The 144,179-nt window shown below is 41.8% G+C and overlaps 11 protein-coding genes and 3 pseudogenes across 11 annotated transcripts; all 14 read left to right on the forward strand.

Annotated features, from left to right (window-relative positions):
- Nucleotides 1–1,695: 1,695 nt before the first annotated feature.
- Nucleotides 1,696–2,634, forward strand: LOC138768651 (olfactory receptor 10AG1-like; annotated as a pseudogene).
- Nucleotides 2,635–11,792: 9,158 nt separating this feature from the next.
- On the forward strand, nucleotides 11,793–12,749 carry LOC138770038 (olfactory receptor 10AG1-like). Its single transcript, XM_069948903.1, has one exon. The coding sequence runs from the start codon at nucleotides 11,793–11,795 to the stop codon at nucleotides 12,747–12,749; it is 957 nt and encodes a 318-aa protein (XP_069805004.1).
- Nucleotides 12,750–20,769: 8,020 nt separating this feature from the next.
- LOC138768652 (olfactory receptor 5A2-like) lies at nucleotides 20,770–21,711 on the forward strand. The gene has a single exon (XM_069946605.1). It carries the CDS (start codon nucleotides 20,770–20,772, stop codon nucleotides 21,709–21,711), a length of 942 nt encoding a protein of 313 aa, XP_069802706.1.
- Nucleotides 21,712–39,926: 18,215 nt separating this feature from the next.
- On the forward strand, nucleotides 39,927–40,868 carry LOC138768653 (olfactory receptor 10A3-like). Its single transcript, XM_069946606.1, has one exon. It carries the CDS (start codon nucleotides 39,927–39,929, stop codon nucleotides 40,866–40,868), a length of 942 nt encoding a protein of 313 aa, XP_069802707.1.
- Nucleotides 40,869–45,759: 4,891 nt separating this feature from the next.
- LOC138768654 (olfactory receptor 10A3-like) lies at nucleotides 45,760–46,701 on the forward strand. Its single transcript, XM_069946607.1, has one exon. The coding sequence runs from the start codon at nucleotides 45,760–45,762 to the stop codon at nucleotides 46,699–46,701; it is 942 nt and encodes a 313-aa protein (XP_069802708.1).
- Nucleotides 46,702–60,951: 14,250 nt separating this feature from the next.
- LOC138768656 (olfactory receptor 5A2-like) lies at nucleotides 60,952–61,875 on the forward strand. Its single transcript, XM_069946608.1, has one exon. It carries the CDS (start codon nucleotides 60,952–60,954, stop codon nucleotides 61,873–61,875), a length of 924 nt encoding a protein of 307 aa, XP_069802709.1.
- A 3,460-nt stretch (nucleotides 61,876–65,335) lies between these two features.
- Nucleotides 65,336–66,268, forward strand: LOC138768657 (olfactory receptor 5V1-like). Its single transcript, XM_069946609.1, has one exon. The coding sequence runs from the start codon at nucleotides 65,336–65,338 to the stop codon at nucleotides 66,266–66,268; it is 933 nt and encodes a 310-aa protein (XP_069802710.1).
- Nucleotides 66,269–75,934: 9,666 nt separating this feature from the next.
- LOC138768658 (olfactory receptor 5G29-like) lies at nucleotides 75,935–76,876 on the forward strand. Its single transcript, XM_069946610.1, has one exon. It carries the CDS (start codon nucleotides 75,935–75,937, stop codon nucleotides 76,874–76,876), a length of 942 nt encoding a protein of 313 aa, XP_069802711.1.
- Nucleotides 76,877–94,988: 18,112 nt separating this feature from the next.
- LOC138768659 (olfactory receptor 5A2-like) lies at nucleotides 94,989–97,046 on the forward strand. Its single transcript, XM_069946612.1, has 2 exons — nucleotides 94,989–95,009; nucleotides 96,077–97,046. The coding sequence occupies exon 2, from the start codon at nucleotides 96,111–96,113 to the stop codon at nucleotides 97,044–97,046; it is 936 nt and encodes a 311-aa protein (XP_069802713.1). The 5' UTR covers nucleotides 94,989–95,009; nucleotides 96,077–96,110.
- Nucleotides 97,047–101,717: 4,671 nt separating this feature from the next.
- On the forward strand, nucleotides 101,718–102,647 carry LOC138769650 (olfactory receptor 5G3-like). Its single transcript, XM_069948252.1, has one exon. It carries the CDS (start codon nucleotides 101,718–101,720, stop codon nucleotides 102,645–102,647), a length of 930 nt encoding a protein of 309 aa, XP_069804353.1.
- Nucleotides 102,648–110,396: 7,749 nt separating this feature from the next.
- LOC138768660 (olfactory receptor 5V1-like) lies at nucleotides 110,397–111,322 on the forward strand (annotated as a pseudogene).
- An 8,205-nt stretch (nucleotides 111,323–119,527) lies between these two features.
- Nucleotides 119,528–120,459, forward strand: LOC138770059 (olfactory receptor 5V1-like; annotated as a pseudogene).
- Nucleotides 120,460–130,432: 9,973 nt separating this feature from the next.
- On the forward strand, nucleotides 130,433–131,365 carry LOC138769839 (olfactory receptor 5G29-like). Its single transcript, XM_069948535.1, has one exon. The coding sequence runs from the start codon at nucleotides 130,436–130,438 to the stop codon at nucleotides 131,363–131,365; it is 930 nt and encodes a 309-aa protein (XP_069804636.1). The 5' UTR covers nucleotides 130,433–130,435.
- A 6,228-nt stretch (nucleotides 131,366–137,593) lies between these two features.
- Nucleotides 137,594–139,021, forward strand: LOC138768661 (olfactory receptor 5AP2-like). The gene is made up of 2 exons (XM_069946613.1): nucleotides 137,594–137,715; nucleotides 138,103–139,021. The coding sequence occupies exons 1-2, from the start codon at nucleotides 137,594–137,596 to the stop codon at nucleotides 139,019–139,021; spliced, it is 1,041 nt and encodes a 346-aa protein (XP_069802714.1).
- Nucleotides 139,022–144,179: the final 5,158 nt, after the last annotated feature.

A 144,179-nucleotide genomic window follows, 5' to 3' on the forward strand; every position in this document is an offset into this window, starting at 1 on the left:
CGAATGAAAGAAATGTTATGATCTTTATTTCCCTTCCTTTATCCAATTTGAGTGAAGTTGCAAAGTATTTGGGACAAATACCAATTGACAGGTAAAATATCTATTCTCCTTAGGCTATGTTCCCACAATGTTTTTTCTTGTCAGTTTATAATTTTTAAAATGTCGTCTGTCCCTTTGAATAAAAAAATTACATCCGTTGTTTTGAGGATTGGCTGCCCGTCAGTGCAATAATAGCTGCTGGTACATTATTCTAGTTCAGGTGGACTAATTTGCCTTTGAGTGTGTCTTTAATTGAAAAGTCTACTGAATTTAATAGTAAAAACATAGAAAGAACGGTGAAAAAAGAAAAACTGTGTGCGAACAACTAAAAAATAACACCCGCTGTTTGCAAAAGACGTCCAAAAATAATTGACCAATAAATGATCATTATTTTGCCGTCTGCCCAGACAACGTCCGTCATTTTATACACTGTGTGCATTGAACGTCCATCATCCTATTGACTTCAATGCATTGCAGTCAGTTAAATCGCGGCAATAACGGATGCCTTTTCTCTCTTTTTGACATTGTGTGAACACAGTCTATTTGAGACAAATACCAGTTGACCGGCAAAATGTCTATTCTCTTTAGCCTATGTTTCCACAGTGTCTTTTTTACGTGAAAAACATTCGTCTTTTGATAAAGAGGGCCATTTTTAATGATCATGGTCATACGGGAACTATTATAATGTGAACAATGGGTGCAGCTAAATGGGTTGCAGAGGTTGCAGTTACACCCTGATCATGGAGCATGAGGAGGTTTAATATTTGTGTTAGTCTGTATGAGGAGACACAGTTGGAGACCCGCTTAGAAATGTACATACAAATCAATAAAGGGTTATTAGAACTCTACCCAGCCAAAAACGCTGGTCGTCTACCACCTAGATTATTATGTTACATGCAAACAATCTTTATACATTTATTGCACCCCTGGCGTATGCCTGTTGTATGTTCACGATTGGTGGGAGGGGGCGTGGCAAAGTGTGAGGAGGTGTGGCCTCCTCACGCTCCTGATTTATCATGGTTTATGCCAGCTTGCAGGCGTAAATCATGATAAAATCTACACCTGCTGGAAGTAAGATACATCTGTCTAATTTACAGAGAACACTTACATTGTTAAGAAAAAAAAAAAACATCCAGTCACTAATTTTTCCATTTATTAATTTGTCTAAAGCCTGAAAAGAAAGATGTATCAATAACATCCATCATATTGCTCGGTATAAACTGTTTAACAATTGTTACAAATGGAGGCCACATTGGATTTACCTTGTCTAAAGATTCTTTGCTTTCAACCGTTAGGACATCAACATGGAAGAGTTTTTGGTGGAGTATTTGCATTCCTGTTAATCTTTCTAGTTCAAGCCAGAGCCTTCCGAACCCCAGAAGCAGAAAGTATTTTCTATAACTCTTTAGAGTTACAGGTGGTTCCATTCTATTCTGTTCTCACCCAGACTCCTATGTGAAATATTCTCTGTAACCATGATAGTTAAGACTTTTAGAAGATCAGAGTCTGTGGTGACCCATACAGGAAGTGATGTTATTTGATTGACAGATGCATACATCATTGGGTTATGGAGAACAGCAATGCATAGGAAAATGGCTACAATCGTGTTACATTTTGAGTTGTTACATAAGCCATAGATTATTACTGATCCTTGCTATGAGTAGAGGGAATTCTACAACGATAATAGGTTTTATTCTTGTAGGATTTTCCGATGTTCCAGAATTGCAATATTTTTTATTTGCCGTATTTCTTTGCATCTTTATCATGTCTCTGTCTGCACATATGTTTCTCATTGTCCTCTATAGATTCAGTACAAACCTTCATACTCCAATGTATTTTTTTCTTGCCAACTTCTCATTGTTGGAAATATGTTATATCTCAAATATTTCACCCAAAATGCTGGTAAACCTCCTATCAGGGGATAAAACCATCACATTCTATGGTTGTGCCTTATAAATGTGCAGTTTCCTACTTCTTGGGAGTACAGAATGTTATATGCTGGCGGCCATGTCATATGACAGATATAAGGCTATATGTCACCCATTATTATATAACATCATTGTGAATAGAGACGCTTGTATTAGGCTTATTGTGGGATCATGGTCTATTGGATTGATGTTTGCTATAATACAGACCTCTTTTATATTCTCCTTACCCTTTTGTGGGCCCAATAAAATCAACCATTTCTACTGTGATAATTCACCTATAATAGCCTTGGCATGTACTGACACACAGTTCAATGAAATTGTCACTTTCGTACTGGTCCTATGTGTGGTTGTCGGCGCTTTCCTTTTGATATTGGTTTCATATACAAAGATTATTTGGACAATTGTAAAGCACCATTCCACAGCCGGGTTCAGGAAAGCTTTCTCCACCTGCACCTCTCATCTCATAGTTGTCTCCTTATTCTATGGATCTGCTAGTGCAATGTATCTGAGGCCCAAGTCAAGTTATGGGACAGATGTGGACAAGTTTTTATCACTCATGTATACTATCATTGCGCCGTTGTTAAATCCCTTTATATACAGCTTAAGGAATAATGATGTAAAAATTGCTGTTACCAAAATTCTGCATTTATTAGGAATAAAACACTAAAATAATTTACTCCATTGTTCTCTATGCTGGAAATACACAATCATGATGTAAATGTGTTTGCCACCATAGCATTGGCAAGAAAAAAAGAAGAAGAAGAAAGAGCTACGTAATTTTCGTTCTGAAGCCTTCACATTGGTTAATGCAGCTCTGTAGTTTTAAGTATAAGGCTATGTGCACACTACTGAATTCAATACAATGCCGCCTGCTGTGTGCTGACGTCGTTATTTTAACGCTTGTTCTTTAGAACGGGTGTTAAAATAATGAACATGCCTATTTCCAAAAGCTTTTTCACAATGTAAAGTACGGCCGGCGGCCATACTTTACATTGTAGTCAATGGTTAATTGAATTGCGGAATTTGGTGAACACTGGCATCTGGCAGAAAAACACCGTCTTTTGCATACTAACGGATGGTGTTATACTAATTTGTCAACACTATAGCCAAATACTGTATAAGAGAAAAAGAAATTGCAAAATTTAAAAAGGTAAAATTGAAGGAATTGGAGAACTTAAAGGGATAGGTAACTGATTAACAAATTTTACCATAAGGGAGTCAATTTTATACAAAGTGTGAACAGCGTAATACAGATGGTATCTTGAAAACATTTATAAAATAAGCAATGTACTGTATAAGTAGAGTATGTTTTGTCCCATTCTATCCAATGCATGTACATAGTAAAGTATACAGGTCTAATGTCAATGAAAAAAAGCTAATATCACTTAAAAATATATAATAATAATAATAATAATAATAATAATAATAATAATAATAAATAAGAAGAAGAAGAAGAAGAAGAAGAAGAAGAAGAAGAAGAAGAAGAAGAAGAAGAAGAAGAAGAAGGAAAAGGAGAAGAAGAAGAAGATGACAATGTGACAATGTGACTGTAGCTACCATGAAGGCAGGGAAGACGACTGCTATGGGGCCCTTGCAACAAGGGGACCCCAGAAAGCCCTGCTCTGCCTTTATATTAGGTATGCCACTGACAGCCAACCACCCCATCCCCCATCCCACAGAGGAAGAAGGACCCGCCTCTGTACTCTTCAGCCCGCTCACTGTAGTGCAGGGTGAGCGGGCTGCACATCAGAAGGAGAGGAACATAGGAGCAGGACCTGCCAGGTCCTGTATGCACAGAAGGAGAGGAGTGAAGGACCTTATCACATGACCCAAAGGTCCTCAATACCTCTGTGTAAGGATGGGCATGACGTCATCAAAGGTCCTTTACACCTCCTTCTGGACACTCCATTCTAGTGTCTACCCTGGGAGCTGTAAGTGCTGTGTATGTGTGTCAGTGTGTGTACATATGTGTCTGTCTATATAGTATAGTATATGTATATGTCAGAGAGTATGTATGTATCTGTGGGTATATGTAAGTGTATGCATGTATCTGTGACTATGCATATATATATTAGGGATGAGCGAACCGAACCCTAACAAACCAGATTCGTTACGAACTTTGCAAAAAGTTTGGTTCGGTACCGGACTGAACATTGAGAAAGTTTGTTACGAATCTAGTAAAAATAACAACGGCGACCCAAAATTGTACTTTTTTCAATCATACTGGGCTGGGTGCAATCAAGTGCTGCTGCCTCCTCCTCCTCCTCCGTCAATTGTCTGTTCTCCACCACACTGGGTCCAATACAGTACTATTACTGCTGCTGGTTTCACTGTCAAATGTCTGTTTTCCACCCTACTGGGTCCAAGGAACTTTGTGTCCTATGTCCCGTGTAACGTACCACTTACACCTTGGTTAATTTTTTTTCACTATTTTTGCACTTTGATTTTTTCCCCTTTCTTCATTGTAATAGCAACTAAATGAAACTATACCCTATCAGACTCCCACTATTGTAGCTGCAATTATTCAGCTGTTATAGCAAAGGTTCGTTTTAGGTTCGGTTCGTACGAATCCGAACTTCATGAAAGTTCACCGGATCGAACCGAACCAAACTTTTCAAAAGTTCGTTCATTCCTACTGGGCGCTAATAAAAGAACCCACCACTAAAAGAAAATGGGGTGGATTCTTGTGGAATATGAAAATTTATTATTTTTCTATTTTTGTCCCAATAGAACCTTAGTTTTTAAATTTGCAAGCAGGATCAGAAAGTAGTTATAGCTGTGCAGTACCACATGGACTGAAGTTACATCCTTCCTGCTACTTAGTAATTTTCCTAAAAAGACAGTGTCCCTGTTGTATAGTAATCTACCTGTTGAACAAGTTGACGTCTGTTGTTGTGTTGCAGAATTATCATTAGTAAACTTATTCTACCATTACTCGGCTGTCAGAGTGAGTTTGTCGCCATCCCCTGCATCCGTACACCAAATATGATGTAGTCCCCTGGATATCCATACCTGAAAAACAAAGGGAAAAAAGTTGGTAAATGAAGGGAGGGGGGAAGGGTTTACTGTTGGGAAGTAGTGCTTACTGTCTGGCACTCAGGGGGTTAACCTCATTGATGCTGGGCCCAGTGCAGTGAGTTCATCCCAGCGGGTGTTCCCTCCTGGAATAAGATGGTTTGTTTAGACACCAAGAAAGTGTTCCATAACCATGCATAACTTCTTAGGGAAATGTTGTAACATTGAACTGTTTGAATTTAGAGGTGTTTGAGAAAAGAGGTATGTTAACCTGTCCTGTGTCATACTGCCTGCTGAACAGAAGTATCATGCCTGTCATGTTTAGATGCATGGATACAGTTCAACTGTGTCGTACCATCAGGCCCAGGCTGAAGCACTGGAGGTTAGCGGACCCACCCCCAGTGGGAGGAAACCCCCGCCCCTCTATGACCCGGCTCCATTAGAATCAATGGAGCCATCTCATAGAGGGTCAGGGGTTTCCTCCCACTGGGGGTGGGTCGGCCACCTCCAGTGCTTCAGCCCGGGCCTGATGGTACATTCCCTTTAAAAAGCTTAGATGCACTTAATAGAATCACACAAGAACAGCTTAGATAATCCGGCTGAGCAGGCAGAAGGCACAGTCCATAATTTCTTGAGTTTAGATACCCTAGCGCACTAAATCTATGTTCACACATAGTATTTTAGCCAGTACTTTTACAGCCAAAGCCAGGAGTGGCTAAAAACACAGAAAACAGACAAATCTTTGTATTAAAGTATCAAAATCCTGACTGAAATCCTGACCAAAATACGATGTGTGAACATGTGTGATGAGCGAACATGTTCGTAAATGTTCGTATGTTCGTACGAACATGAAGCTAATTGTACGCATTCGCCGATCACAAACAATTTGATACACGTTGGGAATCGGGGGCGTGGCCTTTGGGTACAGCTGCCAGCCTCAAGATGGCCAATCCAATGAGCTGTTTTCATGTTAGTTTCCTTACAATATAATGACAGAATTTACAGCCCTAACGCTTCTAGGGGTGATTTTTTTATGTTTGGATATATTTACTTCCTCTCTACTGTAAAATAGCAGAGAATAGGTGTAGAGTAAATAGGTGGAATTCCACGAGGGAGCCCCTGCTGTGGAATCCCGTCTGCCTCAGTGTGTCAGTGAGATGTCCCGCAGGTCTCCGCTCTCTGCCACTGACAATTGACACGTCAATTCTTTGAGCAGAGAGCGGAAGGGTGCAAGACATCCCATTGACACACTGAGGCAGGTGGGATTCTGACTCTTTTAATATACCCATAAGATGGATATAAGGTTTTTTACCTTTATTTTTGGATTCACAATTCCTAATTTATACCAGTGAATTTAAGGTGCTACGTAAACAGAATGGAAACAGCATCAGGGTCACAACAAGAAAGGGATATTTATGCAGTATGAAGTATTTATGCAGTCCAGCTCTAGGCTATGTTCACACAGCGTATATTTTCGTAAGACCACGGCAGTTATACAACGGCTGTGATTTATACAGAGATATACTGTACGTGCAATTGCTGCCTATGGGATCCTGGCCGGAGCGTATACACATAGTATACGCTCCGGCCTGGATCCCTAGCGGCGCCGTAAGCAACTGACATGTCAGTTTTCTGCAGCCGCTATTCATTCAACAGCGGCTACAGAAAACCCTGTCAGTGCACACTATGGAGAGAGCGGCTCCGGCTGTACGCTCCATAGTGTTCAGTGGGGAGTTCTAATTCGGGCGCGCATGAAAGCACCTGCATCAGAGCTCTGCGGTCATAAAAATCTTCCGGCTGGTACTGCAGTACTGTCCGGGATGATCTTTTCAAAGACCGTCCGGGTCACGGAACGGCCAGTCTCTTTCTGTGTGTGAACATAGCCCTAAGCAGTGGGCTGCTGCTTGTGATGATGACATAATAAGGTCAAAGGAAGGCAAGATTACAATCGGAAAACAGCAAAGGATCAACTGCTCAGACATTAATAAGTGGTTAGGGATGGGAGGGAAACTGTGTTTTACCTTTAAGCCTGGACCCTATAGATCAGTGCTTATCAAACTGTGAGGAGGGCCTCACCAGTGAGGCGCCCCCTAGTTGTGGGTGAGGCCCAGCTGGGGAGACAGTTTTCACAAAAGTAACTATGATCTACACAGTCCTTTTGCTGTTTGCAAAAATCTCCATTTTAGCAACATTATTAATTTATTTTGTACTGGCTTTATTAGTATAGTATACACAGCTTGGGAGATGGGTGAAAGCTAGCCCTAGCATTACGGTTCAGGGAAGAAAAAGAGTGCTGCACCTCACACCTATGGCTGATACTAGTACCTCTCGGCTGCATAAAAAACATCAGAATTCTGTATGTGAATTGATCAAGCCACACTGCCCCATGTACCTCGTGCAGGTATCTGATACACATGGGTCCCTACACTAAGTCCACACTGTGCTGGTCAGCGACCACCACCCCCGCAGGCGTGCACAATCAGGGAAGGGAGGCCATGGAACGGCCCTGCAACCCCCATGCCACAGGACCAGACCCAAAAATGCCACACCAAAACCCAGCCAGCACCACTGGCGGAGGAAGCTGCCCCCAAACAGCACAAGTCTGGATAAGGTATTGCACTCACCATAGCTATCAAAGATAGAATGGGACAGACAGGAGGGATTAAAACCATGAGCACTCAGGTGTCTCCTGCTAATTGCGGTCATGTGGGTCTCACCAGGAGGAGTGCAAAACACGGAGAAAAGAGAGAAACAAAATACGGTTCAGGGAAGAAAAAGAGTGCTGCACCTCACACCTATGGCTGATACTAGTACCTCTCGGCTGCATAAAAAACATCAGAATTCTGTATGTGAATTGATCAAGCCACACTGCCCCATGTACCTCGTGCAGGTATCTGATACACATGGGTCCCTACACTAAGTCCACACTGTGCCGGTCAGCGATCACCACCCCCGCAGGCGTGCACAGTCAGGGAAGGGAGGCCATGGAACGGCCCTGCAACCCCCATGCCACAGGACCAGACCCAAAAATGCCACACCAAAACCCAGCCAGCACCACCGGCGGAGGAAGCTGCCCCCAAACAGCACAAGTCTGGATAAGGTATTGCACTCACCATAGCTATCAAAGATAGAATGGGACAGACAGGAAGGATTAAAACCATGAGCACTCAGGTGTCCGCCGGTGGTGCTGGCTGGGTTTTGGTGTGGCATTTTTGGGTCTGGTCCTGTGGCATGGGGGTTGCAGGGCCGTTCCATGGCCTCCCTTCCCTGACTGTGCACGCCTGCGGGGGTGGTGGTCGCTGACCGGCACAGTGTGGACTTAGTGTAGGGACCCATGTGTATCAGATACCTGCACGAGGTACATGGGGCAGTGTGGCTTGATCAATTCACATACAGAATTCTGATGTTTTTTATGCAGCCGAGAGGTACTAGTATCAGCCATAGGTGTGAGGTGCAGCACTCTTTTTCTTCCCTGAACCGTATTTTGTTTCTCTCTTTTCTCCGTGTTTTGCACTCCTCCTGGTGAGACCCACATGACCGCAATTAGCAGGAGACACCTGAGTGCTCATGGTTTTAATCCCTCCTGTCTGTCCCATTCTATCTTTGATAGCTATGGTGAGTGCAATACCTTATCCAGACTTGTGCTGTTTGGGGGCAGCTTCCTCCGCAGGTGGTGCTGGCTGGGTTTTGGTGTGGCATTTTTAGGACTGGTCCTGTGGCATGGGGGTTACAGGGCCGTTCCATGGCCTCCCTTCCCTGACTGTGCACGCCTGCACGGGTGGTGGTCACTGACCGGCACAGTGTAGATTTAGTGTAGGGACCCATGTGTATCAGATACCTGCACGAGGTACATGGGGCAGTGTGGCTTGATCAATTTACATACAGAATTCTGATGTTTTTTATGCAGCCGAGAGGTACTAGTATCAGCCATAGGTGTGAGGTGCAGCACTCTTTTTCTTACTCTTTTTCTTCCCTGAACCGTAGCCCTAGCATTAGTTTTAGCTTTTAAATGGACATTAAATCACAAATAGTGAGGCCCAGGCACCCTTTTGGTCAGTCTGGTGAGGCCGGCCCAGGCATTGCCTTGGTCTGTTGGGTGAGGCTCCAGTAGAAAAAGTTTGAGAAGCACTGCTCTAGAGGTGGCAGACTGGCTCAGTTTACATTTACACAATCAAGGTATTCATCGATGCATAATACTATATAGGCCTGAATCCATCTCCTGTGTTCTGTCTTTTACTCTCTGCTGCTAGAGACAGAATTCTCCCAACAACACGCCGAACATCAATTTGCAGGAAAGTGAAACATCTAGTAACCAAGATGTTTCCCCCCCCCCTTGGGTAAAGACTCATGTCTGTTTAATGAAGCAATGAAGTTATCAGTAATTTATACGTATATTAGCTGAGCAATGAGGGAATTTGTTAAAACTGAACATTTAAAGCGACTCTATACCCACAATCTGACCCCCAAACCTCTTGTACCTTCTGATAGCTGCTTTTAATTCAAGATCTGTCCTGGGGTCCGTTCTGCAGGTGATGCAGTTATTGTCCTAAAAAAACAACTTTTAAACTTGTAGCCCTGTGCCAAACTGCCTTGGCCTAGAGTATCTGTGCCCTAACTTTGCACCACCCCTCCATCCCTCCTCCCAGCCCTCCTCATCATTAGGAATGCCACTGGCAGGATTTTTCCTATTCCTCTGCAGGGCCGTATTTGCCACTAGGCACCCGTGGTCCGGTGCCGGGGGCGGCACCTGCAGGGATCAAAATATATATTTTTTAATAAAAAAACAAACATTTTTAACCCCCGCCGCCCTAGGTACCGGACCGCGGGTGCCTAGTCCGCGGCCGGGGGGGGGGGGCGACGACGACGCTGCCGCCACCGCTGTGCAGCCCCGGGGCACTCGGGGTGAGCTCCTTCCGGCACACGCTGCTTCTATCTCAGGCCGGCAGCTCACCCCTGCAGCCCTGCCGTGCCCGAACTTCTTCCTGCTCGGCGCGATGACGTCACGAGCGCTGCAGCAGGAAGAAGTTCGGGCACCGCGGGGCTGCAGGGGTGAGCTGCCGGCCTGAGATAGAAGCAGCGTGTGCCGGAAGGAGCTCACCCCGGCCACCCCCGAAGCTGCTTTGGGGGGGACCTGCCTAGTGTGCCTCTGCCCCCAGCTGTTCCCTCTTCCCCACACAGCTTCTCCCCCTGCCTGTGCCCCCCATCTGCTCCCCCTGCCCCCATCTGCTCCCCCATCTGCTCCCCCTGCCCCCATCTGCTCCCCCTGCCTGTGCTCCCCTTGCCTGTGCCCCCCATCTGCTCCCCCTGCCTGTGCCCCCATCTGCTCCCCCCTGCCCCCATCTGCTCCCCTTACAGTCTGTTTCTGGCTTTGGCTTCAAATCTTTGGCAGATAATCTGTCAGATAATCTTTCTGTGTAAATGGACCTTAAGTTTTATCCTGTACAATATATGTAATAAAAAGTTAGCTCCTAACAATCACTAAAAGATGACTTTCATTATAATTAGAATTATTTATAATAAATTAATAATCATTTGTGCCAGTAATCTCTTCTGGGAATAATTAAATGAATAAAGAAAATTTTTGGTGCCTGCTTGTCTCTATATATACTGTTTCCTTTTTTATTTAAATAGATCTTATTACATATTTTAAAGCTGGAAAGAGTTTCTTATTGGGCAGATATAAGAAATGTTGTCTTTATTTTCTTTCCTTAATCCATTCTGATGAGTAGATTTGCAAAGTATTTTAAACACAAATCAGTTGACAGGTAATGGTAAATGTCTATTTTTAAAATAATAATACAATATTATTAATAATAATAATAATAATAATAATAATAATAATAATAATAATATTGTGAGTCATGGGTTAAACTAAGTGGGATGCAGACCCTGTAGTTGTTCCCTGATCATGAAGCATGAGGGGGTCCAATATTTGTATTGCTTGGTATGAGGTACTATAAAGGACATGTCATAGTTGGAGACCTTGTTAGAAATGTCGATAACTATCATTAGATCAATAAAGGAACATAGATAGTTTCATAACAAATTGAAACTATCTAACCAGCCAAACATTCTGTACAATAATTGTGCATTTAAAGCAAATTTACCATGATTTACATGAATGGATTGGCACAGGCATGTGAATGCCGCTGTCTTGGGTCCTTTTTTTGAACTGCCGCCCCAGTCTATTCCTGGCCCCTAGTGTGACGATCTCCCCTCCCACAGAGGCGGAGACAACCAACCTCCTCTTCCAATCCTATAATCTCTGCAAACATATTCAGGCCTCCCTTCCCCTCTGCAGCAAGTTCTATTTAGGATATTATAAACCTCTTATCTATATCCATCCTCCCACTTCTACTTCATATGGGGCACAGCGTCACCGATTTGGAGGGAATCAATCTGGTCCAAAGGTTTCCTTATTATCTTATAACCATTGTATGTTATTTTAAGGTCACTTATCTACCACTCAGGAATCTTAGGAATCCATGAAAACTATAATAATATTATTGGCCATAAAGAATCTTCCCAAACTTTTTTTTTTTTTTTAATGTTCATTTCACTAGTTTAAGCCTGTGTCTTCTGATCCCCAGGAAAGGGAAACATTTTCCAAGACACCTTCTATAGCTTTATTGGTGAATTACTGTCTGGGTCTCTGACGGATATGCCTGTTACAAGATCAGAGTCCGTGTTGACCCATACAGGAAGTGATGTTATTTGATTGACAGATGGATACAGGAAAACATTTGCATCAGAGGGCTGCACCGCAAAATGTTACTTTTCTGGTTTGAGCAGTTACATAAGCCGTAAGTTATGAGTAGAGGGAACCATACAACGAAAAACGGTTTTACTCTTGTAGGATTTTCTGATGTTCCAGAATTGCAGTATTTTCTATTTTCTGTATTTCTTTCTGTCTTTTTTATGTCTCTGTCTGCACATATGTTTCTCATTGTCCTCTATAGATTCAGTAAAAACCTTCATACCCCAATGTACTTTTTTCTTGCAAACTTCTCATTTTTGGAAATTTGTTATATATCAACAGTTACACCCAAAATGCTGGTAAACCTCCTATCAGGTGATAAATCCATCACATTCTATGGCTGTGCTGTACAAACATATTGTTTTTTACTACTAGCTAGTACAGAATGTTATATACTGGCAGCCATGGCGTATGACAGATATAACGCTATATGTCACCCATTATTATATAACATCACTGTGAATAGAGAAGCTTGTATTAAGCTTATTGTGGGCTCATGGTCTATTGGATTGATGATTGCTATAATACAGACTTTTCTTACGTTCTCCTTACCTTTTTGCGGACCTAATAAAATAAACCATTTCTATTGCGACATTCCCCCTATAATGGCCTTGGCTTGTACTGACACAAAGTTTAATGAAATTATCACTTTCGTACTGGTCCTATGTGTGGTTGTCGGTGCTTTCCTCTTGATAATGGTTTCATATATACAGATTACTTGGACAATTGTAAAGCATCATTCTATAAGAGGGATTAGGAAAGCTTTCTCCACCTGCACCTCTCATCTCATAGTCGTAATTATTTTCTATGGATCTGCTAGTGTGATGTACCTGAGGCCCAAGTCAAGCTATGGTACAGATGGGGACAAGTTTATATCGCTCATGTATACTATCATTGCGCCATTGTTAAATCCCTTTATATACAGTTTAAGGAATAATGATGTGAAAGTTGCTGTTAAAAAATTGATGCCTAAAATCAAAATCCGTACAATTATTTTTTATAAGAATTAAAAACACATTATAATAATAAAATACATATTTTAAGATAAGTAATGCAATATATATTGTGGGAGGATTTGCTCAGTAGAGTGCAGGATTGCAGTGTGAACAGCAGTCAACAGGCTCAAACGAATGAAGTCCAAGTACAGGCTTTGCCTGCGTTTATTATCCAATGCAAGAAAACAAATAAACAGCCTTGGCTTTAGGCATAACACAAAACAAACTCTGCTTGTCCAGCATTAACTAAACAGAAGACGGCCCTGTCTATACGCTACGACTAGCTGCAGTCGCACGAACATAACCTATTATACACAGTCCTGTGTTTTACCTTGGTCGGGTATATGGCTTCTACTGAGGCTGCAGCCTTCCAGCTCACTCAGCTGCACCCAGCCTCTCTCTGTCCATGGCTCTGCAAAACTTTATGGAGCTGCTGATGATCCAGCCCGAGCACCTGTGGCGTCTGATGCCAAACAATATCTGGAGTGGAGGAAGTGGAATGGACAGCCCCACTACCAAGCCTGCCACCCATCCCTAAAAACCAGGCCCAAACACACTTTATCAATACATCCCCAGCAGCTACCTTTGTTGGAGATCACAACACATCCCTGTTTCTTCCATATCTCAGGGTGCGTGCACACTATGGAATAGCCGCGTATAACCCGCGGCGTATTCCGTCGCTCGTCCCCGCACGCGGCGGCGTGCTTTTCCGCCGGTGCCATAGACCCCGTTCTGTGCACAAGCGGATTACGCGTTTCGGCGAAAGAATTGACGTGCACAGAACAGTGTCTATGGCACCGGCAGAAAAGTGCGCCGCCGCGTGCGGGGACGAGCGACGGAGTACGCCGCGGATTATACGTGGCAATTCCGTAGTGTGCACGCAGCCTTAGATGGTGAGACATGAACTTCCCTCAGTCCTAGTAGGTGTAATAGCTGAACCCAGGTGAAACATAGCGACCATCCAGGATTAACCCCTTCAGTGTCTCACAATATGTAGAGGTTTGGGGGGGGGGGGGGGTTGTCCTTTTTTATCCAATGTATAAATACAATGTATATTTATGCATTTCTAATGTGTGTAAAGAGATGTTTATATTAGCAACATAATAATAGTAGTAATAATAATAAAAAATAATAATAATAATAATAATAACAACAACACATCCTTCAGATGCTAATATTCATTTTTGCGCTCTTCGTATTTAACAGGCAATAGAGCTTGCTTTTTTTACCTACAGACCCACATGAGCCCTTATTTTATGTGAAACCAATTGTACTTTGAAATGGCAGACTTAATTTTTTCATAAAGCAGAAAAAAATTATTTGTGCAGTGAAATTGAAGAGAAAACAAAAAAGCTATTTGTTTTCTTTTTGGGGGGGGGGGGGGGGGGGGGGGGTTAGTGTTAACACCATTCTTCTTATAGTAAAACTGACATGTTATTTAGGTTCCTCAAGTCAGTACGGTTACAACAATATGTAATTTATATAGCTTTTATTTTACCTGACTGTTTTTGACTGCTTTTAAAAAAAATGTAATTAAATAAAAAGTGTTTAAAATTGCTCTATTACTATCCTTATAACGCTTTATCCTTTGGTCTAAAGGGCTGTATGAGGTGTATTGTTTTGCACCATGATGTGTACTTTCTATTGGTACCTTGCTTGCGTACAGTATATGCAACTTTTTACATTTCTTCCTGGATTTCATGTGACATTTAAAAAAAAAAAATAAGCAATTTTGCACTTTGGCAGGATTTTTTGCGTTTATGCCATTTACCGTGCTTTTATCTGGAAAAAATGGAGATACAAAATATGTTTATTTATTTATTTATTTATTCATTTTTATTTATAAAATGGGAAAAGGGGGATGATTCAAACTTTTATTAGGGGAAGGGGATTTTTATTAATAAAAACATTTTTTTTTTTTTACACTTGCATTAAATAGACAACGCATAGAAATCAGTGTAGAATACTTTAAACTAGTCCTAACTTTAAACAAATACACTCTATACATTGCTAATGTGGTAAATGACTATTCTAGCTCCAAATGTCTGGGTTTTGGTGCAATACCTACATAGGTGTATAGAGGCCCATTTCCGGCAACTATCACTCCAGTGTTCTAATGGTACAATGTGTTTGCTCATTGCCTCAGAAGGCTAATTGATGATTAGAAAACCCTTGTGCAATCATGTTCACGCATCTGAAAACAGTCTAGCTCGTTACAGAAGCTACAAAACTGACCTTTCTTTGAGCAGATTGTGGAGCATCACATTTGTGGGATCAATTAAACTCTCAAAATGGCCAGAAAAAGAGAACTTTCATATGAAACTCGACAGTCTATTCTTGTTCTTAGAAATGAAGGCTATTCCATGCGAGAAATTGCTAAGAAATTGAAGATTTCCTAGAACCATTCACAGCAGAAGCAGAGAGCTGGTATTCTATTGGTAATGGAGTGGCCAGCGCAGTCACCAGATCTGAACCCCATTGAGCTGTTGTGGGAGCAGCTGGACCGTATGGTACGCCAGAAGTGCCCATCCAACCAATCCAACTTGTGGGAGCTGCTTCTAGAACGTGGGGTGCAATTTCTCCAGCTTACCTCAACAGATTAATAGCTAGAATGCCAAAGGTGTGCAATGTTGTAATTGCTGCAAAAGGAGGATTCTTTAACGAAAGCAAAGTGTGATGTAAAAACAATGTTATTTCAAATACAAATCATTATTTCTAACCTTGTCAATGTCTTGACTCTATTTTCTATTCATTTCACAATGTATGGTGGTGAATAAGTGTGACTTTACATGGAAAACACTAAATTGTTAGGGTGACCCCAAACTTTTGAACAGTAGTGTACATTATAATGCACTGATCGATTAGATATGTATTGCTCTGGGCTGCTGCAACCCAGATCTGTGAATTACCACGACGTGATCAGCGTCAGTGCGACGCTGAGGACTGGCCAGGTAAGATTAAGGGATCCCCCCTCCGCAATCGCATCGTGGGGGGAACTCTCCCCCACTAGACAACAGGGATGGGCTTTTCTTATTGCTGCATTTAAATGGCTAATTAGCGGGCGCAGTGGTCGGACTCAACCCGCCAATAGCTGCGGCTCTCGGCTGCAGATAGCAGCCGAGATTGCGGCGGTTCAAAGCGGGGTCACCGCCAACCCCTCTCTAAAGCCTCCCACTCGGAGCAGGGCGTAAATTTAAGTTCTGATTTGCAAAGGGAATAATAATAATAATAGAATCCTGTGAGCCTCTAAATAGATATGAGAATGAATTGTTTGAGAGTTCAATTGGTGGTCATGTAACAATTAAACTCTTATAAGGCTCTGTAGATGGAAAGTTGAATAGTGACTCCTAGAAGGTGGGGAGTTAAAAATAAAAAAACCTAAAGCAAAAAAGGCTGTGACTTTAAGAGGTAAAATTAGTGTAGACTAGTGATGAGCGAACATGCTCGTCCAAGCTTAGTACTCGTTTGAGTATTAAGGTACTTGATGGTACTCATTACTAGGATGAACATCTCGGGATACTCGAGAAAATCTGTTTCCTGTAAGTTTGGGCGCTATTTCTCAGCCAATAAACATGCAGGAGACTCTTTGGTACATCCTGCGATCACGTGGGACCCATGCACGTCGATAGCAGCAATTGGTTGGCCAGATCAGATGACCCTGCCATATAAAAATCACAGCCGGTAGTGCTCGCTTCAGACGTATGCTGTGAGAGATTAGGGACAGAGCTGCTGCTGGTCAAGGATAGCATTAGGGAGGGAATCAGCATTCCAGTAGGCAAGGGCTTCAAATTGTTTTTAAATTTTATTACTACAGACTGCTGGCTGGAACTTGCAGTACAGCTACCACACATTGGGGTGATCGGCTGCTGGCAGAAAGGGGACATTAGGTGTTACATACAGACCCCTAAGAAGTGCTCAGTACTCTTATGATTTTGTGGCTGGTGGTGCTGCTGTACTACTTTGTATTGCTGTGATTTGTAGTACACCTGCATAGAACTTCACTGCTCATTGTAAGGGGGTGTCACAGAGTGTATTGGTGCAGCCACCACCAGATTGTATCCCACAGTCCCCCAAAAACTAGTGGGACATCTAGTATATTTCCAGATTTCTGTCTTTCTTACTCATGCCATATCTAAGTTCACTACTGCTTGTACAGTGTAAAGGGGGTGTCACAGAGTGTATAGGTGCAGCCACCAACAGATTGTATCTCCCAGCCCCCCAAAAACTAGTGGGACTACTAGTATATTTTCTAATTTCTTACTCAAGGCATATCTAAGCTCCATACTGTGCAGTGTCCATAAAATGGTGAACCCCAGGGGTAAGGCTCAAGGACGAGGGCGTGGGGTTCCAAGCGATGCAGCTGGCAGAGGCCGTGGTTCAGGGCAGGGTGAAACAGCAGCACCCTTTGAGGAGGTAGCAATGGCACACTGCAGACGTTCACTCCCTAGCTTCTTCGCCCAACTTACGGGGTCTCATGGTAGACCGATATTGAAACCGCAGGAGTATGAACAGATGATCACGTGGATAACGGAAAATGTGTCCAGTAACTTATCCACCACCCAGTCTTCCACGCAGTCCACCTACGCTACCCAAGGGAGTGGAACCCTTGCTCCAACAGCTCAGCCTCCTTCCCCACAGCCTGGCCCCTCCAGGGAAAGAAGGGATTCAGATCCACCATCATGCTCCCAGGAACTCTTTTCTGCACCATTCCCTGAGTCTGCGCACATTTATTACAAATTTATTACAAAATCGTAACTGCACAGTGTTTTGCTCATTCTGGAAAGATGAAGCTCAGTGATACACAACTCTGGAAATCCAAAGGTTGCGGCAATATCTTTCTCCTTAAGAGTGGATTACTGGTTTTGTCTGCCCATTCCCTGCCACAGGGGCCTGCAGATCCTTGCACTGTAAGGAGATACATACTCCTCTGGCTGTGAAGGGGCAGAATATGGCAGAAAATTGCCTTTCAAAACAGGGGAAATAAAATGAAGGAAGCTGACCTTGCCCATCTTTCCAAATGAAATACGAGAAGGATCTTCACATAAAAATGCACAAACATGTGTTTCTTTTATTACCAAATAGTGCTACACTGAACAATGCAAACTTTTTTTCTAATTCTGTGTTTGTCTCTCTCTCACTCTTTTTTGTACAATTTGGAAATCGAGTGGTAAACTTTGTCAGTATTCTGTTCTTAAAGAGGACCTGTCACCCCCGGTGCCGGGGTGACAGGCTCCCGACCCCCCGCTAAAGCACCTTATACTTACCTGATAGCGCACTCCTGAGATGAGTCCAGCTCTCATAGAGAATGACTGAGTCCGACGCTCCGTCATTCTCTATGAGCGTTGGACTCATCTCAGGAGCGCGCGCTGGACTTCGGGCGCTGACATCTCCGTTACTGGACCGTCTCAAGAAGCGGAACCTGGAGCGATCAGGTACATATAAGGTGCTCTAGCGGGGGGTCGGAAGCCTGTCACCGCAGCACCTGAAGAGGCAAGGGATTAAGCGAAATATGTATTTAGCAAAGGTCTAAAGACATTCCAAATGTACTGTTTAACGGACAGATTTATAATAAATCTCTTTAAAACTCTGTAGACATTCCATTATTTGGCGCACAGGAACAGACAGTTATATCCGCTGAGAATAATTAACATTAATAAGCACAATTATTGGTTTCTGCTGGTCTATATAATGTCCCAGTTTTTATTAAATTAATATTATTCTTAATCTGGAGGCAGATACTTTGTTATTGTTAGAAGAAAAGAAAAGGTGGCAATACATTTTGGATTAAATACTAGTTGACTGGTAAAATAGTAAATTTTTTAAATGTGAGTCATTGGCAGAGAGGATGTAGTCTTATTTGAACTTTAGAGCCTGAGCGGGTTGAAAGTTATGTTGCTTCGTAAGACCAGTACTATAGACATGCCATAGTTTTAGACTATAGGTTTTGCACTGGTGCCTAGATTGCTTCAGTGATCTTGGGTCCACTCCCAATAAGTATTTTAGGGAGGAAAAAGTAAAAGGGTTCACCAATTGGTGGAAAGAAAGAACTGAAAATAATTGTAATATATATAGTCTGTATGAATTAAGAAGCACATTTCAGTCAAATCATTCACTTTGTAGAGATAAAAACTGTTATAGCGCACGGGATGCTCAGAATGAAAGTAGTTTTCTTCTTTTCTTTTCATCTTTAGCATTGTTATTGAGAAATTTTCTATTTAGCTATTATGTAAATTACACTTGGGTGCACCTGCAGGCTGTCTCCTCTTTAACCCCTTCAGGACCAAGCTAATTTTCATTTTTGCATTTTCGTTTTTTCCTCCTTGTGCTTAAAAGGCCATAGCAGTTGCATTTTTACACCAACAGACCCAGATGAGCCCTTCTTTTTGCGTCACTAATTGTACTTTGAAATGACAGGCTGAATTTTTGCATAAAATATGCTGCGAAACCAGAAAAAAATTATATGCGCGGTGAAATTGGAAAAAAAAAAATATATATTTTTTTCTTTGGGGGGGGGGGGGGGCTTCGTTTTTATGCTGTGTGTCCTATGGAAAAACTGACATTTTATATATGTTCCTCAGGTCGTTAGATTACAACGATATGTAACATGTATAACTTTTATTGTATCTGATGACCAGTCACGGAGATCGCTCCTCCTTGATAGCGTCACGGGGGAGCGATCTCCCCACTAGACACCAGGGAAGAGCTGCTCTGAAGTCTTCAGATGCAGCTGTCAACTTTGACAGCTGCATCTGAGGACTTAATTAGCGGGTACAGACCGTGCACGCTAATAGCCGCGGGCCCGGCACCCGGGACCGCGACGGTTCAGAGCGGGGTCGCCGCGCGGCCCCGCTCTGAACGCCCCCACCCACTTGAGGACGTACAGTTACGTCCTCATGTGGGAAAGGGTTAATATTCTTCTGATATCACTGCAGAGGGAAGCAACAGAGATATATCACAAGTAATAATCGGTCTGGGTGTTCAGATCTTCATCAATCATTAGAGCCAGGAGAAATGCTTGGCTGAAAGCTTTACTCCATGACTTGCCGCAATGTCAGGTGTCTTCATGTCCCTTGCTGAACTCTTGAGCAGCTACTTCTAAGACCAGCTCATCACGGCAGTGACTGCCCGCTCAGCCAATCACTGACTGAAGTGGGAAAGCACCACAGCCAATGATTAGCTAAGTGGGCTCTAACTCCCAAGATGAGTACATCTCGGAAATAGTTGCTGGAACGTTGGGGGGGGGGAACCCAAAGACGACACCAGAAGAGCATGGTTTGGTAAGAATAGGATAGCTATTCTTTTCTATGAAACCCCAGCATTACATAAATAGTTTTAAATGGCTTGTGTACCCCTTTAAGTATTACTTTATGACTGGTCCTGGTTGTCCTTAAATAGTTATGTTCGCGCTATGACCGCTTCATCAGCCGCTCAGCCGCGATTGGCTGAGCATAACTGTGCTTAGCCAATCGCAGCTGAGCACAGTTATGACGGGGCAGAGGAGGGATGGCGGCAGCGATTCGGCCGTCCGTCCGAATATGACGTTTGGCATAAGATGGCGGACATGCGCGACACGGATCAGGTAATGTATAATGCACCAACACTTCCGGGTACACGTGTGGGGGTGGTGGGACACGGGAAGGGGGCGATTCACAGACATAACATACATTACAAAGTTGTATAACTTTGTAATGTGTGTTATTCTGTGAATAATTTCTTAGCTCCGCACTACCCCTTTAATTTATTCGTTTTGGTCATTCAAGACAAGAGAAAGCTGAATTTAGTCTTTACTTATCTTTTCAGCAGTTTTATTTCTGGCTTTGCAGGCTATTAACTATACAGGCTTAAATTTTCTTTTGTAACGTAACAAATCCTTGAATCTTTACGGTCACGAGACAGGAAGTGATGTCACTTGATTGACAGATGCATACAGGAAAACATAACTTGGATCAGAGAGCAGCGCCACATACAAAAGTTTTTACAATCATGTTATATTTGTTTTGGTTATTTAAGTCACAGATTATCATTGATCATTGATATGAGCGGAAGGAATCATACGACGGTAACAGAATTCATTCTTCTAGGATTTTCTGATGTTCCAGAATTCCATTTTTTTCTATTTGTTGTATTTCTTTCTATCTTTACTATATCTCTGTTTGCACATATGTTTCTCATAGTCCTCTATAGATTCAGTACAAACCTTCATACCCCAATGTACTTTTTTCTTGCCAACTTCTCATTGTTGGAAATATGTTACATATCAACGATTACACCCAAAATGCTGGTAAACCTCCTATTGGGTGATAAAACCATCGCATTCTATGGTTGTGCCGCACAAATGTATTGCTTCCTGCTACTAGCAAGTACAGAATGTTATATACTGGCAGCCATGGCTTATGACCGATATAACGCTATATGCCACCCATTAATATATAACATCATCATGAATAGAGGAGCTTGTGTGAGACTTATTGTGGGCTCATGGTTTATTGGGTTGATGGCTGCCATAGTACAGACTCTTTTTACGTTCTCCTTACCTTTTTGTGGACCCAACATAATCAACCATTTCTACTGTGACATCCCACCTATAATGGCCTTGGCATGTACGGACACAAAGTTTAATGAAATTGCCACTTTTCTTATTGTCCTATGTGTTATCGTAGGCACTTTCCTATTGACAGTGGTTTCATATTCATGGATTATTTGGACAATTGTAAAGCACCATTCTGTAGCAGAGATTAGGAAAGCTTTCTCCACCTGCACCTCTCACCTAATAGTCGTGTCTTTATTCTATGGATCTGGTAGTGTAATGTATCTAAGACCTAAGACAAGTTATGGTACAGATGGGGACAAGTTTATATCGCTCATGTATACTGTCATTGCACCATTGTTAAATCCCTTTATATACAGTTTAAGAAATACTGAAGTGAAATTAGCTGTGAAAAAAATGATTGTCAGCATGGAAACAGCACGGCCATGATATATTATATTTTTTCTCAATTCACAGCATACAAACAATCTAATATTTCTAAATGCATGGAGGAGGAGGAGGAGGAGGAGGAATCAGCACCTGTTCTTTCCTGCAATGCCGCCCTCTGCATTCACACATCGTTCTTTAGAATGGGCATTAAAAATTGTACTTAATGTAATTTATTAATGTGATGTGATGTTCCCACACAGTATTTTTGCTCAGTATTTTGGTCAATATTTTGGGGAAAAAAACAGGAGTGGATTGAAAACACAGAAAACACACATTGTATAATTTAGTAGATGGCCACCATTTCATGGCAAATAACGGACGTTATTTTAAAACAATGGGGAAAATTTATAGGGATTATTTGCCATTAAATGGCGGCCATCCACTAAATTTCAACAGTGTGTGTGAACAAAGCCTTCTTAGCTCTCCAGGGTTTGGTTGCTAAATACTGACCAAAATACTAAACAAAAATACTGGAACAAACTCATGCAATCATTGCGAGAAGAAAGGATTCCATGTAGAATTAGAGTAAAACCTGGCTTTCAATATCAAATTCTTAAAAACAGCATATTCACAAAAAAATAATACAGGTGTGGCTTGAAATTTTGCACTTTCCCCTTTTGTGAGTATATAAAGCACTCGATTGCAACATACAAAGCAAAATGCAAAATGACATAAAAACTTTCTACCAGGGTAAAAAAAAAATAGCAAGATATTGCATACATGAAACATGTCAATTGCAGAAGCAATGCAAATGAACATTAATTTGATGTCCGTGCAAACAACGTCCATTACATCTATTCAATAATGAGATGGCCCAACTTTTGGGGCAATCACATCTCACAGACATTAGGGAACAGATTCCACAAGGTGATGAAAATCCATTATACTCAACTCAACGCATGCCTGTAGCAGTAGCTCTGTCAGATGGTGGACTTTTTTTTTTTTCTTCATTTCAGCAAAGCCCAAACACATTCAATGGGGTTATAGTCTGGTGAGTTTGTTGGCCAAGGTAGTGAAATTTTATTGTCATTTTCCTTCATCCACTCGCTAGTGATCTGAACTCAATAACACAGAGCATTGTCCTTTTGAAAGATGACACTGTGGTCAGGGAAAACCTTCTGAAGAAATGAGTGCCGTTGGTCAGCTAACAGGTCCCTTTACTGGTCACTTCTAAAGGACTGTGGTATGATCATCAAAAGTTCTAGAGGATTCTAGGAAAATGTTTCTCCAGACCACAACACTGAGACGATTCACCTGATACCCTGGCAAATGAGCGGGCTCAGAAGCAGCATGCTCCCGCTGCAACTGCAGAGACTAGACTGGTGCTAGACTCTGCAGTTTAAGGCTATGTTCACACTACGCCAAAAATAGAGAAAAGGTGGACAATTTTTCTATTTTCTATATGGCTATCAGAATATAGCAGCACAAATACAAAAGTTTTTTTTTTTTTAATAGGGCTACCCAACAATTACAATTTACATATCCAGGGTATAGATGATTGGTGGGAGTCTGACCACTGTGATAGTGACCGATCATATAAATTAAACTGCAGCTTCATTAACACAATATGAGAATGCTCCAGATAGCCAGGTGCTATATTCCGATATGGTTGTCAGATTTATAGTGTGTGAACATGTCACTGGTAAAGTGCTCGAGGGGATGTACATCTCACCTAGGTTAATACGTAGCGTGAGATGGTGAGTCCAGGAGGCATCTGTGCTCAGCAGTGTTATGCTGCTGAGCTATTATTTATTATTGCCGGGCCTGGACTTACATGGAATGGCAGGTAGGTTTTTGGTAGTGGGACTTGCCATTCCCTCCCCCCGATCCAGGTCAGGTTTTGGGGTCAGGTGTTTCTGACCCTAATCAGCCTGACAAGGTAAAAGCCCTGCAGAGGATCCAGTGTTTGCTCTCAGCCAGGAGTGAACAGCCTGTGTGTTTGGTGGGAGCTGTGAATACAGACGCTGCTGGAGCATATATATACTCTGCGGTATCCAGGTGAAAGACGCACTGTTTGTCTAGTGTCAGATAGGTGAAGAAACCTGTTAGTAAGCGCCCAGACGGGCAAGACCTTTTTATTTTGTTTTGTTCTAAAAAGCACGGTGCTGCTGTACTTATGTTCTCTGGACCGTTTATGCTGCCAATAAACGCCAAGCTGTTGTTCTAAAAAGCCAAGTCTGTTGTGAACTGTGTCCAAACACACCATCCCCCGGGAAGATCCCTACAATTGGTGCTGCGGAGCGGGCAAAACGGTTGCTAGGGGCAACGGTGTGCATCAACTTGGCTACAGCGGCATATGTCCTGGGTGAAGGCTGCTGCTTCACTCCAAAAACAGTCAAGCAACATGGAGGAGATGATGAAGCAGTTAATGCAAGTGAGTTTGCAACAACAACAGGCTCAGGCAGCCGCTAAACAGGATCAGGCGGCCGCTAACCTTCGCCATGAGCAGGCTAATCGGGCGCAACAACAGGCTCTAACAGACGCTAACCTGCGCCATGAACAGGCTCTGAGAGACGCTAATCTGCGCCATGAACAGGCAATGGCTGCACATCAGCAAGCGATGGCTCAACAACAGAAACTTATTGAGCACCTGATAGCAAAGCAAGAGGCGTCTGCAGGTGCTAATCCCCAGCTGGTGGCAGCAGCCGCGCCAGAGACTTTGTCTGTGAGAAGAGCTGTGCAGCGTGCGCTGCAAAAGATGACTGCTGATGACGATGTTGAGGCCTACTTAACTGTCTTTGAGCGTGTGGGCAGAGGTCATTGCTCCCTATTTAACAGGTGAACCTCAAAAGGCTGACTTCAGTGACTTCAGTGAGCAAGAGGTCAAGGACTACCCTCGGCTAAGAGCAGAGATACTTGCCCGACTAGGAGTTACTGCTGCTGTCCGTGCCCGGAGGGTCCGCAACTGGAGCTACAGTCTGGACAAATCAGCGAGGTCCCAGATGTATGACCTGATTCATCTGGCAAGAAAATGGTTGGAGCCAGACACTTCTACTCCTGCACAGATCCTAGAGAGGGTCGTGATGGACCGCTACCTCCGCGCACTTCCTGCTAATCTGCAACGCTTGGTGGGACAAGGCGACCCTAAGAGTGCCGACGAACTTGTCAACCTTGTGGAGAGGTTCCAGGCGACTGAGGACTACCTCCGTGATGTTCCTGCAGCACCTTCACCTCCCCGGAGTGCGAGACCTGTGCCTTCAGCTAGTAAGAGACTTCCATCTATTGGGGGAGTGTGGAGGGGTGCTGATAGAGGGAAGAGCGCTCAGGAGGCGTCTCAGGGGCAAAAGACTGGTGGTGGTCCCCGGTGGCTAAGTGGCCCTAAAAAGGACTCCCTGCCAAGGAGACCAGGCCCTATCCAGTGCTGGAGATGCCATGAGACGGGACATATGTCTGCCCATTGCCCTCTTACCACTGAGCCCATGGAGTGTGACGCTAGCCGGCGTCAGTCGCTATTTGCGGAACCGTCTTTTGTTGCGGTCACTGGACTAGAGACTGAACCGCAAGTCTGCCACATTACTGTCAATAACTTCCCTGTTAAGGCGTTGCTGGACTCAGGAAGCCTTGTCACCTTGGTGCATGCCAGCCTGGTGACTGGGGACTTTGTGCCAAAAAGACATATGAGCGTGGTATGCATACATGGTGATACAAAGGTTTACCCTATAGTACTGGCTAATGTCGGGACTGAACTAGGCACTGTACAATATGAAGTGGGTGTGGTTAAAAACCTTATGCATAATGTGATATTGGGGCGTGATTTTCCATTGTTCTGGGCTCTATGGGGAAAACAACAATCCCCTGAAAGGAGTGAGGAGACCCCTAAGTCTATTGCATTACCCACGGTAAATGATAAAAATGTACAGGATGAAAATGATGCTTTTCCTTTGCAGGTGCTGGCTGGTGAGGAAGAGGCTCCTCCCACTGAGCAGAATGTTCCAGACTTAGAGGTGTCTAGGGATAATTTTGGTACTGCACAATTACAGGACCCCACTCTCAAAAATGCGAGAGAGCAGGTCACTGTTATGAATGGGGTACCTCAGGAACCAGAAGCTGAGAGAAAGTTTCCACATTTTTCTATGGCTAATGATCTCTACTATAGAGTCACAAAAATTAATGATGAGGTTGTGGAACAGCTTCTGGTACCTAAGCCGTACCGGCGTCAGGTACTCGACATGGCCCATAATCATGTCCTTGGGGGCCACTTGGGGACAGATAAAACGCAGGAGAGAGTCCTCCAGAGGTTTTATTGGCCTGCGATTTATGCTGACATAAAAAAATACTGTGAGTCGTGCCCCACATGTCAGCTTAGCGCTCCAGTGTCGCATTTTCGCAGTCCTTTGGTCCCACTCCCCATCATAGAGGTACCTTTTGACCGAATCGCAATGGACTTGGTGGGTCCCATTGTAAAGTCGACTAGGGGACACCAGTACATTCTAGTTGTGTTAGACTACGCGACCCGCTATCCTGAGGCTGTACTCCTAAGAAACACTGCCTCTAAAACAATTGCACGGGAACTGTTTTATATGTTTTCCAGGGTGGGGATCCCCAAGGAAATCTTGACTGACCAAGGTACCCCATTTGTGTCAAAGGTGATGAAAGAGCTATGCAAACTGTTTAAAATCTCACACCTACGTACCTCTGTATATCACCCACAGACAGACGGGTTAGTGGAGAGGTTTAATAAAACCCTGAAACATATGTTAAAAAAAGTGGTGGAAAAGGATGGTCGTGATTGGGATCACTTACTACCTTACCTGATGTTTTCTATTAGGGAAGTACCCCAAGCGTCCACAGGGTTCTCTCCCTTCGAATTAGTCTATGGTCGTCACCCTAGGGGTTTGTTGGATATAGCGAAAGAGACATGGGAAAGTGAGTCCACCCCATACAAGAGTGTTATAGAGCATGTAGCACAAATGCAGGACCGTATAGCCACTGTAATGCCCCTAGTAAGGGAACACCTCCAGAGGGCGCAACAGGGCCAAAGCAGAATTTACAATCGTTCTGCAAGAATCAGGACATTTAGCCCAGGTGACCGGGTACTCATACTTGTTCCCACGGTAGAAAGCAAATTCTTAGCAAAGTGGCAGGGTCCCTATGAAATTGTAGAGAAGATCAGTGAGGTCAACTACAAGGTGCACCAACCCGGTAGAAGGAAGCCTTTCCAAGTTTATCACATAAACTTGATCAAGCCCTGGAAAGACAGGGAATCCTTGGTGGCGACAAAGCCTGTTGGTCATCTGTCACCACCAATCCTTCCGGTCAGGATTGGTGACACCCTATCAGTGTCCCAGAAGCAGGAAGCTAAGGAGTTCCTGCAGAAAAATAAAGACAAGTTTTCTGACCTACCAGGGCGTACGCATCTCATTAGTCATCATATTGAAACTGAGCCTAGAAGCAGAGTAAACCTTAAGCCCTATAGGATACCAGAAGCACGGAGGGAGGCGGTATCATCCGAGGTAAAACGTATGCTTGACCTAGGAGTCATTGAGGTGTCCCAGAGCGAGTGGTCTAGCCCGATTGTGCTAATCCCAAAGCCCAATGGAACTTGGAGGTTCTGTAATGATTTTAGAAAGTTAAATGAGATCTCCAAGTTCGATGCCTACCCCATGCCCAGGGTAGATGAGTTGATAGAAAGGATGGGTAATGCCAGGTACATAACTACCCTCGATCTCACTAAGGGCTACTGGCAGATCCCACTCACTCCTGAGGCTAGAGAGAAGACTGCATTCTCCACCCCTGATGGGCTCTTCCAATACGTAGTGATGCCATTTGGGTTACATGGAGCCCCTGCCACTTTTCAGAGGTTGATGGACTTGATTCTGCGACCACATCGTGATTACTCCGCTGCCTACCTCGATGATGTGGTCATTTTTAGCCCGGATTGGGAAAGTCACCTCTGTAAGGTCCAGGCGGTGTTAGATGCCATAAGTGATGCAGGGTTAACCATCAATGCAGAGAAGTGTGCACTAGCCTTAGAGGAGGCCAAATACTTGGGCTACATTATTGGAAGGGGGTTAGTGAAACCACAACTAAATAAAATTGAGGCAATACAGAATTGGCCTCAACCCCTCACAAAGAAACAGGTCAGAGCGTTCCTGGGTATTACGGGCTATTACCGAAGGTTTGTACCGAATTTTGCCTCAATTGCAGCCCCGCTAACTGACCTGACAAAGGGTGCGAAGTCCGCAATGGTGACATGGACTCCAGAGGCCGAGAAGGCTTTTCAAAGCCTTAAGTCTGCCTTGTGCCAACAGCCTGTGCTAGTTACCCCTGACTTTAGGCGAGAGTTTCTAGTACAGACAGATGCCTCTAACACAGGGTTAGGTGCCGTCCTCTCACAGGTCGTGAATGGCGAGGAGCACCCGGTGATGTACTTAAGTAGGAAGCTATCCCCGGCCGAGAAAAACTACGCCATTGTTGAGCGAGAATGTCTGGCAGTGAAGTGGGCCCTAGAGTCCCTGAGGTACTACTTACTAGGCAGGAGATTCAAGTTAGTGACAGACCATGCCCCCCTAACATGGATGAAATTAAACAAGGAGAAAAATGCTAGGGTGACTAGATGGTTTCTGTTCCTCCAAAACTTTAATTTCATGGTGGAACACAGGCCAGGGAAATTACAGGCAAATGCTGACGCCTTATCTAGGGTACACTGCCTGTGGGGACAATACGCTCAGCCCTCCGGTCTGAAAAAGAGGGGGGGGATATGTGGACATGTCACTGGTAAAGTGCTCGAGCGGGTGTACATCTCACCTAGGTTAATACGTAGCGTGAGATGGTGAGTCCAGGAGGCATCTGTGCTCAGCAGTGTTATGTGTCATGGCCGCGGCGGCGTCCCGTGCTCCGGGACGCCGCCGCAACCGCCATCCAGCTCAGGCAGCCGCCGGGGTCCTGGTGCAGGGACCCGGCGCTGCTGTCTGTTCGGTCCCGGGGGGCGCCTCACCTCGTCCCGCTCCTCCTTCCGTCTGTGCCGGCCGGCGCGCGCGTCCCCGCCTCCTAGGGCGCGCGCGCGCCGGCTGTCTCAGATTTAAAGGGCCAGTCCGCCCCTAATTGGTAGTTGCACCCAATCACTCCCTATAAATCCCAGCATGCCCTGTCCCCTGTGTTGGAGCCTCTACATGCTTCCCATAGCGTTTGGCCCAGCTCCCTGTTGTTCCTGATACCTGTCCGCTACCTGGTCCCTAGTCCTTGTTCCTGATTCCTGTCCGCTACCCAGTCCTTACTCCTAGTCCCTGGTTCCTGCTTCCCGTCTCTCTGCTGTTCCTGTGTTCAGCCTGTCACCTGCGGTACGCTTACACGCCACTGTCAGTACCTGCTCCTGTCACGCCTCGCCTGCCGTCACCAGCAACCAAGCCAGGGGTAGCGACCTGGGGGTCGCCTGCCGCAGCAAGTCCATCCCGCCTTGCGGCGGGCTCTGGTGAAAACCAGCGGCCCCTTAGACTCCGCTCCCTGGTGAGGTTTGTGCCATCGCTGGTGCCGGTCCAGTGGATCCACTACTCCGGGCGTTACAGTAGGCTCCAACCATGGATCCCGGTGAGGTGGCTGATCTCCGTGACGTCGCCAGAGTGGTCGCTCAACAGGCTCAACAGATCCAGCAGCAGTCGCAGCAAATCCAGCAATTGACTGCCGCCCTACAGCAGCATACTACAGGCCAGCGCCCACCACCACCTGCAACCACTTCGGGACTCCGATTGGCCCTCCCGAATAAATATGGAGGTGATCCCAAGTTGTGCAGGGGATTCCTGACTCAATGCACAATGCATATTGAACTGTTAAGTAGTCAGTTTCCCACCGAGCGCTCTAAAGTGGCCTTTATCATCAGCCTATTGGAGGGTAGAGCTCTGGCCTGGGCCACGCCACTGTGGGACCGTGATGATCCTGTTGCTGCCAATCTCCGGGCCTTCCTGGCCGAGTTTCGCTCCGTCTTTGAGGAACCTGCCCGTGCCACCTCAGCCGAGACTGCTCTTCTCAACCTCTCACAAGGGAGCTCCTCTGTCGGTGACTACGCCATCCAGTTCCGCACCCTGGCAGCTGAATTGGACTGGAATGAGGCCGCCCTAATAGCCACCTTCAAGAAGGGTCTATCCAGCCGAGTGAAAGACGTACTCTCCGCCCGCGATCTTCCTCCTTCTCTAAACGATCTTATCCTACTGGCTACCAGAGTCGACAACCGGTTTTCCGAGAGAGAGGAGGAGGTCCGGCAGGAACGACGACTGAGCCTGCCCCGTCGCCTTCCTCGGCTGGCACCGGTGTTCCAGAGTCCCGTTGCTCCCATACTCCAGTCGCCTCCAGAAGTCCCTATGCAGGTGGAACGAGCTCGCCTGACGACTGATGAGAGAGCCCGCCGCATGGAGCTGAATCTCTGTCTCTATTGCGGTGGTGCAGATCACTACCGGCAGAGATGTCCCCAACGTCCTCAGCGTCCGGGAAACGCTCTCACACATAGGTCCGGTGGGAGAGGCCTCCCTAGGTGTGAATGCCACCTCTCCAAGGTTGACTATACCCGTCTCCATCCAGACACCTACAGGGCAAGTTTTCCAGACTTCTGCCCTCATCGACTCTGGCTCTGCTGGCAGTTTCATCTCTGCTTCTTTGGTCCAAAGATGGCGGCTGATGATCCAGCTAGCCCAACCCCGGTCTATCTCTTCGGTTACGGGGGAGATTCTTACCGAAACTGTGCACTGCCAGACGGCACCCCTAGCCCTCCGGGTGGGCGCCTTACATCAGGAGAGGATCTCCTTCTATGTGTTGAGCCATTCCTCCTCTAACATCCTGCTGGGCCTTCCTTGGCTGCAATTTCATGCCCCTAAGCTGGACTGGAGAACTGGGGAGGTTCTCAGCTGGGGCCAGGACTGTCATAACCGGTGTCTGAGATCTCCTCAACCCAAGTGCTCTACGAGGTCTCCTGCTAATGACAAGCCTCTAGCCGGTCTACCAGAGGACTACCAAGATTTCGGTGATGTTTTCTCGGCCAAGGAGGCGGACTCTCTACCACCCCATCGGGTCTATGATTGCCCTATAGACCTTCTTCCCGGGGCATCTCCTCCACGTGGTCGGGTATACCCTCTCTCTGTGCCCGAGACTGAAGCCATGTCCTCCTACATCCGGGAGCACTTACAAAAGGGCTTTATTCGTAAATCCACGTCTCCCGCTGGCGCAGGATTCTTCTTTGTCCAGAAGAAGGACGGTTCCCTTCGCCCATGCATAGACTACCGGGGCTTGAATAAGGTGACTGTTAAGAACCGCTATCCTCTTCCACTTATTCCTGAACTATTCGACCGTCTTCGTGGAGCTAAGATCTTCTCCAAGCTGGATCTCAGGGGAGCGTATAACTTGATCCGTATTCGTAAAGGAGACGAATGGAAGACCGCTTTCAACACCAGAGATGGGCACTACGAATACCTGGTCATGCCATTCGGCCTATGTAATGCTCCAGCGGTCTTCCAGGAATTCGTGAACGACATCTTCCGAGACCTCCTCTATGTCTGCGTCATTGTCTATTTGGACGACATTTTGGTCTTCTCCCCGGATCAGCAGACTCATGTGGCACAAGTGCGTCAGGTCCTCCGAAGACTACGGGCCAACCATTTATACGCCAAGCTTGAAAAGTGTGTTTTCCATCAGCGCAGTCTTCCATTTCTTGGCTATATCGTCTCCGACCAGGGTCTACAAATGGACCCGGCCAAGCTCTCAGCTGTCCTCCAATGGCCACGCCCTGTGGGACTTAGAGCAATCCAGCGTTTCCTTGGATTCGCCAACTATTATCGGCAATTCATCCCTCACTTTTCTACCCTGGTCGCACCTATCGTGGCTCTCACTAAAAAGAAGGCGGACCCCAGACGTTGGCCTCCAGAGGCCGAACAAGCCTTCAATAGCCTCAAGTCTGCCTTTGCCTCTGCTCCTGCCCTAGTCCGCCCGGATGTCTCCAGGCCGTTTTCTCTCGAGGTCGATGCTTCTTCTGTGGGCGCAGGAGCCGTTCTCTCGCAAAGGGACACAGCAGGCAAGACCAGAACCTGCGGGTTCTTTTCTAGGACTTTCTCCCCTGCCGAGAGGAACTATACTATTGGGGACCGTGAACTCCTGGCCATTAAGTTGGCACTGGAGGAGTGGCGTCATCTACTAGAGGGGGCTAAAAACCCCGTTAACATCTACACGGACCACAAGAACCTCCTCTACCTCCAGTCGGCTCAACGCCTCAATCCCCGGCAGGCCAGGTGGTCTCTCTTCTTCTCTCGGTTCAACTTTACCATCCATTTTCGTCCAGCCGAGAGGAACCTAAAGGCCGATGCATTATCCCGAGCATCCGATGTCATGGGGCAAGAGGAATCTCCTCGTCACATAATACCTCCCGACCGCCTAGTACCAGTTGCTACTTCTGCTCTGCAGAGACTGCCCCCCGGGAAGACTTATGTGCGCCCCGCGCTCCATAGACGCATCTTGAAGTGGGGGCATTCCTCTTTGGTGGCCGGGCATCCAGGAACTCAAAAGACTGGGCAATTGATCTCCCGTCACTACTGGTGGCCCAATCTCCTCCAGGATGTCAAGGATTTTGTGGCTTCCTGTGCAGTCTGTGCCAGGAATAAGTCTCCCCGTCAAAGACCTGCCGGCCTACTTTTGCCCTTGCCAGTCCCGGACCATCCCTGGCACCACATTGGGATGGATTTCATCACCGACCTACCACCATCTGCGGGCAATACTGTTATTTGGGTGGTGACGGACCGCTTCTCTAAAATGGCTCACTTCGTGGCTCTTCCTGGCCTACCCTCTGCTCCTCGTCTGGCTCAGTTGTTCTTCCGACACATCTTCCGCCTGCATGGACTTCCTCTTCACATTGTGTCCGACCGAGGCTCTCAATTTGTCTCTAAGTTTTGGCGTGCCCTCTGCTCGCAGCTCCAAGTAAAGCTGGACTTCTCATCAGCCTACCATCCCCAGTCTAACGGGCAAGTGGAGAGAGTCAATCAGATCCTGGGTAACTACCTACGGCATTTTGTGTCCAGCCGCCAAGACAACTGGTCCGACCTCCTTCCATGGGCGGAATTCTCCTATAACCATCTGGACTCGAGTTCCACAGGCAAGTCTCCTTTCTATGTGGTCTACGGGCATCATCCTCGTCCTCCTCTGCCTCTCTCTCCATTCTCTGGGGTCCCAGCCGTGGAGGAGCTGTTATCTGACCTGCAGTCGATCTGGGAACAAACTCGACAGTCCTTACTCAAAGCCTCAGAACGCATGAAGGACCAGGCTGATAAGAAGAGGAGACCTGCCACAAATTTTCGTCCAGGTGACAAAGTCTGGCTCTCGGCCAAATATGTTCGACTCAAGATTCCCAGCTACAAGTTGGGTCCCCGATTCCTTGGTCCTTTTTCGGTGCTGAAACGCATAAACCCTGTCACCTACAAACTCCGCCTGCCCCCTACTATGCGGATTCCGAACGCCTTCCATGTCTCCCTCTTGAAGCCTGTGGTCCTCAACCGGTTCTCCGATCAGTCTCCGTTCTCTGTTCCACAAGCCGTCTCAGACGACGTCTACGTTGTTAAAGATATTCTGGCCATGAAAACTGTCAGAGGGAGACGTTTCTTCCTGGTGGACTGGAGAGGATTTGGTCCGGAGGAGAGGTCCTGGGAACCCGAGGCTAACATCCTGGATAAAGATCTCATCAAGGGGTTCCTGCAGGCAAGAAAGAGGGGGAGGCCAAAGGGGGGGGGTACTGTCATGGCCGCGGCGGCGTCCCGTGCTCCGGGACGCCGCCGCAACCGCCATCCAGCTCAGGCAGCCGCCGGGGTCCTGGTGCAGGGACCCGGCGCTGCTGTCTGTTCGGTCCCGGGGGGCGCCTCACCTCGTCCCGCTCCTCCTTCCGTCTGTGCCGGCCGGCGCGCGCGTCCCCGCCGCCGAGGGCGCGCGCGCGCCGGCTGTCTCAGATTTAAAGGGCCAGTCCGCCCCTAATTGGTAGTTGCACCCAATCACTCCCTATAAATCCCAGCATGCCCTGTCCCCTGTGTTAGAGCCTCTACATGCTTCCCATAGCGTTTGGCCCAGCTCCCTGTTGTTCCTGATACCTGTCCGCTACCTGGTCCCTAGTCCTTGTTCCTGATTCCTGTCCGCTACCCAGTCCCTACTCCTAGTCCCTGGTTCCTGCTTCCCGTCTCTCTGCTGTTCCTGTGTTCAGCCTGTCACCTGCGGTACGCTTACATGCCACTGTCAGTACCTGCTCCTGTCACGCCTCGCCTGCCGTCACCAGCAACCAAGCCAGGGGTAGCGACCTGGGGGTCGCCTGCCGCAGCAAGTCCATCCCGCCTTGCGGCGGGCTCTGGTGAAAACCAGCGGCCCCTTAGACTCTGCTCCCTGGTGAGGTTTGTGCCATCGCTGGTGCCGGTCCAGTGGATCCACTACTCCGGGCGTTACATTATGCTGCTGAGCTATTATTTATTATTGCCGGGCCTGGACTTACATGGAATGGCAGGTAGGTTTTTGGTAGTGGGACTTGCCATTCCCTCCCCCCGATCCAGGTCAGGTTTTGGGGTCAGGTGTTTCTGACCCTAATCAGCCTGACAAGGTAAAAGCCCTGCAGAGGATCCAGTGTTTGCTCTCAGCCAGGAGTGAACAGCCTGTGTGTTTGGTGGGAGCTGTGAATACAGACGCTGCTGGAGCATATATATACTCTGCGGTATCCAGGTGAAAGACGCACTGTTTGTCTAGTGTCAGATAGGTGAAGAAACCTGTTAGTAAGCGCCCAGACAGGCAAGACCTTTTTATTTTGTTTTGTTCTAAAAAGCACGGTGTTGCTGTACTTATGTTCTCTGGACCGTTTATGCTGCCAATAAACGCCAAGCTGTTGTTCTAAAAAACACACCATCCCCCGGGAAGATCCCTACAAGTGTTTAAATGGAGCAGCAGTGCACATACACAAAGTCAATGACAATTTGCTCATGCAGGAGCCCTCCAGCAGACACAACCCCAACTAATCAGTTGTAGTCTTGGGATAATGCCTTGCTACATCAAGACTACCAAAATAAATAGAGGTATCTGGGAAAAGATTGAAGATCTTAGAGCTACGTTTGGCCAAGCGTATACTACAGAGAACCTATCAGGATTGTATCTTTGCGGAGTGTGATGCTCCCCTCGGCTTGTGCTGTGCGGCCGGGAAGGTGCTGATTTTCGTGTATTCTGTTTCTGTGTTTTGTTTTGCAGTGTCTGAACACTGGTTTATCTGCTCACTTGGTTTGGTGGACACACCCGACTGTACCTGCTGAATTCTGTCTGGACATGTCATGGTTAATCTATGTTTTGGTTCTCCTGTGACTTGCAGGTCTTCCTGCCAGTGGATTTGTTTTGTTGTCAGATGTCTGTGCTTGAAGATCAGGGGGATTGTCCAATTACGTTCTGGACCAGAATCCTGGCCTCCTATATAACTAACCCCAGTCTGTGCACTTATTGCTGGTAATTGACTTTGTCTCTGACTGCTTCTGTCTTCTGTTTTCTGATCTTTGCCTTTGTATCTTTGATCTTCCTTGCTTGCCACCTGCCCTTGACCATATTGCCTGTACTTTGACTACGCCTATTGGATTCTGATTTTGTACTTTTGCCGCCCGACTGTTATAACCTGGATTGTTTACTATTCTTTATTGTGTTTGTTTGTCTGTCTTGTTCTGTGTGCACCTATACTAGTGCAGGGACCACCTTCGTGGTTGTCCATGGCTGCCTAGGGCCGTTTGAGGCAAGTACAGTAGGTAGGGACAGTTGGTGGGTTCAGCGTCAGGGCTCACTGTCTTGTCTTGTCCCTGCCGTCCGGTGTCTGACAGAATTGCCTTTTCATAAAACGGTCCCTGATACATTTTCCAAAGAGACTTCACTTTGCACCAACTGGAAAAATACCAGTGGGTATGGGGTAAAAATGTTCACTATAATTCCTAAGTTAACCTTTTGAAGGGTGTAGTTTACAAAATTAGGTCACTTAACTGGGGTTAGGAGTGCAAATGCAACATGGTTCCCTAAAACCAATCCAGCAAAACCTGAACAAAAAATGGTGCTCCTTCCACCCTGAGACCTGCTGTGTGTGGCAAAGGCAGTTTATTGTCATATATAAGGTACTGCTTTACGAAGTTTAAATTTCACAACAAATTTTGGGGTGCATATCCGCCATGTCCCCTAAGTTCAACATACACATTTGTAGAAAAAGATGTAAAATTTTGTTTTCCTCAACAAATGCGGTCTAAATGCTCATTACACCCTAGATGAATTCTCTCAATGGGTATAGTTTCAAAAATGGGGTCATCTGTCAGGTGTTTCCAACATACTGGTACAGTACCTCAAGGGGCAGTGCATATGTGACATGTTGCCCTAAAACTATTCCAACCAAATCTGCATTAAAAATGGCTCTTCTTTCCTCCTGGGCCATGCTGTGTGCCGAAACTGCAATATTACATATCAGGTACTACCACACTCAGAAGAAGAGGGGGCCTTACTCTATATGGGGGTACAAAGGGGGCCTAAGTACAATATGGAAACACAAATGGGACCTAACTACTATATGGGAGCCTTGGCTTAACCACTATATGAGGACATAGAGGGGGCCTTCTAGGGAGCGTGAAACCTAATATGTTTCACTGGCAGATACTGCAGAGAATAGTCGTGGCCTCCCCCGGATGGTAAAAAAAAAGAAAAATAAGTGTGGTCTTTTGGCACCTCAATTCCTTTGAAGCCTCAACATGGTGCATGAAACACCCCCAAATAAATCCACAGGGTAGTCCTTTATTTCTGAGGCCTGTGTGCAGGAAAAGGCTAAGTTCACACAACGTTGTTTTATACAAAAGAACGGACGCTGATTGAAATAAAATCAGCATTTGTTCTTTCCTGCAGCAGCGGAATTGCATTGAATTTAATGTAATGCCGCCCGCTGTGTTCTCAGTTCGTTATTTTAACATTTGTTCTTTAGAACGGAAACAATAGCTGTTCACACAATGTTGAGTATAATCGACGGCAGTTCATTGAATTGTGGGTGCACCCAAAGGTGCCCGCAAGTTAATAGTAAAAAGATAACCTTCCTGCATCCAGTAGTATAACACTGTTTGTTGCTATGCATGTTATTCTATGTATGAACATAGCCAAATACGATTACAGTTGAAAATTTGCAAAACAAAATTTTCACCCTTACTTTAATTCCTACAAACCCCCTAAAGAGTTAACTAAGTTCTTAAACCCTGTTGTGAATGGATATGGATATCTAAAAGCATTATAAAGTTATTACAACATAAAGCATTAATGAGATCAGATAAAAAAAAATGGGGCATTGACCTGGGGGCCAAAATTGGCAGCACCCTTAAGAGGTTAATATACAGGTATTATATTATGCATGATATTATAATATACTACACAATAGACAATTCTAGAGTGAATCTCTAAAACCCTGGAGGCCTAATTACAATTTGTTGCTCAAAAATAGACATTGGTGTTAGTAATCTCTGGTGAGAATAACTAACATGATAAAACACAATTAACATTGTCTGCTTGTGTCTATATATAAAAGTTCAAGTTCGAGTGGAAAGAACTTATGAAATATTTCAGGGCTGCAGAGACATTACCTTATTTTCTTTAATTTAGCAAGAGCAATAAATTGAGTTGCACGCTGTCTAGGACTAAAGTCAGATAAAAAGGTAAAATATACATTCTGTTCCATATGACCCTTGGGTATAACTGTATAGTGTCTTCCAAAAGTATTCACTTGTTTTCTTGTTTTTTTTTTTCTGTTTTGTTGCATTACAACTTAGAGAGAGAATAATTTTCACAAGTTTCGAATTAACCAATTGATACAATATGCCGGACACTTGGAAGGGGCAAAAAAAATTTTCAGTGACAAGCAAAAATTAAGGCAAAGAACTTAGAATGGTAAACAGTTTGCGGGGCCTCCTTTTACTGCAATTTCAGATAGAAGTCTTTTGAGGTGTGCCTCCCAACTAGACGTTGGGGTTTAACCCAGTCTGACGGGGAAAATCGGTCCAACTACTTCAAGTTGGATGGGTTGTGTTGGTGTACAGAAGTCTCCAAGTCATGCCAGGGTTTCTCTATTGCAGTGTTTTTTACTAGTGGTGCACCCTATAGTTGTTGGCGATGAATAGTTGGGGAGCTAGTTTTCTAAAACTTGATTCTATTTTGCATAAACCTTTCTGTAGTTGAGCAATCTTTAGTTCAATATCATCGAAACTGAAACTAAAAGGTAGACTGAGTAACTTTTTTTTTTTTTTTGCACTGGATTAGGCAAAGAGGAAGAGTCATAATTAATAGATTAATTACTAATTACTAAGAAACACTAATTTCTTAGAGGATTTATAGCTGTATCTAAATTTCTAATAACCTCTAAATTATAAAATAAAATGTATAAATATTTTTTACAAGATTATTTGTGTTGATAAATGTTTCCGTATAGATTTGTGAAAATTGAAAAATCACCATAATTTTCTGGACCAATGTATATTTTCTGTTGCTCATTCTTTATATCCTAGGTTATAATTAATTCCAAAATTTCCTTGGCTGGTAAGCATCACACCGGGTGGGAGAGAAGTAAAAGGAACGTTGTTTAGGAGATAGGTACTTTTTCTTTTTCTTCTTATTATTGTTAAGGCTAGTAATTTTTTTATGTTTTCTTCTCATAAGTTTTTTTTCCACAATATCTACACAACAAGTAATTGTTTTTTGTTATTTTAAAAATGTGTTTGGATATATTTATAAACATTTTCAAAACCGAAAATCTGTTGTTATTATTATTATTATTGTTGTTATTATAATTTTTTTCCCCAATCCTTGATCTTGCTGAGATAATTGGGTCAAGGCTTATGGTCCTCTTACACAGAGCGATAATTCGCCCAATCGATCGTTTAACGATTTCGAAGTAACAATGTGTTTTTTATGACAATGTATCGTTTGAAAAAATCGTTATTGCGATCTGTTTAAGATCGCTTAAGCCCATCTCATACATAGGGGGAATCGGTGAAAGACTGTTTACACAAAGCGATCTTCGAATTTTTAGCGAATGACCAACAATTTGAGAACATTTGAAAGATCAAAATGAACGATTTCTAGTTCGCCGTCTGATCATTCACTGTGTTTACATGAGCTGATTATCGCTCAAATGCGATCGTTATTGCAAGAATTCAAACAATAATCGTTCTGTGTAAATTTACCATGACTTATCAGTCAGATTAAGGCTATGTTACCACAACGTTCCCACAATATTTAAGTAAAGAATGGACGCTGATTGCAATAGAACCAGCATCCGTTCTTTACTGCAGGGGTAGCACTATAATGAAGTCAATGCAATGCCGCCCGCTGTATGTACACACATTTTAACAATCGTTTTTTAGAACGAGTGTTAAAATAATGTTTATGCCTGTTTTTTCCGTCCAACAAACAGCGTCAAGAATTAATAGCTGCCCATTCAATGCAATACATTGAGGTGAATGGCTAATTGATTTGCGGGCACCGTTGGGTGTGCCTGCAAATCAACTAGCCATTTACCTCAATATTTTGTGCGGCTGCACAAAAAGAACGTTCCTGCAGCCGATACAGAGGTATCGGCTGCAGGAACATTCTGAATGCTATGCTATGCAACGGACACTGTTAAACATAGTGTGAACATAGCCAAAGTCTGAGCCAGCTCAAGGGAAAACAATAAAGACTCAACAGTTGGTGTAAAGAGTGAACAGAAAAACATTGTGATATCATTTATGAAAATACTTTGGTCACTCATGGTCACTCTTGAAGACTATATGGAATACTGCTCATAGTGAACTACTGGAAACATTGCAAAAGGAAGCAATGCTAAAATTGTTTGTTCTATTTTTTTAATTATTAATTGTAGCCTTATGGCCAAAAACACTTACAAATCCTCCAGTCTGTGCACATAACCACCTATTTTTGTTTTCCTGCATTCCATCTTATAGTTCAAGCTTGAGTCCTCTAAAGTTTACCCTGGAATTTAAGGAATATTCCATAACCAGACTTAAATCTGTTAGTAGCGTCAAACATGTGAGGTTTACTTATTTGATTGTCGGAAAAATGTCTTAGAAGACCAGACCAAGTAAAAGGGACAAAAACTATTGTCCTTTTATTGACATTGAAAAATGAGAATAATGAGGAGCAGACGGCTGACCTATATTGGAAAATGACCATAATCTTGATACATTTCAGATTGTCTGAGTTACATTAGTAATCGGTTATCGTTAATACTTGATATGAGTAGAGGGAATTATACAACAGTGAAAGAATTTATTCTTGTTGGATTTTCTGATGTTCTAGAACTGCAGTATTTCCTATTTGCTGTATTTCTTTGTATCTTTATTATATCTCTGTCTGCACATATGTTTCTCATTGTCCTCTATAGATTCAGTACAAACCTTCATACCCCCATGTACTTTTTTCTCGCCAACTTCTCATTATTGGAAATATGTTACATATCAACAATTACACCAAAAATGCTGGTAAACCTCCTATCAGGTAATAAAACCATCACATTCTATGGTTGTACCTCACAAATGTATTGTTTTTTACTACTAGCAAGTACAGAATGTTATTTACTGGCAGCCATGTCTTATGATCGCTATAACGCTATATGTCACCCATTAAAATATAACAGCATCGTGACCAGAGGAGCTTGTATTAAGCTTATTGTGGGCTCATGGATCATTGGTTTTGTGGTTGCCACAATACAGACTTTTCTGACGTTTTCCTTACCCTTCTGCGGACCTAATAAAATCAACCATTTCTACTGCGACATTCCGCCTATTATGGCCTTGGCATGTACTGACACAAAGTTTAATGAAATTGCTACTTTTTTAATTGTCATATTTTTAGTCATAGGTGCTTTCATGTTAACAGTTCTTCCATATGTACAGATCATTTGGACGATTGTAAAGCACCATTCCACAACCGGAACTAAGAAAGCTTTCTCCACCTGCGCCTCTCATCTTATAGTTGTGACTATATTCTTTGGATCTGGTAGTGTAATGTACCTGAGGCCCAAGTCAAGTTATGGTACAAATGTGGACAAGTTTATGTCGCTCATGTATACTATCATTGCACCATTGCTAAATCCCTTTATATACAGTTTAAGAAATAATGATGTAAAATTTGCTGTGAAAATTTTTTTTTTCAATTTGAAAAATACTGAGCTGTAATTGTGGATTTTCCTAGTTTACACCATACAAAGCATGTAATTATTCTTACATTCAAAGTTGTGTCTATTTGGTAAGTCACTTCTTTTGGCGGAAAGTGGATCCGCGATGGAAAATTACGGGTGTAAATTCCGCTGTTTGAAAAGCACAGTGCAAAGCCCATTGAAAACAATCGAAAAATGCATTGCTCAATTTAAACGGGATGAATTTTGAGTGGAATTTTGCACTAAATCCGTGCTCAGTGCTCCATGCTCAGTGTGCATGAGCCCTAAGATGGTAAACTTTTTTTAAGACCCAAGTTATGCATTCCATCTTATTGTTCGACCTTTGGTCATGAGGGAGTTAATGAAAACCTGATCCAGATTGCTATGAACCTCAGACTGGACTAAAGGGTCAATGTCCTTAAGTGGCCAAACTACAGTCCTGACTAAAACACACTCTAACATGACAATGGTGTCCATCGACTGTTCCCATCCAACCTGACAGAGCTAAAAAGGATCTGTATTAAATAATGGCAAAAAAATATATATATATATCACAAAATCCATGGAAACATTGGGGCATCACACTGTAGGAGTTGAATCGTTGCCAGAGAAGCTTTAATTAAGAACTGAGTACTACAAAAATTTGTAATTTTTTAAAAAAAGAAAAAAAATCCCATCCCATAATAAAAGTTTAACCCCTAGAAGATCCATGATATACGGGTACAGCATGGGCACCTGGGAACAAACGTCTTATGACTTTACCGTACACTATGCTTTTGCTAGGACTCTTTGAAGCAAACTCAGAAGTTTTCAGCAGCTGGGTCCTTACTGTCAATGGCTAGCAATCATGTTGCTGGCCATCATTAACCCCTTAAACGTGACATATCTGTGTCCCCATGCTATATAAACAATGGATATTCTCCCTGAATGGTCATTGTTTAATGCTACCTATGGCCGGAAATAATGAATATGATCCTTAATTCCAGTCGTGGTAGCATTTAACAATGCCCATTCAAGCGGAACAACTGTTGTTTAGACATCATGAAAACATGGCCTATTAGTATGACTGCGGGGGCCCCCATTGGTTTCCCTGTCTGCTGGAGGTCTAATACTCTCCCCCATGCAGTCTTCTTGTTGATCCTATTAAGTTTGCCTTAGACATGGTATTGCATTGACCAGTGTATGGAATCTAATGACTGTTTCTAAAAGTCTCCTAGGTTCTTAGCATACAGGCCTTTCAAATTCACTTCAAAAATTAATTAGTCCCTTTAAAAAAATCAATGTTGTAAGTTTTAATTAAAATAAAAATTTGCTGCTGAATGTCTAGGCCCTCTAACATCCTAAAAATGTAACATGATGCTTACCAAATGTTATAAATTTGAATTATTAACTCATTTATGTGGTTTGACTATCTTGGCATAATATCCTTGTCATTGTTCTAAGACTTCTAGGTAGAGTGAGACTTGACTTGAAGGGACATCTCTTTGTTTAAGAGATGTGAGAGTTATTTTGCATATCCTATCTCTTCCAAATAGAGAATTTCAAAGTTCTAAAAATGCAATTTTTTCAACATTTTCACTTTTTTAATATAAGTATCTTATTATATATGATTTATTATACTAAACAATTGACAATTCTAGGGTAAATCTCTAAAACTCTGGAGACCTAATTACAATTTGGCACACAGAAATAGACGCTGGTGTCAATAATCTCTACTGAGAATAACTAACATGGATAAACACAATTAACGTTGTCTGTGCGTCTCTACATATATAATGGTCCAGTTTTCTTTGAGTTGATATAATTTATTAAATATCTCAAGGCTTCAGAGACGCCACCTTATTTTCTTTCTTTTAGCAAAAGCAATAAGTTGAGTTGAAAGCTGTTTAAGACAATTGTCAGTTAAAAGGTAAAATATACATTCTGTTCAACATGACCCTTGGGTATGTATACAATATGCTGAAATTGAAAGATACAAAATATTTTAACTTTGACGTAAAACGAAATTAAGGAAAAAGAATGTAGAATGGTCAAAAAGTTTGTAGTGCCCCCTTTTACTGCAAAATTAGATATGTCTTTTGGGGTATGTCTCCGATCTAGACTTTTTTTTTTAGGGTGCATTCACATGTACAGATTTGATGGTGCAGATGTGCGTTGTATGTACAACTTCAAATCTGCACCATCAAATCTGCTGCAGATCTGCTGAAGAACCTGAAATTTTGAACGCACCCTTAGGCCATATTCACACATCGTAAAAGAACGGCCATTCCGTGACCCGGCCGGGTGATGTTTATGGCCGCAGAGTTCTGATGCCGGCACATCCGTGCACAACCACATTAGAACACTCCACTGCACGCTATAGAGCGAGCGGCCAGATCTGCTCACTCCATAGTGTGCACTGACATGGTTTTCTGCGGCCACTATTCACTGAATAGCGACCGCAGAAAACTGACAGTTAAAATCAGTTCAACATCTTCAAGTTAGCCAGATTGTGTTAGTATAAAGAAGTTTTCAAATCATGCGAGAAATTCTCTATAGGGCTATGTTACCACTAAGTTTTTTCCTCTCCAAAAGAAAAAATGACGTCTTCAATTTTAAGTTTAAAATGGTGTCCGTCATTCGCTGTTTGTTCACTCGTAAAAAGTCCATAGAATTTAGTAGTAAAAACAGTAAAAGGACGGTGAAAAAAGAAAAACTTTGTGTGAACAACTAAAAAACGTCTTTAACGTTCGTGCAGACAACATCCATTTTTTTATACATTGTGTGCATTGGACGTCCGTCTTTCCATTGACTTCAATGCACTGCAGTCAGTTAAATCGCAGTAATAACGGACGCCTTTTTAAATAGAAAAAGTCCATGTCTTTTTTTTTTTAACATTGTGTGAACATAGCCTAGCAGTGCTCTTTACCAGTAGTGCACCACCTTGTTGTTGGTAAGGCACAGCTGTGGAGCAAGTTTTCGCAAATGTAATTATATTCCGCACAGTCCTTTCCCTGGTAGCAGCCATGTTTGGTTTAACTGCATTGAGACTCATTGACTTCCACAATAGATATTAAGGAATAAGCATCCTTTTGGTCTGTCTGGTGCGGCGCTAGTATCACTTATGCCATTCCAAGACATTTAAATGTTTCTTCTTAATTTGCTTCAGATGTAGCCGTAGGGTTATTTTGAGCCTCTTGAAGGTTTTATGGCTCCTAATTGACCCATCTTTAGTAAAATCAAAACAAAATACAACAGCAAAATAGGTGTAATATGCTGCCTTATTTTGAATCTAACAATGGGCTACATTAATGTTTATGGAATAACACGTTCCTTTTTATTTATTTATTTATTTATTTTTACAATATGTGACATTTTTCTATAGACCTGCTTTTATTTTACTGTGTGTAAACATAACCTAATGCTATGATGCAATAACAGAGAATGGCATTACTATGGGTTTGTTCTTTATAACCATGCCGCTTCACCACCCCCAAACCCCCATGTCTTCACTAACACCCCCTATCCTGGTGCCATGGAAGATGACTCCTCCATCTATACATGATGTCCCATGGAGGAACATGTAGCAATACATGCCACTCTGTCTCCCCAACTGTGCCTGTGCTAGAACACCATGTATAGATGGAGAAACTGTCTTCTGTGACACCAGGAGAAGGATCAGGTTATAAAGAATGGGCTTATAGTGGAGGCACTTTCTGTAAACTTTATAATAAACATTACTGTGGACTTTTCTTTTCCTCTCTTTCCTGTTTGGAGATCTCCTTGGTCTTCATGTTGCTTGCTTAGCATATTGCATACTCTGTTCTAAGAGGTGTGAGAAATACTGTTCCTCTTCTTATATTATTTCTACACCATTTCCAAGGTTACATACATATTATCCAAGCCTGATGTGTTCCCTACAAAGTATCCAATTTAAACCGTGGTGAAAAGAAAGGAAACTATTGGAAACTTGAATCTAGATGGATAAGGTAAAGAATAACTAATAATTAACCCCTTAACGAGGCCATTAAGGGGGATCAGAGAGGGCTCCCGGCGATGCACCATAATTATTTGAACGATTGTATATTATTCTGTCACTATATCTTTATATCCTAATCTATAATATTTCAAAATACCTTTGGCTGGTAAGAATCACACCAGGTGGGACAGGAGAGGACCCTCGGATATTGGTACGTTTGTTTTAAATGTTTTTGTTTATGTTTTTTCTCATAAGAATTTTTCTTACAATTATAATTTTTTTTTTGTATTTTAATGTGTAATTATATTTATAAAAAGAATTTTCAAGTTCAAAACAAAACCTGATTTTTTTAATTATTTTTATTTTCAACCCTTGGTCTTGCTAAAAGAATGGGGTAAAGGTTCACTGAGAGAAAATTCAAGAGAAATAAAATAAATGTTCACCAGTTGTTGGAAAGAGTGAACAAAAAAAAGTGGTGATATTGTCTCAAAAAGTTAGGAAAAAACTTCTTTAATTTATTAGATCATTCTTTTGTCATTCATGGTACCTCTTGAAGACTATTTGCCTCTCTGCTCATAGTGAACTGGAAACATTGCAAATGGAAGCCATGTTGAAATTACTTCTTTCAAAGAGGCTCTACCTACAACCATCAGCACATTGACATGGATTTTTTTATTATTATTATAGCCTTATGGCCTAAAACACCAAGTTTTTGCTTATCAGCATTTCATCTAATAGTTTGAGCCTGGGTCATCTGAAGTTCAACCAGGACTTGGGGGGGAGGGCGTATATAACATAAGAGGGCGTATATAACATAACCAGACATAAATCTGTTAGTAGCGCCATAAATGTGTAGTTTACTTATTTGATTGTTGAAAAAATTTCTTAAGGGACCAGACTCATGACAGATCATCTTAGTTACATAATTCATAGATTATCATGGATCATTGATATGAGTAGAGGGAATTATACAATGGTAACAGAATTTATTCTTGTAGGATTTTCTGATGTTCCAGCACTGCAGTATTTTCTGTTTGCAATCTTTCTTTGTATCTTTATTATATCTCTGTCTGCACATATGTTTCTCATTGTCCTCTATAGATTTAGTACAAACCTTCATACCCCCATGTATTTTTTTCTTGCCAACTTTTCCTTGTTGGAAATATGTTACATATCAACAGTTACACCCAAAATGCTGGTAAACCTCCTATCGGGTGATAAAATCATCACATTCCATGGCTGTGCCTCACAAATGTATTGCTTCCTACTACTTGGAAGTACAGAATGTTATATGCTGGTAGCCATGGGTTATGACAGATATAACGCTATATGTCACCCATTAACATATAACAGCATTGTGAACACAGGGACTTGTCTTAAGCTTATTGTGGGCTCATGGATCATTGGTTTCATGGTTGCCACAATACAGACTTCTATTACATTCTCCTTACCCTTCTGCGGACCTAATAAAATCAACCATTTCTACTGTGACATTCCGCCTATTATGGCCTTGGCTTGTACTGACACACAGTTTAATGAAATTGCCACTTTTATCATTGTCATATGTCTGATTGTAGGTGCTTTCATGTTAACGGTTATCACATATGTAAAGATTATTTGGACAATTGTAAAGCACCATTCCGCAACAGGGACCATGAAAGCTTTCTCCACCTGCACATCTCATATTATAGTTGTGACTATATTCTTTGGATCTGGTAGTGTAATGTACCTGAGGCCCAAGTCAAGTTATGGTACAAATGTGGACAAGTTTATGTCGCTCATGTATACTATCATTGCACCATTGTTAACTCCCTTTATATACAGTTTAAGAAATACTGACGTAAAATTTGCTGTGAAAAAACTTATTTGCAATTTGAAAAATGCTCAGCTATAATATGTTGTAATTTACAACATGTAAGGCATATAAATATTCTCCATATGACATCACATCTAAAGTTGCATCCATTTGTAAACTCTGTGCGATTACCCTGCCTGTGATTCTATTCTTGAATCAGAAAAAAATTTGTGACAATAAGGTAAAATTAAAGGATAACAAAATACATCAAGTGCAAGAATCACAAAAAAGCACAATAACTTAGAAGAGGAATAACAGAGGAGACAAATAAGCCAAGTACCTAGAAACCTCAAAGAAGAAAATAAAGAACACAAAGGCTATGTTCACACTACATTATTTTTTAGTAAAGAACGGATGCTGGTGGCAATGGAATCAGCGTCCGTTGTTTACAGCAGGGGTGGCATTGCATTGAACGGACATTAAAATAATATACGTCTATTATTTCCAGACACTGTCCACCGAACATTGTTCACACAACGTAAAGTCAGCCGGCTTCTGCACTTTTCATTAAGGTGAATGGTTAATTGATTTGCGGGCAAACCCAAGTCAATTGTAAAAGAACAACATTCCTGCAGTCAATACAGAGGTGTCGGCTGCAGGAACGTAAATGTAGCCTGGCCGCCGGCAGATTAACAGAGTCTGTTGCTATGAAGGAGTATAGGGGTGTGGAGTAGAGATGAGCAAACTTTTCAAAACTCTGAAGCAAAATTTGATGTTGAAAACTTTTCTTAATCCAGTGAAATAATATAATTTATATTATTTTAGGGGATTAAGCAACTGCATACAGTTAGTTTTCTGTATGCCAGGTTTACATAGACATGACCTACGTGTATGCCAATTGCTTTCTTCCCCGCCAGTTTGTTTTGTGTATATTTATTTATGAAAGCATTTTCGTTTTCAAATGGTGCTGTTTTTAATTTCCTACAGCAACATTGAAATGAAAACATGCTGGCGTAATGAGTCCATAAAGGTTCAGTAAAATCAATTTATGTTTGTTGTCCCCAGGGGGTGCTCAGAGTCTTCAGGGGGCACAAGACACAAAACAGCATTCCAGCATTACAGGAGATGTGTGTTCATCCTCGATGTCTCTGGAGTCCTGGTCTGGATGCATGATGGAAGGAGATGGAAAGGCTAGTAGCTTATTACACCAACTGTTTGCTTTGTGTTTGTTGGTGCAGAAGGCTGTCAGACTTTCTCTCGCATTGCACATCCAGAAACATCGAGGATGAATGCGCATCTCCTGTAATGCTGGAAAGGTGCAATGTTGGAATGCAAACATGCTGTAATAAGTAAATATAAACACGGGGTATGCAACAATACACAAGGATTGCATTTATTGCTTTCTGTCTACCGCCCTACCCGTGCCTTACGCTCCTCTAACGACTTAAGACTAACAACCACCTTAATCCGCACCTCTCAGTCCCGTCTCCAAGACTTCACCCGAGCTGCACCAATTCGATGGAATGCATTACCCAAGACTGTTACACTTACCTCCAATACCCAAAACTTCAAACGTGCCCTCAAAACCCATCTGTTCAAACAGGCTTACCGGGTTCCCTAAATTGATCCCCCCCCCCCCCCCCCCAATACATACGCCAGGCATTTAAGCACTTAGACCTCTAGCAGGCAGGCATTGGTTGGTGACTGGTTTACCCACCTTTACCTGCACTGCCTTATTTATAAAGATAGCCAGACCATGCTAAAAAGGAAGGACTTTGCCCCTCTGCCATGTTGTCTCGCACCCCCTCCTGATAGTCTGTAAGTTAATGCATGCGAGCAGGGCCTTCACTCCTCAGGTATGGATTATTATATGTAGATCTTTGTATATCTGATTTCTGTCTATGTATGTACCCCCAGAATTGTAAAGTAATGCAGAATCTGTTGGCGCTATATAAATAAAAATTATTATTATTATTTATTGAGTGCAGAAAAGCATAATAAAAAAATAGCAATGATCTGAAGATTTTCTAAATGCACTGTTTAATGGACAGGTCTATACTAATCTTCTATAAAGGGAAACAATCAGCAGGCTCATACATACAAACCTTCTGATAGCTACCTGTACAGGCAAGGCCACAGTCATCTGAGGGGCCCTTTTTGAAAAATTCTCATCTAACTTGAAAGAGATAATCTTTGTAGAGTCAAGTTTTTTTTCTAGTGCTTTATGGTCTTGGGGTCCAAAAACTTATTGACAGATAGTCTATGAAACAGGTAAGATGAAGGTCCATCCAAAGAGGAGCATAAGGGAATTTGTGGGGTAGGATTAATCTAGTTTTTATGGGCATTGACGCAAAATATCACCACTGTGCATATGGGAAAAAGGGAGAAATCTTTTAAGTTTTATACCTATAAAGGGTGTTAGTCAATCCTTAATACAAGCCAGCGAGTGTACAGTAAACAAGGTGCCACCATTACTTTAGTCAGCATCAAGCTACTAGTAGGCATAGCCGACTTGGTAGGCAAAATAATAGTTACAAAAAGTCTGGGCTGCTAGATGATTCCGGTCTTTAGGGGCTTGGAGAGAGACAGACTGAATCTAGGAGGTTTCCCTTGCCAGTGAAAGGTGAGAAGAGCACTGCCCACCTGTTCTAAAAAAGACATGGGACAATCATTTTCACAATATTAATATGTCCCAAGAGGGAAAAGAAGTGAGGACCGTTTTTTTTTCTTTTTCTTTTACTTAACCCCTTCGTGCTGCAGCTAGTTTGGGCCTTAATGACCAGGTTAATTTTTCAAAATCTGACCTGTCTCACTTTATGCTCTTATAGCTCAGTGATGCTTTAACGTATGCTAGCGATTCTGAGATTGTTTTTTTTCATCACATATGGCACTTTATGTTAGTGGCAAAATTTGGTCACTACTTTGTGTGTTTTTTGTGAAAAACATCAAAATATCATGGAAAAATTAAAAAAAAATTGCATTTTATGAACTTTGAAATTCTCTTCTTCTAAAAAAAGAACGTCGTAGCACATAAATTAGTTATTAAGTCACATTACCAATATGTCTTCTTTATTCTGGCAAAATTTGGTAAACATATTTAACTTTTTTAGGGTGTTATGGGGCTTAGAAATTTATCAGCAAATTATCACATTTTCGTGAAAGTTTCCAAAACTGATTTTTTTAGGGACCAGTTCTTTTTTTAAATGGATTTAGAAGTCTGGTATCCTGAAAACCCCCATAAGTGACCCCATTTTGGAAACTACACACCTTAAAGAATTAATCTAGGGGTATAATGAGCATTTGAATCCTACAGGGGCTGGTGGAAAGTTTTCACAATTAGGCAGTAAAAAAATAGAAAATTAAAATGTTCCAATAATATATACGTTTAGATTAAAGTTTCTCGTGTTCAAAAGGAACATAAGAGAAAAAGCACCCCAAAATTTGTAACACAGGTTCTCTTGAGTACAACGGTACCCCATATGTGGGCGTAAACCACTGTATGGGCACACAGGAGGGCTCAGAAGGAAGGGAGCGCCAATTAGCTTTTCCAATGCAGATTTTGCTGAAGAAGTTTCTGAGCGCCAGGTGTGTTTGCAGTGCCCCTGTAGTGCCATCAGAGTAAAATCTTGCCATAAGTCACCCCATTTTGGAAAGTGCACCCCATTTTGGGGTGTAATAAGCATTTTGACCCCACAGATATTAGAGGAAAGTATTCAAAATTAGACAGTGAAAATGAAAAACTCAAATTTTTCCAATATTATGTTCTTTTAGTTTAAAATTTCTTAATTTTATGAGAAACAAGAGAAAAAAAGTACCCCAAAATTTGTAACGCAGGTTCTCTTGAGTGAAAATGTACCTCATATGTGGGCATAAACCACTGCATGGGCACACAGGAGGGCTCAGAAGGAAAGGAGCGCCAATTAGCTTTTTCAATGCAGATTTTGCTGAAGAAGTTTCCGAGCGCCAGGTGCGTTTGCAGTGCCCCTGTAGTGTCAGCAGAGTAAAATCTCCCAATAGGTCACTCCATTTTGGAAAGTACACCCCTCAAAGAATTCATTTTGGGGGTGTTGAGTATTTTGACCCCACAGGTATTAGAGGAAAGTATTCAAAAGTAGACAGTAAAAATGAAAAACTCGAATTTTTCCAATAATATGTTCCTTTAGTTTGAAATTTCTCAATTTCTCGAGGAACAGGAGAGAAATGTCACCTTAATATATGTAACGCAGGTTCTCCTGAGTAGAAAGGTACCTCATATGTGGGCATAAACCACTGCATGGGCACACAGCTGGGCTCAGAGGGGAAGGAACACCAATTAGCATTTTCAGTGCAGATTTTTCTGAAGAAGTTTCTGAGCGCCAGGTGCAATTGCAGTGCCCCTGTAGTGTCAGCAGAATAGATTCCCCACAAAAGTCACCCCATTTTGGAAAGTGCACCCCTCAAAGAATTCATCTTGGGGTGTGGTGACCATTTTTACCCCACAGGTATTAGAGAAAAGTATTCAAAATTGGCCAGTAAAAATGAAAAACTCGAATTTTTTCAATGATATGTTGGTTTAGTTTGAAATTTCTCAATTTGACGAGGAACAGGAGAGAAAACGTACCCCTAAATCTGTAACGCAGGTTCTTCTGAGTAAAACGGTACCTCATATGTTGGCATAGACCACTGTATGGGCACACAGCAGGGCTCAGAAGGGAAGGAGTGCTAATTTACTGGAGTAAAACCGCAGCTAGTAATCGTTATTAGAATAGCCCAGTTACTAAAATAAAAAAAATAAAAAAATGAGATTACAGGTAATGTGGGGTGGTTACGGACAGTCTGGGGTTGTTATGGGCAACCTGAGGTGGTTACAGGTAATCTGGGGTGGTTACGGACAACATGGGGTGGTCACGGGCAACCTGGGGTGGTTACAGGCAACGTAGGGTGGTTACGGGCAATGTGTGGTGGTTACGGACAACGTGTGGTGGTTACGGGCAACCTGCAGTGCTTACAGACAATCTGGGGTGGTTACGGGCAACGTGGGGTGGTTACGGGCAATGTGGGGTGGTTACGGATAAACTGAAGTGCTTATAGGTAATCTCGGGTGAATACCTGTAATCTGGCATGGTTACCACAATCTGGAGGGGGTCATTGGCAATTTGGGGTGGTCAGAGGCAACGTGCAGTGGTCAGAGGCAACCTGCGGTGGTCAGAGGCAACCTGCGGTGGTCAGAGGCGACGTGGCGTGGTCAGAGGCGACGTGGCATGGTCAGAGGCAACGTGGCGTGGTCAGAGGTGATGTGGCGTGGTCAGAGGCGACGTGCGGTTGTCAGAGGCGACGTGCGGTGGTCAGAGGCGACGTGCGGTGGTCACGGGCAACCTGCTGTTGTTATGGCAACCTGGGGTGGTTACAGGCAATATGGGGTGGTTACGGGCAACGTGGGCTGGTGACGGGCAACCTGCTGTGCTTACAGACAATCTGGGGTGGTTACGGGCAACGTGGAGTGGTTACGGGCAACCTGCAGTGCTTACAGACAATCTGGGGTGGATACGGGCAACGTGGGGTGGTTACGGGCAACCTGCAGTACTTACAGATAATCTGGGGTGGTTACGGGCAATGTGGGGTGGTTACAGGCAATGTGGGGTGGTTACGGATAAACTGAAGTTCTTATAGGCAATCTGGGGTAGGTACCTGTAATCTGGCATGGGCACCGCAATCTGGAGGGGGTCATTGGCAATTTGGGGTGGTCAGAGGCGATGTGGCGTGGTCAGAGGCGATGTGGCGTGGTCAGAGGCGACGTGGCATGGTCAGAGGCGACATGTGGTGGTCAGAGGCAGCGTGGCGTGGTCAGAGGCGACGTGTGGTGGTCAGAGGCAAGGTGCGGTGGTCAGAGGCATCGTGGCATGGTCAGAGGCAATGTGCGGTGGTTACGTGCAATCTGGGGGGTTACATGTAATCTGGCGTGATTACGGGCAACCTTGGGGGTTATGTGCAACCAGGAAAGGGTTACAGACAATCTGGGATTGTTACTGATAAACTGAAGTGCTTATAGGTAATCTGGAGGGGGTCACTGGCAATTTGGGGTGGTTACCGGCAAAGTGCGGTGGTTACGGGCAAAGTGCGGTGGTTACGGGCAACGTGCAGTGGTTACGGGCAACGTGCGGTTGTTATGGGCAATGTGCAGTGGTTACGGGTAATCTGGGGGGGTTAGGGGTAATTTGGGAGTAAACTGCAATTATTACTATAATAAAAAGTGTGTGTTTTATTTTTTTGTAAGTTTGTCACTTTTTGTACTTTATACATTCATTTTCACTGTATTACTATGATTACTGTGATATTTTCTATCACAGTAATCATAGTTCAAATTTTCAGAGTTGGCTGGTTGTGGAGCGCATGCGCACTTCATAACCAGCCAGGACACCGAGGAGGAAGGAGCTCCAGGATCAGGTAACGTATATGGGGGATGGGGGGGGACAGGACACATCACTTTTTATCCAATCATTTATGGTGACAGGAGAAAAAAAGTGCCGGGATGCACGTGGCACAAGCGATCAACGGTATATAGTATATAGCGCTGATCGCTTGTACCGGGACCCCACAGGGGGGTCCCCGATCACTGCCCCATGCTCTCCGCTACCTCCGGTGGCGGAGAGCATGGGGCTTTCATTCATTTTAACTTTTCCATCGCTGTGAGCAGACATTAGTCTGTTCACATCGATGGCGGCAGCCATCTTGGAAATGATGGCCGCCGGGGGAGGGGGGTTAGTGATCGCCCTACTAGGGGGGGCTGATCTAAGGTCTGGGGGACACTTATTTCATCTCCCCCCACCGTAGATTCACGGCAGGGGGAGATGAAAGGCGGCAGCGGCACCGGTAATCCCCTTTACCGACGGCCGCCGCTATAACGTTAATAGCGGCGATCATCGGTACGGGGGGGGGCGGGATGGACCCCACACACTGCCCCAACCCCTCAGCTACCTCCGTCCCGGCCCCGCTATCTTATTCTCTGCCATTGCCGTAATAAATCGATCCTGCTCAAAGTTGGTCAGGGTTGGTTGCACTGGAGGCTCCTCCACTTTTAACCCTAATAAACACTTTCCCCAATCTGTGGTCAAAGTATCTTACCAGTGGAATCTCTTGTAGGTAACCTTCCCTTCACTTAAAAAGTAGATATACTGTAGCAGCTATTTCAATATCTGACCTCTTTATTAGTAGTAAAACAAACACTCCATAGTCCACCTACATGCTTTAGGCCAGATGGCCCTTAATCATGACTTTCCCTTCAAGCCACTGTCTGTGCTTCATTAACCCCTTGAAGACAGAGCCCTTTGAGGCGCAAAAAAACAGGTCAAATTAATGCAATGTTCCTCCCTGCCTTCTAAGAACCATAGCGCTTTTATTTTTCCACCTATAGAGCTGGTTGGGGTGTCATTATTTGCGCCATGATCTCTAGTTTTTATTAATATCATATTGGTGTAACAGAAAAATTTTGATAGCTTTTTATTATTTTTTTTGTGATAAATAATTTAATAAAATCAGCAATCCTGGTGCATTCACCATGCGGGAACAATAATGTTATATTTTAATAGATCGGACAATTTCGCACACTACGATATGTAATATGTTTATTTATTTATTTTCCGTATTTTTCGCTTTATAAGACGCACTTTTTAGCAAGAAAATATCTTGCTAAAAAGTGCCTCGTCTTATATACAGGAAACAGGGCAGCCTGACACAGTCAGACTACCCTGACACCTTCCCTGATGGTCTGAAAGGCTGCATCAGCTGTGCAGTCCTCTCCCTTCTGTCGGTACTGATCAGTAAGATCAGTAACCGGCAGGAGAGAAATCGGGAGGGGATATACACGGCAACCTGCTGAAGGACCTTCGGTGATGTCACAGTCATGTGATTAGTCACATGACTGTGACATCAGCAAAGGTCCTTCATCTCACATTCCCACAGGTCCTACATTAAAGTACAGAGCAGCAGAGGTATGTGTGTTACCCTGTGTGTTTGTTGATATACAGTAACATTTTGTGTGCTTGAGGATATGTTTGTACAGCTGAGTGTGTGTGATACAGCTGAGTGTATGGTGTAGCAGAGCTGAAGGTGGAGCTAAACTGAGAGTGTATGGTGTAGCAGAGCTGAGTGTGTGTTGTGCATGCAGCTGTGTATGTGTAGGTACAAGGCACTGTCATTTGAATAAACTTTGACCCCTTCACTGCATTATCCCCTTCATGACCTTACACCACCAGGGAAGTTTAATTAGCATAAAATATATTTTTCCTGTTTTCAGTGGTCCAAATCAGGGGTGCGTCTTATAGACAGGTATGTCTTATAAAGCGAAAAATATGGTATTTAAATTTTCATTTTTATAATGGGCAAGGGGGGCTTTTTAACTTTTATTTGGCGGGGGGGGGGGGGGTTATAAGGGTTTTTTTAAATACTTGTATAAAACTTTTTTATTACCCTTTTTTCACTTTTATCACTGTAAAATATGCAATCATTAGATTGCATATATTGATCTATGCTATGCCATAGCAAAGCATAGATCAGTGTTATCGGCAATCTGTGTACAGAGCCTGACTGAGTGCAGACTCTATACATGGATCGCCCATTCGACAGGGCAGAGGAAAGGAGTTTACCCCTGCCTGTCCGGAACATGCGATCGGGACCCCCACAGCACAGCTGTGGGGGTCCCAATCACTCAGTGACAGATGCTTGATCTGTCACTGAGCACCTTAAACGCCGTGATCACTGTAGATCATGGCGTTTAAGGGGTTAATGAGAGTCTGCTGCGGGATCACAGCTGACTCTCATTACCTGCGGCCCCGAACTTTGATGTGAGCGGGACCAGTGGCGTAGCGACCGCGGTCGCAGCGGTCGTCACTGCACGGCCCTCCTCCCATTCCCCCTTGTGACCGCAAGCAGTTTTGCTTGCGATCACAAGAGGGAGGCTGGGACGGGCCCCCGGCTGACGCGCGGCTCCCGTCTCTGTCTGCTCCCGTCCCCGGCAGTACATGCATCACTGAGGTCAGTGTGCGCAGGGGAAGTACTTCCGGCGCAGGGTGCGTCAATAACAAGCTCCCCCGTGCCGGAAGCAACATCCCTGGTGCGCACAGAACTCACTGATGCATGTACTGCCGGGGACGGGAGCGGACAGAGCCGGAAGCCGCGCATCAGCCGACAGCCAGACCGGACTACAGGAGGAGAGAGACACGGCGGGGGAGCGAGTTGTCAGGTGAGTTGTGTTGTTGCTTTTTTTTTTTTTTTTTTTTGCACAGACATGGGGAACCATCTATACTGGGGATACAGGGGGGGAACATCTGTATGGGGGATAAATGGGGGACTATTAGGGGGATACATGGGGGGACCATCTATATGGGGGATACATGGGGGACTATTAGGGGGATACAGGGGGGACCATCTATATGGGGGATACATGGGGGACTATTAGGGGGATACAGGGGGGCATCTATATGGGGGATACATGATGGATGGACTATTAGGGGGATCAAGGGGGGACAATCTATATGGCGGATACATGGGGGACTATTAGGGGGATACAGGGGGGACCATCTATAAGGAGGATACAAGGGGGGGACCATGTACACTGGGGATACAGGGAGGACCATCTATAAGGGGGATACATGGGGGACTATTAGGGGGATACAGGGAGGACCATCTATAAGGGGGATACATGGGGGACTATTAGGGGGATACAGCGGGGACCATCTATAAGGGGGATATAAGGGGGGACCATCAATACTGGGGATACAGGGAGGACCATCTATAAGGGGGATACATGGGGGACCATCTGTACTGGGGATACAGGGAGGACCATCTATAAGGGGGATACATGGGGAATATCTATAAGGGAGATACAGGGGGGACCGTCTATAAGGGGGATACATGGGGGACCATCTATAAGGGGGATACAGGGGGGACCATCTATAAGGGGGATACATGGGGGACCATCTCTATGGGGGACCATCTATATGGGGGATACAGGGGGGACCATCTATGTGGGGGATACAGGGGGGACCATCTATATGGGGGATACATGGGGGGCATCTATAAGGGAGTTAACATGGGGGCCATCTATAAAAGGGATAACATGGGGGGCCATCTATCTGGGTGACAACACAGGGGGGCATCTATAAGGGGGACTACACAGGGAGTGTATGCAATAGGGCATGTACTATAGTGGCTACACAGAGGGGGCATATACCATAAGGGGGGTCACAGAGTCAGCCTTCACACTAAATGAGAGTGTAAAGGGGCCAATACAGATGTGCAGTTTGTAGAGATATAAGGATGGTTACAGAGTGAGGAGCCTAATATGTTTGTCTGGCAGATTCTGTGGATTCGTTGTTCGGAGAAGTTCTCATAACTGCCCAGGACAGATGGAGAAGATGAAAAGGGAAGAACTCCGATCAGAGAAGATGTCCCCTGTGAGTCACTAAATATATCTGCACTGTGATGTATATGGAGTAGAGAACCTGTGTGTAGCTGCGTCCATCTCTATATGACTGGATGAGGTTATAGTGATCTGTGTACAGTGGATGTTTTTCAGTAGTAGCCGTGGTGTTAGTCACTATGTGGCAGTATTAGTCAGTATGTGGTGGTATTAGTCAGTATGTGGTGGTATTTGTTACTTGTAATCTGGTACTGTGTTTTATTGGATTTATTATACTGGATTTGGACAGTAATAATATGGTGGTAATGGTAGTGGTTGTGGTGTGATGGTTATATTTCCCCCTTGTGTACTGGTATTAATGGCAATATTGGTCTCAGTATACAGGATTTGGTTAGTGACAGTATGGCGGTAATATGTATGGTGACAATATTTCCTATATACTGGTATTATTGGTAATATCAGTATTGAGAATATATATATATATATATATATATATATGGGGGGAGGCCAAGTTGACTTCTTGCACTAGGGCCCAGGAGACATTATCTCTCACATCATTAACCCCGTAACAGCAGGAACGTATATATACAGATTGCTGACGTGAAGGGGTTGTTAAGGCTCAGAAAATGACTGCGGTTTGATAAGCCAAGCTATTAAAATTTCCAAGAAGGAGATGTTTACTGTAGACAGCTTTTTTTGAACTCTAGAAAAATGTTTCTAGTAAATTGTCACCTAATGTATATCAGTAACATTTTATACATGATGTATTATACTTTACAATAGATAATGTTAAATCTCGATAACTCTGGAGACCTTCTAATACCAATTTGGCGCACAGAAGTAAACATTAGTGTCAGTAACCTCTAGTGAAAATAATGAAGATGAATAAACATAATTAACATTATTTGCTTGTCTCTATATATATTGTTCCGGTTTTGTATAAGTGAAAATAATTTGCTAAATATCTCAAGGTTGGAGAGACGTTACCTTATTTTCTTTTATTTAGAAAATTCATCTTCAAGCTGTTTAGCACAAATGTCAGATGATTATTACTTTATATTGCCTTGCAAAGTATTCACCCTTACTTGTTTTTTTCTGTTTGTTGCCTTACAACCTAGAAATAAATTACATTTTGGCAGGTTTTGACCATATCGATTTATACAATAGGCTGAACACTTGGGAGGCAAAATATTTTTACTGTGACAAAAACAAAAAAGTTTCCTGAGGTATGTATCTATTAACTTCAAGCAAATCTAGACACTGGTATTCTTGCCCATTTTAGTAGTCAAAGCTGGTCAAATATCTTCAAGTTAGATGAGTTATGTTGGTGTACAGAAGTCTTTAAGTCATTACAGATTTTGTATGCCCTGATGAGACAAACTTGAGGCACAGTTTGAAAAAAAGTTTTCTCCAAAGTGACTACATTCTGCATAGTCCTTTCCCTAGTTGAATTTTTTTTGTTTTAGCCCCGTTTTTAGCTCAGTTAGTACTTATTTTATTGTTATTCAGCTTTAGGCTATGTTCACACAACGTCAAAAATATTAAAAAGGCGGACGATTTTCGTATTTAAAATAACGTCCGTTTTTGCCGAAATTTAACTGACTGCAATGCAATGCATTGAAGTCAATGGAAAGACGGACGTCCGATGCACACAGCGTATTGAGTAACAGATGTTTTTGCCGTGGGCGTCAAAAAAATGAACAAGAACATTATTTTCGGACGTCTTTTGCAAACAGCGGACTTTTTTTATTTGTAGTTCACCACAGTTTTCCTTTTGTCACCGTTCTGTCTCCATTTTTACTATTCAATTCAATGGACTTTTCAATTAAGCCACATCCAAAGTCCAATTAGTAATTCCAAACTAGAATAATGTACAAACACCCGTCAGTGCACTAAGGGGAGGCCAGGCTGCTAAATAACGTCTGTTATTTTAGACTCAAAATAACGGACGTCATTTTAAACGGAGCTGAAAAAACGTTGTGTGAACATAGCCTAAAGGAGACAAATGAAATGTACACTACCGTTCAAAAGTTTGGGGTCACCAGAACAATTTTGTGTTTTCCATGATAAGTCACACTTCTTCACCACCATACGTTGTGAAATTAATAGAAAATAGAGTCAAGACATTGACAAGGTTAGAAATAATGATTTGTATTTGAAATAACATTGTTTTTACATCACACTTTGCTTTCGCCAAAGAATCCACCTTTTGCAGCAATTCCAGCATTGCACACCTTTGGCATTCTAGCTATTAATCTGTTGAGGTAAGCTGGAGAAATTGCCCCCCACACTTCTAGAAGCAGCTCCCACACGTTGGATTGGTTGGATGGGCACTTCTGGCGTACCATACGGTCCAGCTGCTCCCACAACAGCTCAATGGGGTTCAGATCTGGTGACTGCGCTGGCCACTTCATTACCTATGATAGAATACCAGCTGCTGCTTCTGCTGTAAATAGTTCTTGCACAATTTGGAGGTGTGTTTAGGGTCATTGTCCTGTTGTAGGATGAAATTGGCTCCAATCAAGCGCTGTCCACTGGGTATGGCATGGCGGTGCAAAATTGAGTGATAGCCTTCCTTATTCACAATCCTTTTTACCTTGTCCAAATCTCCCACCTTACCAGCACCAAAGCAACCCGTGACCATCACATTACCTCCACCATGCTTTACAGATGGCGTCAGGCATTCTTTCAGCATCTTTTCATTTGTTCTGCGTCTCACAAACGTTCTTCTTTGTGATCCAAACACCTCAAACTTTTTTTCCAGTATCCCTCTGTTTCAGAGAGACAAATATTTTCGGTTATGGCGACAGTGGACGTTTCGACCCTGTCCAGGGTCTTTTTCAACGTCGCTTGGTGTGTTGATGGGAGATGCGCTCCTGGCGCTGGTCTGTGGCGTATCAAGTGCAGTGTACACAGCGGGCCAGTGTTCGGCTATGTTCACACAACGTTTTTTTCAGCTCCGTTTAAAATGATGTCCACTATTTTGAGTCTTAAATAACGGACGTTTTTCAAAGCCTGGCATCCCCTTAGTGCAATGACGGGTGTTTGCACATTATTTTAGTTTGGAGTTACTAATTGCCCTTTGGTTGTGGCTTAATTGAAAAACCCATTGAATTTAATAGTAAAAACAGAGAAAGAACGGTGACAATAGAAGAACTGTGTGTAAACAACTAATAAAAAATGTCCGCTATTTGCAAAAAACGTCCGAAAATAATGTTCATGTTCATTATTTTGACGTCCGCGGCAAAAACATCCGTTTTTCAATGCATTGTGTGCGTAGGACGTCTGTCTTCCCATTGACTTCAATGCAATTGCATTGAAGTCAGTTAAATTGCTGCAAAAACTGACTTTTTTTTAAATAGCGAAATCGGACAGTTTTTCTCCATTTTTGACGTTGTGTGAACATAGCCTTCCTGTCTCGGCCAGAGATGTTAGCAGAGAGCACTGTGTCAGACTCAAAATAAAACATTTCCTGCAGGACATATAGTAGCTAATAAGTATGGGAAGACTTGAGATTTTTTAATAGAAGTAAATTTCAAATGTAAATAACTTTCTGCTATCAGTTGATTTGAAAGAAAAAGATTTTCACAGGACAACTCCTTTATATCAGCTGGTTTATGGGTTTAAGTGGTGCTTTCTCTTGTTTAATATATATTTTTTTCCATTAATTTTTTCCATTAATATTATAATCAATTATATGTGGGGTTGCCCACATTTACAATTTTTTGTAAGACTACAGCAATGTTTCAGATAAAATGCTCATACGGATTTGCATTTGTTCCAGAGTTATCTTAATTTCACCAAGGACTTGGAGGCATATTCCATAACCAGACGTAAATCTATTAGTAGTGCCAAAAATGTGGAGTTTACATATTTGATTGTTGAAAAGATCTCTGAGACCAGACTCAGATTGTCTTAGTTACATAATTCATAGATTATCATTGATCACTGATATGAATAAAGGGAATCATACAACAGTAACAGAATTTATTCTTGTAGGATTTTCTGATGTTCCGGAATTGCAGTATTTTCTGTTTGCAATCTTTCTTTGTATCTTTATTATGTCTCTGTTTGCACATATGTTTCTCATAGTCCTCTATAGATTCAATACAAACCTTTATACTCCCATGTATTTTTTTCTTGCCAACTTCTCATTGTTGGAAATATGTTACATATCAACAGTTACACCAAAAATGCTGGTAAACCTCCTATCGGGTGATAAAACCATCACATTCCATGGCTGTGCCGCACAAATGTATTGTTTCCTAGTACTAGCTAGTACAGAATGTTATATGCTGGCAGCCATGTCTTATGATAGATATAATGCTATATGTCACCCATTATTATATAACAGCATTGTGAATACAGGGACTTGTCTTAAGCTTATTGTGGGCTCATGGATCATTGGTTTCATGGTTGCCACAATACAGACTTTTCTTACGTTCTCCTTACCCTTCTGCGGACCTAATAAAATCAACCATTTCTACTGTGACATTCCGCCTATTATGGCCTTGGCTTGTACTGACACACAGTTTAATGAAATTGCCACTTTTATGATTGTCCTTTGTGTGGTTGTAGGTGCTTTCATGTTAACGGTTATTACATATGTACAGATCATTTGGACGATTGTAAAACACCATTCCGCGACCGGATCTAAGAAAGCTTTCTCCACCTGCGCCTCTCATCTTATAGTTGTGACTATATTCTTTGGATCTGGTAGTGTAATGTACCTGAGGCCCAAGACAAGTTATGGTACAGATGTGGACAAGTTTATGTCGCTCATGTATACTATCATTGCACCATTGCTAAATCCCTTTATATACAGTTTAAGAAATAATGACGTAAAATTTGCTGTGAAAAAAATGTTTTGTAATTAGAATGCATCATAATTTTCAAAGTTTTCATTATGTAAAGCATATAAATTTTCTCCATATGACTCAACATCCAGTTGAGTCAATTTGTAAATTCTGTGCCATTAAACTGCCTGTGAGTGGTTTCATTCTTGACCCGAAAAAAAAACAACATAATAAAGTGTAAATCAAATGCAAGAAGCCAAGTACCTAGAATCCTAGAAAAGAACAAGAAACACTATGGCTAGATTCACACAACATTATTTTTCAGAAAAGAATAGACGCTGATTGCAATTAAATCAACGCCCGTTCTCTTCTGCCACGACAGCATTGCACTGAATTCAATGCAATGCTGCCCCCTGAGTGCCAACAGCTTTATTTTAATGTCCATTCATTAGAACGAGTATTAAAATAATGAACATGCCTATTATTTCCGGACACTGTTAACCGAACTGCGTCCTGAAAAAATAGTTGTTCACACAATGTAAAGTACGGCCAGCGACCGTGTTTTACATTGCAGTCAATAGTTAATTGAACTGCAGGTGCCCCCAGTTAATATTTCTGCAGCCAATACAGCAGTATCCGCTGCAGGAACATGCCGAGCATCCAGCAGTATAAAACTGTCCGTTGCTGTTATACTATGTGTAAACACATAGCCAAATAATGCAACAATAACTGCATAATAGAGGGAAAAAAAGAAATTGCAAAAAAAAAAAAGAAAAGAAATTAATGAGAAAAGATTACAAATATATAAGGAAAAAAAGGAAAGTAAGGAGCAGGGAAAGGAAAATTAAAGGAATTGGAGAACTTTTATTTCTTAACACTTCATGACCATGGGTCACTGAAACCTCAATGCCCAGGTCAGTTTTGGACATCATAATGTTGATGATGTTTTTGACATCATCATGATGTACATAGCTCTGCCCCCTCTCCTCTGTCCCCTGCCGCTGTTAGAATCTTGTTACAGTGACAGGGGAGAGAGGGGAGGGGGCAGAGCTCACGGCAGGACGCGGGCCTTACCTCCCTTCCCCGCTGGCCTCTGTAGCTAGGAACCGGAAGCCTGAGGATTTCAGTTTCCATGGCTACCATTGGGGCTATGCTGATTCTTTTGCTAACTTCCAGAAAACTGGCAATTTAGTCTATGATACCATATTAAAGAAATGCTATTGGCACTGTGGTCCTTTTTTCAAAACGTCACCTGGTTCCTGCGCTCGGCACCATTCTCTTATTATGCACCAGTCCGGCTCTATGCACTGGAGGTATGATGATAGGGGAGGGGATATTGTTATATTGGGGGCACCAGGCCCGCCTCCAGTGCATAGAGCCAGGCCAGTGCACAAGAAGAGAACAGCGCCAAGCATTGGAATAAGGCAGTGTTTTGAAAAAAGGATAGGACTGGGTAAAGTAAAAAGAATTCCTTTCCATAATGGTCATTCGCTTAAATACACACCAGTGCAATGTTTCACCTTGAAAAAGGCCACACTTAGAGGCAAAACATTACACTTGTCTATATTAACCTCTAACTTCCCACTGGAAGTCTCATTTCTGTTCCATTACAGCTTTTACTGTACATCTAATAAATGCCAAGAGGGGGAAATATCCTTCTAGTGATATTTAATTATTCCCTATTTTCTTTTTAACGAATGCAGAAGTTAAATAGATCCCTTGTGGACTTTGCCCCTGAGGTGCACTCTATGATATATAACATGATGTAGGTATTGTCAGCCATAGTGCTTTCCGCCTTTACTTGTGGTGCCTGTATTTAAAAAAACAAACAAACACATTTTAAATAAGATCTTAAACGTAAGTAGCTGGTTTTAATATTTTCATGCAAAATTTTTCTAACTTATTCAACACTTGAACATCTGCTCAAAATGATCAATTTGGGTGATATTCAAAGATTCATATACAGTATGTCAACATTCGACTGCTACGACTGCAATTTTTTTCATGAAAACATTAGCATTTTAACTTTGTTTTTTACTTGATCGCCACATTGGTCCTGTCCTGCTCCTGATACACCTTGCAAACAACAGATTTTCCTACTAGAAGCTTACATGAAAGGCTTCCCATGTAATGCATGGACCACTCAAGTCTGCCAGAGCAAGAACTGCTGCTTGTCTCTGGTGACTCCAGAATGGGAGATCTTTCTCTTTGACCTTAATAGAACACATGGATAGTTTTTTGTGGACTATCCCTTTAATTATTTTCTGCAATATATTAAGCTAAGCTATATTGAGAATTAACTGTTGATGACTGCAGGTGGAACGTAATTGTTCAAATGACCAGGTGGCCTATTGAGTTTATTAGACCAAATGTAGTAACTAATGAGTGAAAAAGAAAAAAAACCTAAGTCTATTAAAGTACCCCCTGAGGAATCGCTAGGGGGAAACATGTTGGAATCTGGGGTGAAGATCATGGTCGCATCTAGATATTATCTGTTTTATTTATTTCTTGCCTTCCTGCGAAGACTTTTAATTCAGCAGTTTTGCATATATATATATATATATATATATATATATATATATATATGGTCCACATAGTCCATATATATTTGATATGTTTTTATGTAAGAAGTAACTGCTGTTTTATATTGCTATTTGCTGTTTAATAAGGCAATAAACTTTTTTGCAAACGTGCACTTTATAAAAGGTATTGGGGAACATTTATGAAGTCCGGCGTATTTTACGCCGGGCTTTCAAATGTCCCCGCAGCTCCGGAGATCAGGGGATTTATGTAGAGGCTCAGAGCTGGCATAGGTTTCAGTATAATTTTCCACCAGAAAAATGATAAATGCGGCACACGCAGTGGCCGCGCCCCCTCTGTGTGCTGCCGCACCCCTCCGTAATGCCCCCTCTCCACCTCACTGGCGAATGTGGTGCAGATGCGAAAAATACCATTTGCAAATATTTTTACGCCGATCTGCCCCATCTGCGCCTAAAAAAGGCATTTACGCCTTTTCATACATTTCCCCCATTGTGTATACATAGTACTTTATAATTTTCAATTGTCAATTATATACTGTATGTGACTCCTGATGCTATTTACTAATCCCTTTTACATGCCTGTGACCTCCATCTCACATATGGTGTGGTTTTTAATTGTTCTTAGTGTGGATAGTTTGTTTATCATGAATTAAGTTCACTGTCTGTTGATATATATATTTTTTTAGATAATTTATTCGTGTTTACTATTAAAACCAATGGTCGGCAATATATATGAGCATACCTTTTTTTACTGTACATGGGCAGTATGTGGGCAGCGTGTCCAGATTAATTTGATTTGTATATGAAGAATCTGTTACATTTTAGTTGAAATATCACAATGACCGTCATCATACTGTACACCACCAACAACAGCTTATAGAAGTCATCGCCTTTGTTCGCCTGTATATGCTTATCTGAAGAGACTCCATGCAACCACTCTCATTCATACAAACATAAGACTGAAGTCACAATATGTTCTCATCTCATCCATGTAAAATAAGATGAAGAACCTCAACAAGACCACCGTGCAGGAATTCATTCTTGCTGGCCTCTCAGAAAAAACTAATCTGAATCTCTTCCTTTTTGTTGTATTTTTATTGGTTTATATAGTGACTATACTTGGAAATGTGTCCATTATTATTGCATATATACATAGTCCCAACCTTCACACACCTATGTATTTCCTTCTAGCCAACTTCTCCTTCCTAGAAATATGTTACGTCTCAGACACTTGCCCCAAACTATTGTCCAACTCATTGACAGACCACAAGTCCATCTCTTTCTATGGCTGTGTCTCACAAATGTACTGTGGATGGCTTTTTGCTGGCGCTGAGTTTTACATTCTTGCCACCATGGCCTATGATCGATATAGTGCCATCTGTCGACCACTGCTTTACAACATGATAATGAATAAGGTATCTTGTATAAAGCTTATAGGTGTCTCATGGGCCATTGGTGCCCTCAATTCTGCAATACACACATCTCTTACCTTTACATTACCATTTTGTGGAAATCAAGTAAATCACTATTACTGTGATATTCCACCTCTATTCAAGATAGCATGCGTGGATACTAAGGCTAATGAAATCACCCTTTTTATTTTAAGTGGATGTGTTACTCTTAGCTCATTTACATTAACACTGGTCTCATATGTCAAAATCATCTCAACTATTCTGAAAATCAAGACGGTTACAGGAAGAAGGAAGGCTTTTTCAACGTGCACCTCCCACTTGATGTCCGTTTCTGTGTTCTATGGCTCGATTATTTCTGTATATTTAAAGCCAAAGTCAAAGAATTACACAGAACAAGACAAAGTGGCATCAGTCCTGTACACAGTCATAGCACCCCTGCTAAACCCTTTTATATATAGTATACGAAATAAGGAAATGAAAGGCGCTCTTCAAAAATTATTGTATGGGGTAAAAAAGTTGTAACATCTATTCAAACTATTATATCAAAAAGAATTAGATGAGGCATCACCACACCTATTTTGATCACTGTGCATTATCCATTTAAGTAAAAAAGAGTAAAGTGTAAAATTAAATTGTGCGAATTACTCCTCCTTGAGGCCTTCTCTTTTATCCTTCGGTGATCAACCAAATTTTGACTATATGACCAAGCAATTTTCTTGATCTTTTTTAACTAACTTCCAAGAGCACTAACTTAATTGTTACATTCACATATCCATATGAAAGCTTGTTTTTTGTGGGGTAAATTAGACATTTTATTGACACCATTTGGGGGTCTGTATAATTTTATTAGATTTTATTAACTCTTTATATATAATCTTGTAATGATGATTTCACCATATTGAGAATACATCAATATGGTGAAAGTAACATAATAACTTTATTTTTTTTCAGCCTATGCACATGTAGGCCTCGCTCTCACGCTGTATACGCTGTAAGTAACGGACGTTGTTGAAGATTGCAATACCAGCTGCTATTTATTAAAAGGGCGAATTCACATAGTTTCCTATGGAATCCGGCTGAAGTGTATACACACTGTATATACTCAGGCCGAGATTCCATGAGGCCACCCGAAAAACTGACATGTCAATTTTGTACGGCCGCTATTCATTGATTAGCACCCACACAAAATTGACCGCGCAGACAATGTAAAGTACGGCTCCGGAGGAGCTTGACATTGTCTGTTATGATTAATTGGAACATGGGCACACCTAAATGTGCCCGCATTTCAATTCAAAAGAAGTTATGTTCATTTTGTTCACAGAACAACCGCGGTCTTACAGCGTCTGAACATGGCCTCCTACTGTAAATGCCATATTAGAATAGATAGATAGATTTTTCTTATTGCACCAGTGATTTAAAAAATATGATATGTACTAGAAATATTTCAAAGATTGTGAACACCAGCAATGTCTAGAATTATTACAGCTAAGCACTTTTCTCCCTGTTTCACTGCAAATGAAGACCTTTTAAAGAAGACATCTTCTGCCAGAAGGAGTGAGTAGAGAACGCATTAAGTAAGCCTTTTTCCTAACTGGTTTTATCAATCTTAGGGATCTGAGGACTCCAACCGATCAAAACTTCTGAAAAGTCTTTAAGACATGTCAATAGTCTTTTAAATGACAGCATCTATTTTCATTTTACTACTACTGGCACAATAAAAATACTTTTTCTAAAAATAAAGAACAAATAATGTCAACACATTCGGAGATTTATCATTTTCTTTCTTTCTTTCTTTCTTTCTTTCTTTCTTTTTTTCTTTCTTCCCATGCAGTTAGTTTTAGAATCACTGGTCCGGTAAGGCCATTAGGAGCTCTTGGGGCGCGGCAACTGCCCCCTGAGTGCTGATCTGCCCCAACTGGCCCACTCCATTGATAATTATTAGAAGGGACAGGAAGGCCACGGGTGGATCGCCACTCTTGGGGTGGATAAGTGCTCCAAATGGTGCTCCAGTGCTCCTAACAGCCTTACCAGACCGAGGATTAAACTACTAATGTGAAGGTGGCCACGAAGGTGATGTTACTTTGGATAAAAACACTGTAATTCTTAAAATGTTTTGAGCCTTGTAACTGCTTCTGCAAGAAGAAGAGGAATGCTGGCAGAAGGCCTATGAGCACAGAACGTTGAACCTACATGGCAGCCACAATACAGACCCAAGAGAAAGACATTGTTTTATAAACAATATGTATTAACAACACGTTGTAGCAGCTTGTTTTAATTTTTTTAAAGGGGTAGTGCGGCAATTTATTTTTTCTGCTTAATTAACACACATTACAAAGCTATATAGCTATATCTGGCCCCACTCACAATGCACTCAACCTACATTACTACATCAGTAGTTCATACAATGCCCTGCAAGCAACAGACCTCTATGGCCATTCCTTATCTAGCACCAAGAAGTTAGAAGATTCACCTTAACAGCTCACTGACCTTTCCATTATGACCAACCCATTATTTAACTCATTCTGACCCATGACATGTGTTGAGTGTGTCTGTGTAGCAAATGAAGTACCAACAAAAACTACAGCTTACCTTGCAAAACATGAGCTTTCAAACAACTTCATAGGCAGAAAAATTAAAAACATAGGGGGACATTTATCAAGAGTTTTGTGCCTAATTTTCGGTGAATAATTGCATTTTTTACCCATTTTTGGTGTAAGTTCTATTTATGATCCAGTATTTGACAGGTGAATATTTTTAGATGCTTTTTTTTTTTTAATCTGCCTGTTTTGAGTATTCACTCAAAAGTTCGCATAATCTGGGATTAGCACCCAATTTATCATTTGCGACTTTTAAAAAATCACACAAAGAAGGAATGGACATGGTCCTTGAATGAAACCCTATTAGGAGACCCTTCCAACATATCTCTCTTAAAAGACAGACTCACTGAATATTTTAAAAATAACAACACGCCGGAGGTTCCCACACCCATTATTTGGGAAGCCCATAAATCGTTCATAAGGGGCGAACTAATAGCCCTAGGTTCCAGAGTTAAAAAAAAGAGAATCGCACGTATAGAAGAGATAACTAGCAAAATCTCCAATTTGGAAAACAAACGCAAAACAAATGCTGATGCACAAGTAAAAGATAACCTATTTAAGTTAAGAATGGAACTTAAGGATTTGCTAAACATACAAGCAGCTAAAGCACTACAAAGATGTAGGTATAAACACTACGCACATGGAGACAAAGGCTCAAAAATTATGACAGCTTTGATTAAACAAAGGAAAGAAAAATCCTTCATATATAAAATCACTAATGATAGTGGCAAAATAGTAAGAGACACCCCAAGCATAGCGAAAACTTTTTGTTCCTTCTATGAGAAACTATATAATATCCCTCAAACACAAAATACCAACCCCAACTACAAATCACAACTACTAAAAGACTTCCTACAACAGATAAAACTCCCTAATGTATCGGAACATGACAAACTATCACTTATAGACCCAATTACAACAGACGAGTTAGACAGAGTACTGACCTCAATCCCGGGGGGCAAGAGTCCAGGTCCTGATGGTCTATCCATAGCTTATTATAAAAAATTTAAGGGCATACTTATCCCACAATTTACAAATCTCTGTAATGATATGTTAGCTGGAGGTAAATTCCCAAAACAAATGTTAGAAGCTTACGTAACAATACTACCCAAAGAGGGAAAAGATCTCACACACTGCGGAAGTTATAGACCCATCTCATTACTCAACTCAGACTTGAAGTGGTGGGCAAAACTTCTAGCCATTAGGATGAAAAAATGTATTCCCTATCTAACTACTGAAGAGCAAACTGGCTTTGTTATGGGCAGGGAAGGCAAATTCAACACATCTAGAGTACTTAACGGAATTCACTACGCTAAAAGATCTAACACTCCCCTAATCCTTCTCGGCACGGATGCCGAGAAGGCCTTCGACAGGGTAGCTTGGGACTTTCTAATAGACACCTTGAAACTATTTGGATTCCCTTCACAATTCATATTTGCTGTTATGTCCCTATACACCGTCCCTACAGCTAGAATCAGAGTAAATGACACACTATCTGATCCTTTTCTGATCAGAAATGGAACAAGACAGGGCTGCCCCCTATCCCCAACTCTATTTATTTTAACTATGGAAATCCTGCTACAAAAAATTAAACAAACACCTCTCATTAAGGGAATTAGAATTGGCTCCTCTGTCCACACCACAGCTGCCTTTGCAGACGATTTATTATTATTCGTTACAAACCCAAAACAATCTCTCCCCACAATACTCAGAATATTTAAAGACTATGGTACCATATCCAATTTTAAAACTAATTATACTAAATCCGAAGCTTTAAATATCTCAGTACCTCACGCTCAAATCACGGAACTAAAAAAATTAGCCCCCTTTTCCTGGCCAGGTACGGCAATTAAATATCTAGGCATACTTGTCCCAAACGACCTGAGTAAACTTTATGACTTGAATTATAAACCCCAGCTAACCAAGATTTCCAAACAACTTGAGTCTTTAAAAATCCCCTTTGTGTCATGGCTAGGAAGGAAAAACTTGATTAAAACATATATCCTCCCGCAAGTGTTATACCTCTTACAGACTGTCCCAATTAAACTCCCGGCAGCGTTCTTCACTAAATGGAGATCAATTTGTAATAGATTTATTTGGCAAAACTCAAGACCCCGAATAGCATTTACACACATGAGACAGCAAAAATCACTAGGTGGCTGTGGCCTCCCCGATTTAAGGACATATTATCGGGCAATCCACTTGGCGAGATGGTTATCTCTGACTTCAACTAAGATATCCCCTTTATTTGTACAGTTAGAAAAACATATATTAGGTAGAGATAGCCTAATTTGCCTATGGACAAAATGCAAATACACAGATAAATGGGTCGGCCCCCTATTGAAGGGAACCCTTGATGTGTGGCAAAACTACTTTTATAAAACATTAGCAACAAAAGACCCACCACCACACATGCCATTAGGGTTATTACCTTCCTTCCTGTATGGACCTAAAACATCTCTGACATCTCCCTGGTCGAATCTACTGCACCTGACTATATACCCACACATTAGAACAACCGTAAACATACCAGATCTGGAGGATTTATATAATAACACCTCGATGGGTAGTGCCAGATCCACCAATAATGAGATATTTCAAAGCGAATGTAAGAGATTCCTAAAAGAATTTCCTTCCTATAGAGAATCTTCATGGCTAGAAAACTACCTGAACATGGATAGACTTCCTAAAGGTTTAATTTCTAAATTATATAATGGCCTTTTAACTAAGGAGGCAGACTCCACTCCACCTTTCATTGGTGCTTGGGAAAGGGAGCTTAATACTTCATTTTCTCACACTACAACCTTGCAAATCTTCAGAAACTCCCACGGTTTCTCGAGATGTGTTAAGATACAAGAAAACTCTTATAAATTACTTACCAGATGGTACAGAACACCTTATCTTCTGAAAAAAATGAATATACTTAAAACAGACACCTGCTGGAGATGCAATTCAGGTTCAGGTACGCTTTCTCATATATGGCTTAATTGCCCTAAGCTAACAAATTTTTGGCAAACAATCACCCGACAAATATTGATAATCTGTGGAAGCGATATACCCTTAGACCCATTACTAATACTCCTATGGGTCCCCAATCAGAGGTTTACGCCATCTAAAAACCACCTACCAACTCTATTACTGACAGCTGCAAAACTGCTAATCCCACTGCACTGGAGAGAGGATATTTCACCCACCCTAAAAGAGTGGATTGAAAAAGTTCAACTCATAGCAAGATTAGAAGAGCTATGCAGTTGGGAATCTGGCACACATGAGAAATATCTAACTCTATGGGAACCGTGGAACATATATTATAAAAAATATCTACAAACCTCCACCCCTACCTAGACAGTACTTAGTATTGAGAGCCAACAATTATTCTTTTCTCTCTATTTTATGCCATATGGTCATTCCACTATAGTACAAAACGTAAGGCCTTTCGGTACACACTTATTTCATTTCATTCTTACTCAAATATTTTCATATGTTATGTTAATTTGTATTATTACACTTTTCCTGCTTTTTCCCAACCGGTCACTTTTAATTACATCATCTGGAACGTTGGGAATACATATGATCTCTGTAAATTTTCTTTAAGTACATGTATCATAACTTGTTATAGCAGAAAAATTTTAAAAAACTGAGGTCACTATGTATCAAATTGATTGTATCTCTGAGCAAGGAACTGCGTATTCCCTAATGCTTATTGTATATGCTTAAACTGACCTTTTCAATAAAATAAGTTTGGAGAAAAAAAAAAAAAAAATCACACAAACAGGTGCAGGCTTACGTCTGGTCAGTGCCAGGTGAATAAAACCGCACATTTTTTTTTTTCATATTTGGGCCTTTTAGTGATCCACACATTTGCATAATTGCAATTTGAATTATTATAATTTTTTTAACCATAAATCTTTTTTTTCTGGCTTTGTTATATACTGAATGGTAAAATAAAGGATACCAATAGAAAGTCAAAAAATAAGCTTCAGTGGAAAAATACAAAGGTTATGGGTAGAGATGAGCGAACCTCGAGCATGCTCGAGTCGATCGAAACCCGAACTTTCGGCATTTGATTAGCGGTGGCTGCTGAAGTTGGATAAAGCCCTAAGTCTATGTGGAAAATGTGGATATAATCATTGGCTGTATCCATGTTTTCCAGACAACCTTAGAGCTTTATCCAAGTTCAGCAGCCCCAGCTAATCAAATGCCGATCGTTCGGGTTCGGATCTACTCGAACCCGAAGTCGGTTCGCTCATCTCTAGTTATGGGACTTAGAAGATAAGGAGGTAGAAAATGTAAGCAGAAAAATCACAATTTGAGGGGTTGGGTAGGGGTTAAATGGCTGGCATTTAATAGACCTCTGATGCCTACCATTAAAGTGTATTCAGTAGATGCCACAGCCAATGACCAATAATAAACATGGTTTGCTTGTTAAAAAAAAAACACTAAATTGCAATGTTACATGTCCACTAGATTCTCAGAACATAAATTGTTTGTCAGTTGTTTAAAAAGTTTATGTATGTTAGATCTGCAGCATGCTCCAGTTTTCCTAGTCAGGGTTCTTAATGGCTACAAAGCATATATCCTCTGCTGGGACCAATACCAACATTTATGGAAAATTACAATACATACTTTTGGTGATGTCACTGTAGGAAAACAAAAAGTGTCTGTAAGATGATGTCACAAAGTCTCTAGCTACACATTGTGGGATCCAGCAACAGGAGCTATAAGCTGATCATTGCTGAAGCCTTTTAATAAAAAAAAGGCAAATCCCTACCAATGCCTTAAAAATAAATGCACCCTATGATTATTACATGACACATACACATGTTTGTATATTGTTTTATTGAGCAGACTTTCTTCACACTTCTCTCACTCACACACACTTTCTGTGACACCACCCTATAAATGATAGGAATTTCCTGTCAGGTGGGCAGTTAAAGGCAGAGGCAGTTGAGTCTCAGTTAAGTGTGAGCTAACTACCTAGATGCATTGGTAAACCAAGAGGTGGGGTGACTGGGACCACACGAGAGACCCCCTTTCCTATGCCGAGGATTCTTCAGTCAGGACAGTCACCCCATAAGAAAAAGGCAGTTGGACTGATCCCTGGTAAAGCAAAGCAACGACTAAGTCGACGTACTATAGTGACAGACACTCGTCCACTTAGGGTTAGGCTAGGTTAGTGGGAGCTACACTTAGAGACAAAGACCTAGGACTCGTACTACCTTCCAGGGTGGTCAGCAATACTGGGAGGCACAAGGCGGTCAGATAAGATAATTGGAACTAATTGAAACTTGAGTACGAGAAGTTCACTACAAGAGTCAAGTATCTTTCTTCATACACATCTGAGCAGAGTACTGTATGAGGCAAGGGCTCCTACCCAGCCTCTACACCACTGTCTCTCAAGACAAGTCTTCACTTTCTCTTCTGTCACTATCTGCTCAAGTCTACCTCTGAAGTTCCTAAAGCCAAAGTATTTTGCACTAGCACTTGTTACCAGAATTTTTATTTTTTTGTATTGCACTAAATATTTTCACTAAAGTAAAGCACTGTTTAAGTTGGGACTTGTAATCCTTGTCGGCGTGTCTGTACTCTTACTTGCACCTTACAATTGTTCAACTAAAGGTCCGGTGCCTGTGTGTCCTAGGGTGGGTACTACTACTTCTGGAACAAGTCGCCCCAACACACCAGAGCCCACCTGCTGCACACACCATCTGCACTAGCAACCCAGGCCATGGCATATATATATATATATATATATATATATATATATATATATATATATGCACAGTGTCACTGTGCTGCCCTACTACTTTGACATGTTTGACTGAAAATATAGTATCCTTTCTATGCATAACCCTAAACTTTATTTAATATTAAACTGTATAAGAATATTTCAAGAATACTTTTTTAATTTCTCAGGAGATTCTCAGCTGTTATTTCATAATAAATAATAAAAGGTAAAAATTATACTATTCCCTATTTTCAATTTAATAGATACAGAGTCTAAATAGACATCCTAGGGAATCTGCCCCCAAGGTGCACTATGTGGTATAAGTATATGGTAAGTAGGATGACAGACAAAATGCTTACTAATGCTTTTACAGGTGGCTTTCATATTAAACAAATTGAAAAATAGATCATCTGAGGAAAAAAAACTAGAAATTTAAGAAAAATAAAATCTAAACATGAAGTAGACTGTATTCCTATCTACTGTATTCTTACATGTTTTACATATTTATTATGCTTTGCCATTTACTTTGACATTTTTAATTATTTTTTAGTTAAAATCATTTACTGTATGACAATATCTTGCTACTACCAAAATGACAAACATCCTCTTAGATGAAACGGCTGCATGGTCAACTTTTAATAGCATGGCCACTTTTGGCCAATTCAAAAATTATACTTAGAGCGGCTGTCTCATTGCAAAAAAACACAGTGGTTGTTTAGGTAAGGGGTGCTTTTACTATGTGGCCATGGCTGCTTCCCAATATCTGCTTGTCCATTACTGATGTTCCTCAGACAGGAAGGCCCTCTGCTCAGCACAGATAGCACAGAGGTCAGCTGCTGAGTGCGCATTTCCTTTCTGCCCAGTGGTAGTATTGAAAAAGAGGATCACAAAGGAAACCAGCAGCAGCAGTAAAACAAACAGGTAAGTGTACAGCTTTATTATTTTCAATGCAGCTTGGCCACTTATTAAAAAAACACCCCCTGCCCAGGAAACCCCTTTAATGAAATACATGGACTACTCTAATGTGAAGGAACAGGAGCCACTGCCTGTCCATTCCCAGAATTAGGCAAGTGATTGGAGGGGGGTCGGGGGCAACAAAAGTTGCATAGAAAGTTTTAACAAAAGAAGCAAAAATGTATTCATATTTTTTAAATTCAGTTAATTTCTGGTTCAGATTAAGAACCTTTTGCATTCCAGAGTGAAGTCCTGAATGAAGTTTTATGATGATTGAACACCACACGTTGCCTCTCCTCTGCATATCCCCATCTGAACACATTTGCACTCATATATAACTTCAGACATTTTCCAAACAAAGGAGTTTTTGTGCCATAGACAAGTTTCCTACGATTATTGGCTGACAAGAGTTGACATTTGGATGACTTTAGTGTCTGCCCACCTAATCTCTACTATTTCATGTATATCGAGTTCTAAGAGCCAGGACCTTACACTATATATATATACATATATATATATATATATATATATATATATATATATATATATATACATGACCATGAATGGAATTTGCTCTTTCACCAAAGGGTCAACACAATTCTGAGCAATGGTGAATTCTCATATAATGACAAAATCTTAAGATGTCTTTAAGTAATAATCCTGGTTGCAATGTAGTCAAAGTGAATACCATCTTAGAAATGCTACAGTCACCCCGTGTGGTGTCTTTTATTCCACTGAAGTCTTGAGAAGAAGACCTCTGTGTAACCAGTTACATGCCATACTCATACAGACTTAAGACTGAAGTCACATGATGCTTGCCTGAGGAATGTATGATGAGAAAATGATTTTTTTTTTTACTTAAAAAAAAATTCTCACATTAAAGCTCCATCATTACTCGTAGAAGATAAAATGGAGACCATCAACAAGACCACAGTTCAAGAATTCATTCTTGCTGGCCTTTCAGAATCGCCAAATCTAAACCTTTTTCTTGTTATTGTATTTTTATTGGTTTATATTGTCACTATACTTGGAAATGTATCCATTATTATGGCATATAAACATAGCCCCAAACTTCAAACACCTATGTATTTCCTTCTAGCCAACTTCTCCTTCCTAGAAATATGTTACGTCTCAGACACTTGCCCCAAGCTATTGTCCAACTCACTCACAGACCACAAGTCCATCTCTTTCTATGGTTGTGTCTCACAAATGTACTGTGGATTACTTTTTGCTGGCACTGAGTTTTACATTCTTGCCACTATGGCCTATGACCGATATAGTGCCATCTGCCGACCACTGTTATACAATATGATAATGAATAAGGTATCATGTATGAAGCTCGTAGGTGGTTCATGGGTTATTGGTGCCCTTAATGCTGTAATACACACATCTCTTACCTTTACTTTACCATTTTGTGGGTCAAATAAAATAAATCACTTTTACTGCGATATCCCACCTCTACTCAAATTATCATGTGTGGATACTAAGGTAAATGAGATGACTGTTTTCCTTATAAGTGGATGTGTTATTATTGGTTCTTTTATATTAACAATGGTCTCATATGTCAAAATCATCTCAACTATTCTGAAAATCAAGTCGGTCATGGGAAGAAAAAAGGCTTTTTCGACGTGTACCTCCCATTTAATGGCTGTCTCTGTGCTCTATGGCTCAATTTTCTCTGTATATTTCAAGCCAAACTCTAAGTATGAGATAGAACAAGACAGAGTTGTCTCCGTCCTGTACACAGTTGTAGCACCTCTGCTAAACCCTTTTATATATAGTATTCGCAATAATGAAATGAAAGGCGCTCTTCAAAAATTATTGCAAGCCAAACAGAAGAACCTTGTCTAGTTATGGTAACATCTGTACAACTATTTCTATAAGGGAAAAATTTTATGACGTACAGTATAACGAACATTTTGGTTACTTGTACATTATCAATTTTTGCAAACTTGGTGTCTGTTTTTTAATAATAAATTGTTGTGTTTTATGAATTGTTGTGTAAATTATTTTTGTAGCAAGCCATTTTTTTGAAAGGTAACAATACCCAGAGTGCTCCATTATATTTTAGAACAGTGCTATTCTCCATTCCCGTTAAATTGTAAGAATTTTATTGTGTGCAGTGATGTTAAGAAAAAAAAAGGAATGCAACGGACCCTAAGAAGCGTGTAGTATGCTGGCAAGGCTTAAAAAAGGAAGCTTGGCTTCAAATTAACCAAATTGTGCCAAAATTGTGTAAAGCCGCCCCACTCCACAGTTTTGCTAGTAATATGACTTTGTAAAAAAAAAAATTTCTTTACCATAATTTGCAGAAAATTCATGATACACACCAGTTAGTACCAGTACCAATAAGGGTATGGTCACATGATAATTTTTTTCTTTTGAAAAATCTATACAACGTGTGGCAGTAATCCAGATTCTTCTGGGGATTTGCAGCTTGTATGTTAAAGATTTGAGGTTTGCGCTAAAGATTATAGTTCCACACAAAATCTTTATGAAAAAAATTCAGCATTAACAAGACCTTTAAGGAAATCTATTACTAGGTTTATTGTGCCCCAAATGAGGGCAGCATAAACCAGTGAGAGAAATGCTGGACAGATTGGTATATTACTTAAATCATTTTGTTTAGCCGTTCTCCTAATATGCAGGAGAACAGGAGTCTTGCTACACACCTCCCCCACCCTCCAGCTGATGATTGACAGTTTACTGCCTGCACACAGCATGGATAGATGACTGCCAATTAGCAGTTGGTGGGCGGAGTTTTTTTGCTTCTCATGAATACAGAGGACTGCTGGGCCCATGCTTACAATGGAGAAGACTACTTATTGTCCATGTTATTCAGAAGGATATCTCTGAATCAGATGCACAGAACAATGTAAGTGATACATCATGTACAAACCAAAATGGTACAAGTGGCCCTCCCCAGCCTAATAATGACAGTCTGTTACAACCCCAAACACAAACTGCCATGGGTACCAGGGTATTAAGAGGAGTTAATGATAACTGCTTTATAAGCTAATACTGAACCCAGCTTAATATTTGATGCTTCCACTACTATGCCACATATCTTGGCCTAGCCCCTCCAAAATCTTAATACTGGTAATTAGAGATGAGCAAACTTTTAAAAAGTTCAGCTCACCAGGTTTCGTAGAACTTTGACGCAAAGTTCGGGTTCGTTCAAACCGAACTTTAAATGAACTACACTAAAACAGATTAACGATTGAAGCTACAATAGTTAAACTATAGGAGCTCTTTTGCCATGAAAATCGCGTCCAAAATTTACTTTTTGGCAACAAACACATGCTCTCTAAAGTCCCATTTATTTCAATAGGAGAAGCTGCAAAAATGCAAGTTTTAAAGCTACCTTGAAAAAGACCTGTCATGTCACTTCTTTGGAGTGTTTCTTCTTGTTCCAGGCATTAAAATGCTATAAAAATCTGGCCTAAAAAAGTGTGGTTTTTAATAACCTTACATAGTATTGCTGTAAGAAGCAGCAGTGGCTTTTACAGTTTAAGGCTATGTTCACACTACGTATATGTACGCCCGTAGTGCGAGCTGCGAATGTTCGCCCGTAGTTTTGAGCTTGATGCGTACGCTGGAAAGTATATGATATACGGCTGCACAGTGCACACTACGTATGAGTCTACGGCCCGATCGTAAACGGACCCGTAAAAAATGAACAAGACCATTGTTTGCGTCCGGAACTGTGCAAATTCACAGCCGTGGATTTACAGGCGGTCCGTACGGAGTACTTAAAAAATAGCCGGCAATAATGCTGAATGCCGATGCCTCTAATAGTTAATATATTAAATTAATAAAACACATTTTCTTTGTAATAAAGTCCCTTTCGTTGTTCAATAATTTAATTCTAACGAATCCATCATTGTGCAATAAATATACTGTTAAAATAAATAGATATATAAATAAATGTATATTTATATATATATTTATTTTTTTACAGTATATTTAATTGCACAATGATGGATTCGTTTAAATTACATTATTGAACAACTAAACTGATTTTATTACAACGAAAATGTGTTTTATTAATTAAATATTAATTATTACATGAAGCTCTTTAAGCCATTAATTGATATTGCCGGTAAAAGAGCATTCTGTACTAATCAATACTTTACTTTAATTAAAACAATTTTTCTTCTAATTATGTTATCACAATAGCATTATTAGAAGAAACATTTAGAATTATATGTGCGCTCAGCTGATTGGCTGATCGGCTGAGCGCACATATAAAGAGCCGGTCCGCAGCACAGTGACTTCATTGTGCTGCGGACCAGCGAAGAGGACACATCGGGACATCGGATGGTGAGTATAAAGCTCTCCCTACCCCCTCCCCAGCACTGCACCCATCCCAGTAAGGAAGGGGGGTCACCTTCCTTGCTGGTATGGGTGAAGTCTGACATCAGTCTGGCCCCAAGGGATTAAGGGGGATGCAATGCATCCTCCCTTAACCCCTTGGGGGCCAGACTGTAAGCAGCGATCTGTAAAGATGCTGCATACTGTAAGGTGCACAACACCGCTCACAATTATGGGTGTTGTGCTCCTGTTTGTGTATTTTTTGTGTGTTTCTCCCTTTTTGTTTTTCAGATATCGGTATCCAGTGGATTATGTCAGATTCCATGGACTACGTCGATGACCGGCGTTTTTTTTTTTTTTATATAAAATGGTCAATGAGGGGTGTGGGGGTGTTTTTATTTGAATAAAAAAATTTTCCCTTGTGTCTTGTCTTTATTTCTTTACTTTATAGACTTAGAAGTGGAAGCCGTCTAATAGACGGAATCCATTACTAAGTCGGGGCCTAGTGTTAGCCAGTATAAAATGGCTAACACTAACCCCCTATTATTACCCCAGTAACCAATGCCACCAGGGATATTGGGAAGAGCCGGGTGCCAGTGGTCCCGGAGCGTCAAAATAGGGGGGACCCTATGCGTTTTTTTTATTATTATTTATTTATTTTTTAAAAAAACGCATAGGGTCCCCCCTATTTCCCAGCCGGGTTAAAAACCAAGCAACAGCAGCCTGGTAAAACCAGGGCGGGAAGAGCCATTGGTTTAGGCCCTCCCCAGCCTAGATCTTACCAGCCTGCTGCCGCCCCAGTCCAGGAGCGCCAATTTTGACGCTTCGGGACCACTGGCACCCGGCTCTTCCCAGTACCCCTGGTGGCATTGGTTACTGGGGTAATAATGGGGGGGTTAGTGTTAGCCATTTTATACCGGCTAACACTAGGCCCCGACTTAGTAATGGATTCCGTCTGTTAGACGGCTTCCACTACTAAGTCTATAAAGTAAAGAAATAAAGACCATACACAAGTGAAATTTTTTTTATTCAAATAAAAACACCCCCACACCCCTCATTGACCATTTTATAAAAAAAATAATAAAAAAAACCGCCGGTCATCGACGTAGTCCATAGAAACTGATGTAATCCACTGGATACCGATATCTGAAAAACAAAAAGGGAGAGACACACAAAAAACACACAAACAGGAGCACAACACCTATCATTATGAGCGGTGCTGTGCACCTTACAGTATGCAGCATCTTTACAGATCGCTGCTTACAGTCTGGCCCCCAAGGGGTTAAGGGAGGATGCATTGCAGATGTCAGACTGCCCCCATACCAGCAAGGAAGGGGTTAAGTGACCCCCCTTCAGTGCTGGGGAGGGGATGGGGAGAGCTTTATACTCACCATCCGATGTCCCGATGTGTCCTCTTCGCTGGTCCGCAGCACAATGAAGTCACTGTGCTGCGGACCCGCTAATTATATGTGCGCTCAGCCGATCAGCCAATCAGCTGAGCGCACATATAATTCAAAATGTTTCTTCTAATATTGCTATTGTGATAACATAATTAGAAGAAACATTTGATGTTTTAATTAAAGTAAAGTATTGATTATTACAGTTTGCTCTTTTACCAGCAATATCAATTAACGGCTTAATAGAGCTTCCTGTAATAATTAATATTTAATTAATAAAACATATTTTTGTTGTAATAAAATCAGTTTCGTTGTTCAATAATTTAATTTAAATGAATCCATCATTGTGCAATTAAATATACTGTAAAAAAAATAAATATATATATATAAATATACATTTATTTATATATATATTTATTTTAACAGTATATTTAATTGCACAATGATGGATTCGTTTAAATTTAATTATTGAACAACGAAAGGGACTTTATTACAACGAAAATGTGTTTATTAATTATTAACCTGTTCCCAACCACAGACGTAACTGTATGTCCCTTTTTGTTGTGCGCTTGTGCTCAAGGATGTACAGTTACGACCTGAGAGGAAACAGGCACAGTACCTGCACCTGTGCCATCTGCTGGGCACCTTTCACATCTACCGAGACCCGGGCTGAAACCGGATTATGGCAGTTAACCCTATAGGTAATGTGATCAATGCAATTGCAGGATCTATAGTGTAGAATAGAGGGGGAACTATATATATAATTCTAGACATATAATCCCTATAGCTCCCAATGCTAATAACAAATGTAGGGAGAAAATAAAATATAGATATTTAGTATTGCCGCATACGTAATGATGCTGGCAATAACATGGATAAGTTATAGCATCACAAAGCTATAACCGTATAAAGTCTGACAGATCAGATTTCAAAAATGGACCAGTCCTGAACGGGAGAATAATAATAATAATTATAATAATAATAACAACAACAACAGTAAACATAATTAGGAGTATAGAGGGTTAGGATCTGCTTCAGAAGTAAGGAGCCTAAGATACTTAGGTGTTAAACTGATGAAACAAGACATTGCTCGAAGAAGCCATGGATGTCTGGACCAGACAGAGAAGAGAAACAATGAATTAAATGTCATTGTGTATTGTGTCTAAGTCCCATTCACATTGTGTTCCCTTGTAAGGTTTGCAGTAAGGGTGAAATACCAGCTACCAGCATATCCCTACCACTGTTCAGGTGATAAAGGAATACAACAGACATCTGTAATTTGGTTTAAAAAAAAAAAAAAAAAAGAGTGTCCACCTAATCTTCAATTGCATATTACACTGTAGACTTCTATTATGTAAAGTAGGCAAACTGACTGAGACTTTTTTATTATTATTATTTATTATTATTATTTATTGATTTATTTATTATATAATCCCATACTAGCCTACTGTATATACAGTACCAAAACAAATATCATAATGTATATGTAAAGTGTCACTGTCGTTATCACTTTTAAAATCTAAATCAGCAGTGGATGTGATTAGAGATGAGCAAACGTGCTTGTCCCAGCTTGGTACTCGATCGAGTATTAGGGTACTCGATGGTACTCGTTACTCGGACGAGCATCTCGCGATACTCGAGAAAATCTTGTCATCCGTTTCCTGTAAGTTTGGGTGCTATTTCTCAGCCAATAAACATGCAGGAAACTCTTTGGTACATCCTGCGATGATGTGGGTCCCATTTATGTCAATAGCAGCGATTGGTTGGCCAGATCAGATGACCCTGCCATATAAAACTCGGCGCCGGCAGTGCTCGCTTCAGACACATGCTGTGAGAGATCAGGGACAGAGCTGCTGCTGGTCAGGGAGAGTGTCAGTGTAGGATTTAGCGTTCCAGTAGGCAGGGTATATACTAGCAATATAAACAAACAGACCTTTTCATGGCTTAAAAGCTTTTATTAATACTATTACTACAGACTGCTGGCTGGACTTGCATTTAACCAACACACTGTGGTGACAGGCTGCTGGCAGAAAGGGGTGTGTATGCAACACCTAATTCACTCTAAGAAGTGCTCAGTGTACTCCTTTTTGATTTTGGGGCTGACGGTCCTGGTGTACTACACTGTATTGCTTGGATTTGTAGTGCATCCTGTATAGAACTTCACTGTTTATTGTATTGGGGTGACAGAAAGTGTGTACAGTTGGTGCCCATACCAGATAGCACCCCCTAAACTAGTGTGTACTACACTGTATCGCTGGGATTTGTAGTGCATCCTGAATTCAACGCAGTCCACCCACGCTACCCAAGGGAGTGGAACCTTTGCTCCATTAGCTCAGCCTCCTTCCCCACAGCCTGGCCCCTCCAGGGAAAGAAGGGATTCAGAACCACCACCATGCTTCCAGGAACTCTTTTCTCGACCCTTCCCTGAGTCAGAGCAACCGGAGTAGTCAATCTGTCCTGATGCCCAAACTGTGCAGGTCACGCAGTCAGTGGGTGATGATAGTGGGGACTTGCAAGCGAGGTTTGAAGAGGTGTCTGATGATGACGATGAGACTCGGTTGTCAGACAGTGAGGTTGCTGTCATGGATGTAACTCAAAGTAAGGGATAGAGTGAGGAGCTGGTGGATGAGGACGAGGTGACTGACCCGAGCTGGGTGGATAAGCCTAGTGAAGACCTTGCTTCTGAGGTGGAGGCAAGCTCACCCGCAGGACCGGTTGGAAGAGGAAGAGGGGTGGGCAGAGGGAGAGGCAGGGGCAGAGCGAGTAGATCAGCAACTGTTTCACAGAGTCAAACTGCTAGTGACCGACGTACTGTAGTGTGCAACGTGTGCCACGGCAGGATCAGCAGGGGAGCCACCACTACCAGCCTAACCACTACCAGCATGCGCAGGCATATGAATGCTAAACACGCCACCCAGTGGAACCAAGGCCATTCAGTGAATGCAAGTCGCACCCCTGCTCCTTCCCCTGTGCCCCGTGCTGGCTCTGTCACTCCCCCCGCCCAGGCCTCAGGCACAAGCGCCTCACACCCTACATGCACCCCTTCGCCTCCACTATGCTCCACACCCTCCAGCAAGGTGTCCAAGCGCAGCGTTCAACTGTCCCTGCAGCAACTGTCTCTTGCCTCCATGTTGGCTTTTGCTAGACCTTTACTGGCATTCATGTTGACTACTGGTGTGCCTGCCCTTGCCTCGTTGTTGCTGGGCCTTAACAGGCTGACGTTTATAAAAATGAACAAAGCCTTGATTTCAGCTAAATTCAACTGTCCACCCGGGGAAAGCAGCTGAACATGAAGATTCTTGGTATCTCCTCCTCCTCCTCTTCCTACAATTCTCAGCCAAAGTCTTCTTCCGCCATGCAGGGTCTGGCCTAATTATTGGGAGGCTCAATTGCTTCCTCACTCCTAATGGTTCTCTGTGTTCTCACTGCCATGCTCTGACGTCACACTACGTCTGCTGAGGAGCGGGACTGGTTGCCGGGGGCCCGCCGATCGCGCCCCTGCCAACCAGCCTGCTGATTAATTTTTTTTTTGTGTAGTGTCTCTGTAGTGATCAAAGGGTTTTGGGCCAACGAAGTGGAGACAACACGTCTGTAAGAATAGGGACAAACAATGGAGGATGTGACATAAAAACATGGCTCAGGAGGGAAGGAAGCAAGGAAGGGGAGGTCACAGGAAGTGGAGACCAGACCTGAAGGAGATGGAGACCTGTGTGGTTAAAGGATGATAGTGTGTGGTAACTATGCTTGAAATTGTTGTTGTTGGAATTGATGTAATATTTCGTTTTTTGTAGTGTAATGGTTATATTGTATTTGTATTGTATTTTCATCTCTTTCTGCTCTTTTATATGTCTGTACAATTCTTATAACAAATATAAAATTAGTATTTCACTCTGACAATATGTGATTTACTTTACACTCGCTCTTGTTTTTCATTTACTGGCCCAACCTTGAATCTAGACCCAGTAAAAGGGTGGTGTGTATATATACGTATTATCTATACTCTAGATATATATTTATATATACATAATATTTCTTACATTTTGGCCTGTCGAGAGGCATCAAGTGTACCCTTGATGGTGAGTGCTGACTGACAACTGGCCTAGTCAGTTAGCTGTCAGCACCCGGGTTCATGTCCACTACATATCCCAGCCCCTGGACTCACTTGCTTCCTCACTGACTTGTAATGGTTCTCTGGGTGCTCAATGCCATGCTGATTCTGCCCTAATTTTTGGGAGGCTCACTTGCTGCCTCACTTACTTGTAATGGTTCTCTGGGTGCTCAATGCCATGTTGCTTCTGGCCTCATTTTTGGGAGGCTCACTTGCTGCCTCACTTACTTGTAATGGTTCTCTGGGTGCTCAATGCCATGCTGCTTCTGGCCTAATTTTTGGGAGGCACACTTGATTCCTCACTGACTTGTAATGGTTCTCTGGGTGCTCAATGCCATGCTGCTTCTGGCCTAATTTTTGGGAGGCTCACTTGCTGCCTTACTTACTTGTAATGGTTCTCTGGGTGCTCAATGCCATGCTGCTTCTGGCCTAATTTTTGGGAGGCTCACATGCTTCCTCACTGACTTGTAATGGTTATTTGTGTGTTCAATGCCCTGCTCTGTCTGGCCTAATTTTTGGGAGGCTCGCTTGCTGCCTTACTTACTTGTAATGGTTCTCTGGGTGCTCAATGACATGCTGCTTCTGGCCTAATTTTTGGGAGGCTCACTTGCTTCCTCACTTACTTGTAATGGTTCTCTGGGTGCTCAATGCCATGCTGATTCTGCCCTAATTTTTGGGAAGCTCACGTGCTTCCTCACTCACTTTTAAGGATTCTCTCTGGGCTCAATGCCATGCTAGGTCTGGTATAATTTTTGGAAGGCTAACTGGCTACCGCTTCTACCTTGTTCGCTCTGTTCTCACTGCCATGCTGTGTCAGGCTGAAATTTTGGGTGGTTCATGATATGCTACCTCTGTTTTAATGGTTCCCCGTGTTCTCAAATTCCAGGGCCTCTTAAGAAGACTGTATTGTTCTATGTGTCTTCACTGCCTGACATCACACTACGTCTGCAGAGGAGCGGGGCTGGTTGCCGGGGGCTCGCCGATAGCGCCCCCGCCAACCAGCCAGCTGTTTTTTTTGTTTTTTTTGTCTAGCCGTGTCCGGGGCCTCAACACCCCCGGTCGAGAGACATCAAGTGTACTCTTGATGGTGAGTGGTGAGTGAGAGCAGGCCTAGCCAGTTAGCTGTCAGCACCCGGGTTCATGTCCACTACATATCCCAGCCCCTGGACTCACTCCAATTTTTGGGTGGGCTCACTTGATTCCTCACTCACTTGTAATGGCTCTCTGTTTGCTGAATGCCATGCAGTGTCTGGCCTAATTTTTGGGAGGCTCACTAGCTTCCTCACTCACTTGTAATGGTTCTTTGTGTGTTCAAGGCCCTGCACTGTCTGACCTAGTTTTGGGGAGCCTCAATAGCTTCCTCACTCACTTGTAATGGTGCTCTGTGTGCTGAATGCCATGCTGTGTCTGGCCTAGTTTTGGGGAGCCTCACTAGCTTTCTCACTCACTTGTAATGCCTCTCTTTGTTTAAGGCCCTGACGTGTCTGGCCTAGTTTTGGGGAGCCTCACTAGGTGTGCCTGCCCTTGCCTCCTTTTTGCTGGGCCTTAACTGGCATCCATGTTGACTACTGCTGGGCCTTTACTGGCATCCATGTTGACTACTGCTGGGCCTGCCCTTGCCTCCTTTTTGCTGGGCCCTAACTGGCATCCATGTTGACTATTGCTGGGCCTTTACTGGCATCCATGTTGACTACTGCTGGGCCTTAACTGGCATCCATGTTGACTACTGGTGTGCCTGCTCTTGCCTCCAGGTTGACTACTGCTGGACCTTTACTGGCATCCATGTTGACTACTGTTGACTACTGTGGTGCCTGTCCCTGCCTCCAGGTTGACTACTGCTGTGCCTTCACCGGCATCCATGTTGACTACTGCTGGGCCTTCACTGGCATCCATGTTGACTACTGCTGGGCCTTTACTGGCATCCATGTTGACTACTGCTGACTACTGGTGTGCCTGCCCTTGCCTCCATGTTGGCTATTGCTGGCCCTTAACTGGCATCCATGTTGACTACTGCTGGGCCTTAACTGGCATCCATGTTGACTATTGCTGGGCCATTACTGCCATCCATGTTGACTACTGCTGACTACTGTGGTGCCTGCCCTTGCCTCCATGTTGGCTACTGCTGGTCCTTAACTGGCATCCATGTTGACTACTGCTGGGCCTTAACTGGCATCCATGTTGACTACTGCTGACTACTGGTGTGCCTGCCCTTGCCTCCATGTTGGCTACAGCTGGGCCTTAATTGGCATCTATGTTGACTACTGCTGGGCCTTAACTGGCATCCATGTTGACTACTGCTGACTACTGGTGTGCCTGCCCTTGCCTCCATGTTGGCTACTGCTGGGCCTTAACTGGCATCCATGTTGACTACTGCTGACTACTGGTGTGCCTGCCCTTGCCTCCATGTTGGCTACTGCTGGGCCTTAACTGGCATCCATGTAGACTACTGCTGGGCCTTAACTGGCATCCATGTTGACTACTGCTGGGCCTTAACTGACATCCATGTTGGCAACTGCTTGGCCTTAACTGGCATCCATGTTGACTACTGCTGGACCTTTACTGGCAGCCATGTTGACTACTGCTGACTACTGTGGTGCCTGTCCTTGCCTCCATGTTGGCTACTGCTGGGCCTTAACTGGCATCCATGTTGACTACTGCTGACTACTGGTGTGCCTGCCCTTGCCTCTATGTCGGCTACTGCTGATCCTGCCTGGCCTCCATGTTAACTACTGTTGCTCCTGCCTGGCCTCTATGATGGTTACTGTTGCTCCTGTCTGGCCTCCATGTTGGTCACTGTTGCTCCTGCCTGGCCTCCATGTTGGCTACTGCTGATCCCGGCAGTTCTCTGTGTGCTCAATGCCATGCAGTGTTTGGCCTAATTTTGGGGAGGCTCACTTTCTTCCTCACTCACTTTTAATGGTTCTCTGTGAGCTCACTGCCATCCTAGGTCTGGTATAATTTTTGGAAGGCTGACTGGCTACCGCTTCTACCTTGTTCACTCTGTCCTCACCGCTATGCTGTGTCAGGCTGAGTTTTTGGGTGGTCCCTACGCCTACCAGGCTGTTGCACAGAATAAGGCATTAGGCAGCCTCAGAGACATGCATACATGCTGCCTCTGCTGTTTCCTGTCCATTTCCGTTGTGTTTCCATCAATTTCTGAGGTTGACAGGTTTTCACACGACCTTCCCTCTACCGAACCTGAGTCTCCCATTTACTTCAATGGGTTTCGTACCTCGAAAAGAGCACTCGAATATCGGGAGATATTCGGTTTCGAGTAACGAGCACCCAACCATTTTAGTACTCGCTCATCACTAGATGTGATATAAAGCCAGTTTTCAATTTACATTCATTATTTGTTTTTTAGTTATCATGGAGGACACGGCACTTCCTGTTTTCTGACTCTTTTTTTTTTTTCTCAAAAGACAGAAAACAGGAAGTCCTGTGTGTCCCAGGCCATCTGAGAGAGAGAGAAGGCAGTCATGTGATTGATGGATACATTGAGCCGTGACTCTCTGTACTGGCCGGAATTTCTGTGTTTAGTTTGTTTTTAACAACTAGCACAAGTCAAAAAGTCTGCCTTCGGGAGACCGGACCTGGATTTTTGGTAAGTACAGCTTTGTTTTACAGCATGATAAAAAATAAAAATAAAATAAATAATAATGAATGTATATTGCATATTTGCTTTATAGCACATCTAGATTTTAAAAGTTATAACAGCAGGTACACTTTAAGCTACAGTATATGCAATACTAAGGTTAATAGAACCAAGTAATAGACCCTAGAGTCATAATGAAATGTTAATGAAATCCCTTGTGTCTTCCCAGTCCTCAAGGGTGGCTTAAAGAAAACAAGTGTTTATTATAGAAACAATACTTAAGGGACATTTCCCCCATGAGTAGCAAATTAACACATAATAACTATAGCATAATATTAACCATACATTTTTACTACTAATCCTTTATTATCATCATTATGTTTATTACATTCAGTGACCATAACATTCAGATAGAATGCATTTTGGTTACCAAAAACTACCAAAATATCACCTAACAGTAATATACAGTATGTGAAAAGTAAAGAAAAAAAATACTCTTTTTTTTAATTGTTTTTTTATTTGGAAAACAGTATTAACCCCTTAGGGACCAAGCCTGTTTGGGCCTTAATGACCAGGCTAATTTTTCAAAATCTGACCTGTCTCACTTTATGCGCTTATAGCTCAGTGATGCTTTAACGTATGCTAGCGATTCTGAGATTGTTTTTTCGTAACATATGGTACTTTATGTTAGTGGCAAAATTTGGTCACTGTCTTGTGTGTTTTTTGTGAAAAACATCAAAATATAATGAAAAATTTGAAAATTTTGCACTTTACGAACTTTGAAATTCTTTGCTTCTAAAAAAAAAGGCACATGACAAAAATTTGTTAGTAAGTCACATTATCAATATGTCCTCTTTATTCTGGCTTCATTTCGTAAACATATTTCACTTTTTTAGGGTGTTACGGGGCTTAGAAAAGTATCAGCAAATTATCAAATTTTCATGAAATTTCCAAAACTGATTTTTTTAGGGACCAGTTCTTTTTTTAAGTTGATTTAGGAGGCTTGTAGACTGGAAACCCCCATAAGTGACCCCATTTTGGAAACTAGACACCTTAAAGAATTAATCTAGGGGTATAATGAGCATTTTAACCCTACAGGGGCTGGAGGAAAGTATTCACAATTAGGCTGGAAAAAAATGAAAAATAGAAATTTTCCAACAATATATTTGTTAAGATTAAAGTATCTCATTTTCATAATAAACATGAGAGAAAATGCACCCCAAATTTTGTAACGCAGGTTCTCCTGAGTAGAACGGTACCCCATATGTGGGCGTAAACTACTGTATGGGCACACAGCAGGCCTCAGAAGGAAGGGAGCACCTATTAGCATTTCCAGTTCAGATTTTGCTGAAGAAATTTCTGAGCGCCAGGTGCGTTTGCAGAGCCCCTGTAGTGTCAGCAGAATAGAACCCCCCCAAAAGTCACCCCATTTTGGAAAGTACACCCATCAAAGAATACATCTTGGGGTGTGGTGACCATTTTGACCCCACAGGTATTAGAGGAAAGTATTCAAAAGAAGACATTAAAAATGAAAAAATAGAATTTTTCCAATAATATGTTTGTTTAGTTTGAAATTTCTCAATTTTACGAGGAACAGGGGAGAAAACTCACCCCAATATATGTAACGCAGGTACTCCTGAGTAGAACGGTACCCCATATGTGGGCATAAACCACTGTGTGGGCACACAGCGGGCCACAGAAGGAAGGGAGCGCCAAGCATTTTCAGTGCATGATTTTCCTGAAGAAGTTTCTGAGCACCAGGTGCGTTTGCAGTGCCCCTGTAATGTCTACAGAATAGAACCCCCCCAAAATCACCCCATTTTGGAAAGTACACCCCTCAAGGAATTCATCTTGGGGTGTGGTGAGCATTTTGACCCCACAGGTATTGGAGGAAAGTATTCAAAACTAGACCGTAAAAATGAAAAAAAAAATAGAATTTTTTCAATAACATGTTTGTTAAGTTTGAAATTTCTCAATTTCACTAGGAACAAGGGAGAAAAAGCACCCCAAAATTTGTAACGGAGGATCTCCTGAGTACAATAGTACCCCATATGTGGGCATAAATCACTGTATGGGCACACAGCAGGGCTCAGAAGAGAAGGAGTGTCATTTTAGTTACAGGCAATATGTGGGTGTTTACTGGTTATCTGGGGTGGTAATAGACAATCTCGGGGTGTTTACTGGCTATCTGAGGTGGCAGCAGGCAATCTGGTGGGGTTATGGGCAATCTGGGGTGGTTACGAGCAGTCTGTGCCAATCTGGGGTGGATACGGTCAATCTGGGGGGGTTACGGTCAATCTGGGGTGGTCACAGGCAATCTGGGGTGGTTACGGGCAATCTGGGGTGGTTACTGGCTGTATGGGGTGGTTATGGGCAATCTTGGGGTGTTTACTGGCTATCTAGGGGTGGGGCCTGGCTATCTGGGGTGGTGATGGGCAATCTGGTGGTGTTCACTGACTATCTGGGGTTGCAATGGGCAATCTGGGGTGGTGACGGAAAATCTGGGGTGGTGACAGGCAATCTGGGGTGGTTGCGAGCAATCTGGGGTGGTTGCGAGCAATCTGTGGTGGTTACAGGCAATTTGGGGTAGTTACAGGCAGTCTGTGGCAATCTGGGGTGGTTACGGGCTGTCTGGAATGGTTATGGGCTATGGGGGGGATACTGGCAATCTGGGGAGATTACGGGCAATCTGGGGAGATTACGGGCATTCTGGGGTGGTGACAGGCAATCTGGGGTGGTTATGGGCTGTCTGGAATGATTATGGGCTGTCTGGGATGGTTATGGGCTATCTGGGATGGATACGGGCAATCTGGGGTGGATACGGACAATGTGGGGAGGTTACAGGCAATCTAGGGTGGTTACAGGCAATCTGGGGTGGTTACGGGCAATCTGGGGTGGTCACGGGCAATCTGGGGTGGTTACGGGTAATCTGGGGTGGTTACGGGTAATCTGGGGTGGTGACGGGTAATCTGGGGTGGTGATGGGTAATCTGGGGTGGTTACAGGTAATCTGGGGTGGTAACGGGTAATCCAGGGCACTTGACTTTGGTGACAGGCGTAAAAAAGTGCCGGCACCATTTGGAACAAGCGATCAGTGGTATATAGTATATACCGCTGATCACTTGTACTAGGACCACACCGGGTGGTCACCGATCATTGCCCCATGCTCTCCGCCACCTCCGGTGGTGGAGAGAATGAAGCTTTGATCATTTTTAGGAATCCATCACTGTGAACAGAGTCTGTTCACAGTAATGACGGCGGCCATCTTGGATCAGATGGCCGCCCAGGGAGGGGAGGGTCAGTGGCCAGGTCACTAGGGTTAATTCTGGGGATGGGGGGGACATGTTTTCATCTCCTCTCACTGTGGATTCACGGTGAGAAGAGATGAAAGCGTTCAGCTGCGCTGGCAATGCCCGTTACCGGTAGCCGCCGTTATACTGGCAATAACGGCGGTCACCGGTGAGGGGACTTGCCGGGACTGACCCCACACTCTGCCCCAACCCCTCAGCGACCTCCGATAGCTGAGAGGAGGGGGCTGCGGGCATTACCGGCGCCGCTGAACTATTCTGCACCATCGCCATAAAGAGCTGATGGCAGCAGAATAGAGCCCATTAGTGATCGCCGTAAAAATCCGTATCGGCGGTCACTAATAACATAACACATGTATTCTCTGGGTCGCTACGGTTACGGCGATACCACATTTGTATAGGTTTTTTTTAACTATTACCGCTTTGGCGCAATAGAAACTATTATCCTAGGAAAAACCCACAAAAACTGTCCCTGCATTGCAAGATCCATAGCGTTCTCATCTTTTGCGCAACAGAGCTGGTTTTGGGCTTATTTTTTGCGGGAAGATCTGTAGTTTCTATTGATACCAAGTTTTATATGTATATGACTTTTTGATCTCTTTTATGACGTATTTTCTAAAGTGGATTGATAAAATACAGCTATTCTAGTACTGTTTTTTTTATTTTTTTTTTACAGCGTGTGTCGTGCGATATAATTATTGATATAGTTTTATAGATTGGGTTGTTACGGACGTAACGATACCAAATATGTATAGGATTTGTGTTTTTTATCACTTTTATGTAATGTTTTATAGTGTATGGGGAATGTAATGCATCTTTATTATTGGGGGGGGGGCTGGGGGGGCTGTGTTGTGTTTGGTGCACACTTTTTTTTACTTTTACACTAGTGTACATTACTGTACACTAGTGTAAAATACTTAGATTATTGATACAATACATTGCAGTACCTGATCTACTGCAATGTATTGTATCATGCCTCATGCTGACAGGCAATAGCCACAGCCACCCCTGTCAGCATCAGGCATCTCCATGGTGACCCCGGGGACCTTCATTAGGACCCCGGAATCACCATGGAGACATCGGGACCCCGGACATCGCGATCATGTAAGTGGACCTGCGGTGCCGTCCGGGATCCAACGGGACCCGTTAAATGCCGCTGTCATGGTTTGACAGCGGCATTTAACGGGTTAAACTGTCCGGAGCGGAGAATCCTCCGCTCCCGGCAGTTACAGGAGGGTGTCAGCCTGTAGAAAAATAAAAAGGCGTACGCATCGGAATAAGCCCATTAGTGGCCGCCGTGAAAAGGCAGCATGGCGGTCACTAAGGGGTTAAACCAAAATATGTACTGTACAATGCAATAATAAAAGTAAAACAAACAAAAAAAACCACAAAGTTGTACATACCCTGTTGATTAAGGCTATGTGCACACTACGTAAAAGTACGGCCGTTGTTACCATCGCCAACGTGTGTGCACATTGCCACTGCTACTATGGGATCCCAGCTGGAGCGTATACACATCGTATATGCTCCGACCGGGATCCTGCAAGGGGCCGCAAAGAACTGACATGTCAGTTTTCTGCGGCCGAAATTCAGTGAATTGCGGCCGTAGGAAACCCTGTCAGTTCACACAGTGAAGCGAGCAGCTGAATGATCTGGGAAGAGACCGGCCATTCCGTGACCCGGCCGGTGTCGCAGAATGGCCGGTCTCTTACGTTGTGTGAACATAGCCTAAAAAAAAATCTCCAACTAGATAACTATTCAACAATGACAAGGAACCACCTAACATGCTGTGTTCCCTGACCCTAAACCTTTTTTGTTTTCCCTTCTAAAGGCTGTATAAGGGCTATTTTATTTATTTTTTAATTTTTCTGCACTATGATCTGTAGAGTTTTAGGGTTCTTTCGGACCATTTGATCACTTTTTTTATTGATTTCAATTCCCAATGCCTTGCAGACTCAAGCAGAATGTTGGTGGGAACAAAGCGCTTTGCTTCGTTCCTACTGTGAATTTGCTAATCCCGTTGGCCCTGCACCACTACGTGTAATAGCAATGTGTGGCCAATGGCTGATGATTATACTATAAAATATATTACTTCACAGGCAAAGGGGAATGAGCTGGATTCTTGCCCTGATGCATATTGAATACAGTTAGGGTCCTATTAAACGTTCCAATCATAAAGTGTAAATTAGCGCCGATCTACTAGATCGGTGCTCGTTTACTGAGCAATTAGATGGGCAAACTATCAGACAGCAAGGGCTGCATGGACATCGTTAGCAATGTCCGTGCAGTCCTTGCCTTTAGTATTAAATACTAAAGTAATAACTCACCTTGTCATGTTCCCTGGTGTCCTCAGGCCTCCCTGGGTGTCCTCGGAGGCCTTTCCCAGTGTCTGCCTTCTCTGCCTTCTCAGCCAATCACATGCCGAGACCGAACATGGCAAGGTGAGTTATTACTTTATCGGCGCTCATTTACACTTTATGATTGGGACGTCTAATAGGACCCTAACTGTATTCAATATGCATCAGGGCAAGGATCCAGCTTATTCCCCTTTGCCTGTGAAGCAATTTTTGACCAAGAAAGTTTTCAATGCTAGAACACCCTCCCTAACCATAAGATTTTGAACAATACAAATTCTCAATAAAATACAATACAAAATCAAGTCTACTTTTAAACAAAAGCATTTGCACAATATTTAATTTGCGATTGATATTAAGTTAGAGCTTCAGTCTTGTTATTTTATAATCATTTATATATTTTTTTTATATTCTAGAAATCAGTATACATATGGGACACAACGAGCGATAATTGCTTTTCTGTTTGTAAATGATTAGATGTCACAATGTGCTGGATACCTTTGGGTTTAAAGTTCTTTGTCTAATTTGAAGAAAATATACAGTACAGGCTGCTATAATTGTCCCTGATCAACAAATTAACGGGAAACTAGTGTCTATGAAATACATACAAGGGTCCATAGGGATTGCTTTACCCAAGAGTAAGCAATACTACAGTATATTAGCCTACAATTTACAGCATTAGATGGCGGATTTGACTGTTCTACAAGAAAATTATTCCAGTAGGTTATCATTGTGTTTTTGTAGTTTTGTGAAGTGTTTTTGGTGATTTTTGTTTTATAATTTTTCGTATTGTTTTTACAATCCAGTGTCTCATTGTTTTTTGTATTACAGGACAGGACAGGTCCTCGAGAGAGAGAGATTTCTCCGATAGGATGTATGAAAATACCCTCTTATGGCATATGTTCTATGGTAACATCATAGGTTTACGTTTGGCTACTCTTTTCTTTTTACAGTGTGTATATATATATATATATATATATATATTTATTTATTTTAATTCAGGTTTAAGCCCAAATTATAATGCAATGTTTTTCTAATTGGCGACTCTTTTCTTAACCAACATCAAGAACAAGTTCCAAGATACTTTGCACACACTCTACAACAGTTGTTTTCGTAATTCAGGAAATTTGGTACATAGCTCTGGTAAATTATAAGGGTATGTTTGAACACATGTATTTTTATCTTTTATTATTATTTTGAATCATTATTAGCTGAAAGAAAAAGATTAACAAAAAATGTGGACATGAACATTGCCTAAATGTTCTCTTGGTGTCCAATACAAATGATTTAGATGGCATGAACACATCCGCAAAAAACTGTCCATGCACAGACAGTGTTCTATAGAGTGGATTTCCTAGCATCATGATGGCAGATACACATGGCTGTGTCAGTACTTTTTCAGAGCTGCTGGCATAATAATGAATCATGATATTGGGAGCTCTGAGGTCCTTCCCACAGAGAGACGAACAGTTTTTTGCGGGCATGTACTTCCGGCCTATTAAGGAACCCCACCACCCTCTGTACCTTTCCATAAAAATAATAACTATGAACAACAGTTCATCTCCTGCCGTCCCCTGATCTTAAGTATTCCTACTTAAAACACATACTCCGTCCATTCATCCCATTCAAACATAAGCAGCTGTTTTCCTTTCTTCCCCCATCTGTGCTATATATGTAGATTACAACAATGCTTTTATCTACAGCCAAGTCCTCAGTGGTTACAGTGGATTACTCTCATGCATTAAAAATCTCTTCCTGAGTGATGGATGCCATTCCTAACCAATGTACCAATAGGAAGTACCCCATTGCACCCTAGCTACTACATCATGATCAGCAGTCCGAGCGCAGCTGCCATTTGGTTATACAAAGAAGTTTAACAGAACTGCTGTGCCTTTTGTCCTTTTTTACCTACACAATAGGCAGCCATCTACCAAGTTACTCTACTCATTCTTCGAATATTTTGTTTCTTTTTACAGATCATAACGGAAATCTTTTTTTGTTAGACGATCGATGGATCGAAGAAATTTTACAAGTGTGTCGGAGTTCCTTCTTATTGGCCTTTCGGATGTTCCAGAGTTACAGCTTTTGTTTTTCATAGTATTTTTGATGATTTATATCATTACTCTGCTTGGAAACCTGTCCATCATTTGTTCTTACATTCTTAGTACAATCCTTCATACACCTATGTATTTTTTCCTTGCTCACTTTTCATTTCTTGATTTATGTTACATCTCAGTCAATGTCCCCATGATGTTGGTCAACTTCTTGGCTGAACGTAAAACCGTCTCCTTCTATGGCTGTGTGGTCCAGGTCTATACTTTTGGCCTCTGTGGTGGGACTGAATGCTATGTGTTAGCAGCTATGGCTTACGACCGGTACGTCGCCATATGTCATCCACTTTTGTATAACGTTATTATGAGGAGAACAGTTTGTATTTGGCTTATTATTGGATCGTACCTGATTGGGTCAACAAACTCTCTTATCCACACAGTTATCACGTTCACCTTACCCTACTGTGGACCTTATATGATAAACCATATTTTCTGTGATATTCCGCCTATACTTCAGCTAGCCTGTGCTGACACGAGGATTAATCAGATTGTTATATTAGTAACCAGTATCTGTGTTGTGGTAGTTTCATTCATGTTAATAGTAATATCCTACATCTATATCGTAGCAGCTGTTATAAGTCTTTATTCCACATCTGGTAGAAAGAAAGCTTTTTCTACTTGTACATCACACTTTATAGTAGTAACAATATTTTATGGGTCTGTTATGTTTATGTACTTAAAACCCGAGTCCAATGCATCGAACCAAGACCGACTGGTGGCTGTTATGTACACAGTCATTGTCCCCTTGTTAAATCCTTTCATATATAGTCTACGGAATAATGACATGAAGAGAGCCCTACTTAAAATTTACAATAAGCTAGCGTTACCAAAGTAAAACTGATATGAAATGGTTTACAATTGATTAGAGTAGTAAAAAAATAAATGAAACAAAACACGTAAAGGGAATTTGATAAATAATTTAGAAATAAACTTGCACCTTAGTACAGAAGTCAATTATTGTTGGCTAAGGGCCCAATTACACGGGACGATTATCGAGTGAAAAATCGCTATAGCGTTCAAATCTAAACGATAATCGTACTGTGTAATTGCAGGCAACGAACGAAAAAACTTTGTGTATTGTTGGTCGTTGATTTAGATCTGACCCTAAAATCATCGTTAATGGTTTGCTAATTGTTTACTAATTGATCAGTGTAAGGGCCCATTTACACAGAAAGATTATCTGACAGATTATCTGCCAAAGATTTGAAGCCAAAGCCAGGAATGGATTTGAAAAGAGGAGGAAGCTCAGGCTTTCCTTTATGACCTGTTTCCTGTTTATAGTCTGTTTGTGGCTTTGGCTTCAAATCTTTGGCAGATAATCTGTCAGATAATCTTTCTGTGTAAATGGACCCTAATTGCACATTTTGCATTCTTAGGCCGAGATGAGATGGCGTAAATGATCGTAGTAACGATCATAACTAATGACTATCGTTCTGTGTCTTCTTAGACCTGCCTTGTCCTGATTAGAACTGGTCCCATTACTAAACCAAATACCATGACTACTTCTACACTGAACGTTTTCTGGAATTACACTAAACTTTTTCCAGGAAAAATGTGACCTACAAAAAAAAAAAAAAAAAAACACTGCGCATATAACAAAAAACTCAATGGTGACATTTAAAATATATTAGATTTGAAATTTTGTAGAAATTGAATGTAGAGGAAGGTCAAGGACAACTAACCTGTAGAAGGAAGATAGAAGAGAAGGAAATAACATGCTGTACAATGTTATAAAATGCTATATATATAATGCTAACTGTTGACATTAGACGGACCTAACTTTTCATTAACATGTACGAGGGGCTTCAGTAACAATAAGGCAATGTTCCCACTACATGTAATAACGGCCGTTCTATGACCCAGCTGGATCACAGAATGGCCGGTGTTACTGAAGATCATCCCGCCCCGTGCTGCAGTACTGGCCGGATCATCTTCACTTCTGCTGAATTCACTGCTGCACACAATGGAGCGTGCGGCCCGAAGCCGCACGCTCCATTGTGTAAACTGACAGGTTTTGCTTGGCCGCTAGCGATCCTGGGCGAAGTGTATACTATGGGGGACATTTATTAAAAGGCTAAAATGCCTTTTTTAGGCGCAGATGGGCTTGATCGGTGTAAAAATATTCGCAAATGGTCTATTTGCAAATTTATTTTATTCGCATTGCGCCCATCTGTGCCAGTGGGGCAGAGAGGTGGCGTTATGGGGGGTGCAGCAGCACACAGAGGGGGTGTGGACTCTGTGTGCGTCGCATTTATCATTTTTCTGGGGGGGAAATTATAGTGAAACCTATGCCAGCTCTGTGCTGGTGTAGGTTTCAATTCATTTGCTTGAACGGGCTCTGTGTGCACAGGGTTTATGCAGAGGCAGTGCGCCTCTACATAAATCCTCAGAGCTCTGGATCTGCAGGGACATTTGTAAGCCTGGCGTAAAAAACGTAATAAATGTCCCCCTATGTGTATACACTCCAGCCGGGATTCCCTCCAGCTGCAGCACAATGTAAGTAAAGTATTTATCACGGCCATGTTGCACATCAGCAACAACGGCCGTGAATAATATCTTCCTTACTTTGTGTAAACATGGCCAGATGATGTAAGGGCATCGAAGGCAGGGGGCATATAGCTTATAAGAATCACAGTACAGCTATTCTCCTCAAACATGCAACATGCCCTGGTTACCATCAATGGCATTGCTATTCTTAAATATGATTTAAAAAAAAAAAAGGAAAAAACTTGTTCTTACAAGAACTTGACAGTTATTAATGCCACTTCTTAATGAAAGAATTATTGCTTTAGCTGAAGGGTCACATATACAGTATTGTATCCTTCAGCTTGAAGTGGTGTATTGAAAACTTTATCTTCCCTTTTACTATTCTAACACTATTGATAATATGCAATATTGGTGTTTACTATGCTATGCCATCATTACCATTTCTTTTTCTATTGTTGCATAGCCTTGTTAAACATATATGACTATATGTATGACCAGAAGTGCAGAATTTGTATTTAAACAAATTCCTATTAAAAACTATTGAAGAATGAAAATCAGGGAAGGCTTAGTTAGTATCTCTACGGCTGCATGCAAGAGCAGCGCTAGCGGAACATAACTGTGCTGGAACCAGGGCTTAAACAGCACTGCAGTTCCTGATGCGTTGCCCCTTACAGCTGGCACTCAATTGAGATATATATAGAATAGATTTTTTTTTACAAGGTTCTATATGAAAAAATTAAAAAAAAAAAAAACCCTATAATAAAATTTGCCAGAATACCCCTTTAACCATTTTACACAATTCTGTATCATCCACAAAAGTGTATCTTCTATAGTACAACCCCCCTACAGTGTCTTTAAAAAAAAATGTTAATTTGAATATTGACACCACATTTGCTATGTAGCAGTCCTATGGACTCCGTTTCTATTGAGTCTATATATATAATCAACAAGGGTCTAAAAAAAAGTTTAGAAAGATTCATATTAAAAATCAATTAATCTTTTGCTTTTCACACAAGAAATAATTACCAATACTCATAGGATGAGTCCCAGATGATTCTCAACCTTTTATATACTGTTACTATTCAATGGTTCAGTCACAGTCTATTATAGAGGAAACCTTCTGCTTCAATTGTTTTACGATTGCATAAAAACAAAGGAACAAATGGGCAATGAACATTATTAAAATTCCTAATAGGACTTAGAACTTCTCTTATTGACCTATCTCGGCCCTTTCAGCCTTGTGACGAGTTGGAAAATAAATGCACTGTATCCTGAAGAATTAATACCAATAATATTAGTTTGTTCTTTGTTGAGGGTCTTGGAATAATATTCACAATAATCATACATTGATGGCCCAACTAACAAAGCTCATTGGTTCCCTGCAAGAAACATTGTGGCCAAGTAAAATGTATTGCAATAAATCTAGGCAACTGTTTCTTAGTATTATTTCTCCCTTTTTTCTTCACATCAAGGTAGGCAATTCTTTACTGGTTGGTGGTAGGTAGATCACTAAGTAGATTGTGTACTTGTCAGTGTTTGGAAACCAGACGAAAATAGACAGGTGCAGCCCTGGCACTGGCACCCGCCTCGTTGTCCTAAATTGCCTCGACTGCTCTAGGTGGCAGCGGACAACTGGTCGACAGTCCCTAATCTGTATAATTGAACACAGAATGCAGACATGACAATACAAAACACAATAGCTGTGTTTCGTGAGAGGCCCGGCTTGGCAACCAGCAGTCTGTGCAGTACAAAAACTAAGTCCAAGGGGATAGTCACTAAGTCAAGCCAGAAAGTCGAATAAACCAGAAAAAGAATCAGGCACATGTGCTAGGTCAAGAGGGTACTTGGGGTATGAGGTTCTATCATAGGCAGCTAAGGACTGACATGGGGAGTTTTATGGAGACCAAACTCCCAGCCCCAGGCAGTGATTGGGGGCTGAGACTTCAGCCCAAAACACTTTACTCAGCTGACTGGTGGTGCCGGCCGTAAGTCAGTAATACACATAGGCAGCAACGGAGGCGACCGGCCTGGGTCAGTGAAGCCCTGGTTGCAGCAACGTTAATGAATGATCCGATGCACTCCTTAACAATTCGGCTGGCCCATAGCTAGGGACACCGCTGGTGCGCTCCCTGCACCCGGCCTGGACGGTTACCAGGGAGGCCATCGGTGTTTACAGGGAGCAGGTGTTGCGCACCGGCCGGCTCCTGACATTACTAGAAAAGTCTACCCCCATGTTATGTTATGTCATTTCAGAGTAGCCACTAGCCACCACCTGGGGGTCGCCTGCCGCAGCAAGTCCTTCCCAACCTGCGGCTGGTCCTGGTGAAGACCAGCAGCCCCTTAGACTTTGCTCCCTGGTACGGCTTAAGTCATCGCTAGTGGTGGTACAGCGGATCCACGACTTCAGTCATTACAGCTAAGTTGCTAACCCTTTCATTGTTTAGGACCCGCCAATATGTCTACTAAATATACTGAGTCTACTGAGTACACTTTATAATGTGCTTTATTGTATCTGTGGCATAACTTGTTATTGCATTTTGAAAATTAATAAAAATGTAGGTACAACAAAAAAAAGCATTGAAATATTCAACATATCCATAAACTTACACAAACAAAAGATAATACAAAAGTGTATACATTTTGCTCTGTGTTGTCATCTGTATGTTCATCTACTTTTATTTATTTGGAAGGGGGATGAAACTGCTATGTATGGTTTGCTGATGTCATCATCTGAATATTTAGAGAGTGTCAGTGATTTAAACTATTTCAGTGGGATGAGTTTTATTTTGCTTATTTAACAAAAGGCGAGTAAATTGCTGTTATAATCAGGTGTGTGGTCTACAAGTCCTGGTAGTTTTAAGTTTCATTATAAAATGGTGCAAACTATTTTAGAAATCTACGCTAGCTCCGAGAGTTTTTTTTTTTAAAGAGTATTTGATATACTGTAATATTATATTGTAGACATGTGGTGTATTTGTAATATGACTGTATTTGTTCTACTTCCAGGACTTCAGATAAAATGAATATCAATCACACAATAGTAACAGAATTTATACTTTTGGGCTTTTCAGGACTGACTGATCAGGTCTCTCTATTCCCCATCTTCTTAGGTACATATATTATTACAGTGGTTGGGAATCTGTCTATAATCATTACATATAAGCTCAGCCCAAGCCTCCAAACCCAAATGTATTTTTTTCTTGCTAATTTTTCTCTTTTGGAAATCCTGTATGTTTCATCTACTGTCCCTAAGATGTTGTCCTGTTTACTGTCAGAACGTAAAGTCATCTCCTTCTCTGGCTGTGCTATACAGATGTATTGTGTTGTGCTATTCGGTGGAACAGAGTGCTATATGCTGGCGGCCATGGCTTATGACCGGTATAACGCCATATGTCGCCCTCTTATGTATACTGTGATTATGAGTGAAATAGTATGTATCGAACATATAGTGGGCTCCTATGTCATTGCTGCAGCCAATGCCCTAATACACACAGTGCTCACATTTTCATTACCATTCTGTGGATCCAATGAGATAGACCATTTCTTTTGCGATGTTCCTCCGGTACTAGAACTCTCCTGCCAGGACATTTGGGTTAATGAACTTGTAATATTTGTGATTGCCGGCTGTGTCATAATTGGTTCATTTGTAGTAACAATGATTTCCTATATAGAGATCATTTCAAAAATTCTCAAACTTCAATCTGCATCCGGCAAGAGGAAAGCATTTTCAACTTGTTCTTCGCACTTAATAGTTGTTATAATATTTTATGGTTCAGCAATTTCTATGTATTTTAAGCCCAGGTCAAGTTATAGAGTTGGGCAGAACAGTGTGGTCTCTTTAATGTATACAGTTATTGCTCCGCTCCTAAACCCTTTTATATACAGTCTACGAAACAAAGAGGTCAAGACAAATATCAAGAATATATTTTTAAGGCTGGTACAATTCTGATGTTTATTCAAGATAATTCTTTCTCGACATACTTCTTTGTACGTCATCGCTAGTGGTGGTACAGCGGATCCACAACTTCAGACATTACAGCTAAGTTGCTAACCCTTTCATTGTTTAGGACCCGCTTACTAAATATACTGAGTACACTTTATAATGAGCTTTATTGTATCTGTGGCATAATTTGTTATTGCAAGCTGAAAATTAATAAAAATTTAGGTACAACAAAAAAGCATTGAAATAGTCAACATATCCATAAACTTACACAAACAAAAGATAATACAAAAGTGTATACATTTTGCTCTGTGTTGTCATCTGTATGTTCATCTACTTTTATTTATTTGGGTGTGTGGTGAAAGTGCTATGTTTGGTTTGCTGATGTCATCATCTGAATATTTAGAGAATGTCAGTGATTTAAACCAGTGCTTCTCAATTCCAGTCCTCAGGCCTCACCAACAGGTCATGTTTGAGGCTATCCCATACAAAGAACCGCTGTGCTAACACCTGATGCACTGAGTATAATTATATCACCTGGGAAATACTAAGGAAATCCTCAAAACATGACCTGTTGGTGAGGCCCGAGGACTGGAATTGAGAAGCACTGATTTAAACTATTTTAGTGGGGTGAGTTCTATTTTGCTTATTTAACAAAAATGGGTGAGTGAATTGCTGTTATAACCAGGTGTGTGGTCCAAAAGTCCTGGTAGTTTTAATTTTCATTATAGAATGGTGCAAACTATTTTAGAATTCTATACTAGCTCCGAGAGTTTTTTTTTTTAAAAAAGGGAAACGTGTCCATGTTTCTTTCTACACTCAACATTTAGCTGATCTGAGGGGGAGACACCCTTTGAAAGAATGGAACCGTGTGGAAAAAAATCAATACTCTTCTCTGGCTGTGTTCACACAACGTTTTTTTTTAGCTCCATTTAAAATGACGTCCGTCATTTTGAGGCTAAAATAACGGACGTCATTTAGCAGCCTGGCCTCCCCTTAGTGTAATGACTGGTGTTTGTACATTATTCGGGTTTGGGTAAATATCAAAATCGTCAGCCTTTTCTCCATTTTTGGAGTTGTGGGGAACATACAGTAGCCTCTGGGTAATCCTCAGCTGATAGAGATGAAGATGTAGAAGTAAATCTGCTACCATACTGTAAGGTTTTGGATCAGCACATATATAATTGTTTGCATTTTTAAAGTCTAGATTTTTAATAGAGATAAGCGAATTTGTTTCGCTAGGTTCACAAATATTCACACAAATTTGCACAGGCAAACTATAGTAACTACAATGGCAGAATTATTACAGAGTAGCAATTTTTTTTAACAGCTGTTGTCAAATTGTAAAATGTCAAATAAAAAAAAAAAAAATATCAATCAGCCTGTCAATCACTCAATTTCCGCCATGGAAAGCAGCCGACGTTGGTGGATCAGCGGTGTAATATCAATTTTCTCCCAGGACAGCAGTGGACATTGGTAAATGAGCACCTAGTGAGATGGACACTGTTTTCACCGTGAATTCCTTTAATGCACACCCAGCACCCAGTGACTTGGTGTAATAAACAACAGTCACCCAGTTACTTGGTATACTGGACAATGGCTTCACTGTTCATACAGAAAACCACCCACAATCCTCTCCTCTCTGTCCCTAACTCTCTGTATTTCTCTCCTAACTGCCTGCTGTAACTGCTCTCCACTATACACATCCGACTGGCCACCTCCAGGGAGCCAATCACCTTACTTCAAAGCAATTTGATTAGGGATGAGCGAACTTTTGAAAAGTTCGGTTTGGTTCGATCCGGCGAACTTTCGTGAATTTCGGATCGGTCCGAACCGAACCGAAAACTAACCTTGCTCTAATGGCTGAATAATTGCAGCTACAATAGTGGGAGTGTGATAGGGTATAGTTTCGTTTAGTTGCAGTTGATATTACAAAAAAAAAAGTGGGAAAATTTTTTCCCAAAAATAATGAGAATTTTTTTTTTTTTTTTAAATTATAATGATAGGAATAAAATTAATAAAATATAGTGAATAAAAGTGCCAAAATAGTCATGAAAAGTTTACAAGGAGGATGCGGCATCACTTGATTGCACCCAGGCCAGTATTGTTGAGAAGAGACAAGTTGAGCAGCAGGAGGAGGCAGCAGTTGATTGATTCCAGTCCAGTATTATTGAGGAGAGGCTACTTGAGGAGGAGGCAGCAGTTGATCGATTACAGGCCAGTATAATTAAAAACAGACTACTAGTGATCAGGGGCGAATTAACTTTACCATAGGCCCCGGGCTGTTCACCAAGCCTGGGCCCCCCCACCCCACTGTAACTATGGAAGCACTAGCCTGGCGTTCAAAGTACAGGATAGATAATGTCATGATGTCCTGATTTGTGCAAAATTGCCACAAAAAAAATGTGATTTTTTTGCAAATCATGGCAGAAGTGTAGCCAGGAGACAGTACACCATTGAAAGTATAAGTCTTTTTGGGTGGTCATGGGCCCCCCAGGAGCACAGGGCCCCGGGCTGCCGCCCAAAATGCCCCTATTATAATCCACTACTGCTAGTGATGATTATATTTCTATTTTTGTTCCTTGGCTTACAAAGTTCTGATAAACTAAATCTACTTACTCCTACAAAGCAGGTTCACTGGCCATGATACAATTGCATCTAGGGAGTCACGTGATTGTTTTGAGAAACAAATGTATCTTTTTTTGTTCCTATGTGTATATGCCAAGGTTATTTCGCCATTTTCTGTATTTTCACATCTAAAGAGTGAAAGCAATACACTCAATTAGCTTATTTAGAACTGTGAAGGCAAATCGATGGAGGCAGATATGGTTATCGATAAATCACTCATCAACGTTTATGGACTAATCTTAGAAGTAAGTATTTGATAACGCCTTGCCATTAATGAGTTAATAAATGTTGACATAGGTGGAGTTCTAACAGCTTACCGCTTTTTGGCTTATCTGAGAAGCGATGTGTGTGACAGTCACTTGATGTATTTTTTTAGAGTTAGGGTACAAACACACACACCGTATACGCAGCAGATACGGAGCAAATACGCAGCAGATCTGCAGCAGATTTGGTGGTGCAGATTTGATGCTGTGTTCAGTTATTTAGATCTAATTTGCTGCGTATTTGTTGCGTATTTGCTGAGTATCGCAGCAGTAAATAGGCTGCGTATACGGTGTGTGTGTTTGTACCCTTAGGCTATGTGTCTGTGTGAAACATAATGCAATGTATTTCCAATTGTAGCCAATGTGCCGCTAATTATGTTTGATTCGCTATGTTTGTGTAATATCTCTTCCAGGAATTTTCTTTGTTTGATGACATGTTGCTGAGAAACGAGGGTGTGACTGGTTTGTGTTAGCGAGCTGCCCGTGCAGCTAACTCACTCCCCCCTCCCCCATCCCCCCTCCGGATTGTGGTGTCGAATTCACTATTACGTTATGTTTGAAATATTTGAGGCTTACACTATGACCACATGATGGGAGTAGTTGTGTACTGTGTATATGATATGGGCCGGCAGCAGACATCATGGAGGGAGAGGGAGGAGGGAGGGAGTTAACAGCACGGGAAGCTCCATAACCCACCCACATAAGTGACGTCATATTTAGTCAGCAACATTGCCTGTGATTGCCAGAAGATGTGAGAATAAATTACTATTTCTTTGCAGACATATTATTTTCCCTGAGCATCATTTTTGGGGAGCAGTGTGAGAATGTTGATCAATAGTCTAGATTATGCGCAAAGGTAAGGCTAACACCAGGGGCATAACTAGAAATGGCTGGGCCCCATAGCAAACTTTTGATTGCCCCCCCCCCCCCGACTGACCACTAAACGGTCAAGTGAAGTCATAACTACATAACTGCTAGCTCTGGTCAGGAGTGCAGTTAAAGGGACATTTGCAAAACCCAGGAGACCTGCAGGGCCACCCGGTGCTGCAAATGATGACGGCTCAGGGGGCCCAGTGTATTGCAGGAGCAGGCCATGGGGCCCCCTGATGCGGCGGGCCCTATAGCAGCCGCTATGGCTGCTATAGTGGTAGTTATGCCCCTGGCTAACACATTGGACATAATGGATAAAAAAGGACACAAAAAGCCTAAGTAAAATCCTGCATTGGATGCATATTGGTTCTTGAGAATTGTTACAATGTTGCTAACATGTTTGTAATAACAGATTTTGTCCACTGTTCATTTGTCAGCAGAGATGAAGAAGCTCAACAAACAGCAGAGGCCTCATCGGATGAAGAGAATAAAGAACCTCATCTGACGGAGGAACGCACCATGACTCCACCACCAAGAGGCCAAGAGGGCCCTGTTGACCCTGGGCAGGGAGACGAACATCTGGTTTGACGTTAAAGAATAAATTGTGGGCGTCCTGCCTGCACTCCCTCTTATACTAAGGTTGTTGTTGGCATAAATGATTGTGATTAGTGGTCACACAGCCTCTGCCCCCCCCACCAACCACTATCCTGTGCTTTATACTATTTCGAGCATGTAATAAAGATATTTTGTGATATATCAGTGTTTGACTATTTTCTGGATATCACAAGTTTTTTTACTTCCTATCTCTGCCTATCCCCCCCTCTCTCTACCTCCCTGTAAATATCTACTTGTTTGCCTATCTATCTATGTGCTTTCCCTCCCTAACTAGCACGGAGCTCCTCTCTCTCTGCAGTCTAGACCCACAATGAGAAAGAGCATGGACGCTCAGGCACATCCTGTTCCTGTAGTGACGTCACACACCTTGATATTCACATAATAAATGGATAAAAGGGATTATAGAAGTAATAATTCCTTATATCCTCTTCCATTCTGTGAAAACAATACAGTTTTGCGACGCCGTTGCGGTTTTAACGAACTTCGTCACAAAACTTTTGAAAGTTCGGTTCGGTACCCAACCGAACCTTTTGCAAAGTTCGTAACGAATCTGGTTCGTAACGGTTCGGTTCGCTCATCCCTAAATTTGATGCCTGATTCACTGCGAATCAGAATTCCTCAAATTTGTTTCGTTCATCCCTAATTTGTTACTTTCCAACTTTGTGCTCTATCAAGCTGTGTGGTGTCATGGTGGCTTCTTTATTTACTTATAGGATCTAGCAGAAAAAGTTTGTACCCATTTTTTATAAATATGCTAATTATGACATCATTCTGTACAGGTGATAAAATTGTCAGCTTCCGGGTAACACATACAAGAAGAACCCTTAGGGCTTTGTTACACCAAATGATTATTGACCCAAACTGTCGTCTTTCAATATGTTCTAAAATCCCTATTACAATACTGACGGTCTGCTGAACGTCGCTCCGTGTAATAGGAGGCTCTTTTCTCAAAGGCCCTCCGGGACATTCTAAAGATCATCCAGGCAACTCGTTCTCGTTCCAGGTTCCCACAGTGCGATATGGCCCGGTGTACTCTGTATTTTCACCACTAGGGGTCACTACCGTGTTTTGTGTACTTTGTATCCTGCACAGCTGAAGGAGGTATTGGGTTTATCATTTATGTCACATGTGCGTTTTCCTCAAATCACAGGTGCAGGCCTGTTTCCCTCCTTTTCTGTCCTATCCGTAGTTGCTAAAATTGTGCTCAAAAGAGATTTGGGGGGGACAAGAAACCTGCTTTTACAGGAACTTGTGGCCCTTATTAATGCCAATTCTTATGAAAAAAAATTATTATTTTAGGTGAAGGGTCACTTTTGCACATACATGCTTTCCTTCAGCTGATCTTTCCTTTATTATTCTAACACTATCAATAATATGCAATAATGGTATTTGCTATGTTATACCACCATCACCATTTTTTTCTATTGTTACATAACTAGAGATGAGCGAGTACTAAAATGCGCGGGTGCTCAATACTTGAGACACATTTTTCCAGATGCTTGGGTGCTTGTTGCAAGTAACGAACCCCATTGAAGTCAATGGGAAACTCGAATATTTTTGCAGGGGACCAAAACTCGGCACAGAGAAGGTCGTGTGAAGACCTGGAAACCTCAGAAAATGATGGAAACAATACGGAAATGGACAGGAAACAGCAGGGGCAGCATGCACAGTATCCATGTGCACAGGACACAGCACAGTGTGGATAGGTATAGCTGAACTACAGCTCCCAGCCAGTCAAGAGAATGTCAGCAACAGGACAAAGTGACTACTGACAGCTGCACTACAAGACCAAGCCCACAGCCAAGAGTAGCAAAATTTTAAGCCCTTAGATTGACTGTTGGGTTCTTCGTGTCAGATTCCTGCCTAACCGCACTTTAATTCCCTACCTAACACTCTCCCTGACAGACAGCAGCTCTCTCCCAGCTTGCGTCTCACGCGATCACTGCGGGACCTGATTCTTAAATGCCTAGTTCATCTGATCTGGCCAGCCAATCGCTGCTATCGACATGTAGGGTTCCCACGTGATGCTACGAGCTCCCAAAGACTTTCCTGCATGATGATTGGCTGAAAAAAAAAAAGCCGCCAAACATGCAGGAAGAGGAAGATGCCATTGTCTCGAGTATCGCGAGATGCTCATTCGGGTAACAAGCACCATCGAGTACCCTAATACTCGAACGAGTACCAAGAGCGGACAAGCATGCTCGCTCATCTCTATTCATAACCTTTTTAAATATACTCTACATGGCTATATGTATGCCCAGAAGTACAGAATTTGTATGTGAACAAATACTATTGACAAAGAAAAAATGTGAAAAAAAGAACTATAACAGAATTTGCCAGAATACCCCTTTAACCATTTTACACAGTGTAAAATGTATCTTTAGTACAACCCCCCCCCCCCTACTGTGTCTTTAAATTAAATATGTTAATTTGAATATTGAAACCACATTTGCTATGTAGCAGATCTATGGACCCTGTATCTATTGAGTCTCTATATATAAGTAACAAGTAACAAAAGTTTACAATAATAATAATATTATTACAACGCAAACTTTTTATTCTCGCACAAGAAATAATTACCAATACTCATGGGATGAGTCCCAGATGATTCTCAACCTTTTAAATACTGTTAGTATTGAATGCTTCAGTCACCGTCTATTATAGAGGAAACCTTCTGCTTCAATTGTTTTACCATTTCCCAAAAACAAAGGAACACATGGCCAATAAACCTTTATGAAAATTCCTAACAGGACTTAGAACTTCTCTTCTTGACCTATCTTGACCTTTTCAAGTCTTGTTTTGAGTTGGAAAATGAATTCATCTGTATCCTGAAGAAGTAATACTGATAATATTAATACACAGTAAGAGTTTTATATTTCGAGGATGACACAATAGTAACCTAAAAAAATTTGTGTCAATTTTCAACACTCAAAGCTTTTTACGTATTAGGACTTTTTTTTTTTTTTTTTAGAACTCTTGTAATTTTTATTCATACCATAAAAGTTAGATGGTGTAGCAGTCTATATGTGGATAGATATTAATTTGTACTTTGTTGAGGGTTTTGAAATCAGATTCACAACAATCGTACATTGATGGCCCAACTGACAAAGCTCATTGGTTACCTCCAAGAAACATTGTGGCCAACGAAAATATAAGGCAAAAAATCTAGGCAGCTGTTTCTTAGTATTATTTCTCCCTTCCTTTTAAGTAAAGTGAGCGAATGTTTTACTGGTTGGTGGTAGTTAGTTCACTAAGTAGATTGTGTGCTAGAAAAGTCTGCCCCATGTTCTGTCATTTCAGAGTGTGTAATGTTATATTATATAATAGACATGTTGTATATTTGTATGACTGTATTTGTTCTATTTCCAGGACTTCAGATAAAATGAATATCAATCACACAATGGTAACGGAATTTATTCTTTTGGGATTTTCGGGACTGACTGATCAGGTTCCTCTTTTCCCCATCTTTCTTTGTACATACATTATTACAGTGGTTGGGAACCTGTGTATAATCATTACATATAAGCTCAGTCCAAGCCTCCACACTCCAATGTATTTTTTTCTTGCTAATTTTTCTCTCATGGAAATCCTGTATGTTTCATCTACCGTCCCTAAGATGTTGTCCTGTTTACTGTCAAAGCATAAAGCCATCTCCTTCTCTGGCTGTGCTATACAGATGTATTGTGTTGTGCTATTTGGAGGAACAGCTATATGTTGGCGGCCATGGCTTGTGACCGGTATAACGCCATATGTCGCCCTCTTATGTATACTGTGATTATGAGTGATATAGTCTGTATCCAACATATAGTTGGCTCCTATGTAATTGGAGCGGCTAATGCCCTAATACACACAGCGTTCACATTTTCATTACCATTCTGTGGATCTAATCAGATAGACCATTTCTTTTGCGATGTTCCCCCGTTACTAGAGCTCTCCTGCCAGGACATTTGGTTGAATGAACTTGAAATATTTGTGATTGGCGGCTGTGTGGTTATTGGTTCGTTTGGATTAACAATGATTTCCTATATAGAGATCATTTCAAAAATTCTCAAACTCCCATCTGCATCCGGCAAGAGGAAAACTTTTGCAACCTGCTCTTCCCACTTTATTGTTGTGACCATATTTTATGGTTCAGCAATTTCTATGTATTTTAGGCCCAGGTCAAGCTATAAAGTTGGGCAGAACAGTGTGGTCTCTTTAATGTATACAGTTATTGCTCCGCTTTTAAACCCTTTTATATACAGCCTACGAAACAAAGAGGTCAAGTCAAATATAAAAAATTTATTGTCAAGGCTAATCTCTTCCTGATGTATATTCAAAAGAATATTTCTTTCTTTTTTTTTTTTTTCTTTCTTTTTTCAAAAATGTATAATTGATGTATAAGATTTTAGGAAATAAATGCATTTGTGTAAATAAGTGTTTGCATTTTTAAATCATATACACTTTTTGGCTATGTTCACACAATGTCAAAAATAGAGAAAAGGTGTCCGATTTTCTTATTTAAAAAAAAAACTGACGTTTTTGCAGCGAATTAACCGACTGCAATGGCAATGCATTGAAGTCAACGGGAAGACGGACACAGTGTATTGAATAACGGACGTTTTGCCGCGGACGGCAAAATAATGAACATGATAATTTTTTTCGGACGTTTTTTGCAAACAGCGGACGTTTTTAATTAGTTGTTCACACAGTTTTTCTTTTTCCACAGTTCTTTCTCCGTTTTTACTATTAAATTTAAAGTCCAATTAGTAACTAAAACTAGAATAATGTGCCAACAGCCGTCAGTGCACCAAGGGAAGGTCAGGATGCCAAATAACATCCGTTATTTTAGACTCAAAATGACGGATGTAATTTTAAACGAGGATGAAAAGACGTTGTGTAAACATAGCCTTTAACTGCACATGTGTAGAATGTTGTAAGAGGTCTGGAAATTTCTAGATATTTCCCCCCACCATCTTTCTTTCATTATGTAAAACTAGTGGTTTTGAACTTCCTCAAACCATTGCAAAATGTAAGATGCCCATCTTTTATTTTACAGTTTATTGCATTTAGGTTTATTTTATTTATATGACAGTTGATTTTTTTTGTGCATGTTAGTTTTCCTATTCACATTATACATTTTCATGTATAAATATGTTTGTTTTATTTCAATTAGGAGAAGAGATCCACATAGTAATTTTATGATTGTATATATTATTATTATTATTATTATTATTATTATTATTATTATTATTATTATTATTTTGCATTGAAATGACCAACTTAGTTTTTGAGGTTAACTTCCGTATTTGCAATTTTTTTTTTTTTTTGCTGTCCTTGACTTATATTACTGAGACATGTCTAAATGCTATCTCTACTACATACGCCACCCACACCAGAAAACACAGTGAGTTCCTCACTGCACAGTATGACTATGGTCCACCAATATTGAGGATTCCTTTGAAGGAGACAAACAAGCTGTTTATCCATCACTTTAGGCACAAATTCTTTTATTTCAACATTTCCCAATACAACAATTTCAGGAATAATGTAATGTTTTTTAGATGTAATGAAAAAAAAAATACATTTTAAAAAATGTTTACATGCTAGTTTAAAGTGGCTTAAGTGACCTGTTGGCCTAAAAAAATCAACAATGCCCATGTTTATGGAAATATCTTTGTTCAAAAGTTTTTCCAAATAAAAGTGAAGTTTGCTTACTTCTTTTCAAAATTTTATCGAGTTACAAATAGACTCACATTGCATGTCTGAAAATGTAAAAAGTTTAATGGAATAATATTAGTTTCAAAGAAGCATACAGTTTAAGGCTATGTTCACACAACGTCAAAATATTAAAAAGGCGCCCGATTTTCATATTTAAAATAACGTCCGTTTTTGCCGAGATTTTACTGACTGCAATGCAATAGTAACATAAAAAGTGTATAAAAATACACAATTATATGATTAGGCCCCAAAACACAAGCGTTCCTATACAAATGGCTCCATGCAAAGGTTACATTAAAAACATTTCTAAAGTCAGATACTTTATACTGCTACTGGGTCCCAGCCACAGATGGCCAATAATGAAATATACCTGTATATTATGCAATAAGCATCAAAGTAGATTGCCATGGGGCAAAAATCAAGGAGAACGCCCCACACACAAGCCTAGACTTGTTGCTGTACACATGTCTGCATATATATCTGGACAATATTTACCCATACATAGCTGCAATGGAATAACTCCTTCTGGCCTAATAAAATAATGGACAAATCATCCCAAGTAGAGATGGGCAAAATGAATCTTACGAACCAAGATTCATTACAAACTTTTCAAACTTTGCAAACTTTACATATGTTTGTAAAGATGTCGGCCATACAATTAAAAATAATGAATCTCCGATGTCTCCAGTCGCCTCCAGACAACTCAGCAAATCATTTTTGAGATGGGAGTGACAGCCTCCTCAGCCAGTTACTGATTGACTGAGATGGGACAGAGCCACAGCCAGTGATTGGCTGAGTGGACTGTCACTCTCGTTTTGGGGGTGACAGCCCACTCAGCCAATCATTGGCTGTGACAATGTTCCATCTTGGTCAGTGATTGTCTGAGCAGGCTGAAGGAGGCTGGATGGAGACTTGAGTGTGGGGCTGACGGATGTCTTCCTTTATCTTTTTGGCTCTTCTGACCCCAATTTTTGTACCTAAACTATCCATGTTATCTAGCACCTCTGATCTTTGCTTATCGTGATCTGACATTTCTGTGGATTGTGATTTGGTACCTCTGCTGGCTGTTTGGTGTGACCTTGGCTTGCTTACTATCCCCATTATTGTTTGTTTGTCTAGTCCATGTACTGTGTTCCATGTATTACAAATCAGGGACTGACCCAGTTGTCCGCAGTCATCTAGGACTGTTTGAGGCAAGCAAGCAGGGACAGTGGGCAGGGATAAGTTTAGGGTCCACAGTCCGTGTCCACCCCATCCCTTCCATGACAGAGTTGTGCTTGTGGTATCCTAACATTTACCTTGGCCTCCCTATCCGATGGTGTAAAAAACATGTGCATTTTCCCACACAAATGAGGATCAGCCAAGGTGACCATCCAGTAGTGATCCCTCCTACAGATGTTCTTGATCTGAGTGTCAGAGCACAAGCACTCCAACAAGCAGCTGGCCATATTTTTAAGGTTTACTGAGCGCCTTTTCTCACCAATGTCCTCTGTGTACCTCCACGGTTTGCTGGGGTCCTGCTCTTCCCCAGATGTTCCTCCACCTCCTTTGGTTGTTCCAGGCTAGAGATGCCTTGGTGATGATGTTCTCCATGACATGAAGTAGGGCGAGGATGTCATTGACACCATAGTCATTGCGGCTGACTAGTGATACGCGAGCATGCTCGTCCGAGCTTGATACACAATTGAGTATTAGGGTACTTGATGGTACTCGTTACTCGGACCAGCATCTCGCGATATTTGAGAAAATCTCATCATCCGTTTCCTGTAAGTTTGGGCGCTATTTCTCAGCCAATAAACATGCAGGGGACTCTTTGGTACATCCTGCGATCACGTGGGACCCATACATGTCGATAGCAGCGATTGGTTGGCCAGATCTGATGATCCTGCCATATAAAACTTGGTGCCGGCAGTGCTCGCTTCAGATGCATGCTGTGAGAGATCAGGGACAGAGCTGCTGCTGGTCAGGGAGAGTGTAAGTGTAGGATTTAGCGCTCCAGTAGGCAGGGTATATACTAGCAATACAACCAAACAGCCCTTTTCAGGGCTTAAAAGCTTATATTAAAGGCGCTCAGTCCAGCCAGTACCAGATAGTACCGTACAGCCCCCCCCCTAAACTAGTGGGTACTACACTGTATTGCTGGGATTTGTAGTACACCTTTATAAAACTTCACTGCTCATTGTAAGGGGGTATCACAGCGTGTATCTAGGTCCAGCCAGTACCAGATAGTACCATACAGCCCCCCTAAACTAGTGAGTACTACCCTGTATTGCTGGGATTTGTAGTACACCTTTATAAAACTTCACTGCTCATTGGACGGGGGTATCACAGCGTTTATCTAGGTCCAGCCAGTACCAGATAGTACCGTACTGCCCCCCCTAAACTAGTGTGTATTACACTGTATTGCTGGGATTTGTAGTACACCTTTATAAAACTTCACTGCTCATTGTAAGGGGGTATCACAGCGTGTATCTAGGTCCAGCCAGTACCAGATAGTACCGTACAGCCCCCCCCCCCCCCTAAACTAGTGGGTACTACACTGTATTGCTGGGATTTGTAGTACACCTTTATAAAACTTCACTGCTCATTGGACGGGGGTATCACAGTGTGTATCTAGGTCCAGCCAGTACCAGATAGTACCGTACAGCCCCCCTAAACTAGTGAGTACTACCCTGTATTGCCGGAATTTGTAGTACACCTTTATAAAACTTCACTGCTCATTGGACGGGGGTATCACAGCGTGTATCTAGGTCCAGCCAGTACCAGATTGTACCGTACAGCCCCCTCTAAACTAGTGGGTACTACACTGTATTGCTGGGATTTGTAGTATACTTTTATAAAACTTCACTGCTCATTGTAAGGGGGTATCACAGCATGTATCTAGGTCCACCCACTACCAGATTGTACCGTACAGCCCCCCCCCCTAAACTAGTGGGAGCACAAGTATTTTTCCTGATTTCTGTATTTCATACGCAAGGCCTATCTAAGTTCGATACTGTGCAGTGTCCATAAAATGGTAAACTCCCGGGGTAAGGGTCGAGGACGAGGGCGTGGGCGTGGGGTTCCAAGTAATGCCGTTGCCGGAGGCCGTGGTTCAGGGCAGGGTGACACAGCAGCACCTGTTGGCGAGGTAGCAGTGGCACACCGCAGATGTCCACTCACTAGCATCTTTGCCCAACTTACGGGGTCTCATGGTAGACCGATATTGAAACCGCAGCAGTGTGAACAGGTGATCAGGTGGATAGCGGATAATGTATCCAGTAACTTATCCACCACCCAGTCTTCCACGCAGTCCAGCCATGCTACCCAAGAGAGTGGAACCCTTGCTCCAGTAGCTCAGCCTCCTTCCCCACAGCCTGGCCCCTCCAGGGAAAGAAGAGATTCAGATCCACCACCATGCTCCCAGGAACTCTTTTCTGGACCCTTCCCTGAGTTAGAGCAACTGGAGCAGTCGATCCGTCCTGATGCCCAAACTATGCAGGTCACGCAGTCAGTGGGTGATGAGAGTGGGGACTTGCAAGCGGGGTTGGAAGAGGTGTCTGATGATGACGATGAGACCCGGTTGTCAGACAGTGAGGTTGTTGTCATGGATGTAACTTAAAGTGAGGAGGAGAGTGAGGAAATGGAGGAAGAGCTGGTGGATGAGGACGAGGTGACTGACCCGAACTGGGTAGATAAGCCTAGTGAAGACCGTGCTTCTGAGGAAGGGGGGGGGGAAGTTCACCCGCAGGACCGGTTGGAAGAAGAAGAGGGGTGGGCAGAGGGAGAAGCAGGGGCGGAGCAAGTAGATCAAAAACTGTTTCACGGAGTCAAACTCCTGTGGCCAGGTCTGGAGGTTTTTAAAGAAAGTGTGGATGACCGACGGACTGTAGTGTGCAGCGTGTGCCACGCCAGGATCAGCAGGGGAGCCACCACTACTAGCCTAACCACTACCAGCATGCACAGGCATATGAGTGCAAAACACCCCATTCAGTGGAACCAAGGCTGTTTAGTGACTGCAAGTCACACACCTGCTCCTTCCCCTGTGTCACGTGCTGGCTCTGTCAGTCCCCCCGCCCAGGCCCCAGGCACAAGGGCCTCCCACCCTACACGCACCCCTGCACCTCCACTATGCTCCACACCCTCCAGCAAGGTGTCCAAGTGCAGCATTCAACTGTCCCTGCAGCAACTGTCCCTTGCCTCCATGGTGGCTACTGCTGGGCCTTAACTGGCATCCATGTTGACTACTGGTGTGCCTGCCCTTGCCTCCTTGTGCTGGGCCTTAACTGGCATCCATGTTGACTACTGGTGTGCCTGCCCTTGCCTCTATGTTGCTGGGCTTTAACTGGCATCCATGTTAACTACTGGTGTGCCTGCCCTTGCCTCCTTGTTGCTGGGCCTTAACTGGCATCCATGTTGACTACTGATGTGCCTGCCCTTGCCTCCTTGTTGCTGGGCCTTAACTGGCATCCATGTTGACTACTGGTGTGCCTGCCCTTGCCTCCATGTTGCGGAGCCTTAACTGGCATCCATGTTGACTACTGGTGTGCCTGCCCTTGCCTTGTTGTTGCTGGGCCTTTACTGGCATCCATGTTTACTACTGCTGGGCCTTAACTGGCATCCATGTTTTCTACTGGTGTGCCTGCCCTTGCCTCCTTGTTGGCAACTGCTGGGCCTTAACTGGCATCCTGGGTTCGTGTGTAATTGATGCAGTAGTAAGTGCAGGAAAAAATGCTATATGTAATAAGTGTATATTGGTGATTTGTATAACTTTTGGGGGGCAATACAGTACTTTAATAAAAATGTTTACTGTATTTGCTGAGCGGGATCGACAGGAGCTTCAGATGCAGCCGTGTGCTGCGGATGGCGGGGGTTAAAGGGGACGGATTACATACTCACAGCGGAATGAAAATTCTGCTTCGGGTATGTAATCCCATTAAAGATCACAGTACCAGGATTCGCTACAGATTTCGCTGCAATTTCGAAGTGTGAAATCCGCTGCGAATTCGGTATGTGTGAAGCTACCCTTAGAAAATATGAGATAAACCTCTACACACAAGTACCAATGTGCCCGGTGGGCACAGAAATTAGCAAAACAAAGAACAGCAGAGGGTTCTACCAATATAAGGTATCGTATAACAGAAACTGATTTATTTTTTTGTTTTTTAATAATTGCTATGGACAATTTTTGACCCACTTAAAGCATTTAGTTGCTGCCTTCCTGTTTTATAAGGCTGGGTTCACACTACGAATATTTCAGTCAGTATATTTCAGTCAGTATTGCAACCAAAACCAGGAGTGGATTAAAAACACAGAAAGGATCTGTTCACACAATGATGAAATTGAGTGGATGGCCGCCATATAACAGTAAATAACTGCCATTATTTCAATATAACAGCCGTTGCTTTAAGATAACAGCAAATATTTGCCATTATATGGTGGCCATCCACTCAATTTCAACATTGTGTGAACAGATCCTTTCTGTGTTTTTAATCCACTCCTGGTTTTGGTTGCAATACTGACTGAAATATACTGACTGAAATATACATATACTGACTGAAATATAAGTAGTGTGAACCCAGCCTAAGTAGACGTTTTTAGATCTTACTTTAACCCCCTCCCGCCGCTGCACAGTAAATTAAGGTAGCTGCAGCCTGTGCCTGATGCTGCAGTGACGTTAATTTACACTGCAAGATGACACAGGTGTAGAATCTGCGCCTGTGTCATCCGCGGCTGGTCCCGGCTATCAACATGACCGCAGCATCTATAGGGCTCCTGACAGAGAATTCTCCCTCTACAGAGGGGGAATTCTCTGTTCAGTGTCCATCAGGGTTCTGCGAAGTGATCGCAGAGCCCCCATGGTAGCAATGGAGGCATCCGGTTTCCTGGCTACGGAGCCGGTGGGGGGAGAAAGGGAAGGCAGGGCATGCAGCCGTGTGCTCTGCCCCCTCCCCTCTCTCCCCTGCCGCTGTCACAATCTTGACTGAGGAGAGGGGGCAGACATAGGGACATCAGCTTATGGGATCATTATGATCCCATAAGCTGATGTGCAAAAACTACCTGGGCATTGAGGAATCAATGACCCATGGATGGAAAGGGTTAAGTATGCTTTTTCTGTACAGTTTTTTTTTAAATTCAATGGACAATACAGCTACAGTAAAACATATTCATTTTTATAGAATATGTTCTAGGGACATTTGCTAGAACTTTTTTTTTTCTTAGATGCATTTATTTTACAACTTAATTAAACATTTTTAATTTTCTAACACAAGAAACAATTATCAATAGTCATGGGATGAGTCCCAAATGGTTCTTAACCTTTTATATACTGTAACTATAGAATGGTTCAGTCACAGTCTATTATGAAGGAAACGTTCTGCATGAATGGTTTTAACATTTTAGAAAGACAAAGGGAGAAATGGCCCAAAACATTTTGAAAATTCCTAATATGACTTATTTTTTCTCTTGGATTATCTTGGCCCTTTCGGCCTTTCGCGATGAATTGGAAATTAAATGCGCATGTATTCTAAAGAAATAATACAGTAAGTGTTACATTTAATGGATCTTAGAGCTTTCATACAAAACAATTGCTTATAATTAAGGTAAATCATCAGTATATGATGAAATGAGATCTGAATCTCTGAACCTTCATGATCAGTAGAAGAGAGGCAGCGTAGCAGACTGTTTTTAGATCGGTATTGATTGGCCCTTTGTTCCTTGTTGAGGGTCTTGTGGTCGCCTGCTGTGTTATTTTAAATTATATTATATTCTATACTAGGTGTGGCATATTTATAATGTAACAATTTCTGTTAAATCTCCAGGAAATTGGATACAATGAATATCAATCACACTATGATAACAGAATTTATTCTTTTGGGATTTTCAAGAATAACTGATAATCAGGTCTCTCTATTCCCTATCTTTCTATGTACATATATTATTACAGTGGTTGGGAACCTGTGTATAATTATTACATATAAGCTCAGCCCAAGCCTCCACACCCCAATGTATTTTTTTCTTGCTAATTTTTCTCTCTTGGAAATCCTGTATGTTTCATCTACAGTCCCTAAGATGTTGTCTAGTTTACTCTCAAAATGTAAAGCCATCTCCTTTTCTGGCTGTGCTATACAGATGTATAGTGGCTTGCTATTTGGAGGAACAGAGTGCTATATGTTGGCGGCCATGGCTTATGACCGGTATAACGCCATATGTCGCCCTCTTATGTATAATCGGATTATGAGAGAAATAGTCTGTTTCTGGCATATAATGGGTTCAAATATAATCGGTGCAGCCAATGCCCTAATACACACAGTGCTCACATTTTCATTACCATTCTGTGGATCCAATGAGATAGACCATTTCTTTTGTGATGTTCCTCTGCTACTTAAACTCTCCTGCCAGGACATTTGGGTGAATGAACTTATAATATTTGTTATTGGTGGCTGTGTTGTAATTGGTTCCTTCATATTAACAATGATTTCCTATATAGAGATCATTTCAAAAATTCTCAAACTACGATCTGCATCCGGCAAGAAGAAAACCTTTGCAACCTGCTCTTCCCACTTAATAGTTGTTATAATATTTTATGTTCAGCAATTTCTATGTATTTTAGGCCCAGGTCACGCTATAAAGTTGGGCAGAACAGTGTGGTCTCTTTAATGTATACAGTTATTGCTCCACTTCTAAACCCTTTTATATACAGTCTACGAAACAAAGAGGTCAAGTCAAATATTAAAAATCTATTTTTAAGGCTAATAAAATTTTGATTTATATTCAAGATTATTTTGCTCCACCATATTTCTTTGCCTCTTTTATGCATCATGCTTGATTTTTCATCTTTATTCTTTTCCTCTTATCTTGTATCTCCTGACTAGTCTTCTCATATCGGTCAAGTGTGTATGTTTCTATGGTTAAAAAAATGTATGTAAATGTATTGCTCTACGTATTCAAAAATTTGCACTAACAAAACAAGATTCCAACAGTGTATACATTTCACTCCATTTTGTCACCTATATGTTCCCCTTATCATGATTATTATTATTATTATTATTATTATTATTATTATTATTATTATTAAAGATGAGCAAAACTACCGTAAGTTTGATTTCGCCAAACACCAAACACTTTGCATTTGACTCCCGGTCGCTAAAGAGGATGAATGCAGTCCTAGGGATGACTATAAAACATGGAAACAGCCATAGGTTGCATGAATGTTTTCAAGGCAGCCACGGCTGTATTCTTTTCTTAGAACATAAGGGTCAATGAAAAACTTGTGCACTCAGTATAAAGTATACAGTATACAGTACACATTTTTTCTTTGTCTATGCATACAATGTTACTGTTTACTTTTGTGAACTACTGTCATATCGGACATGTTTTTGATGGATGTCTACAGTGATGGTGACAAAATCCTGTAGCGATAATCTAGCATGGTGCTGCAAAAAGTAAGAAGTCCATCTACAAATACATTTTAAGGCTATTTTCACACAACGTCAGTTCCGCGGTAATCACGATTAGTGGGGTACTTACATTGTGCTACAGGCCAAGGGAATCCTGGCCGGAGTGTATACACATAGTATATACTCCGGCCGGGATGCCTAGCGCCGTCTTAGAAATATAACAGAAAACTGACAAAATAACGGCTGCAGAAAACCCTGTCAGTGCACACTATGGAGCAAGCGGTTTTGGCCGCACGCTCCATTGTGTGCAGGGGGGAGTTTTGATGTGGGGCGTGCACGGATGCGCCCACATCAGAACTCTGCGTCGCTAAAGATCATCCGGATGGTACTACTGGGATGATCTTTTCTAAGACCGGCCGTTCCGTGACCTGGCCGGGAACAGCTGGTCTCTTACAGAATGTGAACATAGCCTATTACAGAGTTATTTTATTTATATGAGAGTTTGTTTTTATGCATGCATCATATGTATTCCTATGATATATTTTATTATGTATTTGTATAAATGTTCAACTATGTTCGTTTGTTTTTGCTGCTTAGGACTTACCTTATAATATTTCTATCTGTGTGTTTTCTGAATGGCAATGTTTTGCAGCTAGTTTTCCTAGTCTTTTAAAGTTTACTTCCTTGTCTTCAAATTGCTTAAAGTGTAATTGTCATTTAAAATATTTTTGCAAAATTCAATACTAAAAGCAATTTTAAGAAACTGCTTAACAGGTTTTATTTAGCAAAAGTTTCTTTCTGTACTCAAAAAGCTGTTCCCTGTGTGCATGTATTTTTATTTTATGAATGGCAAAAATTAGTAAATTCTTTTGGTTGAAACTGGAATTTATAAAACAACATTCAGACATTCAGAACAATCAGAAGATTACAGAGGGATTTGAAGAAGCTAGAAGCCTGGGCAGAAAAATGGCAAATGAAGTTTAAAGGTTTAGGCTCGGTTCACACGTTGTAAGAGTGCGGCTGTATTTGCGGCTGTAATTGTGCGGCGGTATTTTTGGTGGTTCGTGTGTATGCTTGGAAGTATAGGATATGCGGCTGCACAGTGCACACTATGTATGAATCTACGGCCCTATCGTAAACGGACCCGTAAAAAATGAACAAGACCATTGTTTGCGGCTGAACATGCGGCCGAGGATTGACAGGCGGTCCGTACGGAGTACTTCAAAAATAGCCGGCAATGATGCCGAATGCCGATGCCTCTAATAGTTAATATATTAAATTAATCAAACACATTTTCTTTGTAATCAAGACACTTTCGTTGATCAATAATTTATTTCTAACGAATCCATCATTTTGCAATTAAATATACTGTTAAAAAAATAGATATATAAATAAATGTATATTTATCTATATATTTATTTTTTGACAGTATATTGAATTGCACAATGATGGATTCGTTAGAAATAAATTATTGACCAACGAAACTGAATTTATTTCAACGAAAATGTGTTTTCTTAATTAAATATTAATTAGTACAGGAAGCTCTAAAAGCCGTTAATTCATATGCCGGCAATAGAGCATTCTGTACTAATCATCACTTTACTTTAATGAAAACATCAAATGTTTCTTCTAATTATGTTATGACAATAGCATTATTAGAAGAAACATTTAGAATTATATGTGCGCTCAGCTGATTGGCTGTTCGGCTGAGCGCACATATAATGAGCCGGTCCGCAGTACAGTGACTTCATTGTGCTGCGGACCAGCGAAGAGGACACATCGGGGTGAGTATAGAGCTCTCCCCAATCCCTCCCCAGCACTGCACCCCTCCCAGCAAGGAAGGGGGGTCACTTAACCCCTTCCTTGCTGGGATGGGTGCAGTCTGACATCAGTCTGGCCCCCAGGGGGTTAAGGGGGATGCAATACATCCTCCCTTAACCCCTTGGGGGTCAGACTGTAAGCAGCGATCTGTAAAGATGCTGCATACTGTAAGGAGCACAACACCGCTCACAATGATGGGTGTTGTGCTCCTGTTTGTGTGTTTTTTGTGTGTTTCTCCCTTTTTGTTTTTCAGATATCGGTATCCTGGGGATTACGTCGGATTCCATGGACTACGTCGATGACCAGCGGTTGTTCTTTGAATTTTTTTTAATAAAATGGTCAATGAGGGGTGTGGGGGTGTTTTTATTTGAATAAAAAAATTTGTAAACTTGTGTCTTGTCTTTATTTCTTTACTTTATAGACTTAGTAGTGGAAGCCGTCTAATAGACGGAATCCATTACTAAGTGGGGGCCTAGTGTTAGCCGGTATAAAATGGCTAACACTAACCCCCCATTATTACCCCAGTACCCAATGCCACCAGGGGTACTGGGAAGAGCCGGGTGCCAGTGGTCCCGGAGCGTCAATATTGGCGCTCCTGGACCGGGCGGCAGCAGGCTGGTAATATTTAGGCTGGGGAGGGCCTAAACCAATGGCTCTTCCCACCCTGGTGTTACCAGGCTGCTGTCGTTTGGTTTTTAACCCGACTGGTTATAAAAATAGGGGGGACCCTATGCGTTTTTTTTTAATTATTTATTTATTTAAAAAAAAAAAACGCATAGGGTCCCCCCTATTTTTATAACCAGCCGGGTTAAAAACCAAACGACAGCAGCCTGGTAACACCAGGGTGGGAAGAGCCATTGGTTTAGGCCCTCCCCAGCCTAAATCTTACCAGCCTGCTGCCGCCCGGTCCAGGAGCGCCAATTTTGACGCTCCGGGACCACTGGCACCCGGCTCTTCCCAGTACCCCTGGTGGCATTGGGTACTGGGGTAATAATAGGGGGTTAGTGTTAGCCATTTTATACCGGCTAACACTAGGCCCCGACTTAGTAATGGATTCCGTCTATTAGACGGCTTCCACTCCTAAGTCTATAAAGTAAAGAAATAAAGACAAGACACAAGTTTACAAATTTTTTTATTCAAATAAAAACACCCCCACACCCCTCATTGACCATTTTATAAAAAAAAAACATTAAAAAAACGCTGGTCATCGACGTAGTCCATGGAATCCGACGTAATCCACAGGATACCGATATCTGAAAAACAAAAAGGGAGAAACACACAAAAAACACACAAACAGGAGCACAACACCCATCATTGTGAGCGGTGTTGTGCTCCTTACAGTATGCAGCATCTTTACAGATCGCTGCTTACAGTCTGACCCCCAAGGGGTTAAGGGAGGATGTATTGCATCCCCCTTAACCCCCTGGGGGCCAGACTGATGTCAGACTGCACCCATCCCAGCAAGGAAGGGGTTAAGTGACCCCCCTTCCTTGCTGGGAGGGGTGCAGTGCCGGGGAGGGGGTGTGGAGAGCTCTATACTCACCCCGATGTGTCCTCTTCGCTGGTCCGCAGCACAATGAAGTCACTGTACTGCGGACCGGCTTATTATATGTTCGCTCAGCCGAACAGCCAATCAGCTGAGCGCACATATAATTCTAAATGTTTCTTCTAATAATGCTATTGTCATAACATAATTAGAAGAAACATTTGATGTTTTCATTAAAGTTAAGTGATGATTAGTACAGAATGCTCTATTGCCGGCATATGAATTACCGGCTTATGGAGTTTCCTGTACTAATTAATATTTAATTAAGAAAACACATTTTCGTTTAAATAAATTCAGTTTCGTTGGTCAATAATTTAATTCTAACGAATCCATCATTGTGCAATTAAATATACTGTCAAAAAATAAATATATATATAAATATACATTTATTTATATATATATTTATTTTAACAGTATATTTAATTGCAAAATGATGGAATCGTTTACATTTAATTATTGAACAATAAAAGGGACTTTATTACAAAGAAAATGTGTTTGATTAATTCAATATATTAACCATGAGAGACATCGGCTATAGTGCAGAGACCCCGGTAATAGCAATTCATGTAAACTGTTTCCCTGCTTTCCCAGATGCATCCAGAGGTGTTTGCATCACTTTCTTAAGATTTTATTTGTTATTTTTAGTTGAACCAGATTTCCAAGTAAATGACCGTATGTTTTGAGCCGCATGTCTATTTTTTCCCACGGCAGTAGTTTCACCCGCACATTTACAGCCGCATAAAAAATACAGCCGCACAGTTACAGCGTGTGAACCCAGCCTTAAAGGGTTAGTCCGGCGGGGGGGGGGGGCATTTTTTTTCGACATCCACTCACCTCCCCGGTTCCTGTTGTCTGACGGAGACGGGATCTGTTTCAAGACGTCACGTCTCGAGCCCGCGTCAGACACCAGGAAGCGGCCTGGAACCTGGGACCGGAGCGCTGCGATGCGAGACCCGCCGCTGGAACCGGGGAGGTGAGTGGACGTCGTTTCCCCCAGCCACCTCCTCCCCGGTGTCAGGAAAAAATGCCCCTCCGCAGGAGTACCCCTTTTATTGTGGATAAATGTAAAGTTATGCACTTGAGCTGTAGTAATAATAAGTACATTGAAGTGCTTAATAATAAAACACTGGGTAAAACTGCTTCCGAAAAGGACCTGGGGGTATTGGTGGACAGTAAACTCAACTTTAGTGATCAGTGCTAGGCAGCGGCTGCCAAGTCTAGTAAAATCATGGGATGCATCAAAAGAGGTATAGATGCTAAAGATGAGAACATAGGGGGAGACTTATCAAACTGGTGTAAAGTAGAATTGTCTTAGTTGCCCCTAGCAACCAATCAGATTCCACCTTTCATTCCTAACAGGTTCTTTAAAAATGAAAGGTGGAATCTGATTCTACTTTACACCAGTTTGATAAATCTCAATACAGTGTACAGTTTTGGGCACCGCTATATAAGAAGGACACAGCTGAACTGGAGCGGGTGCAGAGGAGGCCAACAAAGGTCATTAAGGATTGCAGTACTAAGATAGATTATCAAGCTTGGGGATATACATTTTAGAAAAAAGATGTCTTAGGGGCGATTTGATCACAAAGTACAAATATATGAATGGACAGTACAGAGATCTTTGTAGTGATCTTTTACTCCTAGTCCTGTAACCATGACAAAGGGGCATTCTCTACATCTCGAGGGGAAAAGGTTTCACCACCAGCACAGATGGGGATTCTTTACTGTAAGAGCAGTGAGACTATGGAACTCTATGCCACATGATGTTGTCATGCCTAATTAAATAAGTTCAAGGGAGGCCTGGATGCTTTTCTTGAAAAATATAACAGTACAAGTTATGGGCACTATATTACATGTGATAGGACATTGATTCAGGGATTATTCTGATTATCATTGGAGTTGGGAGGGAATTTTTCTCCCTGTGATGGGGCAATTGTCATCTGCCTTATAAGGTTTTATTGCCTTCCTCTGCATCAACACAGTAGGGTTTCTGTAGGTTGAACTTGATGGACTCTTTTTTTTAACTTTATTAACTATGTTACTATGTTGTATTGGTCTATTTCACCACCAAGACATGCTCAGCTGCCAGCTGTACCATATAGTGTGCCACCCACACTCCTCTAGCAGCCACATGGAGCCCCTTGTATAGTAACAGTCAGTCTATCTTCATTTGAATTTCCACTAACCCGCACCGGGCTAATTTTTTCTTTTAATTTTTTCCTCCTCGTGTTTAAAAGGCCATAGCACTTGCACTTTTTCACCTAGAGACTCACATGAACCCTTATTTTTTGTGCCACTAATCGTACTCTGCCAGACTATGACAGACTTTTTTTTCCCATAAAATATGCTGCAAAACCAGAAAAAAGAAAATAAAAGCATTTTTATTTTATAATTTTTTCACATTATGGTAAAACTGACCAATCACAGCTCAGCTTTCAGCTCTGGTAAAATAAAATCTGAGCTGTGATTGGTTGCTGTGGGCAGTTTACACCAGGTGTATATTTACATTCCCCCATTATCATTGTTCCTCAAGATGTATAACTTTTATTTTATTTGATGGTTTTCAAAAAATTAAAACCTGTTTAAAAAACTAAATATTCCTTAAAATTGCTGTATGACTATGCTTATAAGATCTGTACTTTCTATCGGTACCTTTCTTGCACATATGCGACTTTTTTTTTGTTCACTTTTTATAACATATTTTCTAGATTTGATGTGACAAAAAAATCAGCAATTTTGCACTATGGCAGGTTTTTTTCAATTACGCCGTTTACCGTGCAAGATCAGGAATGTGATAATTTAATAGTTTGGGTGATTACAATCGTGGCAATACCAAATATGTTTATTCATTTATTTTTATTTATAAAATGGGAAAAGGGGTGTGAGTTAAATTTTTATTAGGGGAGGGTATTTTTTAATAATTAAAAAAAAAAACTTTTTTTTTTTTTAACACAGTATTTAGAATTATATAGATCAGTGTAGTATACATAATACAGCAATGATTCAAACAGTTACATCCTGGTTCATGAAGCGGTTAAAGGAGTCAACCAGCCTTTTTAAGGGTTGCTCTTTTTTTTTCAGCACGGTTCACAGCCCCAAGACACATCCATAACACGTGTCCACATTCTGGCTATGTTCACACAACGTAATTTTTCAGGAAAAGAATGGGCACTGATTGCAATGGAATCAGCGACCATTCTTTACTGCAGGGGCAGCAATGCAATGCCACCCGCTGTGTTCATACAGCTTATGTTAACGATATGCAACGGACGCTGTTAAACGTAGTGTGAACATACCCTCTCTGTGCATTTGTGGATCTGCAAATGCAGACAAAATACAGTGGTACCTTGGTTCACACAATGTATATTTTCATAAAAACACGGCCGTTGTAAAGCAGGTGTGATAATTACGAGAATATACATTGTATTGCTGTCTACGGGATCCCGGCCAGAGCGTATACACATAGTATACACTCCGTCCAGGATCCCTAGCGGCGCCGCAAACAATTGACATGTCAGTTTTCTGCGGCCACTATTTATTGAATAGCGGACATAGAAAACCATGTCTGTGCACACTGCGGAGAGAGTGGCTGCGGCCGCACGCTCCATAGCGTGCAGTGGAGTGTTCTGATGTGGGGCGAACACGGATGCCCGAAAGATCATCCGGCCAGTACTGCAGTACCGGCTGGGATGATCTTTTCAGAAACCGGCCGTTCTGTGACCCAGCCGGGTCATGGAACGGCCGATCTCTTATGCAGTGTGCACAATGCCTTAGCCTGTATACGTACAGTAAGTGAGAGAAACATAGCACTACACACAGATCTATTTTCTCTATCTCTTGCTCATGAATTTCTGTATGATTCTAGTTTTTTATCTTTACGGAAAAAAACTTAAGAAAGTACATAAAGAAAATATATGTATACTGAACAGCAGAAGGCACTACCAGCGATATTAGTGTAAGATAAAGTATAAAAGAAACCTTTTTTTTTTTTCAGTGAATTACTATGGATGAAATATTTTTCCCCTACGGACTGTTGAAATATACAGAATATATTTAGTGGTACAAAGCCTTTAAGTGATTTTTTCCTGCCTTCTTGTTGTAGGATTTATTAGATTTAAAGGTCCGCATGGATTTTGTTGTCTGTTTGTAGAATCTGCTTAGATTTTTGGGGGTGTCATATTAATTGATCAAGGACAGCTGGATCTTTAAGGGGTTTATTAAAAAGAGGAAAACATAAATATTTAGAATTGGAAAATCTAAGGAAAGGAGAGGGTTGTAGGAAGCAATAGTGGGAGACTGGAAGTGCCTAACATAGCCCGCACGTTGCCCATCCCTGGAACATCTTCAAAATACTATCTTGATGGCTTTTATCAGAACAGTTCCTTTATATCCCAAATACAATATTGTAGAGTTAAACCCATTCCTGTAGGTGGTGTCCTCCTGTAGAACAAGGTCTTTGTCCTTTTGTTGACTCCATTGGGCGTGTCATGCCCATCCCTATGTGAGGCTGATAAGAAGCCTGTGAAGCACACCAGCAGAGGATAAGTTTGTGGCTTTACGACAGGAGGAAAGCAGCTTGATCTGTTTGGCTCCACTCCTATCATTCAGATGCAAGGCTAGTTGGCATTGTCCAGCATATCTTAGACTCTCCATTCTAACTCTTTATACTGGGTGTAGTCCATGTTGGCTCCAACACCATTCCAGTCACCAGTAGCAGGTTTGGCTGTCAGCATAATAAGGTGCATAGGGGGTCTCCTGAACAACCACCGACATGTAATGACCCCTATTTTCTGGGAGAGACAAGCCACAGTCAGAACTCTCTGGATGCAACTTAACCCTGCCCTTTCCACATAGAATACAGGAATGCTCTGTCATGCCAAATGTTCCTGTGTATGGGGAGGACCGGCAACGGGAGAAAGAGGTAACCGACTGCCATCAGTTATTGAAGGTGGAAGGGGACTTTAAGTCTAGGATTGCTTTTTCTGTGCACTTTTTATTTAATTCAATGGACATAAACATATAGAATATGTTCTAGGAACATTTTACCCCAACTTTTTTCAAAAGTTTAAAAAATATTATTCCCAGAATTTCAAGATTGGTTGAAAAAGTTTTAGAAGCATTTATAAAACGGCGCAATTAAGCAGATTGTTTTTCTAACGCAAGAAACAATTACCAATATTCATAAGGGATGAATCCCAGATGGTTCTCAACCTTTTATATAACTATCGAATGGTTCAATCACTGTCTGTTATGAAGAAAATTTCTGCGGCAATGGTGTCTACATTTAATAAAACAGAGACAAAGAGCTACTGAACCTTTTGACAACATTTTCTCTTCTTATCCTGTCTCGGCCATTGCGGCTTTGTGGTGAATTGGAAGATAAATACTTCTGTATTATAATGCATATAATACTTACACCAAGCGCGTGTTTAACAGTTAATGGATCTTAGAGGGAGTTTTGATACAAAAATATATCGGTATACTTATCGGTATGTGATCAAATAAGATCTGGTTCCCACAATCTCTATGATCAGTAAAAGTAAGCACAGCAGTCTGTGTTTGGAAAAATATTGATAAGGCTGTTTGGTTTGTGTTGAGGGTTTTGGGGTTGGATTAGCACTAGAGATGAGCGAACCGGGTTCGGGTTCGAGTCGATCCGAACCCAAACATTCGGCATTTGATTAGCTGGGGCTGCTTAACTTGGATAAAGCTCTAAGGTTGTCTGGAAAACGTGGATACAGCCAATGACTATATTCATGTTTTCCACATAGCCTTAGGGCTTTATCCAAGTTCAACAGCCCAAGCTAATCAAATACCAAAAGTTTGGGTTCGGATCGACTCGAGCATGCTGGAGGTTCGCTCATCTCTAATTATCACCAATCATACATGGATAGTCTATCTAACAGAGCCCCTATTATGTCAATTCATATTATGTTATATAATGTTTTTTGTTTAATTTCCAGAAATCTGGACACAATGAATATCAATCACACAACGGTAATGGAATTTATTCTTTTGGGATTTTCAGGACTGACTGATCAGGTCTCTCTATTCCCCATCTTTCTATGTATATATATCATTACACTGGTTGGGAACCTGTGTATAATCATTGCATATAAGCTCAGCCCAAGCCTCCACACTCCAATGTATTTTTTTCTTGCTAATTTTTCCCTTTTGGAAATCCTTTATGTTTCAACTACCGTCCCTAAGATGTTGTCCTGTTTACTGTCAGAACGTAAAGTGATCTCCCTCTCTGGCTGTGCTATACAGATGTATTGTTTTGTGCTGCTTGGAGGAACAGAGTGCTATATGCTGGCGGCTATGGCTTATGACCGGTATAACGCCATATGTCGCCCTCTTATGTATACTGTGATTATGAGAGAAATAGTCTGTATCCAACATATAGTGGGCTCCTATGTCATTGCTGCAGCCAATGCCCTAATACACACAGCGTTAACATTTTCATTACAGTTCTGTAGATCCAATAAAATAGACCATTTCTTTTGTGATGTTCCTCCGGTACTAGAACTCTCCTGCCAGGACATTTGGGTCAATGAACTTGTAATATTTGTTATTGGTGGCTGTGTTGTAATTGGTTCCTTCATAGTAACAATGATTTCCTATATAGAGATCATTTCAAAGATTCTCAAACTCCAATCTGCATTGGGTAAGAAGAAAACTTTTGCAACCTGTTCTTCCCATCTAATGGTTGTTATAATATTTTATGGATCTACAATTTCTATGTATTTTAGGCCCAGGTCAAGCTATAAAGTTGGGCAGAACAGTGTGGTCTCTTTAATGTATACAGTTATTGCCCCACTCTTAAACCCTTTTATATACAGTCTACGAAACAAAGAGGTCAAGACAAATATCAAGAATATATTTTTAAGGATTTTACCATTTTGATGAATATCCAAGATAATTCCGTGTCACCAAAATTCTCTGCCTCTTCTATGCTTCTTGCTTGATTCTCTCCTTTTTTCTCTTTCTTCATTTCTTGCATTTTTTGACTATTTTGACTCAAACTTTTTAACAAATATTTAACCCATTAAAGAGGAAGTACCTTCAGGTACACTCTCTTTAAAATCACACATGAATTGGGCGGCGCCGGCACTGGGAAGCCGATGCCGCAGTCCTTTTTTTGAACCGCGGCCTGGTTCCCCCATACAGCGCCTTTCTATTCATGGTTACCGGGTGAAGCACTGGAGGTGGGCCGGTCCGCCTCAGTGGGAGGAAACCCCCGCCCCTCCATGACATGGCTCCAGTGATTTTATACTTGTTTGAACTTCTAATGAAGCCGCGTCATGGCTGGGGTTTCCTCTTACTCTGGGTGGGCCGGCGCACCTTCAGTGTTTCACCCCCGTTGCGGTAACCATGAATAGAGTAGCGCCGTACGGGGGAACCGGGCCTGGGGTTCAAAAAAAGGACCACTGCACCGGCTTCCCCTTGCTGGCGCTCATTAGTTCATGTGTGATTTTAAAGAGAGTGTACCTGATGGTACATCCTCTTTGAGGTCAAAGACAATTTTTCGTTTTTGCACTTTTGCTTTTTCCACTTTATGTTTAAAAGTCCATAGCACTTGCAATTTTTTTTTACCTAGAGACCCATCTGAGCCCCCATTTTTTACAACACCAATTGTACTTTGCAATGACAGGCTTTATTTTCCCATTTGCGCTGTCAAATTTAAAAAAGGAATTTGTTTTCATTTCAGGGTGTTTCACGTTTACGCTGTTCGCCCTATGGTAAAACTGGCATGGTATATATATTCCTCACATCAGTACAATTACAACGATATGTAACTTGTAGAACTTTTAAATTATTTGATGGCTTTTCCAAAATTAAAACCTTTAAAAAAACTGAATTGCTTTATTCCCATACTTATAATGTTTTTATTTTTTTGTCTATGGGGCTGTTTGAGGTGTCACTTTTTGCCGCATCATGTGTACTTTCTTTCGATACCTTGTTTGCATATATGCAACTTTTTCATCATTGCATGATTTTTATTGCATTTTTTCTGTATTTGATGTGACCAAAATGTACAATTTTGAACTTTGGATTTTTTTTGTGCTTACACCCGTAGGCTAGGTTCACACTATGTAACTGTGCGGCTGTATTTGCGGCTGTAATTGTGCGGCGGTATTTTTGGTGGTTCATGCATACGCTGGAAAGTATACGATATACGGCTGCACAGTGCACACTGGGTATGAATCTTCGGCCCTATCGTAAACGGACCCGTAAAAAATGAACAAGACCATTGTTTGCGGCTGGAAATGCGGCCGTGGATTGACAGGCGGTCCGTACGGAACACTTCAAAAATAGCCGGCAATGATGCCGAATGCCGATGCCTCTAATAGTTAATATATTAAATTAATAAAACACATTTTCTTTGTAATAAAGTCCCTTTCATTTTTCAATAATTTAATTCTAACAAATCCATCATTGTGCAATTAAATATACTGTTAAAATAAATATATATATAAATAAATGTATATTTATATATATATATATATATATATTTATTTTTTGACATTATTTTAATTGCACAATAATGGATTCGTTAGAAGTAAATTATTGAACAACGAAACTGATTTTATTTCAACGAAAATGTGTTTTATTAATTAAATATTAATTAGTACAGGAAGCTCCAGTAAGCCGCTAATTCATATTGCCGGCAATAGAGCATTCTGTACTAATCATCACTTTACTTTAATTAAAACATCAAATGTTTCTTCTAATTATGTTATCACAATAGCATTATTAGAAGAAACATTTAGAATTATATGTGCGCTCAGCTGATTGGCTGATCGGCTCAGCGCACATATAAAGAGCCGGTCCGCAGTACAGTGACTTCATTGTGCTGCGGACCAGCGAAGAGGACACATCGGGGTGAGTATAGAGCTCTCCCAACCCCCTCCCCAGCACTGCACCCCTCCCAGCAAGAAAGGGGGGTCACTTAACCCCTTCCTTGCTGAGATGGGTGCAGTCTGACATCAGTCTGGCCCCCAAGGGGTTAAGGGGGATACAATACATCCTCCCTTAACCCCTTGGGGACCCTATGCGTTTTTTTTAAATTATTTATTTATTTAAAAAAAAAACGCATAGGGTCCCCCCTATTTTTATAACCAGCCGGGTTAAAAACCAAACGACAGCAGCCTGGTAACACCAGGGTGGGAAGAGCCATTGGTTTAGGCCCTCCCCAGCCTAAATCTTACCAGCCTGCTGCCGCCCGGTCCAGGAGCACCAATTTTGATGCTCCGGGACCACTGGCACCCGGCTCTTCCCAGTACCCCTGGTGGCATTGGGTACTTGAGTAATAATAGGGGGTTAGTGTTAGCCATTTTATACCGGCTAACACTAGGCCCCAACTTAGTAATGGATTCCGTCTATTAGACGGCTTCCACTACTAAGTCTATAAAGTAAAGAAATAAAGACAAGACACAAATTAAAATTTTTTTTATTCAAATAAAAACACCCCCACACCCCTCATTGACCATTTTATAAAAAAAAACAACAACAAACAACCGCTGGTCATCGACATAGTCCACGGAATCCGACGTAATCCCCAGGATACCGATATCTGAAAAACAAAAAGGGAGAAACACACAAAAAACACACAAACAGGAGCACAACACCCATCATTGTGAGCGGTGTTGTGCTCCTTACAGTATGCAGCATCTTTACAGATCGCTGCTTACAGTCTGGCCCCCAAGGGGTTAAGGGAGGATGTATTGTATCCCCCTTAACCCCTTGGGGGCCAGACTGATGTCAGACTGCACCCATTCCAGCAAGGAAGGGGTTAAGTGACCCCCCTTCCTTGCTGGGAGGGGTGCAGTGCTGGGGAGGGGGTGGGGAGAGCTCTATACTCACCCCGATGTGTCCTCTTCGCTGGTCCGCAGCACAATGAAGTCACTGTGCTGCGGACCGGCTCATTATATGTGCGCTCAGCCAATCAGCTGAGCGCACATATAATTCTAAATGTTTCTTCTAATAATGCTATTGTCATAACATAATTAGAAGAAACATTTGATGTTTTAATTAAAGTAAAGTGATGATTAGTACAGAAAGCTCTTTTGCCGGCAATATGAATTAACGGCTTACTGGAGCTTCCTGTACTAATTAATATTTAATTAATAAAACACATTTTCGTTGAAATAAAATCAGTTTCGTTGTTCAATAATTTAATTCTAACGAATCCATCATTGTTCAATTAAATATACTGTCAACAAAATAAATATATATATAAATATACATTTATTTATATATATATTTATTTTAACAGTATATTTAATTGCAAAATGATGGAATCGTTTAAATTTAATTATTGAACAATGAAAGGGACTTTATTACAACGAAAATGTGTTTTATTAATTCAATATATTAACCATGAGAGACATCGGCATTACTGCAGAGGATCGCAAACCCCGGTAATAGCAATTCATGTAAACTGTTTCCCTGCTTTCCCAGATGCATCCAGAGGTGTTTGCATCACTTTCTTAAGATTTTATTTGTTATTTTTAGTTGAACCAGATTTCCAAGTAAATTACCGTATGTTTTGAGCCGCATGTCTATTTTTTCCCACGGCCGTAGTTTCATCCGCACATTTACAGCCGCATAAAAAATACAGCCGCACAGTTACATAGTGTGAACCTAGCCGTACCATGCGAGATCAGGAATGTGATAATTTAATAGTTCGGGCGATTACGCACGCAGCAATACCCATTATGTTTGTTTATTTGTTTATTTATATTTACAAAATAGACTTTTTTTAGGTGAGGGGATTTTTTATTTTTAATAAAAATTTTGTTTTAATAAAAACACTTTTTTTTTTTTTTTTTTTTTTTACATTAACTAGAAGTCCCCATGGAGGACTTCTATATACACAGCACTGATCTCTTATAGAGATTAATGCTGTGTATATACACAGCAACGATCCATTAGATCTGTGATACATTGCTCTGGCCTGCTGCAGACCAGAGCAATGTATTGCCGAGGCAGGATGAGCATCACTGCGACGCTGAGGCTCAGCCTGGGCAAAAGAACGGATCTCCCCTCCGCGATCGGATTGCGGGGGGAAGATCCGTCCCACTAGACACCAAAGGCACATGCTACCTTTGATAAAGCCGGTCAGCCAGCGAAACATGTCAGGAGGTGTGATATCCCCATAATTTTAATCTATTTAACAACATCTTTGCAGTGCCGGATTTTCTACTATATCGTACCCATGTATCCATTAGGAAACTAGCTAGACAGTAATTATATTGAGGCAGTGAGAAGATGATAGTACTTACCCAAACGGGATCTATCTCTCACTACTAACGGCACAACATTGTGCATAGCGGGGAACACCTCGGAGTCCCGCAGCCTCTATCTATCTGCTATCTACAGTATCCATCGATGTTTATATGCAAATAGTGTAGACAGTTGTGAAGTAACGCTGACACACTTATACCGGGCACTGAGTAGAACCAGATAGCAATTAAAGTCCACCTGTATGGAGTGAGCAAGAGTCCACAAAGTCAATCAGTCTTCTAATCCTAACAGAGCTTAGATGGTCAGATCCTCATTTACTGAGATTCACAAACCCAGTTGTTTCCTCTGAAAGATGGCTTCCCCTCGATCCCACAGATGTGCTGTGCTCACATCAGCAACCCTTTTCTTAGATCCTCATAGATCCTCTCCCTTCCTGAGACTCCAGGATCTAACTGCAGGCCATGACTCCTTCATCACATTTAAGGGCTCCATAGCCAGACACACTGTCACAGACATATATGCCCCCTAATATAAAACAGTTATAACCCCTGACATTATAATAAGACCTAACACCTGATATTCCTTCTATTTTTTTAAATTAAGTTCACACCCTTCTAACCATTTAGTGGATTTGCAGGTGTCAATAAACTGTAAAAATATTGTTTCAAAGAGTTTTGAAACACAACACATTAAACATAATTTTTGTAATACAAGAAGGAATTACCAATCCTCATAAAACGAGTCTCAGATGATTTGCTAGTGTTTATATAATCACGGAATAGATCATTCATGATAAGCAAGAAGACATTTTTTACACGGTTTTAAGGTATCCACAAAGAGGACTGAAGACGGAGCTTCTCTTTTTGACTTCTCTTTGTCCTTGTGATCAATTTGAATACATACAATTCTACCTACTGAAGAAATAATAATAATAATATGCAGTGAGTTGTTTTTACATTTAATTAATCTTAAAGGGGGTTTTAAAGATGTTATCCGGTAAGGTAAACTATTGGGGAAATTTATCAAACATGGTGTAAAGTGAAACTGGCTCAGTTGCCCCTAGCAACCAATCAGATTCCATCTTTCATTCCTCACAGACTTTTGAAAATGAAAGGTGGAATCTGATTGGTTGCTAAGGGCAACTGAGCCAGTTTCACTTTACACTATGTTTGATAAATCTCCCCCTATATGTTGAATCATCCTGCTCTTCTAGTCACCAACAATTCATACCATGCATGTCTTAACCTTTTCTGTCTCCTTCCCTCAGTTTTGAGCTTGCTGCTTTCAGCTAAAGACATAGAAACTGTACCTGAGCTATTCAGTCTTTTTCTGCTCTCAATCCCTTCCTCCCCCACCCTTCCAAGATGGCTGCTGTAAACAACTCACTATCCGCAATGTTATAGCAACTTTGTCATGCCGGGAGGGATAATCACAGTGAGTTCATGCAACTTGACCTCAGAATAACCCTCCTAGCATTACTAAGAAGCTACAAAGTTGCAGATAGGAACTTTTTTTTTAAATCACTCTTGAAAGGGAGAGAGAGGAGGGGGATACAGAGAGAAAAGCATACATACAGTTTTTGTGTCTTTAGTAGCAGCTGAAAACTGGGGGAAGGAGACTGAATAGAAAATAACAAGTATGGAATTAATTGTTAGTCTTCAGGAGGGGGAATGATTCAACATATATTTTACCTACCTGGATAACCCATTTTATTGATAACACATATTAATTGCCTATAATTAGAATATGCCATCAGTGAGTGATCAAACGGGATCTAGCTCCTAGAATCAACATGATCAATAGAAAAGAGTGCAAAAACTGTGTTTGAATGGACACTGAATAGGCCCTTTTGTTATTCAATTTATTAAGGGTCTTGGGGGGCAGATGCCTGCCAACCATATATTGAAGGCTTATCCAAAGGAACATCAAAAAGGCATTGCAAAACCTTGGCCAGCAAGAGAAAGCAACCTCCATTCATTGGCTGGATTGATGCTGAAAACCATAGGGTCATAGGTTAAACTTTAAAGAGAACCTGTCACCCCCTATGCTTGGGCAGAGTCTGGTCGACCCCCCGCTAGAGACCCTTATATTTACAATGCTCCTGGAGCCGCCCCCGCTGCCGAGAATTCCAGCGCAGGCGCATCAGAGATGAGTCCGATGCCCTAGAGAATGACGCCTCCATTAATTTTCTATGGGCATCGGACTCATCTCTGATGCGCTCACGCGGGGCTTCTAACGGTGATATCTCGGCAGCGGGAGCGGCTCCAGGAGGGGGTAAGTATAAGGGTCTCTAGCGGGGGCTCAGCTGGGATTTGCCCCAGCACGGGGGGTGACAGGTTCCCTTTAACCATACTATGCTTTTATTTGTCATGTGATTGTTGTTTCGTTTTCAGAAAATGGAATGAAATCAATATAAGCTTCACAATGGTTACAGAATTTATTCTTTTAGGGTTTTCTAGAATAACTGATCAACAGGTTTTTCTTTTCCCCATCTTTCTATGTACATATATTATTTTAGTGATTGGGAATCTGTGTATAATAATTACGTATAAGCTCAGTCCAAGCCTCCACACTCCAATGTATTTTTTTATTACAAATTTTTCTCTCTTGGAAATCCTGTATGTTTCATCTACTGTCCCTAAGAAGTTGTCCTGTTTACTGTCAAACTTTGAAGTTATTTCTTTCTCTGGCTGTGCTATACAGATGTATTGCTTTGTGCTGCTTGGAGGAACAGAGTGCTATATGCTGGCGGCCATGGCTTATAACCGGTATAACGCCATATGTCGCCCTCTGATGTATACTGCGATTATGAGTGAAATAGTCTGTATCCAGCTTATTGTGGGCTCATATATCATCGGTGCAGCCAATGCCCTAATACACACAGTGTTCACGCTTTCATTACTATTCTGTGGATCCAATGAGATAGACCATTTCTTTTGCGATGTTCCACGGGTACTAGAACTCTCCTGCCAGGACATTTGGGTTAATGTAATTGTAATATTTGTGTTTACTTGCTGTGTAATAATGGGTTCATTCTTATTAACAATGATTTCCTATATAGAGATAATTTCAAAAATTCTCAAACTCAGTTCTGCAACAAGCAAGAAAACTTTTGCAACTTGTTCTTCCCTCTTAATCGTTGTTACAATATTTTATGGTTCAGCAATTTCTATGTATTTTAGGCCCAGGTCAAGCTACAGAGTTGGACAGAACAGTGTGGTCTCTTTAATGTATACAGTTATTGCCCCGCTCTTAAACCCATTTATATACAGTCTACGAAACACAAAGGTCAAGTCAAATTTAACCCCTTAGCGACCCATGACGTATCTGATACGTCATGGCGCCGCGGGGGGTGTTCAGAGCGTGGTCCCGCCGGGACCCCGCTCTGAACGGCGCTGATCCCGGCTGACACGTGCAGCCGGGCAGTGCCTCTGTTAGCCGGCGCGGGTCCCGTTGCCGCGCCGGCTAATTAAGCACTTCAATGCAGCTGTCAAACCTGACAGCTGCATTGAAGTGCTTTATGCACAACATCCCTGGTGTCTAGTGGGTCGGATCTCCCCCCCGCGATGCGATCGCGGGGGGGAGATCCGTTCTTCTGGCCGTGCCGGGCCTCAGCGTCGGAATGACGCTGATCCCGGCTCGGCAGTAGATTGCTATGGCCTGCAGCAGGCCATAGCAATCTATGACCGATCTCATGGATCTTTGCTGTGTATATACACAGCATTGATCTCTATGAGAGAAAAAAGTAAAAAAGTGTTTTTATTAATAAAAAATCCCCTCCCCTAATAAAAGTCCAAATCACCCCCCTTTTCCCATTTTATAAATATAAATTAATAAATAAATAAATAAATAAACATATTTAGTATCGCCGCGCGCGTAATCCCCCCAACTATTAATTAATCACATTCCTGATCTCGCACGGTAAACGGCGTAAGCGCAAAAAAATCCCAAAGTGCAAAATTGCGCATTTTTGGTCGCATCAAATCCAGAAAAAATGTAATAAAAAGCGATCAAAAAGTCGTATATGCGCAATCAAGGTACCGGTAGAAAGAACGCATCATGGTGCAAAAACTGACACCTCACACAGCCCCATAGACCAAAGGATAAAAGCGCTATAAGCCTGGGAATGGAGCGATTTTAAGTGACATATATTTGTTAACAATGGTTTGAATTTTTTACAGGCCATCCGATACAATATAAGTTATACATGTTATATATCATAGTAATCGTAACGACTTGAGGAACATGCATAACAAGTCAGTTTTACCATAGGGCGAACGGCGTAAATGCAAATCTCCCCGAAATCAAAAAAAAATTGTTTTTTTTTTTCAATTTGACAGCGCAAATGATTTTTTTCCGGTTTCACAACATATTTTATGGAAAAATTATGCCTGTAATTGCAAAGTACAATTGGTTTCGCAAAAAATAAGCACTCATATAAGTCTCTAGGTGAAAAAATGCAAGCGCTATGGACTTTTAAACATAAAATGGAAAAAGCAAAAGCGCAAAAACGAAAATTGGCCCAGACCTTAAGGGGTTAAAAAATACTTTTTTAAGGCTGGTACCAGTCTTACTGAGATACTAGTGCTTTACTTATCTGCCTTTTCAACTTTGTTTCTCCCTTTTCTTCACTTGTCTGGTGAAGCTCTTTAACACTATTCATTTACATTCTAAGAATCATAGAAGTCAAATATCAGAACACAATGGAACCTTGTTTTAAGAGTAACTTGGAATGAGAGCATTTTGCAAGAAGAGCTTACAGTTTTTGTAACTTGTTTAAGGAGCAAGTGATGAGCGAATACTGTTCGATCGAATAGATATTCGATCGAAAAGTGAGATATTCGAATATTCGATAAATATTCGATAAGCGTTCAAATCCTCCAGCTTACGGTTTCACCCTCCAAATAGTCAAATAGATGTTTTTCACTAATCGAATACTTGTTCCCATAGACTTTAATGGAATCGAATATTCGAATATTCGCGGGATATTCGTACGAATAGCAAATATTCGAATATCTCACTATTCGCTCATCACTAATAACTATCTTATTCTGGAAGCATGTATCTGGGTTCAGATATAATAACTCAGGTAAGAACATGAAAGCACTGGGGCTTTTACATTTGTAGATGTAGCTTTACGAGGGCTTACTTTTGTAAAACAAGTTTTATTTCATAAAAATAGAATGTATTGATTAACTATTACTTTACAAGAAAGTTTAATACTGACATTGTTTTTTTCAGGAGTTTAAATGAAACACGCATAAACTTTATAAACTTACATTGTTTACTATATCCATATTAGAATATTTCTCTATCCAACAAAAAATAAAGTTTTGCAACTAAAACCGGAGATTGCTACTCTTTTCTTCTTTTTCAAGTTGTGATGTTGGACTGGATTTCTATGGAGTTTGGGCATTTGCAGTGACCAACCACAATAAGATAATAGCATACTGAGGAATTCTCGTGGATAATATCCGCGGAATTCCGTAGGCTGTCCACGCACACGGCCGCGTTCCTTTCCGCCAGCTCCATAGACACCATTCTATGGGCCAGCGTATTCCGCTATTCGCCGAAAGAAATGACATGTCACTTCTTTAGGCAGATAGCGGAATACGCCGACCCATAGAATGGTGTCTATGGAGCCAGCGGAAAGGCGAGCGGCCGTGCGCACGGACAGCCGACAGAATTCCGCGGATATTATCTGCGAGAATTCCTCAGTATGAACCCACTCTTATACTATGACACTGTATACTTAAATACATATTTCTTTTATTGATTTAGAAAGTTATAAATCAATAAAAATTGTTTTAAAATTATGGCAGGAAACTAACTGCAGGGGTCGCTGGTAAGCTATGAGGGTTCTATAGCCTGGACTGACTACAGACCTGGAGAAGGAAGGCAGCCTACTAAAGCCTGGACCCTGAGCTACTACAAGTATGGCGGGTGGGCAGTCACACCATTGATGATGATGATGATGATGATGCAACAGGGGGAGCACAGCAGCCATATGCAGAACAATATATGCCAGATGCTCCCTAAGCAAGAGCCCACATTCAGAGGCATCAAACTTAAAGGACAAGGCCACGTTCACACAGCGTATGTTGTGTATAAATCATGGCCGTTGTTGCAATTTGCAACAACGGCCATGATTTATACACAACATATGTTTTGCAATGAATGGAATCCAGGCCGGAGCGTGTACACACAGTATACACTCCGGCTGGGATTACATTCGGCCGCAGGAAAAACTGACATGTCATTCATTGAATAGCGGCCGCAGAGAACCTGTCAGTTCACACAATGGAGCGCGCGGCTCCGGATCCCAGAGAAAACAGAGGGTAGAATTCTGTGAATACAGAATTCTGTGAGAACTGGCTCGGCTGCAGGAGAGACCCACTTCTTCACCCCTACCAGAGATGCGACACCTTGGCTGGATCAGGAGGAACAGCACCTTGAGGGAAGACGAGTCCAGTCCACCAAGATTCACCTTCTTGAGATCGGAGGTCACCCATCAACAACACAAGCCACAGCGCCCTCGGAGAAAAGTCGGGTGAATGATAAGTATAAGCAGCACTAACTGATTAAGGCTATGTTCACACAAACTATATTCTCGTAAAACCACGTCCGTTGTACAACAACCGTGATTATTACGAACATATACGTTACCTTGCCGTCTATGGGATCCTGGACGGAGCGTATACACATAATATACATAGTATACGCTCCGGCCGGGATCCCTAGCGGCGTTGCAAACAAATGACATGTCAGTTTTCTGCGGCCACTATTCATTGAATAGCGGCCGCAGAAAACCCTGTCAGCGCAGCACGCGCCATAGTGTGCTGTGGGGAGTTCTGATGTGGGCGTGCAAGGATGCGCCCCGCATCAGAGCTCTGCAGCCCTAAAGATCATCCGGTCAGTACTGCAGTACCGGCCAGGATGATTTTTTCAGAGACTGGCCGTTCCGTGACCCAGCTGGATCACGGAATGGCCGGTCTCTTATGAGGTCTGAACATAGCCGAAGGCTGCAAACACACAGGGCGCAAGTAGAAATGGATGCTGTGATTAATTATATAAAAAAATTAACCAAAAAAATATTTAAATGCATTTTTTTTTAATATATTCTTGTGGGGTTTTTTTTTGTCACTTTGCACGTTAACTTGCTATAATACTGCTTGTACAATTTATTTGTATATTGATGCACTTTATTTTGAGATTTGAATAGATTATGTATAGAGATGAGCGAAGCAACAGAAATTCGTTTTGTGAGGTTCACAAATTTTGGGTCAGATTCGTTAATATTCACAAATTGAATGCAAACAAATCTCATTAAGAAAGCCAAACTATAGTAGCTACAATAGTGGGACTATTAGAGAGCAGCAATGTCAGGACCAGTCACACCAAACACACAAAGACAGTGAGCCCTGAGCTCAGCCCCTCCCACTGTCCCTACCTAATTGCCGCAATCTGCCCTAAAATGGCAGCGGACAACTTGGCGGCGATCCCTGGCCTGGATACGTGAAACAATAGACAAGACAAAACGAACAAACACAATAAGAATGGTCAGCAATCCGGGTCACAACAGTCTGGCAGCAAAAGTAAAAAATTGGATCCAAAAGCGTAGTCAGAAAACAGGCAATATGATCAGGGGCAGGCAGCAAGCAAGGGAGGTCAGAGATACAAAGCAGGAGTCAGGAGAAAACAGAACACACAAGCAGGCAGAGACTAAGTCAATAACCGGCCAGGCACAGGCAGAAACAGCTAACTAAAATAGGAGACCAGGAACCAAATACAGAAGATGATAGGAGGGACCAGCTGTCAATCACTGAGGCAAGGCAGGTTAACTGATACATGACCAGAGGAAACTTAGCAGCACAGACACGGGTGGGGCAGGGAAAACAATTAGCAGACCAGAAGGAATAAGACACAGTTCAGACAGGGCAAAAACAAGGCAAACAAAACACAGAATAAATGGAAGATTATGGCCAAAAGCGCAGTCTTTGGCGCAGAGGTCGAATCTTCGTAGCAGAGGGTGGCACTGATGCCTTTTCAGGCGCGATCATGACAAGCAATGTTGTTATTACATTGTCAAAAATTGGAAAATGACCATTTAATAAAAATTGTCAATCAGCCAATCATCAATTTACCGACATGGACAGCATTGGACCTTGGTGGAACAACGGCATAAAATATCTAAACTTTCTTATTAAGGATTTAACACAACACCCCCTTCGACCTCCCCTTGTGTGGCACCCTTTGTATCCCGTTAGTTTAAGTGGCACCGATATAAGTGTTAATTTATTTTCCATTTCAATTGATTTCAGTTGGATTTTAATGTAGATGTAGAGTGAACCAGCATGAGCTGCTGTCTAGTAACACTTCAACTGATGGGTCATCATTAACAGCCTTCAAGAATGACTCAGGGCTAGGTGAGGAGGTGAAGTACACCCCTATGCGGTGGCCATGTGGATGG

Source organism: Dendropsophus ebraccatus, chromosome 12 (genome assembly GCF_027789765.1).
Source record: "Dendropsophus ebraccatus isolate aDenEbr1 chromosome 12, aDenEbr1.pat, whole genome shotgun sequence".
NCBI lineage: Eukaryota > Metazoa > Chordata > Amphibia > Anura > Hylidae > Dendropsophus > Dendropsophus ebraccatus.

What these genes read in the sequence shown, in the direction of transcription:
- LOC138768658 (XM_069946610.1), top strand. Translation starts at nt 75,935, where the DNA reads ATGGAGACCATCAACAAGACCACAGTTCAAGAATTCATTCTTGCTGGC.
- LOC138768661 (XM_069946613.1), top strand. Translation starts at nt 137,594, where the DNA reads ATGCCTGCCAACCATATATTGAAGGCTTATCCAAAGGAACATCAAAAA. An exon ending in TTGATGCTGAAAACCATAGG is followed by an intron (nt 137,716 to 138,102) that starts GTCATAGGTTAA and finishes TTTCGTTTTCAG; the next exon opens with AAAATGGAATGAAATCAATA.
- LOC138768656 (XM_069946608.1), top strand. Translation starts at nt 60,952, where the DNA reads ATGAATAAAGGGAATCATACAACAGTAACAGAATTTATTCTTGTAGGA.
- LOC138768657 (XM_069946609.1), top strand. Translation starts at nt 65,336, where the DNA reads ATGAAGAACCTCAACAAGACCACCGTGCAGGAATTCATTCTTGCTGGC.
- LOC138768652 (XM_069946605.1), top strand. Translation starts at nt 20,770, where the DNA reads ATGAGCGGAAGGAATCATACGACGGTAACAGAATTCATTCTTCTAGGA.
- LOC138769650 (XM_069948252.1), top strand. Translation starts at nt 101,718, where the DNA reads ATGAATATCAATCACACAATAGTAACAGAATTTATACTTTTGGGCTTT.
- LOC138768659 (XM_069946612.1), top strand. Translation starts at nt 96,111, where the DNA reads ATGGATCGAAGAAATTTTACAAGTGTGTCGGAGTTCCTTCTTATTGGC.
- LOC138768654 (XM_069946607.1), top strand. Translation starts at nt 45,760, where the DNA reads ATGAGTAGAGGGAATTATACAATGGTAACAGAATTTATTCTTGTAGGA.
- LOC138770038 (XM_069948903.1), top strand. Translation starts at nt 11,793, where the DNA reads ATGAGTAGAGGGAACCATACAACGAAAAACGGTTTTACTCTTGTAGGA.
- LOC138769839 (XM_069948535.1), top strand. Translation starts at nt 130,436, where the DNA reads ATGAATATCAATCACACAACGGTAATGGAATTTATTCTTTTGGGATTT.
- LOC138768653 (XM_069946606.1), top strand. Translation starts at nt 39,927, where the DNA reads ATGAGTAGAGGGAATTATACAACAGTGAAAGAATTTATTCTTGTTGGA.